The sequence below is a fragment of the Crassostrea angulata genome, chromosome 9 (assembly GCF_025612915.1).
Source record: "Crassostrea angulata isolate pt1a10 chromosome 9, ASM2561291v2, whole genome shotgun sequence".
In the NCBI taxonomy this organism is placed as follows: domain Eukaryota; kingdom Metazoa; phylum Mollusca; class Bivalvia; order Ostreida; family Ostreidae; genus Magallana; species Magallana angulata.
Genome location: NC_069119.1, coordinates 7,839,143 through 7,983,321, shown reverse-complemented (window position 1 = coordinate 7,983,321; position 144,179 = coordinate 7,839,143). Strand labels below are relative to the sequence as shown.

General features: G+C 33.2%; 8 protein-coding genes across 15 annotated transcripts; 4 read left to right on the top strand and 4 right to left on the bottom strand.

Moving 5' to 3' along the window:
* The first annotated feature begins 17,412 nt into the window (after positions 1–17,412).
* On the top strand, positions 17,413–27,235 carry LOC128163962 (myosin-10-like). Of its 3 annotated transcripts, none has more exons than XM_052827659.1 (2): positions 17,413–17,976; positions 25,302–27,235. In XM_052827659.1, exons 1-2 carry the CDS (start codon positions 17,932–17,934, stop codon positions 27,138–27,140), a joined length of 1,884 nt encoding a protein of 627 aa, XP_052683619.1. In that variant the 5' UTR covers positions 17,413–17,931; the 3' UTR covers positions 27,141–27,235. The 3 variants fall into 3 exon arrangements, with proteins under 3 accessions (XP_052683619.1, XP_052683622.1, XP_052683620.1); XM_052827662.1 differs by lacking the exon at positions 17,413–17,976 and adding an exon at positions 20,590–20,739; XM_052827660.1 differs by lacking the exon at positions 17,413–17,976 and adding an exon at positions 22,614–22,766.
* Positions 27,236–39,795: 12,560 nt separating this feature from the next.
* LOC128162110 (uncharacterized) lies at positions 39,796–46,914 on the top strand. Its single transcript, XM_052825308.1, has 2 exons — positions 39,796–42,134; positions 44,286–46,914. Exons 1-2 carry the CDS (start codon positions 39,837–39,839, stop codon positions 45,888–45,890), a joined length of 3,903 nt encoding a protein of 1,300 aa, XP_052681268.1. The 5' UTR covers positions 39,796–39,836; the 3' UTR covers positions 45,891–46,914.
* Positions 46,915–49,587: 2,673 nt separating this feature from the next.
* Positions 49,588–52,666, bottom strand: LOC128162074 (uncharacterized). Its single transcript, XM_052825264.1, has 6 exons — positions 52,367–52,666; positions 52,081–52,192; positions 51,675–51,796; positions 51,308–51,389; positions 50,781–51,001; positions 49,588–50,366 (listed from the first exon to the last, which is right to left on the bottom strand). Exons 1-6 carry the CDS (start codon positions 52,591–52,593, stop codon positions 50,234–50,236), a joined length of 897 nt encoding a protein of 298 aa, XP_052681224.1. The 5' UTR covers positions 52,594–52,666; the 3' UTR covers positions 49,588–50,233.
* Positions 52,667–56,976: 4,310 nt separating this feature from the next.
* LOC128162362 (60S ribosomal protein L37a) lies at positions 56,977–60,756 on the bottom strand. The gene is made up of 4 exons (XM_052825522.1): positions 60,718–60,756; positions 59,384–59,512; positions 58,932–59,014; positions 56,977–57,060 (listed from the first exon to the last, which is right to left on the bottom strand). The coding sequence occupies exons 1-4, from the start codon at positions 60,718–60,720 to the stop codon at positions 56,997–56,999; spliced, it is 279 nt and encodes a 92-aa protein (XP_052681482.1). The 5' UTR covers positions 60,721–60,756; the 3' UTR covers positions 56,977–56,996.
* A 216-nt stretch (positions 60,757–60,972) lies between these two features.
* LOC128163122 (cytoplasmic 60S subunit biogenesis factor ZNF622-like) lies at positions 60,973–67,708 on the top strand. The gene is made up of 10 exons (XM_052826630.1): positions 60,973–61,045; positions 61,458–61,557; positions 61,655–61,739; positions 62,158–62,289; positions 63,082–63,220; positions 63,614–63,796; positions 64,158–64,320; positions 65,143–65,261; positions 66,672–66,806; positions 67,334–67,708. Exons 2-10 carry the CDS (start codon positions 61,466–61,468, stop codon positions 67,459–67,461), a joined length of 1,176 nt encoding a protein of 391 aa, XP_052682590.1. The 5' UTR covers positions 60,973–61,045; positions 61,458–61,465; the 3' UTR covers positions 67,462–67,708.
* Positions 67,709–73,803: 6,095 nt separating this feature from the next.
* LOC128163104 (uncharacterized) lies at positions 73,804–76,536 on the top strand. The gene is made up of 2 exons (XM_052826606.1): positions 73,804–73,939; positions 74,201–76,536. The coding sequence occupies exons 1-2, from the start codon at positions 73,937–73,939 to the stop codon at positions 75,182–75,184; spliced, it is 987 nt and encodes a 328-aa protein (XP_052682566.1). The 5' UTR covers positions 73,804–73,936; the 3' UTR covers positions 75,185–76,536.
* LOC128163103 (calcitonin gene-related peptide type 1 receptor-like) lies at positions 76,120–117,719 on the bottom strand. Of its 6 annotated transcripts, none has more exons than XM_052826601.1 (12): positions 117,528–117,719; positions 94,623–94,761; positions 86,384–86,852; positions 85,156–85,232; positions 84,628–84,719; positions 83,394–83,547; positions 81,068–81,279; positions 80,834–80,900; positions 80,337–80,419; positions 79,218–79,353; positions 77,736–77,777; positions 76,120–77,152 (listed from the first exon to the last, which is right to left on the bottom strand). In XM_052826601.1, exons 2-12 carry the CDS (start codon positions 94,656–94,658, stop codon positions 76,910–76,912), a joined length of 1,611 nt encoding a protein of 536 aa, XP_052682561.1. In that variant the 5' UTR covers positions 94,659–94,761; positions 117,528–117,719; the 3' UTR covers positions 76,120–76,909. The 6 variants fall into 6 exon arrangements, with proteins under 6 accessions (XP_052682561.1, XP_052682559.1, XP_052682563.1 ...); XM_052826599.1 differs by lacking the exon at positions 117,528–117,719 and adding an exon at positions 115,104–115,861; XM_052826603.1 differs by lacking the exon at positions 117,528–117,719 and adding an exon at positions 114,620–114,641.
* Positions 117,720–130,433: 12,714 nt separating this feature from the next.
* LOC128163813 (proteasome activator complex subunit 3-like) lies at positions 130,434–142,191 on the bottom strand. Its single transcript, XM_052827482.1, has 10 exons — positions 142,032–142,191; positions 139,283–139,315; positions 138,714–138,776; positions 137,846–137,941; positions 137,314–137,365; positions 136,820–136,932; positions 136,241–136,309; positions 135,199–135,321; positions 133,095–133,181; positions 130,434–131,950 (listed from the first exon to the last, which is right to left on the bottom strand). The coding sequence occupies exons 1-10, from the start codon at positions 142,080–142,082 to the stop codon at positions 131,867–131,869; spliced, it is 771 nt and encodes a 256-aa protein (XP_052683442.1). The 5' UTR covers positions 142,083–142,191; the 3' UTR covers positions 130,434–131,866.
* Positions 142,192–144,179: the final 1,988 nt, after the last annotated feature.

Sequence of the window (144,179 nt, the reverse complement as noted above, 5' to 3'; positions counted from 1 at the left end):
CCGTGCTCCGTGGTGACAAATCATGTTGTTTTGAAAATCAGGGAACAAAAATACATTTACATTAAATGGAATGAAACTTCACACATCAATGAAATAAATGTTGTTGTATTAATTAATCTGTTTGTTATGACTTTTAAGAAAAATATTGTATGATAGGCAGCCACATTGTAAAAAAGTAGTAATTGCGGAAGAAATCAATCTGCAAATTCTATGATCGTATTTACAGTCCCCGTGAGCAAAACATTTTCATAATCCTGTTTATGGATTGCCGATTGCACGTGTTTTTAAGATCCAATTCTGCGAATACAATGTGATATTTCCTTTGTCAACACGTTAAATTATCTCTTATATTTGTTCAAATCTATCCAAACACACATCAAAAAAGCATTCACTGAGTGGAAATTAATAATTATTGGCAAAATGTGAAATTTTACGGCTAGGTGACTTCTTCATAATAAATTATGGATGAATATAGTTATTGAATAAAGAGTTTATTTTTTGTATTTGTGGGTGACCAAAACAACAGTCTCAATTATCACAAATACAGAGATTTTGAATAATCTACGTGTCGAATAAAAGAAGATGATTCAGGAATGAGTTTGGAAAATTAATGCTATTGTCCAAAAAGCAACTTTAAAAAGGCGATGTTCTAAAATATTACCATTATGCGTTTTTATTTCTTTTATAGAATTTCAGAAATACTCTAATATTTTAAGATAATAAAAAAGAAAGAGATTTTAACGGACATTACTCTGGTGATTTTTTTAAACTGTTAAAACTGGTAGATTGATATACATACCTGAATTTTATTGCATCGGGATTTTAAAACAATACAGGTACAGAGATCTGAAATAGTATTCTTAGAGTTCCACGTAAAGAATACAAATGCATATATTCTAGATTGCAAGATGCAGCTAAAGATCACATTTCCTTTAATCAACATATTGTGTACACAAGTAATTTCTAGATATGACGACACAATGACGTAATGTCCGTCAAGAAGAACACAGATAATAAAGAAGTCTCGACATTTCGGTACGACATATTCCCCCATGAGAAAGTCTTAAAGCCCTTAACAATGTTAATTGATTTATATAATTGGTTTTTTCAAATTAAATTTTCGCCATTCTTAGACGCTTTATTTCCCTAAAGAAATAGAAGTCGAGTGTAAACTCGTCAACACAGATGAATTACCTATCTATCTGGTATCTATATCCAATAGAATACATTAAGCTGACCAGTAATTATTTGCCCGGGTCTCCAACAATTGATCCTTTGTTTAGAGGCTAACTAAGGTTACAACAAACACAATGAAATATGACTCCTTGACTCGTATGTTAATGTTCTGAGTTACTCTAATTTCACAAAACATGTACATTATGTGTAGAAGAAACAAACTGATAATGTATAATGATGGATTTAAGAAAGGTGTAGCTTAAGGTCAGACGACACGTTCCTCAATTTTAAATAAATTTTTCCAGGAATTTGTTAATGGTTTACTACTACTTTGACAAGCTTTCTAGCAAAAAATTAGAGTACCTTACCAAGCATTTCTGCAAAATACTAGAGTATGTAATTTCCTATATAATCTTCTTGAAAATACACTTGAATTGCTGATATAAAAATAAATCAATATATATGAACTATATGTCCGCCGGGGCGGGGCTTTGAACTCACGACCTCTAAAACCTATACGCTTATGGCAGTGAGCGGCCACGGTTCTAACCACTCGACCATCTAGACATATAACCAAATACAAGTAAATTTTGATCATTTTTAAAGTAATTATAGAATTAATATTTTTTATTGGAACTCTTTATTACGAGGAGATACAAAAAGATTCTCGAGGAACGTGTCGTCTGACCTTAAGTAATCACAAAGATAAATACTCGTATACAAAGCGATGGTAGGTTCTGAGTTTGGGTAACATAAAATCTTGGGGGGAAACACCCTAACAAACTGTACGTAAAAGGCAAATCATCATCTGACTCTTAAGAATTAAATAAGGAATTAAGGATACATAAAAAATGTAAACCGACATTCTTATAATACCAGTAAAAACCGAAATGGTTATCATTATTTTCATTTTAACGAGTATTATTTACTAGTATGTAGCTATTATATGAAATCATATGCATAGCTTTTGCGATTACAAAAGGTAAGGTATTTCTTTATAAATAAAAAACAAACTCTCTCTCTCTCTCTCTCTCTCTCTCTCGATCGATCGATCGATCGATCGATGCATTTTACTCAAAGCTAAAGGTATTTCTTTATTAATAAAAAACCAACTCTCTCTCTCTCTCTCTCTCTCTCTCTCTCTCTCTCTCTCTCTCTCTCTCTCTCTCTCTCTCTCTCTCTCTCTCTCTCTCTCTCAAAGCATTTTACTCAAAGCTTTTTATTTTTTGTTTGAACTGATATCAAATAACAATTAAAACCTCTTACGCCATGCTTTCGTAATGTTAATTATATCAGATCTCACAGTGTTAGTCGTGAAATATTAATATGATCGACCAGGAAACACAATCTAAAGGTTGTCATTACATTTGTTTGCAAATTAAAATAACAACTACAACCGCGTATTTCTGTAATCAGCTTTTATGGCAGTATCATATTTCATTTGATTTTTCCCACAATGACGAGAGTTAAAGTGTCATTAAAAGGCTCGGCTCACACCTAACACAAAGTGCCATTGCTACAGGAATCTGTAAAACTGAACAACCGTAAAAGTAATTAAATTTCATTCCAGTAACTGGTTTCTGTATTTACACGTTCCTGAATTATTAAGGGGAAAACGACTAACAGGACTGCAAAATAATGAACAGTGCACTGTCTGCTGTAAAGAAATTAGTTTATAGCATGAGATTAAAGAACCGTTCCATTATACCATAATGATAAATGATTTAAATCTGGTTTAGAACCACGGAATGCTGGGAGAGCATAAGTGCATCTAAATAAATTCAGTTTTTCAATAAACAAAAAAGTGAGCGACCGGGGGGGGGGGGGGGGTATAACTTGAACAGGACATGACTATTTATTTCATGATAGTGATTTCATCATATGAATGAAACATGTCTTGACTTGGCAGAAGAAGAGGTTCTATATTTAATAAAATTCTTTCCTTTCACCACCTTACTATCTTGAGCATGCGTACTTAAAATGTTTCGCACAGATAAGGAAAAACAAATACAAAACAAAGGCAGAAAAATTGCTGTATAATATATATATATATATAAATAAGTTAGTTATTGCCAAACAACTAGCCAATATAAAAATACATTACACCGTATACAATTCAGTCATTTACATCACATTTCTCATCAATTAGGATAACAGATTATTATTCCGTTTGTTGTTGTTTTTTTTGCAGACTTTGTGATGGCCACAGTAGCCTACGACAGTGACTCGGGAGACATTGACATCGATGAATACATGGACGAGCTGCTCCGAGCACGAACTCCGGAAAAACGAGGCTGGTGCAGGCCAGGTTTTACAATGAACCCTGTCTTAAACCGATGTGTGCCAACAATGAGATCGGTACATGATTATTTATACACAAGGTCAAAAAAAAAAACCTACGGTTTAAACTGCTGATGGTATATCCTATTTGACATATCTATATGGATAAAATATCCATCGGAGTCAAAGTTATAATTACTGTTTCAAAAAATTCTGAATGCACAGTATTATTACACTAAATACGTATAATGAGAAAAATGTGTATAGATTAATACATTTAACAGATAAAAAAAGACAAATAACAAACATCAAAGTTCCAAACCCATGGTAAAAAATACACTCTGTAGTTTATGCAGTAAAGAATCATTATTGAGCTATCGTGTTAAAATGCCTGAAGATTAAAAAGGTAGTTTCAGTCAATTTCATGGTTTTCTTAAAGAGAGCACACATTTTAATTACATTATCAGAAGCTAAAAACTAAAAGCTTAGCTTATTTTAAATTTCAACAGAATATTCCCTTAGTCTATATATGCAAATACAAATACGAAGAAACCAATGAAAGGATCAAAATCCTTTGTCAAGATTAGTCTTTTATGCTGATTTCTTTTGCTCTGTAAAGAATATACGACATCATAGATCTAGTGACATTTGGACCATTCTTCTTAAGAATCATCATTAGCGCACAATCTGGCCATCTAACCGCCATTTATCATGCATCAAAAGCCGGCAAATTCTTTAATCTTATTCAATTTTTGCGTGTCACGATCCCGATGTAAATTCTCATTGCAGTCATTCACGACACAGGGTAATTAAGTAAATACTCTCATATTCAGAGCCATGCATATTTAAGGAGGCTTCATTTACGTGATAAGTAGTTGATTGGTAATGAATTCTATTTGCAAACAATTGTAAACATGATTGGGTGTTATTAAGTACAGCGTTTATTACTATATATTCATATATTCATGCACGTACAGTTTTAAATGTACCCGTTAGGTTGATTTCAATATTGTAATTGCTCCAGTCTTTGTCTACGACAAATCGAATTTTAAAAACAATGCTGTAACGTCTTTTGTTTGATGCAAACCTCGTGTTAACTCAAAATTACATCGATAAAGAGAGATTAATCGTAAAGATAACATATTGCTTCTAGTTTTAACGGTCTAAGTCCTTCCTTATTTTTATTATACGTTCTACAGTGTAAATCAAGACCTTTAACATTCTTTATGATGTTAAAATCTACTTCTGGCAGATAGTTGAAAATGAAAATGAAATTACCCAAGCATAGTTTTACAAATTAGAGTCAAACAAATATGATATACTGGCTTTATCCTTCTACGTATGATTTTCCCGGTTTCAGTTTTAGTTTGCTTCCAACAAAAGATAACTTTCATTTGCTGATATTAAGCTAAACTTAATTTCTCCATTTGAAATCGCATAATTCAGTTGTCTTTAAATTTCACTCGTATACGATAGTTAATTCATGTATACCCATGAGAGTAAAAAGGGGGGCAGAAAATGATTCTTGCATTGGCATGAATAAGACTGCGTAATTTCTTGCACGTTCACATTGCAATGTTTTAATTTGTTTTTTATCCCCGCTTGCTTTAGCAACTATTAAAAAACTGGAAGTAATTATAACTTAGATAGTACACTCAACGGAGCTCAACGAAGAACGAAATATTTCTGGGTATTCATGGAGAACAGGCAATATTTATTCATCGTGTCGCTGAGTGTTGTGGTATGCCATTATTGTGCGAAAGTAAATACTAAATAAGTCATAATTCAGTCAGACGACATACTTAGAAGTGTTTATGTCTGCTTGTAAATTGCAATTTGTTTGCAATGTTTAAATATGCGCAATTTCGTCTCAATATTTGCTCTTAGAAAATAACTTTCCAATTTGAGACAAAAATAAAAGGTGAACATCAAAGGACAGAAAAAAAATCCAGGAAAAAACTACCCAGTAAACGTTTTTAAGGTTAAGACAAAGCTGATAAATGGTATTCTGATACACAAAAAAAATCAGTCATTAAAAGTAAGGGTTCAGATGTGAAAGATGCTGAACAAAAGTTCATATTACTTGCAGTTTGTGTCTATAAGGATGACAACTATTAGAATTTTAAAGGGAACTCCTAGTACAACTCATTTTAATTTCCTACAATGAAAAATTGACCATACTTTATTTTTATTTTCAGTTGATTAAAGGGAGAAACTACAACAGATTCAGGCGGTTTGGAAAATAAGCAATGAAGCACATTACATTTGCTGATGCACATTTCATCATTAATAATATATTGTCTATTTTGTGAATAAAAAAGATGTGAATTTGTGACAATAAATGTTAAATTTAGTGGGGTTTGTTTTCAGTATTAAAATAAGCATGTTACACGGGAGTGAAGGAAATTAATTTATAATATCCGACTTATTTAAAGTGTTAGATACAATTATTCATTTTCTGATATCCTTGTTCTTTACGTATAACATTTGTTCAAGCGTTATAAAAACAAAGACGTATTTGGAGTGAAAAAAAGAAAGAGAAACCACCATGCATCTCTTTTTAAAAGTACTTCTATCTTGTCAAGAAATACATTTTGCTGCATTGTTGTCAAAATTGACGACAAAATTTTTTTTTAAAAAAAACCGCACATATTATAGACACTCGCATGCCGAGCAGAAAGAAAGTAGGTGTACCAGAGACTGGTCAAATTATGTAAAGCCATATATTTTCATTGACAATTTACAAAAAAATCAATCATATGGGTTGTTCGTATGTTTCCTTTCTGTGACTATTTCAGATAAATCAGAAATATGAATTAATTTGTCTTTTATCTCTTTAATAAAATGGAGAAGCTGGATGATACCAAAATCCAAAGATTTTGTATTTTTGCGAAGTTAAATCTTGACATCTTACTCCAGACAAGTATTTTCCCTGAGATTTAAATTATTGGTTGATTTTTTTCTTTTTTTAAATTGATAAAAAAAATACCTTTTTTTATTTTACAGCTACATAAATTGACAATCAATATATATTAATAAGTCTCGGTGGTACATGTACATATGTTAAAAAGTGTGGGTCACTGATTAAAAATTGGTGTGTCTTATTAATCAGCTTTTAAGGAATCCGTCGACTTGTAAGTCTTGTGTGATAATTAATGTTCTTGAAGTCTAAAAAGTGAAGTAAACTTCTAAAAAAAGTCGCAAATGGTGGGTTTTTCTCATATTTTAATAAAAACAAGTAAACAGTGATGTAATTTATTGTTTGTTTAATTGGGATACGTTTCTGTAAAAACATGAAAATAGCAAATATAATCTTTTTCGTGCGGCATGTTTAACACATTAGCTGGTTCCTGAGTTTGAATACATTTTAATCACTTGCTAATGCTTTTATCAATTAAGGATAGTAAAATTCTCTTTTTATGTTTTTCAGAGAATGACATTGTTCCATGTGAGACTAAAGCAAGCTTAATTTAAAAGTCATTAGACGTTCATAAATATTTGACTTTTAAAATTACGTATCGATATTTTAAATGTAATGAATTTGCCTATCAATTGAAAGAAGAGTATACGTTTCAGAAAAGGACCTAATTCACAGAGCCAGTGATTTGCTTAATAATTTGAGACTCATTTCGTAAACAGAAAACGGCTAACTTATGCCAATAAACTTTTTTTGCATTAACAATTAGTAAAAACATTCGTAGACAAATTGAAATATCAAACAGAATAAATTAAAGATTATAGTTTTATTAGTAAAAAAAAACCCCATAGAAATCATTCATTATTGCAGATTTGAATCACTTTTACGTGTATTCAGGGTTGAACAGACAATATATATTCACTTAGAAAGCAGACATTTAACAATGAATAATTTAAACAAAAATGTTCTATGATCTACTTGCAAATTCCTATTGTCATGGATCGTTTATTTTTGTGCAATTTAGGTTGTTTTTTTTACGGTATAAGAATATATTATCAAATAGCAATTATCAAATTATGAGATTCAGATAGAAGATTAAAAAAAGAAAATGAATATTAAAAGATTAAACAACAAATCACGGCTCCTAAATTCAAAGCAAAGGAGATAGATGTATTCTTTCCTTAAGACAGAAACTCACTTAATCAATTTAAGAATGCAGACGATGGTTTTGAAAATTGTTCAGTGTGGAGATATTAAAGATGGTTTCTTTCAAGAGGAAAGGACTTACACAGTATCAATTCAGTTTGTGGATCGATTTAATAAATATCACATATTAGGATCAAGGTTTTGCAAACAAAACATGCATTTTCAATTTTGAGTATGCCAAATTTGTTATTGCTTTGACCATTCTGAAATGAAAGAGAAAGACAGTCAGACAGATAGACAAACTGACAAAATTACAGAGAGAGAGAGAGGCAAATTACAGCATTCGTTAAAGAAAAATGTATTTACAGTATGTATTTCTGGGACCATTTTATAAAAGAAAAATTCTTCATACACCAGTCATTTTTCAGCTCAAGGCACTGATAGTGTCCATTTTATGACGTCGCTGTTGTCGTTGCTGTCGTTGCCATTGTTGTTGCCGTCAACTTTTCACATTACCATCTTTTCCAAAGCCACTTAGCTAGTTAATATAAAACTTTGCGCAAAGCATTCTTGGGGAAAAGGTTTTTAAGTTTGTTCAAAAGAAGGGCAAGATTTCCTTAAAAGGGGAGATTGTGTAGTAGTATTTTTAAAAATAATATTTTTATAAAAATAAATCCTCTTCTAAATAAAACATAAAAACAGAAAAGTTGAAACCTAAGTGGAAACATCCTGAGGTAGTGTAGATTTAAGATTGAATGTTCAATTCATGATCCCTGGGGAAAGGGTGGGGCCACAATTGTTGGTCTATATTTTAATTCAAAATAAACATAGAAAATGTTCTCCCCACCAACCAATTAGCAAAAAAAAACCCGGCAATTTGTTTGGAACATTATCACAAATATTCCATCATTGTCCAAGGGTGTAGGATGGGGCAAATTGAGGGGGGGGGGGGTGTCAAGTTCCAGAGTTTGAATACATTTTCATCACTTGCTAATGCTTTTATCAATTAAGGATCGTAAAATTCTCTTTTTATGTTTTTTAGAGAATAAAACTGTTTCATGTTAGACTAAAGCAAGCTTAATTTAAAAGTCATTAGACGTTCATAAATAATTTGACTTTTAAAATTACGTATTAATTAATATTCTAAATGTAATGAATTTGCCTGCCAATTGAAAGAAGAGTATGCGTTTTAGAAAAGGACGTAATTCACAGAGCCAGTGATTTGCATAATAATTTGAGACTCATTTCATAAACAGAAAACGGCTAACTTATGCCAATATTTTTTTTTTGCATTAACAATTAGTCAAAACATTAGTAGACAAATTGAAATATCAAACAGAATATAAAATATAGTTTTATTTGGTAAAAACAAACCCATAGAAATCATTCATTATTGCAGATTTGAATCACTGATACATGTATTCAGGGTTGAACAGACAATATATATTCACGTAGGAAGCAGACTTTTAACAATAAATAATTTAAACAAAAATGTTGTATGGTCTACCTGCGAATTTCTATTGTCACGGATCGTTTATTTTTGTGCAATTTAGGATTTTTAACGGTATAAAAATATATTATCAAATTGCAATTATCAAACTATGAGATTCAGATAGAAGATTAAAAGAAGAAAATGAATATTAAAAGATTCAACAACAAATCACGGGTCTTTAATTCCGAGCAAAGGAGACAGATGTATTCTTTCCTTAACACAGAAACTCACTAAATGAATGTAAGAATGCATATGATGGTTTTGAAAATTGTTCAGTGTGGAGACATTAAAGACGGTTTCTTTCAATGGTAAGGACATACAGAGTATCAATTCAGTTTGTGGATCGATTTAACAAAAATCACATATTAGGATCAAGGTTTTGCACAACAATAGATGCATTTTTAATTTATTTTGAGTATGCCAAATTTGTTATTGGTTTGATCATTCTGAAATGAAAGAGAAAGACAGTCAGACAGATAGACAAACTGACAAAATGACAGAGAGAGAGAGGCAAATTACAGCATTCGTTAAAGAAAAATGTATTTACGGTATGTATTTATGGGACCATTTTATTAAAGAAAAATTCTTCATACACCAGTCATTTTTCATCTCAAGGCACTGATAGTGTCCATTTTCTGACGTCGCTGTTGTCGTTCTTGTCGTCGCAGTTGTTGTTGTCGTCAACTTTTCACATTACCATCTTTTCCAGAGCCACTTAGCTAGTTAATATAAAACTTTGCGCAAAGCATTCTTGGAGAAAAGACTTTTAAGTTTGTTCAAAAGAAGGGCAAGATTTCCTTTAAAGGGGAGATTGTGTATTTTTTTTTTTTTAAATATTTTTATGAAAATTAATCCTCTTCTAAATAAAAGTTAAAACAGAAAAACTGAGACCTAAGTGGAAACATGCTGAGGTAGTGTAGATTTAAGATTGTTCATATCATGATCCCTGGGGAAAAGGTGGGACCACAATTGTTGGTTTATTTTTTAATTAAGAATACACATAGAAAATGTTCTTCTCAAAAACCATTTAGCAAAAAAAAAAAACCCTGCAATTTGTTTGGAAAATGATCACATATCGTAGATTTACATCATTATCCAAGAGTGTAGGATGGGGCAAATTGAGGGGGGTCAAGTTTTTACAAGGAATACATAGGAAGACATAAAAAAACATATAAAAGCAAATAATATGAAGTCCTAAATGTCATTTTGTTTGCATAAAAGTATGCATACAAGAACAGGAAAATGCTTTTTGAATCACTTAAATCAACTGTCGAACTGCGCAGCTACAGACCTAATTTGAAGATTTAAAAGTTAGAAAAAAAAATCTGAAAAAAATTTGAAGCGGGTTCATTGGTGTTCTCTGGTATCCCCGTTATATCATTATTCTGGGGGGTAGGGTATGTCTACATCGAGAATGGATTTTACATTGAAATAAACTGAGAAAAACCTTCAGGATCTTATTCTAAAAAACTGAAACATCAAAAGAGAATCAATGTTTAACTGACGATAATGTGGATAAGATTTGAAAATCTTTATATAGAGGATATTCTTTACAGATCATTTTATTTTTGTATTTGATACTCTAAAGACAATCTGAAGCTTTTCTGGGCAGTTATGGCAACTGGATGTTATAAAGAGTGGGTTAATGATAAAAAATGTTTCTTAATACTTATCTCTTATGGAATTGCATCATATTCCGTTGGATTGTGAGACCTTTGTTACAAGTTATGTGTTTTAGAAGTATGAAAAGTGTAGCGTCTCTAAGAAGTTCCTATTTATGTCTCTTTTTAACATTTTCACATTAAAAGTATAAAAAAAAAAATACCAATGCATGTAAACTCATTTTCAAATAATATTCTTTGAACGGTATGTTTCGGAAAACACATCATTATTTCAAATAGCATCTTATTAGTGCGACACGTTAACGAAAGTTGAAATACATTTTTAATTACTTGTTTAAGTTTCAAAGAGAATTCTCTTTTTATTTCTTTCCAGAGAATTGCATTGCTTCATGGTTAAGAAAGAATCCAGCTTAAACTCAATTGACGTGCATATAAAATAAGCCAGACGTTATGAATTAGGTATGAATAGTTTAAATGTAGTGCATTTACTTATAAATTGAAAAGAGTTTAGTTTAAAGAAGGATATTGTGCAGTAAGTGAATTGTGTAATATTTTGAGATTATTTACGAACAGAGCAGAATATAAATATCATCAACATAGCTTTCGGTTTGTAGCTCCCGGTCTGAAAAAATTAGGTGGTCCATCCGATTTTTTTTATCATAAACGTATCTTTTCTCTTATATTAAGGTGAAATAACACATCATCACAAAATGGTTGACCGCTGATCGAAACGACATTTCGTTTTATTAAAAGGATTTTATGGACTGAGACATGTACTTCACTCCAAAGCCGAGTGGATAAAGTATTGGAGAGTTCGAATTCCGCAGGGGCTTTTGTTGTTACTTACTGGAATAATTATTTTATCCCCAAACTGCAGATTTTTCGCTTATTTGACATTTGTACAGATTATTTATCATTATAACTTTCATTATCAAAAAAAAATCCTGTTAATTTGAGGGACTTTTTCCAGGTCTGTTATTCCACCTTAAGGGGATAATTATAGTGCAAAATTGAAATATCAGAGTAGAGATGAGTTTTTGTGTAAAAGGCTTGCAGGCTTTACATTATTTCCATTCAAGAAGAGCAGGCAATATTTTTTTCATCTTATTTATGAATCATTTAAATGTGCCCTGTCGTCTGCGTGCAATCTGCAACAGTCATGCACTGTTTACATTTTGTGCAATTAAGATGTGGGGTTTTTTTCGTATTGAGTTTAAGAATAAAATATCTATTTTAAATTGTCAATTTATGAGACTTGGACTTGGATTAAAGATAAAAAGAATAATGAATAAAGGTTGAAATTAAAAATCGTACGTTAGTCTTTAATTGTAAGACAAAGCATATTAATGTAATCCTATAACACAGAAACACACTAAATCACTTTAGGAATGCATATGGTGGTTTCCAAAAGTTGTTCAGAGCTAGAGAGCATTACAGGTGATTCCTTTCAAGGACATGTGCATTATGTATTAATTCTGTCGCTTGATTTGAATAAAATTCACATATTAAGTTTAAGGTTTCAATAATGAAAATTTGATAAATCTGCAAGTTAAAAGCATTCCGTGCATTTCAATGCAGAGATAACGAGGAAGAAAATACAGAGAGGTGTAACGTGTAAAATTAATTTGTTCTTTAATTTTTCTTTTAAATTTCTTTAATCTTTATCCAAGATTGTTTGCTCATATCTACTTGTATAAAGAGTAAAAACTAAAACTAGTTGAAGACTGCTAAATAGATCGCTGGTTTTCCAGTTTTATTATACATGAACAAAACTATCTCAAGTTAAATGCTGGCATACTCATTACCATCTTCATAATCATTGAGAACAAACAATTCTCGACAATGTTCTTAGAGACGGTACACCATATCTATCACTGTGTAGAAGTCATCTTACTGTCGACTTATTAAATATTGAATCCCAGAATTTGGAATTATTTCATTTTTTTTAAAGTGCGTTAATTGTCTAATTTATATTATTTACAAAATCTTGATGCACCTTCATAATGCATGTTGAAAAATTGTTTTAAGTAGGTTGATTTGGTTTTAAATTTCACGCACTTTGAAATTTTTTTTTCAAAATACTATTATTATTTTTTCAAAGTGCGCTGGAACAGTGTCCTGAGTGATCATTTTGTCAATACTTCTTTGTGACAGGAAACAAAAAAAACCTTAATGGAATTAATAAATTAAGATGCTGTTGAGTGCTGAAAACGGATTACCAGGTATATAGACACTGATTGAAGTTAAAGAATTATGTTTCAAAAGGATATGCATTTCATGAATAAATTAAAACCATCAATCGAAATTTTTTCTTTTATATCTTAAAGTGACGAACTTTTACGTTGTTATCTGTATTGTGAAATTTGAGTGACTATGAAATATTTATTGTCGAATGTCTTCTTCAAACATTTCTGCTTTGTCAAAGATAATAATAAATCTCACAATGGCAAAGCATTTAGGTTTTTCAAGCTGATCAATCGAGTGACGTCACAGATTATTTTGTTTACTTGTTTTGGAACATTCGCAAATTCTTGAATTTCTTGAAAAAAAATTGCAAGGTTGGGTTAATAATACTTGCCACACTAGCATTCCAAAGGGTTAGAACTATATTTAAATGTCATTGTTTAAAAGTCAGAAAAATATGCAATTCACTTAATCGCAATTCAACATAGTTAATTTTTCTGGGTTTTTTTCTGTTTTTTTTCTTTGCTGTTCTTTTTTTGCTTAATATATTTCTCTGTGTAACACAATGCGGTGACAGTTTAACGATTCGCGCTTGCATTACATTTTTGCTTTTCATTATACATGAAATTTTTTTACCAATTCAATATCATTTTAAAGCAAGGTTAAGTATTATTCTAAAATATAAACAAAAACCCTCCATCTGTATTTGAAAATTAACTGAATAAAGTATTAATTTGTTACTAGTACTACATGCTTCTTACAAAGATAGCGGTTCTTAAAAGAATTACATTTGCTGCGTATAATATTTGTATATAAGGGGGGGGGGGGGAAATTAAATCATGATGCCAACAGCTATTTTACCAATATGGTTATCCCGTACTCACTAGACGTTAGATAACACAAATTATACTGTAGATTCCTAATGAAACGCGAGGAATTACATATGATATCCGCGTAAAATGGTGAGACGCATATCTTGCGATTTTAGAATCTTGCTTTTATTTTTATTTTGCTGTGAAATCATGTTTTTAAATACATTAAAAAACGCCTGTAACATATACATGTATCATACCTAATGTATGCAGTATTTTAATGATGGCGTACACTGTAGATGATATTTTACATTACACAACGGATTAGTTTAACTACGGTTCGCCAATGTACAACTATACTCTGTCCCAAGATATCCTTGATTCATATTTAGCTTAATTACTTGTATTTAGAAAACCCTCAGGGTTGAAATGATGTTCATTCAAAATATGAAAAATGTACAAGATTTCTTCTTTGCAACGCCCCCTCTATCTGAGCATGTTTTACACGGCGGTAACGTTAAAAAATTTAGCAAGGTATTCCGAGTGACTTCCGAATGGAGAAAAGATGTAAACATTCCCCGTTTTAAAATCTCCATAAGAAACCTATTGTTGTTCCTGTAAACTTTTATGAGAGAAAAATGATAATGTGTCAATGAAGATATCTTGGAAATTTTCCCTGTCATCAATTTCAATTTCGCTTCTTTTACAGGTATGTGAATTTGTATTCAAAATCGGCTTAGGACAGTTATAAATCAATTTTTGGTGTTGTACAGACTGGAGGGTCTATTTCACACCTTTGTAAAACCTAACAGATTTAACATGGTATTTTATGTATTGGAGAAGTACATTAGAGATGGCTAAGGCTAGTATGCTCTTTAGGTAATGTTCATAAATGAGCGATACAGAATTTCATAACGAACATTTTAATGGCTTCATAATTTTTATCTTAACAGTATTTGTATAATTAGTATACGATAAATCGATTGATTAAACTTCGTTAAAAAACATAATTTATGTTTAAAGGGACTTGGACACGATTTGAGATCAAACATTTTATTTTTGTTTTTTATGTAAAAAATGGTTTACTGGTGCATTTTAAATGATTGACCAAAATATTTAATGTCAAAGTCAAGTTACAAGCGAGATACAGAGGTAAGAATTGGTTGTTATGTAAACAAAGCTCGAGTCTTATAGTTGTTTACAAAAAATGTAATGTAGAGAATTACCATTTCTTAGACAATATGACTTGTAAATTTTTTTAAACTAATTCAGTATCTTCATAAATACTATTTTCAACAAAAGAAAGATACATTTGATTGAAACTTACACCAATACAACACATATGTAAAAAATGACAATATTCGAGCTTTGTTTACAAAACAAAAAATTATTAACTCTGTATCTTGCTTATAACTTGATATTTGACTTTCAAATTTTGACATAACATTATAAACTTCTATATTTATCAGTATAAATATTGAAAATGGAAAAATAAAATTTGAACATTTTAAGTCAAATCGTGTCCAAGTCCCTTTAAGTGGAAATTGATTTTCTTTGCTTTTTCTTCATCGAATATGCAACGTTACAAGAAAGATAACTTATAGTGAAAAAAATACAATAACATTTAAAAGCAAGCTTGATCAAATGCAATATGGAAAACATTGCTTGAATATCTTATTTACATTAACTCATGTAATTTATGTATGTCATGACTATGTAATGCTTTGTAAGGATTTTAAAATAAATTCTAGAAATCGAATTATATTCATTTTGGTGAGAATTTGGTAATTTGACATTATTTATAGAAATCAGAAAAGGTTGTTCTTTTAAAATCTAATATTAGGCACCAATTTGATATCATAATTGCTTCGACAATCCTAGAAACATTTTTCCCGGAGAACACAACTAAGTTACAAAAGTTCTTTTAATTTTTAGCAAACTTTTTTTTTAAGTACATTTTTTACTTAAGAGTTATTCCCCTTTTTCTGTTGTATGTTGTATTCATCGACCAAATTCATTTAATACAATAGCCACTAAACCTTTGATGTATTTCCCTATGGGGATAACTTTGTTGATTCTGTCCATCCTCAGTTCTCTGTCTTTTTGTTTGTCTGCACCTACCAGCAATGGAAAAACAAATTCGGCATTGTTAAAATGCGTTTATAGTTAGGAAAATGTACATTTATTGAGGAAAATAGTGACCAAGAAAGTAATCTTTCGTTCTTCAGCTCACCTGAGCTGAAAGCTCAAGTGAGCTTTTCTGATCACCTTTTTGTCGGGCGTCCGTCTGTCCGCCCGTCTGTAACTTTTCACATTTTTTACTTCTTCCCCCGAACCACTGGGCCAATTTTAATCTAACTTGGCACAAAGCATCCCTAAATAAAGAGTATTCAAATAAATCTTTAAAAATCATCTTCTCAAAAAATATTTAACCAAAAAAGCTGAAACTTGTGTAGAAGCATCTTTGATCAGATAGCATGGACTTATGTTTGTTAAAATCATGATCCCAAGGGGTAGGGTTGGGCTACAATGGGGGTTGATTTTTTTTCAATCTTCTTCTCAAAAACAATTTGGTAAAAAAAAATTAACTTGTGTCGATTGGTTCTGATGAGGTATGTAGACTCAAGTTAGTCAAAATCATGATCCCCGGAGGTAGCGTAGGCCACAAAATTATATAAAAATAAATATTTTTTTCACTTTTCTTCTTAAAAATCATTTAGCCAGAAAACTGAAAGTTGTGTGGAAGCACCCTCTGTTTCCGGGGGGGAGGGGGGGGGGCAGGGTGTCGGCACAGTGGGGGTTCATTTGTTACATATTAAGAATCAATGGAGATGTTTTTCTCTTACATTTCTTCTTAGACAAAGTTTTTTGCTAGACAAGCTGAAACTTGTGTGGGAGCATTCTCAGATAGTGTAGACTGAAGTTTGATATGAATCATGATCCCCGGGGGTAGGGTGGTGCCACAATTTGGAAGTGGCGGTAATTTTTACATAATTAGGACTATAAGATAAAAATGAAGATCTTCCTTTCCAAAACTGAAATGAGAATTTTTTGTTATTTAATATAAGAATATGTGCAAACTATATTAGGTCTTTTTAAACAAGATATGGTCTACTTGATTCTCAATACAAGATATTTTGTTCTGATTCCATGAAGTTGATTTAATCAATGTTATGTCAGGTGAACGATGTGGCCTGTGGGCCTCTTGTTATACCCGTAAGCTTAAAGGGCTACTGTGAAAGATGGATATACATGTATTTGTTTTTCTCAAGATATTACAATGTTCAATATTTTATGACCTTAAATATCTCTATTCTTTGTGTATTTGCTCTATGTATTTACATAGTGCAATACAAACAGACACAGGGAGTTTAAATATTAATATTTAGAAAATGGACTTATTGATGCAGTTTATTCATACCATTTACTTACACCTACCAACATGCATTCAAAATACTAACAATAATTAGAAAAGAACGAAAGAAAGTTGGAGAGAGAGAAACTTAGAGAGAGAGAGAAAGAAAGAAAGAAAGACGAACACCGTTGCTCAGCTGTTAACACTGCATCTGAGGACATTTAAACGTTCGGGTATTTAAAAGATTAAACGGAATTACACTTTTTATGCTTAACATGATAAATATACACTTTAAGTAAAGCCAGTCTATACACAAGGGAGTAATTAAATAAACACGATAGGATAATAACAGGGCCTTGACAAACGGAATATTTCACAGAAGTTACAATTACATGTAAGGGTAAACTAGTACAGTACACATGGTAGTTCACCATCACAGGGAAAACTTCAAACACACGAACCCGGAGAGCAATATTACCAACTGGATTTGTGGAAACAATCTTATATTTTGTAACACAGTTAGATTCTTTAGACGGGTCCTGGAAAAAAAAAATTAATCACAACGTGTCTGGAAAAGGATTTGAATTATTGACATGGATTTCTGGAGAATGAATGTAATAATTCACTATTGAGTATTTGGAAATTTCGAACTCTGCATGTGTCCGATCAATTGAGGCTTATTGTTTGGAATTTCGATTTCATCGAATTGAAAAAAGAGAGTATATGCAAGGTTAGCGTGGTTCCCGTAGAACGTTCTTAACCGAGATTAGGGAACATGAAGTAAACATTGCCCACGACTCGATGAATTGATTGTACTGTTAAGAAACTTCAGATATCGTGTTGAAGATTAGATAAGAACGCTCTGAAGGACAAAAAAAAAAGAAAAAGTGGGAGAAAAAAAGAACTGAGTTCGTGTCGTGTTTTATACAAAAAGCTGTGGACACATAATGTTCACCAACGATGTATCTTCGGATGTGGAGAAAATCCTGCAGGTAAAAGTCGATACTCTCTCTCTCTCTCTCTCTCTCTCTCTCTCTCTCTCTCTCTCTCTCTCTCTCTCTCTTCTCTCTCTCTCTCTCTCTCTCTCTCTCTCTCTCTCTCTCTCAGACACGAAATATTAAATAAAACTACAACAAAAGTGATCAACATTTTAAATTTTCAACAGTCCTTTAAAAATATGTCATCATGATATACCCCATACGCACATTTAATCCCATCAATTATCTGTTCAAAACATATTCGTTGAACTGTGACTTTAAAAAATCAAAAGAATATGCAGTCAAGAGTAACATTGTATATGTTTCTCTTTTATAAATTGGTAAAGACTTTTATAACGGTGCCTTATTTTCTACTGAAATGTTTAAATTGACTCGGCAAGTCAGGTCCCGCAATCATTATTAAAGCTCTTTCACGAATCGATTGCTTCTCTATACCTTCGTTTGCCATTCTTTACAAAATTGATTTTACTATTGTATTCTATCGATCCCGCTGAATGACTTTTGTAGATTTTTCACCATGTGAGAGAACAATGAAAAAATCATTTGTTCTCGTTATTCTGCAGTATTTGTATGTGTTTGTGTTTTGAACTCCCAAAGCATACCAAAATGGAACTATACCTTCATGATATTATGTTATAGATACAGTTACAATGTACAATGTACATATGTAACTACTCTAAATCGAACGATTCCATGTTAATCTATAATGAACTATTCCTGTATCAATCCTTTTCATTAACAATTATTACACGTACCATTAATTTTCCCGCCATAAAATCACTTCAAATAATGCAGACAAGGAATGTGAGTATATTCTTTGAAAATTTTGCACATCATACACGCAAAATCAATAACGCGACCTCTTGATTCCAATTCAATTCAATTCACTTTATTGCGTAAGACATAAATCTTATTGCATTATTTAAATGTTTTTAATAGAATATTTACAGCGTAGCGCAAGGACTTTGGTACTTGTAACAATCGGCATACTGGCAATAATACATGGAACAATAGATATGAAGTACAAATGTATAATATCAATATTTATGGAGAATGTACAACACATTAATTTAAAACAGCGGTTGTTTGAATAGAATATCAATCATTACGTAATATGAGGGCATGTTGGCAAAAAAATTTTCCTAAGTTTCAGAATATTTTTACATTGTTTTACACATAAAAAAGCTGTATAAGTTTAGACATAGACGGTTTTTCCCAATAGTATTTTTTTAATTTCTTAACTGCTAACAACGTAGTACTACATACATATTAAGACAAAGTGATACTCATCCTCAAATTCGGATCTGCAAAACACACATATTCTGTTATTACGCAAACTATTTCTAGGGCGTCCACTTTCTATGGCTAAATTATTTTATTATACATTCTAAGTTCACTAAGTTTTTGTTGTTGTTTTTTTTTTATTTTGTAAATACAAGGAATGGATTTCACCAGATAATATTGTAGTGAAAAATGGCCAATATTCTTTGAACATGTTCATATGATAAACTATTAATATCTGCGATAATCATAGATGTTGAAAAAATTTCAATAATTCTTGCTTTTTAAGTAAAAAACTGGCTTTTGTATAACTAGGTTGTCTTAATACCAGATGAAGCCTAATCCAATTTTAAAATTCAAAAACATACATTTGATTAATATAGCAAATGAATCTATTTTATAGCGTACATGTATATCGATATTAAGCATGCGGGGTATTTAAGGTCTTGAAAAGTTACAGATTCCTGCTAAATCGAACTATGATTTATCTTTTTTTCTTAAATAGGAAATTCGTGCGTAAAAATATCTTTTCAATTCCAATTTGTTGCGTTCCAACACAACGGATATTGCAAAAAAACTAATCTACACCGCATCTTTGTTGAATAATATTTCGTACCTAAAAACATATTTAATTTCACTTTAATAGTTTCTAATCATTTCCTTTTTCCGATATTTTCTTGTTTTCTTTCTTTTGTAACTTATAGCACTGTTAATACCAGAATTAATAACATTACGTCTGAGCTTTTCCTTTCATGCATTTCTCAAAATAAAACCATTTGAGTGTGATTTATAGCTTACCAATGAAACATTCGCATTTTAGATCGATTTATAGGTATCAAACGACACACATATAAAGATATAAATTTTGATTCGAGAAATGGGCTTTGGCATAAGACAGAACTTGAAAAGAACTGCTTAAGATTGAGAAGCATTGTAGGCAACCGTTATAATGCTAGACGCAATGTAATTAAATAGGTCTATTAATGTCTACGAAATTCGAAGGGGTCCCCTTTTCCTTATAGACCCAAAGAATCTTAATAGCAGCGATTAAACATTATTCATCTTCATAAAATGAAAACTGATATCAATCTCTGTATATTACGATTATTGGTCGAATATTTAAATAAGACATCACACCATTGCAGGTATTTAACTCATTATCACTTATTTGTCATCACGTGCGGGTTTTTTTTTTTAATTTAAATGAGGTTGCCCTTGGGAAATGACCCAAAGAGATATTAATATATATAAAGGATATCTCGTTTAGTCAGTATATATATAGGTTGACCCGCGTACTTTAGAGTATCATGATCCACAATTTAATTGTTGATCATCTCATAATGAAGAAGTGTTAATTCTCCTCGAGTCAATCAAACCTTTGTTCTTTTCATGGAACTATAACACTAATAAGCGTATGGACAACGACATTTTAATCCGTTTTTAATCCGTTTTTTTAAGATTAAGGAAAGTCATCAGGTAAGAGGATCTCCATTTTGAAATTAATTTAAACATTACCAAAATTTGAATATACCTAATTCTTTTTTATCAAAATTACGTTCGTATGATCACATTTTTTAATACACTTAATCGTAGAGGGTTTTTTTAAATATTGTAGATTATCTGTATATATTTTCATGATTTGACTCTATTTCGTGTATAGGTGTAATGACGTTGACTGCCACAAAGCAACCCCCCCCCCCCCCCTCTTTTTTTCATTCAGAATTTTTTTCATCTATATTTCTACAAAAATAATTCCTTTAAATTCTAAAGTGTGCGATGAAGTTTTTCAAGTCCGTTGTGATTTTACAGCACCACAAAAAAAAAATTAAATCGGTTTGTTTTATTTTTCCTACTTTTTTATCGTCAGGGAAATACATGTATAAATAAACTGGTCCTCTACGCTTGATTCAAAGGGTTATTTGGATATCTATATTTAATTTAATATTTTTAAAAAGGTTAAAAACGTATCAGTTACTGTTTTTATGAGACAATCCAATCGTGATAAATTCTTACCTTAAAATCAACCCCGATAGTTTTATGACACCAAGCTATAAGTTATATGTATATAAGGTATCATCAAAAAACTCTCAAACCTTCAAGCATGTTTTCAAAATTTCCAGCTTTGAAAAAGAGCAGAATTTCAGCTTGCCCACAATGTTTTGTCAATTCTTATGCACTTCTGCAAGAAATGATGTATTGGCTTTTGGGTAGGATATTCATGTAGATTTTCTAAAATTAAGAATAAAATTAATATGGAGATGTGTAATGTGTTCTAGACCTAGAAAAACGAGGAGGTGGGGCAAAATAAATCATTAAGCCATTTTATGCAAACCTTTTAAATTCGTAAACAACTCTATCCACCCATTTCGGTTGTATATGTGAATTTGATTTTTAAATGCCTATGGGGGTATCAATTACACCTTTAAATACGTCATTATCGTTTAATTCATTGACTTATATAATACGTTCTAATACCCATATCATCTTTTTATATTCTACTTTGACTCCCCTTTAAAATATATTTTTATTCTACGATCGAGGCTATAAAAATGTATCTAACCTTTGCATACTCTTGCAAAGGACGTCGCTTTCACATAAAATTTAATAGGTTGATCTATATATTTAAATGTAAAATGGGGGGAGGGGGGGGGGGGCATAAAATCGGGCCCAAAGTTTGTACCTATCAGTACATAAAAATATGTTGAAATGTTTTCAATCCACGAACATTTTCACACACTGCAGTCACGTATAACTTAATCAGATGACACTTGGACGATAAAACGGTGTCCTTTGTTCAAAGATCAACTGTCGAGTAAATCATTATTTCTCTGCAACAATACGCATTCTTTCAAACGCTTTGAAAACCGCTGATCGGGACAAAACGCATAGAAGACGTTTGGTCGCGGGCCTTTGATATCTGAACATTTTAAATACCGTATGCAGGCAATAGGTGGGCGCATGAGTTTGCACAAAAAACAAAACCCGCTAAAGTCATCTAGAACGTTTGTTATCTGCGGGAAGTGATCGTAAGATTTCCACAAAAAATTATTAAATATTTTTCTCGTAGTACATATAAGTCAGGACGTTTTGATTTACCCGGCCCTGAAAAGACAGTTGATTCATGTTAATTAATTATTACAGAAGTACTTCGAGTGCCAATTTGCTGTTGACAATTTAGGAACCTTAGATTTGTAAACAAGCTATCCGAGCAATGCTTTGTTCATTTTTAAAGGAATATCCTGTGTTTTCAAATTTCGGATTAATGTGATGACACTAACGGGGATCTTGTCATAAACAAATAAGGGCTCTAGACCCTAACTGGAGATTTTCAGTACTTGTGTATTAAGTCTAGTACAATGCTGAAAATTGTACTATTATTGATGTACTATACATAACGGAGAAGAGAAACTCGACCATTTTTGAGACATGTGAATGAAGACAAATTGAATGATTTGATACACAAATCTAAAACAATGGGTGAATATCTTGATCCAGAAGATGAGGTAATCAGATTGATTTTTGTCGATTGTATTTTACCGATTTGTGATAAAAAAAGATGTTATTTGTTTGTTGCCATTATTTCCTCCAAAGAATTTTTTATAATGCACGGTGTAATGAATTTAAATTCTACGTGAATTTTTATAGCGGTTGTATGTAGTCAGATATTCTTGACTAGTTCTTAGGGTATGTATGCAGAGACATGAATATAAAGGATTAAGAATACACGTGGACGATAATAAGGTTATTTGAAAGATTTCTGTTCAACTACTGGCTCTTTTAGGTTCGGTATTGCGTGTACATGTATGTGTGGTTTCCGGTTTACTAAGAGTTTTTATTTTGAGAAGGCTGGGAGCTTACATGCGCGGATCCAGAATTTTTTTTCCAGGGGGCGGGGTTGAGGGATAACTGTATTTTTCGAGGGAGGGGAGTCCGAGTGTGGACTCGGGACTCGGACTCCCCTCTCAAACCCAAACTAGATCCACGCATGGGCTTGGTTACTGCATGGTCTTTATCTTTTTTCAGTATCCAATCCTTATATGAAAAGAATTGAGATCAATGGTTTTAATGTTTGTGCATTATTGCATACTATTTAATTATTTGCAATTCGTGACTTTTGGAAATGTACTGATTTTGGAGGTAGAGTTTTGAGCAAGGAAAACATAATCTGCGATATGCAGAAATTTTAATACTTTAAGCGTTACACACGCATAATTTACAATGAGAATTAGAAATATATGCTGGTTTCTGTGTCGCATTATTCTTTGTTTTGAAACAGTACAATATTTAATTTCAATGTTATCAGCGTAAGTAGCTTACAATTTGCTTTAAGAGCGTTAACAGATATTTGATAAGGTTTTATTTCAAGAAATATGACAAGCTCTCATGTCTCTGATTTTTTTTTTACAAATCCCACACAAATTAAATTTACTTCGTTACAAAACAAAATAAATCTCATATAGAAAACGTGATCATATAAAAGTTATGGGCCTGAGTGTAATCTTCAGACATTGTTAATATCCTAGATTATAGACTCGAGCGTGCGACGTCAGCTTCTTGTCTAATTTTGGTGTAAAGATGTTGGAACACCATGAATTTTAATTTGAAGTACCCATCGTTGGTCATTTATCATGTAAATTCTTTTATCCTTTATGTTTTAGAATCATAGTATTATTGTCCAAAGATTCGCGATTTTCTTATTTTTGCTTTTTTCGCGAGCAAATTTACACCGCAAAATATTCAAATTAGAAGAAAGTATAACGGAATTCTTCGTTATTAGAAACTTTTTAAATCGGAAAAATGACGTAAATGTCAAAAAGTGATACAGTTTTTCCAAATTTCTCAAATTTTGTGACACGCAATAAAAAAGGATATAAAAGCAGCTAGAGGTCTCACAATGTTTAATCGCCATATCCAATGACCTTTTTGCACTGATCATAATTAGATTCAAGAACTGAAGCCTAATACTGTCTGACACTTGTGACGTCACATAATAAAACAAATAACATCATTGTAAAAACAAGAACGTTATCTACAAATCAACAAAATATACTTATCTATACTTATACAGAAAGAACTTAAAGGCTTCAAAATTGAATTATTCAAAGAACAAAACCCATAATTGTGTATTTAGTATTACAGAGCGTGAATTGCAAGAAACAATTTAATTAAATTATTAAACTATGTCATTGCAAAATATTAGTTGATAAAGAGAACATAAATTCAGATCATATGCATAGCATTTGTAGTTTGAAATACTTTTTTGGATAAAAATAATGAGAGAATATGAAATGAGTTTGAGCATTATTACGGGCGCTTCTACCAATGGTACACCTTATGATCATGAGATTCAGTTTGAACACAAAGAAATTAACGTCAACAATAGGACTGTGTTTGATTAGTTAGTGGGGATTTCTCTATTGCTGTCAAAGAGTTTTAAAAGTGTATGTAAACATCTTAAACGTCACAAGACTTCATCTTGAAGACAAACTTGACGCTTTATACATGTAAAAACAATTTATTGACTGTTGAAACGTGCAAATATTTGAGTTAAATCAGAGAGAGAGAGAGAGAGAGAGAGAGAGAGAGAGAGAGAGAGAGAGAGAGAGAGAGAGAGAGGAGTTGTGTCAGTGGTTTGAAAACAATATTCGATTATGTATAGATATAGAGACAAAAAATTGAATGCTTGTTACCGCGGTATCATGATTTTATCTTGTCTACTGCCCTGGCTGAACGATTTATCCAATTTCCTCTGAAAAATGAAATAAAATCAGAAAAGTGTAGTTCATATATTATTATTAACAATTTTTTTGTAAAAAAGAAAGTCATAATTTTCGGGCGTTGTCACAGTTCAGCTTTAAATACTGCAAATAAGCATTGGAAAATAAATTCATTGCAATATTAATTGCAAAGTAAGAATTAATCACCAGTTACTATTAATAATCACTGTTCTTTCATACACATGACTTGTACTTATATATTTCCTTAAGGCTCGTTGAGTAAGAACTGTATACTTACTGAACATTCTCTCTCGTTTTCAGACCCACATTCTTGGAATGGAGGGTGCAGGGACCAATTCTCCGGAGTCCGTTCTCGGCCAAATTACAGCTTTTGAGAAACTCCTACGCCATGCGATCTCCCGCTTTTCAAAGGAACGCTTATATAGTATGTTACAAGTAGCAGCTGAAGAACAGAGGGCTGCCAACCCAAGCCTGCCTCGAGGCGCCAAGACGGCAGCGGAGGCAAAGAAGCCATCGACAGCGCCGACACTGAAACTCAAGTCAATGGATCAGCTTCGCCAGTCTTTAAAACCGTTGATGAAAAGAGAGGAAAAGAACGTTAAACTAAGCGACAAAGAAAGGCAGGCGTTAAAACACCTGGATACTTTTGAGAATGACTACAAATATCTTGGCAACTTGAAACGCCACTTCGACGATAACATTCACTCCGTGCTGCTCAAGGATTACTTTGATCCTGCCGACCGACCTAGACGTTCAGCCTTAAAGGACCGCGCAACAGACAGCAATGATAAAAAAGTAACCCCGCCATCCAAAAATATCAAAGGAAAAAATTCAAAACGAGGTTCTCAGCCAACCGAAGAGGAGACCAAAACAGCCGAGATGCAGAAATTGTTTGCAATTGTTACGCAGTTGGAAGAACTTGAAAGAAAGTGGGCCGGGTTGCTGAAAGATCGTGAGTTAAACCCAGACGATTTTGATCCAGATAGCAGTCATGAACTTATGACCTTCAGTAATTATTCAGCGTTTGAACCTTTGTTGCGACTGGTTCCAGATGCATTTGTTAAGTGTTACAATGCCATAGATATGGCAAAAGAGTGGCTAAATTTAGCTAAATCAATATACGGGGATAGACTTCCACTGAAAAGCAGAGTCAAAGAACAATTGCCAAAATCTCGCGAAAATACATTATCGAAATCTCGTGAGCCCAGCATAGTCTCCCAATCTCGCGAGAGCACCGTTTCTCCAAAAGAACAACCACCTAAAACCCCAGAAGCGCCCAAAAAGCAACCATCTCCTGATCCTGAAGAAAGGATGAAGGTAGCAAACGAGTACGCACAGCAAGCGAAGGAAATCAAACAAAATATACGAGATATAGGTGAAGTCATTCATGAAAACGAAATCAAGTTGGAGACTTTGAATGAAGAAATGCAGTCTTTAGAATCACGGGAAGGTCGTATCGACGAACTCACCAACAATTTCGAGCAAGTAGATTCAAAACTTCTTCACGCTCAAAAAGAATACAACACGTTTCTCTACGAACGTCAACGAACGATGGAGAACTTGAACAATGTCAGAAGAGGGTCCGAGGAACATGGCGAATTGGTGCATAAAGCGAATGAGTTCAACGCCGAGTTAACAAAACGCCAGTCCGCCTTGAAAATTCTTGAATACAAGAAGAACGTTGTCCAGGAAGACTATCTGCTTGAGTTGGAGCTACGGCCAAATTTCATTCACTTTCTTGGAGATATGAAGCAACAGATAGACGATATCAAAACAGTAATTAAAGGTAAACAGACAGAAAAACAGGAACTCGAGAAGCAACTGGCCTTACTGAAAACAAACACTGAAAAAATCAAACAACAAATGCAAAGGTATATCGAAAGTTCAGAAGATTCGGAAAACCTCACTCGGCAACTCTCAAGACTTACCAAAGAGATAGAAGACGACTTGAATAGTATCGAAGGAATGGAATCGGAGAGGAGTTTTGTGTCCGAATCCGACGATGTGGATTTGTCTGAGTACATCACGGGTTTCAAGCCAAACACACCATCAGTGAAGGGAAACAACTCCTCCAACACAAAACGTGATCAAGTGACATATCATATACAATCCAGAACGAAGCAGTCAGTAAAAACATAACAAGTCTCAAATTAGAGATGCTCACCATCAAAGTTGGTCAAAGATTTAATGACTAATTTAAAAAAGAAAATTTAATTATATACCGGTAGTAATTGCATGAACAAATGTAGTGCAGTAAAATGGGTGAGATGAAAATAAAATACCATTTAGCTACATGATTTTCTTTTCCATCCCATTTACGTGTTTTACTTATTTTTAATAAAATAAATTAGAAACTTACATGTTTGAAACATATTCCATCAATATTTCCAATTTCCTCCTTTAGTAAGGGAGAATTATCCGTATTACCCTTAATTTTATGCATTAATGTAATTAAAAGGTTTCTCGATGCAGATGTTTTATATGTTTTTGAGAAAATATTGTGTCTGTCGAACGTCATAGATCGTTACTTTTAAATACCGTTGCAGGTCTAACGTTTTCCCCTGTTTTACCTATTTAAGGAGGTTTGATACATGTAGTCAACAAAGTATGAATAAGATGTACTCAATGTTTATACATTAAATATTATTTTAGGCAATTTGCCATAGAGAGTAGAGAAGAATTCCAAATATTTAATCTTTAAAATTTGAATATTTTCCTATATTTTTTATAAAGTACTCTTCTTCTCAAAGAGAAGGAGATTATTATAGTTTAAATTGCTTACAACCCTCCAGGCCTCCTTAATATTACCAAAGCCTGAACGAAGAACGGTAATAAAATCGGATACATGTACCATAAAATTCTGTATTCAGTTTAATGGTAGACGATATTCAGACAAAAATAACACTCTAGCGACAGAGATGGAAGTAGATCATGGCCATATATGCGTTTATCTTTGAGCATCCTAATCCAAACAGAACCTTTTTAACAAGTCTTAGAGCTTGGACTTTGGGTAGTTGTGTCAAACAGCAATGTATGTAGGCCTGTCTATTTCATCGCTGGTCATTCAGCCATGGATCTTAAAATCAACAAAATTTGTCTGGCTTTTTAGTTAAGACTACGCAATCAGTGTATATTTCGCTTGAAATCAGCGTCATTTTAACTTGTTTTGACGTAAGAAACAAATAGCTACATCCTACGGAAAGTCCAAGGCCTTGATAAAATGGTTCCTAGTAAGATTATATCCTTAAGTTACATTAAGAAACTTGTACCAAAGAGGTTGTTATTAAGTCAAACTATGAAATGGCAACCATTTATGATTTTATTATATAAGGTTAGGCATTAAGATTTATCCACCAAGCAGGGATATTAGCCGCTGAAAACAGTCTTGGACTCAGTATTACATGATCTTTTTTTTTTTTATTTTCGACAGATTTATAGAAAGTGGGATTCGAACAATATTGTGTGATTTTATTTTCTTAATGTCTCTTTCGAATCGATTAGATATAATAAGACGGTCGATGAAGTCAAAGTGGTGAGAAAACTACCCTAATTTAGTGATTCGTAAACAAGAGTTGAAGGCAAACCTACACAAATTAACCAAAAGACAAATCTCTGAATAAAAAAAGAACAATTGTAATCTGAATATATATCTATGTTGATCATTAAAACTTAATTAGAAAATGCATTCATACAAATAGGTCTCAAATGATCTCATCTGCCATTTTAAGTATCTAGCAACTTTTCATATTTATTAAAAGATAAATATATATAATATATACCTGATTGTCATGTATACCCGACCGTCATATATACCCGACTGTCAGTTATATACATGTAATAACAATAACAACATTTCGTTGTTCAAATCCTATTTTTCAGTATAGCTGTCAAAAAAATTAGGGCACGTATTTTTAATGATATCCAAGGTTGTTTTTAGGTAGGATATAAGCTTTTTCATAGATGTAAATATAATAGATAGGTAAGAAACAAGCGGATGATTCAATATGTCTGATATGTACGTACCCTGGTATACTAATTTATCATCAAAAATATTTTTATTCTTATCGTTTGATCAAAGATTCAAGACTGAACATAGTTAGAATTGTCCTTATGTAAATATGTATTATAACATAACCAAATATATTTAGTAAACAAAAAATTAAAAATGTATTTTACGACTAATCAAATGGGCATCTGCTTATTCCGCCATCTTCTTTTAAGTTCAACCTTACGTTAATCTTTAAAGGAGCATTGGTCAAATTCTATTTTTCTGGGTGTTTTTATTATTTACAATGCTTAAGGAATGGATTTTTTGTAATCAAATGAGATTTGAGAGTTAGTCGTAGAGTTATAAGCAAGATACAGGGCTTGCTTTTCTTTGTCATGTAAACAAGGCTCGTGCCCTGGTTTTGTTTACAAAGGTTCAATACATGTTTACCAGTAAAAAATGTTTTTCAAGCTGATTTGTCTATCTTCTGATTCATTTAAAGGATAATTAAACAGTTCTTAGCGTTTAACACATTCATTTTAGATCCAAAACTGGAATTTTTTACTTCAACATTCAGAATGTAAACAAAGGCTTTGTTTCCAGAGCAAATAATTGCAAACTCTGTAGCTCGCTTATAACTCAATAAATGACACTCAAATTTCGGTTGCCTATTAAAAGTGCCTTACTAAAGCATTGTTAACATCAAAATCGGAAAAATAATTTTTCACCAAAATCGTGACCATGCTCCTACATGTATAAAGGAATACAAGTAGTATCGTTGTTGAATCGGTAACTTATATGTATGTACTCATGGGCTAACGACACGAACAATTAAAATTGTATTTAGAAGATAAACCTATCCAATTGTAAATCTTTTTTTTTTACCGCAGTGGATGAATTGTGCATATTTGTTATTTCTTTATTCTGATTTTAGATTGGACATTAATGACTGTGTTTTCTTTTCCCTTATCTATAATTAGTTTTTGTCAAGGAATTTTCTCGTGGGTATTTTTGAACTAATCCGATGTTGTATTTTTAATGAATGAAAAAGAGGGAACATTTAGAAAAGACTGAAAACAACTGTGAAACTTCAAATTAGAAAATAAAATTGATAAAAAAAAATATGGGCAATATTATTAGCGGGTCAGACGACGTAAAATTTCATTTGTGTCTGTACTAGGGTGGGGCTGCAAAATATCACAGGAAATGAATGTATTAAATTTCACATTGTCATAATCCTTTTTTTTTCTTCAGACCAAAAACGACCTTTGTAAATATATATCGACTCAGAGATCATGTTTAACACCTAATATCCGCTATCAGCAACCTGCTATGAAGTGAGAAGATTAATTGGAAGAAAAAAAATCTTAATAATGACGCACATACTTTGTTAATATTTTTGATAGTATTCAAACTTGTTTTTGAAACTAAATTATTTTTTCTGGATCGATTGATTGTTGTTTTACATATAAATTCGAGATAATTATCTTTGTGCAATAAATATTTTAAATTACGCAATATTTACTTTAAATTACGATTGAATTCGATGCATTTTGAAATGCTATCATTAGGTAATCCCTGTTTTAAGTCAATACTAGTAAGATTAAGCTATTAATAATAAATGAAAATGGCTGCACAGTTTAAGATGGATATCAGTCTACAGTGCGAGGGCGTTAATGATTCATGTACATAGAGTTACCTCCTCGTATTGTATTCGTACATTTAGACCCATTGATCCGAATGGGTTCTATAACATACGTGTTGTCTCTAGCCTTATTGTATTTTATTAACTAAGGAATCTAGATCGTCAACAAATCAATCATAAGATTTACATAAAATTAAGATATTCGGGTAGCGACAAACTTTTTTTCTATGGTAAAGTTTCGTTTCGTTTCGTCCACACTTTCAATCTTTTAAATTTCGGTATTTTCCTGTGTTTTTTTTTTTTATATGGAGTTCTTTGAAAGGATATAAATGCAGCCAAAATTGGCCACGATCATCGAACCATCTGAGGGCCTTACAAATTAACAATTGAATACCTGAGCACTTTATGGTGTTATAAGATATATTTCACTCTGATAGTTTCTCTTTGGAAATTAGGTCAAAGCTAAATCAAACAGGTTTCCCAAATTCGGTTGAAAACAGCCAAAAAAAGAACTTTTTTGTTTTAAAGGATTTTTTTTTGATTGGCCATAAATTAAATCCAGGTGGACAAACATAATATTTAAATAAAATACACAAACAAAATGTTATCATTACTAATCATGCCATTTCTAAAGATTCAGTTAACTTTACGAATAAGAATGAGAACATGTTGAGAATCAATATATGAATTAATTATTTGTATTACTAATTGAATAAAAAAAAACTGTCCAATAAAATCTGTGAGCAAAATAAGATAAAATTTAGGGTGAGAATATTTTTCTAGGGTTGCCAATGGTAACGAAATACCATTGATGGGCAGTGTTAAAGTATTTTCCATCCGACGTATTATAATATGAATAAGAATATTAGTATATGTTGGTGTTTTTCTCTTTTAAAGCAATATGAGCTGTATTTTTTTTAAATTTTATTTTGCTGCACGAACCAGCTAGTGTGATAAGACTGCATATAACTTAAACTTTTATGATAAATAAGAATTGAAAAAAAATCATTAATTTTTGTCAAAGGAAATATTTCTCTTCTAAGGAATATATGGCAAATCAATTTTTGTACAGGACGACAATAATTCAATTTTGCTCCAAATAAGGCTTTTTAACGGCCTTTTCCACAAAAATATGGCTAACAGAAATTTAAAAACGATGATATTTTTGTCACTTTAGTAGAAAAGAACATTTAAGTACAAAAAAAAATTCAACATGAAAAATGCAGCTCATATTGCTTTAATATGGATTAGATTAATATGTTCATACATGTAGTATGTTAAGCAATTGTCTCTGCTTCGTATATGACATGTTCTTAAATCGACTTATAACATATGTGAAGTTACAAACTACATGAGCAGTGTTGTTTCTACGGTAGGTTTAATTGACAAAAAAATTGCCATAATGATTGGGCTTCTAAAAATAAAGTTGGCCTTTCTTTTCATACACTGCATCATCGGCATTTATTTCCGATTAAAAAATATATTTCTGACGAATAAGCAGATATTATTAACATTTTTAGATACATGTACCTAGTGGGATATATATACATATACCTATACATTATGGGTCATCAGCAGAACGATCGGATAAAACAAGTAATTTTATTGCTGATGCGGCGTCTATAATTAGCATGGAGTCCAAAATGACGTAAAAAAAGGTGATTAATAAGGTAAGATTTTGTATTAAAACAATGAAATTATGTTATCCGATATACATGTTATATGTTGTCGGAAACAATCTTTTCAAAGAAATGTAGAAATTGTTTTATTAACTTAATGTATATATGATATATTAAACACGTTCCATTCCATCATGTTAAAATCGGTACATGTAAAAAGATACCTTTGTACATTTGAACCTGCGAGATAATTGGGAAGAAGGTGTTTACATGCATAAGCTGTCTCTCTTGTCTTTAGATGACAATGACTTTCTCGTCAACAGCACAGAAAGGACACACCATCTAGCGGAGCGGACCCTGGCATTCGATCGATATTTGTTCCATATATATATATAGACATATAGACAAACCAAATAGCTTCCTAGGAGCTTTCTACAGGTAAGGAACGTTTGTTATACTTATATTCATTTAACAATATAATTTCAAGGATTTTATGTCTGTTTAATTGCATTTTTTCAACATTAAAAAGGGTTTGAGGAACAAAATAATAATATTCATAAATTTTAGTATCTTATTTTTGTAAATCATTCATTTGAATTTTTTTTTTTGAACTTATCAATCAGTAAACTAAATGTATTTTTCATATTGATAATCTGGATTTAATGATTATAAAGGTCTTCCGTTTCCAACGGAAGACCTTATTGTTTTCGTTCTGTTTCTTTTTCTTCGCTATTTTTCTTTTTTTTCCAACAAATTTTGTGCACGCGATTTCTCAAAAACGACTCCACCGATTTTCATGAAACTTTCAGACATGATAGATACTGATCTAAACTTTATACGTAATTTTTTATTTTGATGACGTCATTTCCGTTTTTGATATATTGACGTTTTAGCGATTTTCAGAGGGTCACCTTGTCCTGGGATCTTCTCCTTAACGATTGAAGATATTGAGTTCAAACTTTCAGGGATTGTAGTCGAAAGATTGTAGATGTGTCTTTAGGCATTCATTAGTGTCTGACTCAAAAGGCGCTGAAGCTCGCCTGGACCCGGAAATTGGGATTTTAAAAACGTCGTTATTTTTTCTGGTTTTCTTTGTTTATCTCTTTTCTAAAAAATATTTTTTATAAACATGTTATGTAAAATGTGTTACGAATTAAATGAACTTTCATTTGATATCAAGAAAAAGGGTCTGGCCCCTCAAATTAGGGAACAAAGGGACTCTTAAGTCTTTCATCTGTAGCCCTTTACTGAGGGATATTTTGTGAAAGGTTATAGAAGCAAATATGTTTATTTTACAATTATGTATCCAAGCAACGTAATGATTTTATCATGTGTTACGTAATTAGGGGTTTTTAGGGGCCAAAAGTCCAAAATTTTGATCACCCATATCTCAGAAAGGAAAAATATTTTGAAATGCAGTATAGAAGAAAAGATGCCCAAAATGATATACTAAATAATATGCAATCTTCAAAATTTCGTTAAACGGCCCCAATAAGGCGATAAGGGACCGGCCCCTAAAACATTCTTTCTCAGATATCTCAAGAATGGTAACGAATTTCTAAACACTTGTTGAACAAAATGTCTTTATAATTAAATGACTTTTCATTTGATACCAAGAAAAAGGGGCTGGTCCCTAAATGTAGGGACCTAGAGGGCTCTAAAGTCTTTTTCCTATAGCTCTTAACCTAGGGATATTTCGTAATAGATTACAGAAGCAAATATGTTTATCTAACAGTTATGTAGCTTAACAGTATAATGATTTTCTCATGTGTTACGTAATTAGGGAATTTTATGGGTCAAAAATTCAAAATTTTGATCACCTATATCTCAAAAAGGAAAATATTTTGAAATGCAGTGTAAAAGAAAAGATACTCAAAATGATGTACTTAACAACCTGCAACCATAAAAATTTGGTTCAGCGGCCCAAATAAGGAGATAAGGACCGGCCCCTAAAAGATTCTTTATCAGATATCTCAGGAATTGTAACGAATTTCTAAACAATTGTTGAACATATTGTCTATAAAATCAATTGACCTTACATCTGATACCAAGAAAAAGGGGCTGGCCCCTGAATGTAGGGACCTAGAGGGCTCTAAAGTCTTTTTCCTATAGCTCTTAACCGAGGGGTATTTTGTTATAGATTATAGAAGCAAATATGTTTATCTTACATTTATATAGCCTATCAACATAATGATTTTCTAATGTGTTACGTAATTAGGGGATTTTAGGGCTCAAAAGTCCAAAACTTTGATCAACTACATGTATATCTCAAAAAGGAAAAATATTTTGCAATGCAGTGTAAAAGAAAAGATGCTCAAAATAATGTACTTAACAACATGCAACCTTAAAAATTTGGTTCAGTGGCCCAATAAGGAGATAGGGGACCGGCCTCTTAAACGTTTTTCACAGATAACTCAAGAACGGTGACGAATTTCTAAACACTTGTTGAACAAAGCTCTGACACCTAAAACAAATTAGTATCTGGCCTTTGAATTGTAGACCCTCCTTTCCTGTTTTAAATCATTTTAAGTGTTAAAAAGGAAAATCAAGATCAAACATAAATCTCAAGTTCTAAAATCAGACGGAAGACTTCCTCGTTGCTAGCAACGAGATCGTGTCTAGTTTTCTTTACTTTTTACAACATGTTCTGCATTTTTTTAATAAGCAAATAACATTGGTAAAGGGTTTCAAATCATACACTGTTTGAGCCATCGATCATTGATGGGGTTTATCTTACATACATATTAAATAACACCTACAAAAAAAAACGTGACCTTGGTTTATTAAAAACCAGTGCCGTGAAATGTGGTGATGATGAACAGTGTTCAAAATCAAAATCCAGATGAAAATTACAAAACAGGAAAAGAGCAAACACGGACCTCTTAAAAGATTACAGGTAGGATCAGGTACCAAGGAGGTGTGAGCATCCTCTGCTGTCCGACAAACTCGCCGTGTGCTCTTGTAATCTTGTGCCGTGTGTTGTAAACGGGAAAACGGTAAAAACCGTAGACAATTCATACATGTCCAAGACCAACTTTGTTGTTGATATCGACGATATCGACACCAATATGACGATATCGACATCGATACCGAATTTTGAAAATGCTAATATAATTATAATGTCGATATCGACGATATCGTACACAACTTGACGATATCGACATCGATATCGACATACACTGATGAAGTTGCAAAATCAATTTTAATGTCGATATCGACGATATCGTACATAAAATGACGATATCGACATCGATATCGACACTAAAAAGTTAACTATTCATAGGCAATATTGTACACAGAATGACAATATCCTAATCAATAGCGATATTTATAATTGCATTCAAACAAATATAATAATATTATTTAAAATGACAATATCAACCTCAATATTGACTCAAATGAAATCTTTTAAAATCATCGGTATTAAAATCTATCAATAACAATGAGAAGAATGTCTAAATGATGGGTTTTCAAGGATTGTAAAATGATATAATTGTGATCGTCTAGATAGTCAAATCTAAAAATAAGCATGGTACAGTTTTCCAAAGTATTTGATTACATTCTGCACAAAAACAAATTAATACCGATACGGGTTTTGTTGTGTATATATGTCAATCGATATCGAATCGATATCGTTACGATTTCGTCGATATATATATATATATCGACGACATCGACGTTAAAATATGGTGAGTTGCAGTTGTGTTTATATGCAAATCGATATCGATACGATATCGTTGATATCGACGACATTGACTTAAAATATGGACAACTCAAGTTGTAAACAAAGGAAAATAGTTTTTGATACGGTGTCGTCGATATCGACGTTAAATATGGACAGATTGAGTTATGTACTTATACAAATCGATATCGATACAAAATTGTAGATATCGACGATATCAACGTTAAATATAGACAGCTGTAGTTGTGTACATATGCAACTCGATATTGGTACGATATCGTCGATATCGACGATATCGACATGAATATGGACAAACTCAGAAGAGGACAAAGAAAATCGATATCGATACGATATCGTCGATATCGACGTTGAAAATGAATGTTAAATTTGGACAGCTGTAGTTTTTTTTATACATATGCATTTAAGTTCTATTATATTGAAATCAGTGAATCGATATCGATACAATTTCGTCGATATCATCGATATCGATACTACATCGTGTCTTGGACATATAAATTAGGTGATTGATTAATTATGGTCTACCTAAAGGTATAAAAAACGTTAGTAAGCATGCAACCCAGTTGAAGCACCATATAAATGACCAAAACAAAGGTATCATCCTTGACATTATGACTCTCTAAAGGAGAAATCCCCAAAGGAAACACAACTTAACCTAAAAGAATGAATTGATGGGGGAAAAATCCGGCAGAATATGTTGTTTTGAAATATACGTACACGGAACATTTTTATTATTTCAATACCAGTATCCTTCTCCGTTAATTAATCTTGGAATGTATGCTATTTATATAAAACAATTAATAAAATAAACAGCCTTGCTAACTTTATCGAGTATGTAGATAAGTATACTATATTGTGCGCTGAATAGCAATGTCAAGTTCAACAGTTTTGTTCTTACAAATATTCCACAGGGTTTAGACTTCATTATAAAACGACATTATCGAGGGAATAAGGAATGATTATTTGAGTTGGGTGTTCAACCCAATAAAGACTGAAAATCATTGTAATAGACTTGATTACACCTTACAAACGTTTACTTGATCATTTCATATTTTTCCAGCAATTATATGATAAGATATTAATCCAGTCATTGATAAAATGTATTGGACAGTACGTTACAAAATCGAATTGTAGTGTTAGCACTGACAAAGACACTGGAAATGATGGGCAACCTAGCTATTAAATACTGTCACAGCATATACAATGCCAATCAAAGGCTCTGCAAGTCAATCAGATTTAAAATAAACAGATTTATTGACCCTGCTAGTGTATTTTTAATACTTTTATGCAACTGTTGCTCAAATTCCAAAAAGTGATAGTTTTTATACCTTACACTGGTCCCATCTTGATAATGAAGACTGCATAGAGACAAGGGATGTTACTCGCGTGAAACGACTCCATTAATGTATATTTCAAAAACAATCGACTTGTGAAGATACAATGCGTTAGTTTATGATCGGGTTAGAGATTCTCTAATTAATTATTTAAAACAAATCTTTCGTCTGAATTTGAGATAATCGCAACTTTAAACAGCCTTTAGTGTATTGTGAAGGCATCTGACACAAACTTTTGAAAGATATTATTTATTTCATGAATTTTCTATTTATTAATTCTTTTTCTCATACATTTAAAAAAAAGAACATGAACACAAAATGGAAAGTACAAAGATTGTGAAAATAATGTAAGAAACATATGACGAATCAATTTTCATTAACACTGAAATTCATGTAATTTAGGGTGGTATATCATCTTAAACATTTAAGATATTTTCAATTGACCTTCATACAGTTAATCCGACAATATAACAAATGAAATACATTAGAAAACACACTCACAAATATTTTAAACCAATGCTTTAAATTGTTGGAAATTGTCTCAATTTTGTATAACAGTTAACAACCTGAAACCTGAAAAAAGTTTAATTGATGTTGTGTTTTTTTCTGAGTTTGATTGATTCTGAAAAGAAGGACGTCTAAATTGAAAATAAGTCAAGAAAAACAAAACTTTTTCTCGTTTGAGGAACTTATAAATTAGTTTTAGTTAAACAACGCCTTCCTACGGGTCAATCTTGTTCAAATCTTCCAATAAAACACAGCATTGTTCTCAATTTTCATTTATCTCATTCTGAAGTTGTTTTTATTTAAGGTGGAATAACACACCTTGAAAGATCACTCATATTTACTGTAAATTTTTTGATTATAAAAGATATAATGATTAATAAACTATACATATGCCAAATACGCGAACAATTTGCAGTTTGGGGATGAAAGATAATTATCTAAAGAAATTAATTCAGTAAGTAACAACAAAAATCCCCTACGGGATTCGAACTCGGTATGTACGGATCACAAGACCAAGTCCTTATCCACTCGACTATGGAGTAAGTAACATATTGCCATCAAAAAAATTCTTTTCATGAAACGAAATATCGTTTCGATCAGAGATCCGCCATTTTGTGACGATGTATTATTCCACTTGAAACCTGATAAATTGGAACAAACACTTTTACCAAAATATCCCATGTCTCCTTTAACATTAATTTTGTTATTGCTTTATTATTATAGTGTTCCATGTCGTGACAAGCCAATCGTAATTTTAATGAATGTAAGCTTTGGAAAGAAGTTACAAGATTTTTTTTAATGAAATTGCAATCCGAATTTTATATAAAAATTTATTATTTTTACAGTGCAAATGAGAAAATTTCGGGATATTTTTTGTTTTTTGTTTTTTATTTTGTTTCTTTTTTTTGGGGGGGGGGGGCGGGGGGGGTGTATAAATCTGCTAATATTTAATTGTTTGCAACGATATTGGTGACCAAATTTGACTGAAAACCTAATATTTGTTAGATTGATTCTCTAAACCAAATTATGGATCTCCTCTTAAACTCGATCTATGCTTATGAAATATTGTTTACCAAACGTTTTGTGTTTTTATACATATCTTTTTGTATAGAAAAAGTCTTTTTGTATATTCCTCCCCGAAAATCGAATATATATATTATGTCTTTTTTGTTACGGTATCTATACCCTTTTTATACTATATTTTGATACTTATTGTGTCCGTTTTTTAGATAATTTTAAACAGAAATACATATTCTGTCAAAGAAGTACAAATGAAATCGTTGAAATGGAAAGTATCTATAATATCTTGAGTGATACATTCATTTGTCAATTTTCACACGGCAACAATCACAGATACGAAAACATATTTTATAAGGGTATTTATGATGGGTAATGATTACATCCTTACTCCGTTTTCTCCATTTTTAAGTCACTGGGAAAAAATTTTTATGATGGGAAATGATTACATCCTCACTCCATTTTTAAGTCACTGGGAAAACAAATTTTGTCAGCGAAAACACTACGAATCGAATTTGTGTTGTACGGTCCAAAAGGTTCGAAAAATATACAGTTGTTTGGGGGGGGGGGGGGGCAAGCGGTCTTTGCAAAATGTAAAAAAAAAAAAAAGAAAGAAAGAAAATCACATAGATATGTCAATATTCTAACAGCTAATTGTGTAATTGCTGAAAATAAGTAATAAGGAATCATTCTATTCTATAATGAGGTGATTATGTCGGAGCGCGATCGATTCTATGAAAAGGCCCTTCGTACAGTGTATATCAGATAGAGATCAGTTGGAAGAATTTCAAACACAATATTTGTAATAATTTCGTATTGTGGTAATAACTTTTAAAAAAGTAAGAGTTTTGTTGTCATTTCTCGATAAATTGGTATTTATTAAATTGAGAGTGTAAAAAATACATTAGAATTCTTTTCAAGAAAAATTAACTAGTGCATAAAAAAATAATGATTGTCTGATGTATATTTTATTTTTCAGAAAGTTTGGGAATGTCCATATTGTAGATAAAACACACTTTAGCAAAATGAGGAACCCGTTCCTCAGTCTTTTGTTAATATACGCTGTGGGTTATTATTTGGATTCGTGTGCCAGAGGCGCCCTTAACACCGATGGCCTATTCAAGAAATATGAACTTGCTTGTGGAAAATATCAGCTATGTAACAGTCCGCCATCCGATGTCTTTTACCATGCAGAGTTACACCGATGTCCACCATGCTCTTGTGACGAGACTTGCTTCGAATTGAACAACTGTTGCCCGGATGTGTTCTTTGGTGCCAAATACAAAGTGTTTACTAACTTTGTCATAGGATCCGCCTCTGATCATGGTTCGGAGCGGTACGACATGTTTGAGGTTATTGCGCACTGTCCTACGGAAGCTGATGCAAGCATCAGAGCAAAATGCGAGTCTTCGACGTCTCCCAAGACATTGATCAGGAACCCACCACTGACATCTATAGCGACAAATCTGTCATACTCAAACAGCCACTGCGCGTACTGTCATGGCGAACGAGCAACCAACCTTGTCTATTGGGATATGGGAATAGGAAAAGTAGATGTTCCAATCCAGATAAACATTATAAGCCCATTTACACAAATGTTAAAAATAGGAGAAATTATGCAGATACCATTTTTATTTACACCACCTCAAAGAGTGGGCATGTTCGTGAAGAAGATGCCCGTAAAATATCTAGTGCCTTCAACATGCCCGGATGATGCCGATCCTGACATTGCAATGGCTTGTAAGTCATCCTATTTTCTACCTTTTCGCCTCCACAAAAATGTATTCTGCTACATTTGTAACTTACCTAAACAGAATCCATCGATCAACTCGTGTAACTACACGGGTCATTGGGATGTCGATGATTCGTCGATTAAATATGCTTGCAGCGACGGCGGAACATCTCCCATGACTCATCCTTACAAAAACTTTTACTGCTTTCTTTGCAATACAGTAACAAATCCAATGTCTGATCAAAGTGCCACGTTGTTTGCAGTTAAAAAACAAAATGTCATCCATTTTTACGATGCCGTCTTTGAATATGAAGAGCGACACAGCGTTGATTGGAGACAGAAGGAGACTCTTGAATTAAAACTCAAAAACATTGAGTTCCGAAATAATAAAATGTTTCAACAAATTAGTCAAACAAGACTCGAGATTCACGAGGAAGTCTTGATAAGTGACGGGTGGTATGTTTATAAAGACATTCAGATTGATGTAAGAAGCCTCGTACAGACCAAAGTAGCCATGTATCCTGATAGAATTTGCAACAAAAACCTTCTTCCTTTTTCCGTTCGGAGCTTGGTGCCAACCAATTGTGAGTGCAACATTGATTGCGTCTTCAGAAACGTCTGCTCCTGTTGTGTTGACACTGCTTTGATAAGTGCAGCAACTTGTTTGTCTGATGCCGTCCATTACGAGTCGAGTCTACGTAACGAGGAAACGGAAATTATAGTAATCGACGGATGTTCCATTAAGGAATCCTATCTGTTCTATTTCAAGTATAAGAAACTCTGTGAAAAGGACACAGGAATGTTTTCTTCTCTTTTTGTCACAAACGGGACGTCAACCTACAAAAACGTGTTTTGTTTCTTTTGCAATTCACCTTTATACCGATTAAATACTGAGCTTCTTCACAGACCTTTTACACCGATTGATATAAACATTATATGTCCTAAGTTTCTCCATTTTGTTTATGCCGGATCAATTAAGGATGTTATCAAGTTAGCAAAGAGCGAAGGGTGTGCTGTATTTTTTGATACTGACAAGGCAACAAAATGCAGAAAAAAGGACGACGATGGTTTTGGAGTAGGATTTGGGTTTTATAGTTTCTATGAATATCCAGAGTTTGGCGAAGAAAGTAAGACGATTGATGTATGCAACAGCACAGGTAATGTTGTTCATGACATTGACTTCAATATTCGATGGGCATGCGAGAACATTAGTGATCAAGCTTTCCCGCCAATACCCGGATTCAAAAATGAGTATTGTTTACTTTGCAATTCAAATGGCACAGCACAAAAGGTTAATAGAAGCTGCGAACCATCAAGCTCAAACTATCTCAAAATTTACAAAGATGGATGTGAAAGTCTGCCAGACGTATCGGGTGTTTCTGAAATTGCGCCTTTTAAGAACGCATTCTGTTATGCTTGTAACAATCTGAATTGTCTACACGATCATTGCTTCCCAAACTCATCCTTCGATGTTGAAGCTTCGGACTGTAAAAGTTCTATGGGGAGTTACTTCCGTATTCGCGACCAATTTTTTTTGCCGAAGTACTCACCATCAGTGAATTTCTATGCTTCTCCAAAGGATGAAATAGAGGTATGCTTTTTTAAAATTCTGTTTATGCTCTTGATTCTTGTTTATGCAAAAGTAAAACTTTAAATTGCACGAAAAAAAATTCAACAGCATTTACAAACTGAAAAGTAGCAATAACACGTTATTAAACTATTTTTATTTATTAAACTTTGCTTAGAAACATTTGTTTAACTCTCTAGAAATTGCCATCCTTTTTAAACTCATAATGATATTAAATCACAGTATAAAAAAACATTTCACACTCGAAACCCTATATCTGGTATGTACCACTAGGGAAATAAGTTATTTTATTAAAACAATAATAAGTAATTCGTGGTAATTTCGGTCGATCTTAATTGGATTTGAATCAAGCCACAACCGAAATGATATCCTCAGTTAAAAGTCAATGACAAAAATTTTGAAAATGAAAACAAAGTTTGATTTATAGTTCTTACTCAGATAATTGTAGATGAATAATACTGGAAACTATGAATATTTATCAATACATCTCATCGATCAAGATTTTATCTTGCCCGGTATATATTTATACCCCCGCTCCGAAGGAGAGAGAGTATACTGTACTGCCCTTGTGTGTCTGTCTGTCTGTCCGTTCGCTTGTCCGTAACAAAAATTTTAGTCGAATTTTTTCCCAGCAACTATTCATTGCAAATGCTTTAAATTTTAGTGGCTTTTAGTTTAGGCAAGCTTTATGCCATATGGTGCAATTCATTTCTCATTCAAATTCCTGAAAGATGACGACTTTGTTTATTTTAAGCCTAAATTTTCAAACAAATTTTCGTCAATCTCAGATGCTTGTATTTTAACACACCCCTTGTTTAGGCATGCCATCTGATTTATATTTGTACTTATCAGATGTCAAACTTTCTATTAAATGTCGACTTTGTCATTTTTAATATTTGTCTAATTATTTGCAAAAAGGACAGTTGTTGAACAAATGCCGCTTCAATATTTTGCTGTATTTTCCGATTTTTGAATTGAAACTAAAGCTTAAGGATGACGTTTACTCAGAATGAAAAAAAAAATCCACTGATGATAATGAAAAACCATCTATTGTGTGTTATAGACCTTTGCTTGTATTGTTATTTTTCACTTTCAGAAAAGTAGGTCAATGACCTACTTTTTGAGTTAATGGCCATTGAATATTTATTGAAAAATCAAGAAAAATCCCATAAAATTTTACTCTACGATTGAGATTTTCTTAATTATAAAAATAATACAAATAATTAAACACTTTAAAAAATAAGATACAGTTTATGAATGGTAGTGGCACTAAATAAGTACACAGCATTAAGATTTCAGCAACAATTTTAAGAAATAATCCAGTCCGAATTTCCTCTATCAGTTGTCAAATCCCTTTCCATTTTTGATCCAATTTTACAAAAAATTGAATGATGATAATACAAAAACATTTATGGTATTAAACTACTTATATTGACCTTATTCTGTTGTCATAAAATTTATATGAGGTCAATGATCAAAATTTTGAGATATGGTGTCTTTTATCGTTTTTAAGCATTTTTCAATATTTTTATAATTCGTGCCATAAGATTATTTTAATGAATAAATGAGGTAAATCCAACGGAAAATATGCAAAATTACATAGACTTAAATATAAAATCCTAACTTTTAATAATAGACTATTGCCAATAAACTTTTAGCAGAAAACAAAATCTGCAAAATTTAGTCCGAATTTCCTCTGTTTGGCTAAAAGTCAATTTTTGTTTGAGCCTAATTCCATAATAAAGTAAAAATATTGAATGTTTTGTCAATAATAATTCATTTCATAAATACTGTTTGTGTTTAGAACAAATTTTACTCATTACATTGAACTTCATAACAATCAGAATTTGAGAACTCAAACCCTGAGTAAACAACGTCCTTAAACTTTATGGTGATGTTAGACAATCTCGCTTTCGGAATGAAGTTTCTGCGATTGAAATGATAAAGTAAAAAGAAAGCATTGATTCGCAAACGGAAAAAATAGGTTACGAGAGCTTATTTTTCTGGGATTAGACGTAAGAAACCCAGTTCGTTGAGTAACGAAATAAACGCAGAAAAAGTTTTCAACCTCTGATTTTTTCCGCAACCAATAGAACTAGTAATCCTATAAAACTGTGGAACAATAAATTGAGAAATGTTGTATTTCTATTTTAGTCTGACACTTATGGATGCTATCCGGGACGAGCACTGATTGGAAATACCTGCGAATTATTATTATCTGAAGCAAAATTCGCAATATACGGTGTTGATGTTTCTCTTGCCTTAACCGTCAATTCTACTTACACGAATGCCTCTGTTACGATGGAAAAAATTGAGCAGTCTCTTGGCACCATATTTTTACAACATTTACCTGAAAATACTCGAGAATTTTTACAATTTTTATTGCTATTGAACAAGAATTCCTCATTAAACTTGCCAGTTGAAAGCACCATGAGCAACGTTCATTTGCTTGTGGATCTGTATTTTGAAGTTCAGTTCATGGACTTTGATAGACGTTCTGTGGAGGCCAAATTGCTAAACTTTCCGAGTTTAATTGAGCAGACTTCCTCCCTAGATGAAGGATCAATAGAATTCAAAATCAAAAGCCTTGGATTTTCATACCCTGCCGATTCTATAAAAAACAGCATGCCAGATGCAATTTCGACCTTGAAATTGAAAGACATTATGAATGCCTACTTTAAATTGCCCCCCGATGTTATCCTGGTGGGTACCTTACTCTTCTGCATTCACCAAAAGTTCAACTCTAGCTTGTTTTTCTTCGATGATGAAAACCTAGAAATAATCTCAAATCAAACAATGCGTCGATTTAAGATAGGCGAATTCGTTTTGGATTTTGAAGCTTTAATTGGAGTTTGTATGTATAGTGATGGCGGTGAAAGTTCTACAGAATACCTCTTAGATGGTATTGTTGTGGAGGTCAAGTACTTGCCCACTGTATTTAACGGTATCAGTGCAGTGTGTATGACTTCAGTATTTATAAGCTACTGTTATTTCAAAATCCTAAGAACACCTACTGGTGTTAATGCAATTTTTGTTTCCCTCTTTCTGTCTTGGTTTCATATAGTGAGTTCTTTAGTGAAACTCCTTCAACATATCAAACTAGCATGCTTCGTTATTGGGCTTGCTCTTCATTACTTTTGGCTATCTATTTCTTGTTCTGTTTGTGTAACAGCCTGCCATCAGTTTTCACTTTTTCGAAACACCAAAATGGAGGACAAAGAATTGCAAGACACAACGAAGTGGATAACTCTAATCCATCTGATTTTCAGCCTCTTCACTCCAATGCTAATTGTGGGTCTCAATGCTATACTGTTGCACGTGTTTCTATCTGATCCTTTCTATTACAGCACTGACAAATGCTTCCTAAATCATAACCTGTCATACATTGTGACTTTCCTCTCTCCTTTGATACTGTCCGTCATCATGATATCATTTTTCAATGGAATGGCTTTAAAGATGGTCATCACTGTGAAGGGAAAATTAATCAAAAAGAAAAAGGCCCAGTTTTTCATACTGTTAAAATTTGCAATGTTTGTTTGCATGTTCGCCATTCTCCAGATCACCGAATGGTTTGTCGATACATCACACTATACCTTCGTGATTGAGTTGATGGTGTCGACACAGGGATGTTTTGTTTTCCTTGCCTTTTGCTGTTCCTCTCATGTCTGCGGTTGGAGAAAAAACAATGAGGATTCTTCGTCAGGAAGCGATATAAACCAAACAATGGAAAACAAAATGGAAGTTAAGGATACAGAGTAATTGCGTTGCAAACTGTGGAATCATAAGATTTCGTGGTGCCTCTATTTTCGTTGAATTCGTGGGTACCTCTCAACCACGAGTAAACATCGTCCACAAATTAATAAAATAGGGTTATAAAGCCATTTTTTCTTTTATAGGTATAAGAAATTCACGAAATTACATCCCCAAGAACCTATTAAATTTCAGCAATCCACGAAAATTGGCCCCCACGAATTTTTATGATTCCACAGTATACGCTGATTTATGCTAAAATCACCCCCCCCCCCCCCGGAAGGAATAGACAAAACAGTACTCTGTTTGACATGAATCACCTGTTTAATAATTGTGTATTGTTCTTGTTCTGTTACTTATCAGATTTAACGAATTTACGAAGGCTTGGTGACCATGACCATTTTAAGCTGTATTGGGTAAAAAGAATAGAGTGGAATCATTTTTATCTGTGGGGGTCAATGGTCGTGGGTATCCGAAAATTTTCTGGTTCGAGGGGACGTAATTTCGTTGGTATATGTAGCAAGTTCTATTTCGTAAATATCTATTAATTTCATGCTTGTATAATGTATAAACGTTCGTGGGGATGTTAATTTTAAGGCAAGGGTTACCAACGAAAGCCACGAACATTGGTCCCCCACGAAAAATGATGACTTCACAGTACCGCATGCGTTGTAAAAGTAATATTCAAAATTATTTGTTTTCATTGTGTTTTGTTGTTACGTACATTGTGAATGTTCATATTAAATTAAGTGTTTTTGAACAGATTTTTAAACCTCTGCATGCTTTCAAATGTTAGTACGTTTTATTTATAACGACTTATGGTTAAGAAGTAAAATGTTAGTGTTGTTGTAAACTTGATGTTGCATTAAATGATTTTTGTGCCTTTGACTATTCAATAATTAAAATCAAAACTTATTAAAGGAATGGGGACGAATTGTATTTGTATGGCTGTATTTGACATTTATATATAATATTTTATCAAAATTCTCCATGTAATGTTTTAAAATCAATTTGTTGTTTGCAAAAAATAAAAATTTAAAAAAAATATATTTTGTTTGAATATCTTTTTTGTCCTGGGCTTTATTTATTTATCTTTTTTGAAACACAATTACACTTAAATCTCTCCTTATTGTCCTTAATATGCAATGGTCGTTCAAAATAACACGAACTCTGTTTTGTTTTTTTTAAATCCTTTATAAGTCTGATATTTAATAAAATGTTATGTTTGATAATATGATTCAATATATTTACATCTACTAAGTATTATTCCTTCAAATTCTTACGGAAACTTATAGTTAATTCATAACCCTACAGAAACAGCCAGACTGAAATCTACATGCCCGGTTTATTGATTGGTCGAAATCTACAGCGACTGAAACCGACAGGACTAAAATTGACATGCCCTGTTTATCGATTGGACGAAACCTACAGCGACCTAAGAAAAATCACGGAATGCACGAAATATCATGATGATGTCAGACTCAAAGTCTCATAGGAGACGATTTGGCTGTTTCTTTTAGCTAACGTACTTATTTAACAGTAATTAAGTGAATTTTACTTACTTTTCACAATCAATTTAACAATTAGTTAAAAGAAAAATGTTCATATAAACAATAAAATGCTTTCTTTGAAGGTTCATGCGGGTTATAAAGGTAGCGATCATTCCAGAAAAAAATACTTTACATAACCCGCTAACGCGGGTTAAATGTATTTTGGGAGTTGACTTAAATCAACTCGTCTATGCAGCTACTCTGGCAAACCGGAACTGAAACAGGGTTTGGACCTAAGCACAAATCATCACCGCTGACAGGACTTAGTTCTTGAAAATAATCAATAAATTCTATGTAATTTATGATAAAGCATTGTTTTTCATGGAAACTTATTTATGAATACCTTGAAAATGGTCGGAATTTAATAATACGAACAATTTACATATTTTGTAGTCGTATGTATTCGTTTCAGAGTTCAATATACTAGCCTCATTCAACGATCGGCTGTCTAATATAAGTAAAGTGTATTCCTTGCTTGTCGGAGATAAGCGGAGACATCCGAGCGTCTGGTTGAACGAGACTTGAGCTCAATATAATTGCTTGGATCCAAACAGTTTTTGGAATATTTTGATAACTGATAGGAAGTTTGATGAAATAATTTTATCTTTAGATATTACACAACATGATTCATATGGTGTTTTTCTCGAAATTCTTGTCGGAAATGTCCGAGAATTCATATTCTAAAAAATGTGCATAAATACAGATTATAAACTACTTGCCAAGCCAAATAACATATCGTTGATTTTAAAATAAATGATAATCGATAAAATCAACTCCCGTCAGTACTTTTGTACTTTGATTTCTGCAATGTCGCTACCTTCAAATCCCGAATGAATCACCAAAGAAAGCGTTTTATTGTTTAAATAAACCAATATTTTTATCATGGTACGGCCAATGGGAATGTACGGACTATTAAAAACTTTGTTTTTTTCATTTGCTGTCTATGATTTAAGGTGGAATAACACACCTGGAAAAAGTCACTCAAAATAACGGTAAGGTATTTGATTATAAAAGATATAATGATAAATAAACCGTACATATGTCAAATATACGAAAGTTTTCAATTTTGGGATAAAAATGAATATGTCAAATAGTTCTATTCAATAAGCAACTACAAAATCAACGGCGGGATTCGAACTCGAGATGTAGTCGGATCACATACCAAACACTTTATCCACTCAGCTATGGAGTAAGATACCAGTTGCCGTCGACAAAATCCTTTTAATAAAACGAAATTTCGTTACGGTTTCGATCAGATGTCAGCCATTTTGTGATGTACGTGTTATTCCACCTTAAGGGTGTTGTTTACTCAGGGTTTGAGTTCTCGAATTCGGATTGTTATAAAGTTCAATGTCATGAGTAAAATTTGTTCTCAACACAAAAAGTATCTGTGAAATGAATTATTATTGACATAACATTCGATATTTCTACTAAATTATGGAATTATGCCAAAACGGAAATAGACTTTTAGCCAAACAGAGGAAATTCGGAATAAATTTTGCAGATTTTGTTTTCTGCTAAAACATTTTTGGAAGTACTCTAATATTAAAAGTTAAGATTATATATTTTAGTCTACATAATTTTGCATATTTTCTGGTAGTTTTTCCTCATTTATTCATGATAAATAATATGGCATGAATTCAAAAAATATTGAAAAATGCTTAAAAACGAGAAAAGACACCATATCTCAAAATTTTGATCATTGACCTCATATAAATTATATGCCAACAGAATAAGATCAATATAAGTAGTTTAATACTATAAATGTTTTTGTATTATCATCATTCAATTTTTTGTAAAATTGGATCAAAAATGGGCAGGAATTTGAAAAGTGATGGAGGAAATTCGGACTGGAATATTTATAAAAATTGTGAAGGAAAACTTAATGCTTTGTATGTATTTAGTGTCATTGCCATTCATAAATTGTATTTCATTTTCAAAAGTGTTGAGCAATTTGTATCATTTTCACAATTAAGAAAATCTTAATCATAGTGTAAAATTTGAAGTGATTTTCCTTTTATTAATTTTCCAAAAATATACAATGGCCATTAACTCAAAAAGTAGGTCATTGACCTACTTTTTTGAAATCGAAAAATAACACTACAATAAAAGGTCTATAACACACAATAGTTGGTTTTTCATTATTATCAGTGGAATTTCATTCTGAGTAAACGTCATCCTTAAGGCAAACTGAATCAATATTACCTTGAGTATCTTAAAGTTTTATTGTAAATTTCTCCGCGGTGTATGTAATAGCCCTACGACAAACAAAAGCATGGAACAGAGTAATTTACATATGTAAATAGGTGCTATAAACTGTTGCTTTTGATGTCCCTTTTTCGTGGTAACATAAGATGGAATCGTTTACTCACATCCACACAACAATCAAATATACATGTAACGTACATGTAGAGATATATATCGAAAGGTGAAATTTGAAACAGAAAATCATTTACAGTCGACTGTTTGTTACAAAATAATCTTGTGAGAAATATGATCGACATGGTTGTTGTGATAACTTGCTAAAGTGCGTTTACTGGATACTGGATACAAAGTTCGCAATGTTGAAGTGTTACAATGGTAGCTACACAAATATTACAATAATGCAATTTCCAATCAAAGCTTATATATACAAATGGTTTTTATAAAAAAAAAAAAAAAAAAGAAGTTAAAATATCATTATTTCAACATAGGTAGTAGACCTATTATCAAATAGTGGAAAAATATCCTCAATTTAATCTGCAGAAAAGTAGTCTATATTTTACAATTTTCTATCAGATACATCAGTTTTAGAACACCCATTTAGTACGGATATTTCTGGTTTTCCAATATGTCTTCCGTTGGAATCATAGTGTACTGTGAGTAAGGTTTTCTCCTAAGGTACTGCCAGAATAGTCCTCCTACTAGTACCAACAGAATCACAGAGCACATGATTCTACAAAAAAAGATCATCTAAGTAATAGGGTACCTTCGAACTTGATTTGGATACCACGTGATCAAATCCAATAAAGTTAGAAGGGCAGGCGTCAGTTATTGCTTTTATTGATCTATATACTGATCCTGAAAAAAATCTGTTCAGCATGATTTAAATTATTAAGAACAATTATTCTAGAAATGTCAATATCCTGATTCATGCATGTGTTACATTAAAGATTCAGTCTGTGTAAAAACAAATTAAGCTAAGCTAAAATGTTCTATTGTAAACATACATGTAATTGAAATATATAATATGTATATAATCTAAAAGCCGTTGATACATGGCACTTCCTACTGGGGTTTAGACAATTTAATTGTATATAATTATGGTTTTATTGGTTTAACTTAATTGATGCGATATACATGTACATACAAAATCCCTGTCAAGAGGAGCGTGATTTTCCGTAGATCTCTGGTGTCGGGACTGGGCCCTTGAGTGATTGTCACGACCCCTGGGGACGGCACGGTCGGTGGCTGGGGCACCACGGTAATATTTCCCGCTTTGTCTGCACCCAGCGTGAGGTCATTTCCCAGATAAGCTCGAATAGATGACTCGTTCATTGGACAGCAATGTTTACTACGCAACTGCAACCACTACAAGGGAAAAATACCACTGTGACGACGCATGCGCAATAGAATAAAAAAACAACGCTTTTTGATTATTTAAAACTGCGTTGAATTAAGGACCAAATCAACGCACTTTGAATATTTTTAAGTGCGTTTAATTTGGGACATTATTTTCATTTCAAATTGCATTGTAATGGTTCTAGAAATAATGCTATTAACATGCAGAAAAAAACAGCGGACAATTGTTTGATACCATTTTTCAACTAAATTTTACTTAGTACATCATATACACATTGCATGTTTGCAGAGGCATAAGCGACTGTGTTCTCTCACATAAAATCTGCCCATGTCCCCCACTGCTCGCAAAGTGCTCTTCTCTTGATTCAAATCGCAATAAAGAGACAGAATTGTGGTCCTGTTGTCAAAGAAACAGATAAACAAACGGAAAAAATCCATCAATTGTAAAGAAACTAATGGTAATTATTAATTTTTAACATAAGTGTGTACTACAGGTCAATTGATTAGAATCGGTATGCGTACAATACCAGTACATATTTAATCCACTGTGTAATTTCTGTTTATAATACTTTATTCCTTCCTTACTGAATAAAGTTTGTCTTTTGAAATTTTTGTGTTTAATACAATACATACGAATTAAGAATATCATTATTATAAAACCTTAATTCATTTAATTACCAACCTTTTCTTATCTTTGGAAATGTACGTTAACGAGAGGTTGCCATTGTCAAAATGGCCAAATACTGCACCTTGTTGAATTCCAATGTCGACAAACTCGGTCCTTGCTTTGTTAACACGACAGCTCTGTAATATTTAAGAATCAATTTCTGTTCATAAGTAATAATAAAAGAATTGCTTGGCAAACTATGTAATGATTTGTTAACTTTTGATTGAAAATCAGTTATAGACGTTAACTTTAATCTATAAAAAATTCAGTAACCTTCTTGAACAAATATATATATTTACGTAAGCATACATAGGATGGTAATATATATATATATATATATATATATATATATATATATATATATATATATATATATATATATATATATATATATATATATATATATATATGACGTAATTACCGCGACATTGAGGCATCCTGACGTATCATTAAGGTATTTCTCAAGGAAGCCGTAACAGGGATTAAAAGAATACACGTGACCATCGTCGTCTGCTGGTGGATGGTCCATGAATCTGTCAATAGGATCAGAATTTGGAGAGAGAGAGAGAGAGAGAGAGAGAGAGAGAGAGAGAGAGAGAGAGAGAGAGAGACAGACAGACAGACAGACAGAGAGAGACAGAGAGAGAGAGAGAGAGAGACAGACACAGACAGAGAGAGAGACTCGGCAACTTATTTCTTTCATTTACCTTGCGGTCTTATTTTTCCATGCGAGAGGCCGTAGGTCCACATAGTTACCATACTCGTCTTTACACACACACGGCGTGTTGGGGTTCACCATCTTACAGTGTTGGGGGATGTATCTCTCAGAATTTAAACCCGAAACACACCCCGCCATCAAAGACAGGAAAACAAAGCTTAGGACCTTATCCATTTTAAAAAGAAAAACCTCACAACTCGTCAAAAAACTATTCATTCAAAGTCTAAAACATTTCGTCTATATCTACTCGAGTGATAGTATATTTCATTATACATACATGTATATTCAAAATGTTTACTTAGTTTATCAGTCAAATGAAGATATCCAAGTTGCTATAAATATTTATACATTTGTTGCTGTCTGCTGATAGAATGTATTTATTATCAATATTAAGCAGACCCATATATACACTATTTATTTTTATCGCCACGCGCCACTCACATATTATACAAGGACAGTATATGTATGTAATATGCATTTCTTTGTCCTGATTGAGGTGATCTAGAGTGGCACCTGTAATATACGATCACTATTTTCGTAGTTCCACGAGTATGAATTCACCTACATCGAAATATTATGAAATCAATTTATGGTGATTGCAGAGCTGAAGGTCTATAATACACATGACAAGAAAAACAATCAAAAATGAATTTGGTATATATAATTTTTTTCTGAACTTTCAGTGACCTTGTAGATACATGCATATTAGCAAAAATAGGTTTGTTTTATTCCAGTTTGTTATAGTTAATACAGTCGATAAAAATGTTATTTCTGTCGGTACATGTATTAAAGCAACACAAAATCGCATTAAAATACATGTAATATACGTACATGTATGCATATCACCTCTGAAGAAATGTGTCATTTTTAGTTTACAGGTGTATCATCAATAGCATCCTATTTCAGTAAAAAATAGACGATTTTCCCCCTTATTCACTTATTTTCTCAGTTGGTCTCAGCAACGTGTCAACATGGTGGGAATTAAAATTTTGAAAAAAAAAACCACAAACTAGATTTACTTTTTCTCAAATGTGTCATAGTTTATAGCCGTTTTTTTGTCACTCAAAATCACGTCTTTCCACAGGAGGCTGTATGCTGATTAAAAAATCACACATCAAGAAAAAAAAAATGTGAAATCGTGTGACTTTTATAGCGGTAAACTATTATCCAGTAACTAAACATCCTAATAGTTTAGGCGCAAAAATGTGTTTGTTTTTTCTACATCTTTTCTTGAAAGTTCAAATCGTAATTTTTTTTTACCTTGGCCAACCAGTTGTTTTGATTGTCCTACTTCCATCTTCAAAATCTGGTCAATGATGAATTAACACCGGACCTTGGAAAAACCACATGTAAATACTATCAAGTTGTATATTATAAATACGTTGATTAAAAAAACACGCATTGCATGTACTAATTTTTGCTTATAATAAGCTGATAATAATATAAGAGGTCCATGTGCCAAATCACTCACCTGAACAACCGTTCTTATAATGATCTCTTTTGAAATATTTTAAAATATGGAACGAAACTCTAGTTTCTTGCAAAACCGAAAAAAAACGAAAAAAATTCTCATATATTCAATTATTTGACAATACAAAACCAAAACATAAAAGATTATTTGACTCCTAAGTTCCAAGTTACATTAACGGTGCGATCTTACATTTATTTTCCTATATGCCTCAACGTATCAAATATTACAATACCGTGTATTTGAAATTGTTAAAAGTAGATTACTGTGACCTAATGTTCGTATACTTTTAATACTTTTTATACTTTGTTATGTTATTAAATAAAGATATAAGGTTCTAAGATTAACCAACTAAAAGTTTTAACTTATAACAGTTTCCCAGTATATACTGCAATGTTTAGCTTTGGATCCCTCCTCTGTTAACCTAGGGGTCGTGGTTTTTATAAAAACAATATCAAAAACTGAAATCTGATTGGTTTAGACGCAGTTGATAATCAGTTCTGTTACCATCAGCATTAGCAACACACTTGGCAACGGGTAACAGTAAAATTTTCTCTAAAATTAATATATTCATGATAATGAAATATATAGTGCCTGTTTGGGAGGGTAACAGTTGAATTTGACACCCTTGAAGAACCATAATTGTTATACTTTCATATAAAATATGAAATCTGATTGGTTTAGAAGCAGTTGATAATCCGTTGTATAACCCTCAGCGTTAGCAACACACTTGGCAACGGGTAACACAAAGAATTGTTACATGCGCGTAAATTATGCGCGTATGGTTCGCCGTAGAATTCACGTCATTTCTACATAGAAGCAATGATGTCTTCTTTAAAATTAAGACATTCAGTATAACAAAAATTCATAGTGCCTGTTTGGGAAGTTAAAAGTTGAATTTGACTGCCCTCGAAAACCATTGTCAACCTCCGCTTCACGTCGGATGACAATTGGTTTTCTTGGGGTGTCAATTTCAACTGCTACCCTCCCAAACAGGCACTTTTTATATATTGGCATTTCTGTTGTAGTTGATTTTAAGCAGAGACATAATTAAATAACTTATGTCTCTGTTTTAAGACACTATCTATTTCCCTTGCCTGTAATTATCCCCTTTTAAAAAGGGTTTAGGTCTTTATTTTTACAAATTATCATTCAGAGTCAAAACATCTAAAGTGTACATTAGTAGGTGAACACTGTGTACATTGTAACATTGATAACATGTGACAATCATTCAGTTTCAGAGAAGTGACAATAGGGGAGATGGGGGCTGTCTTTATTGTGTCTTTAATTCAAACAAAGTTTAAATGATTCGGAATTTTTAACACCCCCCCCCCCCAATTTTTTGTAACTCTTTTAAATTTTTCCCTTAAATCTTGCAAAATTAACATATAAATCGAAGTACGACGCATATTTGTTCTACGATACATCTTCAGTCCTATTATTCATTTTGCCCTTCGTTCCCCGACTTTACGTCGGTTATAATAATTGTATAAAAACATGCATCATAAATGAATTAATTAATGTACATTAACTGTACTCGCAACCTTGGAATTTTCCCCATCAGATCTATACATGCAAGCGCTTCATCTCAAGATCAATTAATTCTTATTAGACGATATTAATTTAATACGATATTATTTTGGTGACGGACAGATAAAAACACTAATTTTCATTTTCCTGTTTTAAAAACCAAAGCATAAAGTTTCCTATAAAAAGCGTTACTGCCTCCTATACTGCTAATCATCATGAATGCAGGGCTGCGTTCAAGCCTCGCCGCTAGGTCGTAGATATCTAGGTCTATTGAACGGACCGCTATAAGTCTCAGATTTGAAGTTGGAAATATTCAACTAAAGACTGATTACATTGACAAAATTTGTTAATTTCAACCGAAAATATACATTAAAATTTAATATAATTTAAGGGATAAACAAAATATCACTAACTAAATAGATTTCATGTTTGTTATAAAGTGGTAACTAAGGTGGCCATCTTGAATTAAACGCATAGCATAAAATATTTAGGCTACGAATATCTACGTAGCGGCTAGGCTAGCTTAACGTTCAACTACGTAGCCCTACCTAGCAGCTACGATCTTGAACACAACCCTGGTCTTCGTTGATCATTTAAAATTTACTGATGTTGTTTAACATATATAATGTCTTACTATTCTCCTTGTTATATTCTAAATATACAAGTATAAAAAGGTCTGCGGCTTATATATATAAGGGTTGTAGGGATATAGCGGTGATGAAAGAGAAATTACAAGCGCCGTGTTTAGCTTCGACTCTAAATGCTATGGACCATGAACTTCCAATTTTATTTCAGTCCACACCAAGATGCTGGTTTTAATATGCATCAACTTCAACAAAAGGGACTGTGAACACCAACGCCCGTTTCCCTCCTACATTTTACATTAAAAATATTTCTGAATTTCTGTCAGATATCCAAAAAACAAAGTTATCTACTAAAAAGTATAATCAATTCCCAATTGATTTATATTAACTTAAATTTAGAGTCAATTAGTTATTTTTTAAATGAACGTTTTGCTTACGGGGGGTCTAAACATTTCTTGACTGAAATCGATCCCTATGAGTAAGGAAAATATTTTTAGCGGTAGATATGTGAATAAAATCTTAATAATCACATGCTTACGTTATATGTTAAAGTAAATTTTCATTTTAATTCATATCGTTAATTTTAAAAACGTTACAGACATACCTTACATCTACATGGATGTAGGCTATGCCTGTTCACTTCTCAAAAGAGAATAGTTATACCCCCGTGAAACAACAAATCCTTTTTTATGAATATGTTTTACATTATTTACAAAAAATAAATATTAGCCAATTATCTAAAAATGACTTTAGGTTAGGGAGTTAGACAATGCTATCATTTGCAGTTCTTTGTTTCCACGTGGTATGAACATTTCTCTACAGGCTAAAAGTTTGTTACTGAGCAAGCAAAAGAGCTCTTAAAATCACACATTTATCAAAAATCAAGAAATCTAATATGAAAGTATAACAACCTCTGTCTAAATCCTTCTAAATTACTCCAAATATGAAGTTTTTTAAATTGAATATTCCTTGATTCATTAAAACACTCCAGCAAATTGACAAGTGAACAAGTAGGCGTTGTGGGGAGATAAATTTATTTAAGATTCCTTCATTTCACGGAGACGACGAACTGCACTTCTGACGGTAGCGGCGGCAGTTGTGCTGAAATAAAAAGAGGACAAAATTATTACGATGAAAATCTAATTAAAGCATAAATAATTGTACATATGCCTTAATGATACTTTATTTTCTAATTGTAAGAAATCAATTGTTGTGTTTAAACATTTCCTATCAATAAATTTAAATTTTAAAAACCTTGCTAATGTATGTTTTAAAAAAAAATAATGCCCTGAGTTGAATTGTCATGCATGACCTGGGGGTCAAGACCCTCCCTAGAAAATTCAAACTTAATAAATTCACAAGGTAAAATTACTCAAAATACATGTAAGCCTCACACCCAAGTAAAACACCTCCTTCCTGAAATACTTAGTACATATGCTACACAGACTGGACTATGTATTTTTAGAAGCAATCTGCATCAATGTTGTCCCTTGTTTTTTAGTGACTTCAGCAGAAATAAACATGTTTGTTGAAGATGACGGTCTACTTCCTTTGGTGAAGCTCATGATGAAATGTAAATCTGTACCCGCTTATTTAATCCCATAATCATACACTTGTTACTGGTAATAAACGGACTGATCTAACTACCCTCGAAATCAATATTCACCTGTTGGGATTTGAACTTTGTGAAAATTGTATTTCGATAGCAGCTTTACCATTGTCACCCCTGCGAACGTGTTCGGAATGTTTTCTTTATCGTTGCTAAGTATGTAATATATCCAGAGGTGCTTGAATAAAAGTTCACGAGACTTCACCGAGATTTGTTCAGTTCCTGTGAAATTTTGAGCAGAAGTATAAGTGTTCGGATAATATACTCAAAATACGTAAGTACTGCTAGTTTTTCATATCATTTTCTACCGGTACTTTAATTTATTTAAAACATGAAAATATATGAGGATATGTCTTATTTCATCATCTAGCGGTTATTTAAACTAAACAATGATATTCAGAACAGAGTTATCGTTCGTGATCAACCATTCTACACGTGGTTGAAAATATAAACACTGGGTTGCTTGATAAAATCAGCCATGTTTGATGCTTTTGGTGTGCATTACCATGCTTTTAAAAAAATGAATGCATGTCTGTTTTAAATTAAAACTTAGTATATTGAGCCAATTTCAAGGAACATTCTGCATAAAATAGTATAATCTGTTTCACTATTGATGCTATTACTAGGTCAGGCGCGGATCGAAAATTAAACCTTAGGGGGGATCGCTACTAAGCATGTTATTTCTTTCAAAAGCAGAAAAAAACTATATATTCTATTGTCACATTTACATCTAGAACTCATTGTATCCACCAATTAATGGTGGTAAAGTTTAAAATGAATAAACGACTAGATTTTATATTTGACTACAAGTACCTAAATTTTGGGATATTGACTATAAACACGAGGCACGATTTTTACTGCGAAACTGAAAGGGTCAAATAAAACCATGTGGTCTAAATTTGAATGACAATAACATTCGCAGGGGGGATTGTACTGATTTCAAAACCAGCACTAATTGTAAATGATTGTCAGCAACATGTATGCATTTTGCAGCAAGTCCTACAGCAAATAGGTCAAGCTAAAAAATCACATTCAACATTATTGTGCATTAATAATTAATAGCTACCAAGAAATCTGGAGAATCACAAATATGCGTGTGTGGGGGGGGAGGGGGGGTCTGAGATCTGCAATAATTTTGAATTGAAGAGTTTAATTCCCCATTTGAAGGAGCTATTTCCCAATTATTTATAATAGTTTATTTTCCCTAATATTGATATTCTGATTGTTAAATTAAAAAGATGAAAAATATGCCTCCCTCCTACTCTTATTGAAAGCTCTGAGTGCACAATACGCAAGTGCATATATATTGCAAAATGTGTGCAAGTGTGTGTATATTACACATGTGAAACAGTGTGCAGCATACCTGTAGACCCATGCACCTCCGGCCACGGTCTTCCTGCATCGACTACAGCTCCAGATCCCCACAGCTTTCCTCTTCATGGCATCCTACAGGCAACAGATATAATCAGCAATTGTAATACCGTATAGTCAGTTTCTTACACAAAATTTGCGAAAATTGGGAAAATAAGGAACATTCTAAATTTGTGTCAGCCATTTTTAGCGATTAAAAAGTTTCATATAGAAAGTTACATGAGATATACTTTCTGCGAATTCAATAAATTTTAAAAGTGATTGCGAAAAAAGCAGAAATTATATAATCGAGAAAATTACTGGGAATACAGTACATTCAAATCAAGTTTACGATTTTCTTAGACATACAAATCAATTTTTAACATCATTCTCAGGACATACAAATAAAGTTTTTACAGCTAGTACACAAGTCTTGTAATTCAGTTTTAAATATCAACAACAAACCTTTCCACAGAATTGACATGTGTATTTAGAATGCTGAGAGACTTCCATTCTTTTGATGGTTTTACGGAGAGAGGCACCATATCGGGTTCCGTATTTCCCGCAAATTCCCACCTTCTTTGTTCTTTTTGCCTGCAATGAATAAATAAATTTTCTAAGTTATTCTTTTTACAATGGTCAATTATGGTAAATTCTGCACAAGTAATTATTTCACTCAAAAGAACAACACGCAGCACAAGTGAAGTCTGATCAATGTATCCCACCTCTCCTCTCACTCATTTTTTAAAATGTTAAAAAGATCTGTTTAACAATTTGTACTAAAACTAGCAACAGCAAGTCAATATGTAATGAATCTGTCTTCAAAATATGACTGACACCAGGCCAAACTCTCCCTGTTTGGCCATGGGTTTATGTAGAGCGATGCAGATCAGAAACCTTTGATTTGGGAATATAGAGGAGGTAGTATATTAACCAGTAGCTGCAGGTCTGTGCGTCGTAAATTGCAGTTTTTTTACAATGGGATGCACTGTAGCTCCTAATCTGATATTCCTCCACTTCTTACCCCCACTTTTATATTGTGACATGCGGGTGCGCACATCACAATATAAAAGCTGGGGTTAAAGTCAGAGGAATCTCAGATAACGTAGCTTTCTGGTCGTCCAACCAATTTTTTTCAGATAGGGAGCTAGAATGTACAGACCTGAAGTTAATTTACCAGAATCAGATGGGATATATATATAAACTTATGCATACAGTGTGTAATGCACGCTGTTATTGTTTGGAGAAGATCAGTAATAACAAAAATTGTGTTAAACGCCTCATGCTTCAAAAACTCACATAGAATGTTTTACTTTGAAGGATATGTTTGATATTTGCCAATTTCTGTGTTATAAACATTTTATCTGTCCTACTTTGTTATTGAAAAGTTTGAAAATCCAACTTAATACAAAATGAATTATTGATTCAAGCAGCTAAAAACACCTGCATCTTGTTTGTCACTCTTAACTTATTTTGACACCCAAACAGATCCAATGTAGATTTGGGTTAAACTTTGACCAAATATGCATCCTTAAGTTGTGATATTTCCAATGATACATCTGTACTATAGATGCTTTCTAGTTTTCTAATTAACACGAAGTGTTTGAATGATTTCACGAAAGCCGACATCAACCAGCTAAATAGTTTCCCCATTTCATGACTTTCTTCACGAAATTAAATAAGCGAACGATTTCAAATTGAAATTTAGGCTTTCATTTAACAAATTCATAGATTTCACAATTAGATGTCATCGACTTAGTGTGATTTTTATTGATTGAAAATTGCCTCAAAACACTAACCATGGTCTCTCGCTTATTCAGACTAAAAGGAAGAAAATACGAGAAGCTAAACCCAAAATGAACAGCATGGCCTTTTTAATTCCGGAAAAATGGAACACATGCTTAACATATATTTGTTATGAAAAGGAAAATGTGATACCAAATTTTAAAATGATCCATATTTTTAAAACATCTATTTATATCTTAATTTTCAGGTATATTAATTTTTTTAAATTATGAGATTTACGAAATTTTATTTTGTGCCTTACCTACATTGCCCTATTTCCGGTATTACAGTGTGGTGTGTGTGGTGTAATCAATTTGTCATCTGTTCGTGTTTAGAAGAAAGGTATGGCAGGACAACAAATTGTATAATGACTTTATTTAATATTGTTTTAAATGATAAGAAGTCCTACCTTTCTTTTTGTCCTTGTTCAAAGAAAATAGCTCAGTTCTTTAGTTTTATTCCGTACAAGCAGAGACATAGATAACAATTTTACATGTATTTATGTCTCTGGTACAAGATATTTCAATCTCTTACATTTTACTGCTCTTTCGAGTACCCTGAGGACAAACCTATATGATTAGTGTATACAATAAGTCTCCTGAGCTATGATTTACATGTATCTACAATACCGTATATATGCATATACAATGTACACACTATCACATTTATTAGCCAAAATAAATTTGTTGTGGCAAATTGTATGTTTATTTTAAAAAAAAACAAAACACCACTGATATATCTATGACAATTTCAGGCTGTGTAATGTCATCGGGACTTTTTACCTGCATCACCTGTCGGGTTGGGTTCCGGGATGGAGATCTACAGAGAGCCCATTACAAGACAGACTGGCACAGGTAAGGAGAGGAACTCTTACTAGTTTTAGGTGTAAAACCCCCCTTTTTAAAAAATATTTTGATTTATTCAATTAAATATGGGTTTTTTAAAACAAAGGTACAACCTGAAGCGTAAAGTGGCAGATCTGGGGCCTGTGACTGCTGAGGTGTTCCAGGACAAAGTCCTCTCCCAGAGGGCCAAGGTGAGGAAGGGCACATATTTATATAATTAAAATTAAGGTACATTGTTCCTCTGATAAAAGAGATAATTTTCACTGGGATAAATAACTCTTTTTTTATCTTTTCAATTTTGTCTCAAGTGTTGAATGCTGCCACATAGATAATTATAACTGCTTCTTTAAAATAAAAAAAAATCCTCATTTTTTCAATTTCAAGTAAATTTCAAATGAATTTGGTTTTTCTTTTCTTTTTTTAAATTAAAAAAAAGGAAATACCAGACTGCCTTATTTAAAAGTTCTTGGCCTGATAAAGTAATCTTTTTTTTGACAAAAGACCACAGAATTTGCTACAATACAATACCCATTTTTTATTACCAATCTGACAACCTTAGAAGTACATGTATAAATGTTTAATAACCAACAACTTTTATGTTTGGAACAGTTGGAGGAGGAGCAGAAAACTCAGTCTATGGTGTGTCAGCTGTGTAGTAAACACTTCAGTACAGAGAATGCCTACCAGAACCACATCCAGTCCAAGAAACACAGGGAGGTGGCAGCTAAAGCCCATCAACAGGTGACACACAGCCACACAGCACCCTCTGTCCATTGGACAGTGTCCAAAGAGTACTGTGGAATCATGAAAATTCGTGGTCACTTAATTTTCGTGGCATTCGTGGGTAGCCCTCTCCCACGAATTTACATGTACATTCTCTCTAATTTTGAAAGACTTAGTTTTCTTACTGAAACTGAAAACAATGCATCCACAAAATAACATCCCTATGAATATCAGCAAAAAACCAACAATCCACGAAAGTTGGCCCCCATGAATTTAAATGATTCCACAGTATACTTAAAATATTAAACAGAGGTCCTATACAAGCTTATTATAATCACATTTATTCATTCCCTAGAATATTAGTAGCAAACTCAGTTTTGTTTTCTAAACTTTTATTGTTGTAAATCCATACTTGATAACTACTTAAAAAGTGGTTACTGTATTTTTGCATTTTTAACTTTTCTATTGTGAAACATAACGCATGTATTGGGTATTAAATATGGGGATGTGTGACTTACCTTTCTAAACTTTATTTTTTTCACCATATGCATAGGGTATTTTACGGGGTTTTAAGCTTACTGCGTCTGTAACTAAAGTAAATTTGCCCCACATGTGAATAACCACTTTGATAGTTAGGTAAAACAATCAAGGCACATAGCTAGTCAACAACTTTTTCATGTACATTTATGTAAAAAACAGAAACATCGGTGTATTAAATGATGTTTTCATGAACAAGATTATAGATCTGAATGATGATTCTCAATTGCACTCTTCAACTGACTCTTGTATTAATGTGATGTCATAAAACAGGAAAACACATATACCAGCGGTGCCCAAGCCCCGGTAAGTTCGGTCCAGAGAAAGAAGGATGCCATTAACACACAGATACAACAGGATCTACAGAAAGCTGAGGAACTCAGTGAGGAGGCCAAGAAAGGGCTAGCTGAGGGTAAAACCTTGCAATCTTCCTTACTCCCCCCAAATTTTAACCTCCTTTAATTATCGGGTCTCATTCATTATTCCTTTCTACAACATCATTCTCTGATTTCTCTCCACAGCCAATTTTTTTTTTACCCCTTCTGTAATGTCTTGAAGTGTTGTTTGAAATATAAAAGTTTCATTTAGTACCTTTGCTTTTATATTATATAACATGTAAATCTCTCAATCTTACACATTTCTGCAGAATTTTAATATCAAAACTTCTTACTTATTTCTCCAATATTGTTTATAATTAGAATTTGGTTATAAAGATGGTTTAATAGCATATCTGCTTTTGCAGCAATGCTTTAAAACTCAATTTTTTTAATTAAGAAATAATATAATATATTTTAAATTCTTGTAGGTTCTGAGGATGAAGATGATGAGGAGTGGGAGGGTGAAGGGCTTGGCATTGAGGAGTGTCTGTTCTGTTCCTCCATCAGCTCCTCACTGGAAAACAACATCAACCACATGTCCGTCAAACATGGCTTCTTCCTCCCCGATGCCGATTATCTGGTCGATGTAGAGGGAATGGTCACCTATCTTGGTATGTTTTTCCAGAAATTCATTTTATCAGAAGTAAATGCAAACTTTGTTGTTTGGAAGACTTCATTTTTTTTCACATACATTTCATACTCTGTGTTTATCACATGCCTTTAGAATAACAGTGGAGGTAACTCCGTTTGCATTATGTTTCTTATCTCTTTGTTAATTAAGAGTTTTTCCTCTTTTGCTTAAAATAATCAGTGAAATTATACATATATCTATTTACAAGTTTGACAGTAATCAAGTAACAGGTTGATTGATATATAAAGTTTTGCGGCTTTATCTTGTAGAGCATCCATTACCTCATTAATAATTTGATAAAGATGAAATACATGTATTTATCATTTCTAATTTGCTTTTAGGTGAGAAGGTGGGCGAGGGACACATGTGCCTGTGGTGTGGGGAGAAGAGTAAGATGTTTCACTCGGTGCAGGCAGTACAGAAACACATGGTGGACAAGGGCCACTGTAAAATTCTGTTTGAGAAGGAGTCTGCACTGGAGTTTGCTGATTTCTATGATTACAGGTATACTTAAGAATAAATATAGATATAACATGATACATGCAGGTCCAGATGACGGAGTCTGTTGATTTCTATAATTGCAGGTATATTCAAAATAAATACAAATAAAGGAAAACTTTATTGTGATAGTGTGGTAAAGTCAGACACATGGCACTCCGACAAGCTGTGGTTAATCCTTTAGCTTGATTGGTAGGATGCTGGCTTTGTAAGCAATAGGACCCAGGTTCAAAACCAGGCAGATGCAATATCTGTATCTGTTACCACAACTTTTTATTCTCTATTGTCATAGATTTTTGTTCTAGGCTTTGACCACTAGTTTTATCAATTTTTGGTGAATGCCAATTTTGGTGAATTTTTTTGTTGAGTTGATCCACAAAATAAATTGTTCATTGAAATACAATATCTTATAACAATTGAATTGATAGGGTCGCTGGCAACAAAGTTACTCCTCCTTTGAACCTGAAATTTTCATAAAACCCATGAAAACTGATGCCCACCTATATGTTAATGCAGTATTGGTATTTTCAAAACATTGTTTAAATCTGATTTTTTTGTTGCTTAAAAAAATGCAAAAATACAAAGAAAAACCAACAGAAATATACAGTAAAACAGGCTTATAACGAAGTGCCAGGGACAGGCAATTTTACTTCGTTATATTCATCAAGTTTAAAATCACTTCGCTGTAGGCGTCAGTTCATAATAAGCATGTTCACTATAACCATGTTTTACTGTATATATGTATGGGGGGTCTATTGTTTGTGTAATAAATAGAAGTACTTATCAGATTAACATTAAGTATGGGTCTGTTCCTTATGTTATAAACAGGAGTAGTTATCCAGACCAGGGGGACACGCCCATGGAGACGGGGGAGGGAGGTGAGGAGGAGGTAGAGGTGACAGAGAACACGCTGGACACAGAGGGCTACGAACTGGTCCTACCCTCAGGTGAGAAAAATAGGGGGGGGGGGGGTCAGGGCATGGAGGGCTACGAACTGGTCCTACCCTCAGGTGAGGAAAATGGGGAGTCAGGGCATGGAGGGTTACGAACTGGTCCTACCCTCAGGTGAGGAAAATGAGGAGTCAGGGCATGGAGGGTTACGAACTGGTCCTACCCTCAGGTGAGAAAAATAGGGGGGTCAGGGCATGGAGGGTTACGAACTGGTCCTACCCTCAGGTGAGGAAAATTGGGGGTCAGGGAATGGAGGGCTATGAACTGGTCCTACCCTCAGGTGAGGAAAATGGGGGGTCAGGGAATGGAGGGCTACGAACTGGTCCTACCCTCAGGTGAGGAAAATGGGGGGGTCAGGGCATGGAGGGCTACGAACTGGTCCTACCCTCAGGTGAGGAAAACAGGGGGTCAGGGCTAGGGGCATCAAAAATCGTATGATTTATTTAAGGAATAAAGAATCATTCTTCGAGTATTATGAGGTGATCAAATACGGTCGGGAGTGATCAAATCTAATAATGCCCTAATGGCTCTATGATAGATTTGATCTCGCTCAACCATATTTGATCACTTCATAATATTCAAAGAATGATTTCTTATTACTTGTAACATAATTTTCAGCAATTGTTCAATTAAATATTGAAATATTTGAGACACGTGTCTCAAAAACGGGGGGTCAGGGCTAGGGGCATCAAAAATCGTATGATTTATTTAAGGAATAAAGAATCATTCTTCGAGTATTATGAGGTGATCAAATACGATCGGGAGTGATCAAATCTAATAATGCCCTAATGGCTCTGTGATAGATTTGATCTCGCTCAACCATATTTGATCACTTCATAATATTCAAAGAATGATTTCTTATTACTTGTAACATAATTTTCAGCAATTGTTCAATTAAATATTGAAATAGTCATTGATCAAATGTATTGGACCATACATTACAAAATAGATTTGTAGTTATTTCTCAGACAAAGACCTTTGAAAATGTAAATATTAAGAAATGGTGTATGTTTTCAAGAGGAATTGAAAGTTCAAGGCGAAAATAAAACTGAAAATTTTGTTCTTATGAAACTGTAACAAAAGTTAATTAGAATGAGTATTAAACCTGCATGAGTATGACTTCACAATATGGCTGCTTTTGATAGTTTGCTCCAGTGTATTTAATTATTACATCAATATATATTTATGTCAGTGTTGTCTAGCTTTGATTTCAATGCCCTTAATTGCAGCAATTTTTTCTTATGTGTAATATCACAAAATTTAACGTACATGTATACTAGTACATGCGTATGTATTACTCTGTTAATGAGCCATTGCGTGCATTTTTTTAAAGAAAATACTTTTTTGATGAAAGGATTCTGCATTTTATTGACACATCTTTTAAATTAACTTCATTTCTTACACAGGTGCCACCATTGGACACCGGTCGCTCTGGAAATACTATAAACAAAATCTGCCTCAAAGGTCATCAGAGGGGTCATCTACAGTACTGCCCAAAATGCTGGCTCAGTACAGGGCATTGGGTTGGACAGGTGTCACAGGTATGGTACTGTTATAAACTTGATATTAATTGCTGTCAACAAAATTTACATAATTATATGTACCTATTTATTGGTAGCCTAGACATCAAGCTTGACCTAATCTTTTAATCATGGTCACGTGTATTATGTACAATTTTATTAACCAGTGTTTTTGGTTTTTATAAAAGTGCATTGCTATTGGTGATGTAGCCCCATTGCTTATGATATGCAATCCTTTCTTTTATATTGCAATGGCGAAGGACTCTCAAAATTATCAAATTTATTATCAATTACTGCAAACCTGATTGTTTTGTTCTTTGACAGTCAATGATATTAAATGCCTTTGGAAATATTATTAGGATAATCATTAATGTAAATCTGGTATTTTGTTTACACACTGAAAACACTAACAACAACAATTAGCAAAAAAAAAAAAACATACCAAAAATCAAGAAATTTTAGCTTATTTTTCAATACATTAATTTCATACTAATGTGCATGTACATTGTATACATGAACACTCAATGCCACTTAAATCTGCATTCTAGGAGAAGTTGCTAAGACAAGAGTAAAGGACATGGCTTTCGTGCAGAGGATGAAAAATCGACAGCGAATGCAATTGGGATTGAAGGCCAACAAGTTTCAGCCTCACTTTAGGTGCCAGGTCATGTTCTGAAAGTCCTGTATGAAGTTCATTTGTGGAGGTCCTTTGTTAAACTATCTTCAATATTCCAGTCATTTATTACATGGAGTTATGAATCAAATCATGCATATGATGTGACAGTTATTTCTTATAACATACTAGAATTACATGTAAGAAGTAGTGATTCTTTATAGAATTAATACATAATTTTGATGTCAACATACAGTACAAATGTACTATTGCCTGTGATTTAAGAAAGAATTAAAATTATTTACAGGAAGACGTCTTTGTATTTTTTGTTTAGTACTCTGCATATACGAGGGCTGTCCAAAAAGTTCGTGGACAATCGCGTTTTTGTCATTTTAAACGGGTTTATATATGCATATTGTATACCAAAATATTTGTCGTAAAATTCCAAATCAGATTAAAGTGGTTTTGAATGTTTTCATTAAAATTAAACTTAAATTTTACTGTATTAAAGTGTCGCGAAAAGCACGAACGGTCCAGTGTCAAAATTGTCTAAACTTCGAGATTGAGTTTTTAACAGAAGTTGACAGAATCATTACTACGTACGAGACTTGGCTGCATCATTTTGATCTAGAATCAAAAACAGAATCCAGGATTTGGAAACACCGGGGTTCTCCAGCACCGAAAAAGGCCAAGGTTGCGAAATCCGTGGGTAAACAAATGTATATATTCTTTGCTGATCGGCACGGAATGATTTTGGTCCACGCTGTACCCTCCGGTCAGACGGTGAATGCTGCATACTACTCCAAGGTAGAGAACTACCCATTTCATAACATTTAAATTTTAATATCAGATTTAAAAACATCCATTTTGCTACATTTCAGGCACGTAGCATCGTTTTTGAAAGTGGGGGGGGGGGGGGCCAGACCCATCCAAAAAATCTTGACAAGCATAAAAAGGGAAATTTAAAGTTTTGCAAAAATCTTCAAAATCCTAATAAGTGGGGGGGGGGGGGGGGGGAAGGCTCAGCTCCAAAAAAAAAATCTTCCCTACCAAAATTTTTTTCCCTCCAAATCATGAAATTCCTAATCCGTGGGGGGGGGGGGGGGGGGGGGGGGGGGGCGTAACTTCAATTTGACTACTCATTTCCTAATTTTCATACCAATTTTTTACTAACTTCCAAAAAAGTGGGGGGGCCAACTCCATTATAATTTATTTTTTTATATGTAAATTTTAAAAAATTTGCTGCTGCGAGAAAAAGTGGGGGGGCCAGGCCCCCCCTGGCCCCCCCTGATGCTACGTGCCTGCATTTAGCATATCGTAATTCATAAATTTAATACCCGGACATTCTAATCTTAATTTTTATTCATTTAATTACTATATATGATTAAATTCACATATTCTAAAGCCACATACAGTGTACCAAACGAAACATTGGTTTTAAATTTATTACAGGTGTTACGCCGCGACTTAGTTAAGGCAATTTAGAAAGAACGCCCTGCCATGGCTGTGGACCTTGGAAATATCATCCTACACCAAGATAATGCACCTGCACATACGACAGCTTCCACCTGTCTGGAAATCGAACTCCTAGGATTCGATCTTCTTTAACACCCGCCATACAGTCCGGATCTTGCTCCGATGGATTTTGCAATTTTTCCTTTCATCAAATCACAGCTAAGAGGAGTAAGATTTGAGGATTCTGATGAACTTAAATATGCAACTCGAACCATTGTATCTAAAATCGACAGTAAATGGTATTCGGATGTGTTCTATTCATGGCTTAGAGAAGGTGTGAGAAGTGTTTGCAGTGCAAAGGTGACTACGTTGAAAAGTAACAGAAACCAACGTGCTATACGTACGACGTTATAAAAATGTCGTGTAACCATCAGACTGGGCCGTGCGGCCTGTACAGGCAATGTTTTTGTAGTGATAACTACATTATAAGAATGTACATTGCTCTGATTTTTATACACATGCATTATTATAGTCTATATTAAAATATTTTAATACTTTCCTAAATATAGCGTCGTTATTTAGAATGAAATTACATGTGTCCGCGAACTTTTTGGAAAACCCTCGTAATTAAGAGAATATTGGCTTTACTTTCTATGATTGGATTATTTGAAAAATGATGCAAAAAATCAATTTTGGCCATCCACTACATTGTATGAACAAAATGCCAGTATATTCAAACCTTATGATGAATTGTAAAACGACAAGAATTATTTTCAATTTCTGGGATCCCGGTGAAAACTCGCTTAGTGTTCAATGTTTAAAATCATTAACCAAAGTACCTTTTTTTTGCAGGTACATTGTAACTAGTTCTAGTTCCAAAGATACTTTTTTTTAGCTCACCTGAGTTAAAATCTCAACTGAGCTTTTCAGATGACTTTTCGTCCGATGTCCATCAGTCTGTAATCTGTGTAGATCACATGAGTTAAGAGGGCAAGAAAGCTTGTCTGGTCAATTATTGTCAGACGTCCGTCTGTCTGTCCTTCTGTTTGTAAACATTTACATTTTCAACTTCTTCTCCAGAACTACAGGGCCAATTTCAACCAAACTTCGCACAAAGAATCATTGGGTAAAGGCTATTCAATCTTGTTAAAATGAAGGACAACGCCCTCTTTCAAGGGTAGATAATTAGAAGTTATTGAAAATTTGAATTTTTCAAAAATCTTCTTAAAACCATTTGGCTACAAAAGCTGAAACTTGTATGAAAACATCTTCAGGTGGTGTAGATTTAAGTTTGTTGACACTTTGATTCCCAGGGGTAGAGTGGGCTTCAATGGTGGTGGGGATTTAAGTTTTTGCATATGAATATTTAGCGAAAAATCTTTAAATATCTTCTTCTCAAAAACCATTAGCCTAGGCCATAAAAGCTGTACCTTGTGTATAAGCATTCCTAGGTAGTGTAGATTAAATTTTGTTCAAATCATGATCCAAAGGGTAGGGTTGGGCCACAAGGGGGGAAGGGGGGGGGGGGGACTAATTTTTACATAGGCATTTATACAGAAAAAAAACTTGTATAAATCTTCTAAAAAAACAATTTGGCCAGAAAAACCTTAAACTTGTATGGAAGCCTATCATGTGGTGTATATTCAAGTTTGCTCAGATCCAGGTCCCCGGAGGTAAGTGGGGCCACAATAGGAGGTCTAATTTTTACATAGGAAAATATAGATAAAAACTTCTCAGAGATTTCTTCTCCAAAACCAATCATCCAATAAAGCTGTAGATTTAGAAAAAGCAAACTCATATAGTGTAACGTTAGTTTTAAGTTTGTCAATATCATGATCCTTGTGGGTTAGGTGAGGCCACAATGCGAGGATGGGGGGTCAAGTTTTTACACAGGTATATAAAGAGAAAAAAATTAAATCTCAGAAAAATATTTGGCAATGCGTAGAAAAGTTGTTACTTAAATGAAAACAACCTCTAATTTGGTGATATATGTCGTTACTTTTTTACAGGTATGTTGATATATCGTAGATTCTTAATTATTTAGACTGTGGACAATTCTTGGGACCCCAAGGGGGTTGATGTTTAAAGTTTGCTGAAAGTTTTATGTTTAAGATCTCTTTGGAGAACTTGAATGCTCATATGGGTGATATGATAGCATCCTGTTACAAAAGGGGCTTAATATTTAACATGAGAATATCCGGAGAAAAATTTGAAAATATTTTTATACTGGGTCTATTTTACTACATTGTCCAGTTATTTTGTATATATATAACTCCATAAAGGTGATTTTATTTTGCTTTTATTGTTGCTCAGGTGAGCGATGAGGCCCATGGGCGTCTTGTTTTGTTTGGAACCATGCAAAGAAGATCTTGTATTTGGGATCATGATAATGCATCTGTCTCCTCTGTTTAACGGGTTGGTTTGTTCAGTATTTATGTTACTTGTTTAGAAGTCAGTTTGTTCTTTTTTCGTCCGTGTTTCTGGTTTCTGGCTCTCGGTGTATCACACGTATATTGTTTGTAAACTCTGCTTCTTTCAACTGTTTATAACAAGCATTTGTTTACATTGCTGCAATATAATACAGTACACTGCTCTTTGTGTCCTGTTCTTACATTATACGCCGCATAAAAGGTTCATTTATCATTATTTTGGGATGTGGTGTCCTTTATGACCACTCCATTATAATTTTAGATAAAACCTAAGTGAAGTATAACTATCTTGGACATACATGTAATTCTTATGTAAGCCTATAATATTGAACATTTGACGATTGACATTTCATTTCAACAGTTAAACATTTTGCCAATATACATATGTAATTAGCACTCATTAACACGTTGATTTGTTTATGAAGACTTCGTCTTGAACCAGATTTATTACAATCCAGTCTTTTATTGTACTGTTCAGTGCTAGTTCCAGACTGCTGGTATACGTATATACATGTACCAATTGAAAGACTGCAAAACAATTAATTTTGCTGTATGACCGACGAAGAAGGCTACCTTTGATCGAGGGAGGGTATCTTTGAAAAATACTAGCTCTAAGATTGACCCACGTGATTTTCGGAGAGAAATCATACCTTTTCCGCTGAGATTTGCGAAATACCTTTCGTTTTGAGCAGACGTGAACAGCAAGACACTTTTGGTCAGTGAAGGACTTAAAAACTTAGTGACCTCTATTAAAGAGCAGATATACTTTGAATTTTAAGCTTCCAAGGCAGAAAACGAGCTGAAAGTCGTTCTTCATCCAGGGTTTTTACCTTTTTTTTTTTACCAGTTCAGACGCCCCTTTTTATCTCCAAAATGACCGACGAACTGAAGTATCAGTTGTTTTTGTTTACCGTTCCTGCGATCATGAGCCTGATTTTGATCGGAATCGCTGTAAAAATTTACCAGAAGTGCAAGGACTCTAAGTACACCGCATTTCCGGTTGCTGATAAGACTGATGACATCTAGTCCGGAAGTTCGAGGTAAATCTAGGTAAATGTGCCTGGCAAATTATTGCTGCCTTCTTTTGTAATACATGTCTGTCCAATAATGTAGATTATTATTAATCGCTGATGATAGATAGTACATGTATATTCATGTTTTATTAGTTACGTAATTTTTATTTTAAGCAAACTTGCATGTATGGTATCTGCGTACTATACACAGTTTGTTAATTATAGGCCAGAAATAAAAAAAAAATAGTCGTTTTTAATGGGCTTTAGGCTGATTGTAAAAAAAGCTTTTATTTTATTTTTAGGCAAGAAATGCAGCAGTACCAGCAGTCAGTGTCCATTATAACGCCGCATAAAAAAACATATCATATAAATCATATCTTTTCAGAACGTTCGCACTTAGTCAGAAATCTTTAAAATAATTGAATTTATCTACTGTAGGACTCTATATGAGTTTCATCATTTTTGACGTAATTATAACCGTGAGGTAAGCAGTCATCAAAATAATCACAACTCTCATTGTACGTTTGCCGAACGGTTGTTGCTGATACGGCGACGTCAAAATGAACATTGAAGTTTACGTCTAATTAAATAAAGGGACGTGTAAAGCGTAGCTCATGTTACAATTTGGTTTCAGTCACATTGTCATATTTTTATATGTTATTCTCTTTTGAGAAGTGGACATGCATAGTCTACATCTTTTTTCTTTTGAGAAGTGGACAGGCATAGCCTACATTCGTGAATGTAGGCATTGCCTGTCAACTTCTCAAAAAGAGAATACGCCTACATCCATAGATGTAGACTATGCCTGTCCTTTTTTCAAAAGAGTCATCATCAGTACTTGAGAATTGAAGTGATAGATGTTTCAACTGTGTGTATATCTACTGTCGTCATAGTTTATTGTTAAACTAATAAAAGTAACGTCATATAATACACCTTGTCTTTGTTTTTTGTTGTTTTTAAAATAAATAAAAAAACTCAGTTGTGCAGGCCAATATCGGCTTGGGCGTGACAATCTTTAGATTGAAAAGAATACTCTTTCCTTGTATTTGGAACATTAGCCCTCCCTCTAAAAATTAGAAGCCAGACAACTTGCAGATGTCAAAGTGAAAGTGATCAGTATGGGCTGAGGGTTAATTCTGTGTTATTTGAAGACTAAGACTCTCTCTCTCTCTCTCTCTCTCTCTCTCTCTCTCTCTCTCTCTCTCTCTCTCTGAGAGACAGAGACTCGTATGAAGTGAAGTGCACTATCACACGTTGATTGCCATTTTATGTATTTTTGAAATTACCAATAACATGTAGTTATTAGACATGGACTATAATTAACAAAATTAATGAATTTAATTTTTCGATAATAAGTTAACGACATGTCATCTAAAACACCGAGTCAGTCAGCGATGGTGAAGTACATGTTGAGTGCGTAATTCATAAACACACGAGCATTGTAACTTTGTACTTAACTGCTTAAGCCTACATGTACACAGACGTTTTAAATAGAGAAAAGCGGAAACAACCTCTTGTTCAATGAAAGGAAGGAGGCGAGGTTTATTCTAGATCTGTCGTCCATCTTGTGCTATGGAGATCAATAGTTCGACATGATTCACTTTCGGTAACATCGTTACATAATCTATATGAACATAAGAAATGGTGAGTGTTTTTATCAGTCATTTTTTCTTAATTAACGCTTCCCTCTCCAGTTTTATTACGCTTTTCAGTAACATGGATCTTTTCATGCAACGATCTATGTTAGATATTTTAAAGAGAGACTGAATGAATGAGCAAATGAATTAACGGATGGGCTTTTTCCTCCTTTTATAATTATATATTCTCAATATTTGTCAATTGAATAACGTGCATGTAGTTCCGATGCTATGAAGATTACTACGCCTTTCATTTCTTTATTTTAAGGGAAACATAACTGTTTGGATGTGTGTAGTTCTCGTTGTTTCATTTTTCCAAAAGACTGAAGGCTTTTTGCCGTCAAAATGTTCCGGAAGTGACGTAATTACGTGCGTCAACCAAACCTATATTACCCCTCGGGGTTTTCCTCCCTCGATGACTGAACTCCACATTTCTTCGTCGACGATAGACAACTTACAGAAAGATCTGCTTCGTACTCTCACTCAAAATTGCCCAAATCTTCGAGTTTTCAAAATCAAGTCGTCTGTTATCAAATACATTCACAGTTGTTCCTTCTCTTCCGTTTCAAATTTCGACCAGATAGTATTTCAGGATTCAAGAGTGCAGATGATTGTTCGGAATGCCTTTTCTGATCTCCAGTCTGTTCAGAATCTTGAGTTTATCAACGTCCAGATTGAAGAAATTTCAATGATTGCTTTCCACCAAATTAGAGATGTTGGAAGATTAACAATGGATAATATAACCGTGAATATCCTAAGGTATGCGTCTTTTGCAGAGATTGAAGATATCAAACAAATCCAGCTTACAAATTCATACATAAACGTGTTTGAACAACAACCTATAGTGAATCAACAGTCCATTTCTGCAATTGAGTTTCGTGGGAATACGATCAACTCCACGCTTTGTGGACTTGATTCTCTTTTCCAGTCGGGTTTGGTATTCGCCAATAACAATCTAACATGCAACAGCGAGATGGCTGCTGTGTTGGCAACTTCAGCAAATAACAAATGTCGTCGGAATGTTACCGAAAAATGCCCACCTCTGAAAGACACCAATGTTCTGAAGCACAGTTATGACTGTCAGGCTGTTCTTCCAGATGAAGGGATACGCCCCGTGTCTGAGGAGGAGGTTTTCGATATTGACTCGAAAGGCAATAATCATGCTATGAGCTCTTTGTATGGCGGAGGACACCTTGTGTTTACTACGCATTTGTCTTTGGCTTTTAGTATTGTATTGTGCTATTATATGTAACCTATTGAGTGGCTGCGGTTGTAGATTTTCAGTGCAATATTTCCAAGATTATTTATGTATTTCAATAATAATGTTTGATTTCTAAACAAAATAAATTATTTATTTTCAAATACATGTATGTGACAATTATATTCGCCATATGTTATGTGGGTAATTCTTCTTCACTTTCAAAGTGTTTTGCCCGACGTGAATTTGCCCAGACAATAGAATGAATGATGTATAATCTTTTTTATCAACGCAGTATTTTAAAATTGGTTTTAATTCGTTCAGTATTTATTTCTCTAGCTAACCACGTACGCGAAAAAAAACCCGAAGACTAATATTTACCTGTTATCATTTTTCAAGCAAATTTTGCTTAATAATTGCTTTGAGCCAACTTTTGGATATAAAAGTATTTTATAATTGAACATGAGTTTAATACAAAAAAATTTTGTTTAAAAAGACACACTATGTTGATGTATAAAATCTTCTATAATGTGTGTTCAGAGCAATAAAATTCCCTAAAACACAATGCAGAATGGTACAAGATATATTCAATGAACATGGCAAAAGAGATTACTTTGAACTAAACCCAGATATTAAATTCACCACTGCCTATGATATCTGATTGTTGAACTGAAACCCCAGTGTTGAACAATAAGTCCCATGCATGACCTAAAATTTTAGAGTTGAATGAAATGTTTCTTCAAGTGTTGAGTCAGAGCTCCCAATTAAACCACTTACCTTTTATGTTGAATGAAAGGTCATTGTGGCTTTAACCACATTGTTAAATTATGAGAAATCCCCTTAAAATAAACCACAGTGTTTTAAGGGAGGTTCGTATGAATCACAAACCAATGTAGGTGGTTCAGTTGACCATCATTGAAAAGGTTGCTGGCCAACTTGAACTCTGAACTTCACTGCATTATAATGGTGTAACAGATCAAAAGGAACTAAACAACAAAATGTTTTACTAAACATTTTTCTGCGATTGTTTTATAATGTTAAATTAATAATGACAAATATAAACATTTTTTGTAATGAAAATTAATTTAACGTCTTCATCATCTTATAAGCATCACTGTTGCACAAAAAATACAAAATAACAAACTTGTATTGTCTGTAATGTACAATTTGTCTTCAATCATAATTATATTAAATTGTAATGTACAATAATTCGTCTTCAATCATAATTATATCAAATTGTTAAGTAAACCATGTACTGATATCTTTCAAGCATTAGTTTTCGTTGGTGTCCACTAGGACATATAAAATAAGAAGAGCCAGCTCTAAACTTGTATTAACCAATCAAAATTCACCACTCAATAGTATCACCAAAATGAATCAAAACTCGCCACTCAACCAGTATCGCCACTCAACTTGTAACACCTACATGTAATTAAGATTTGCCATCAACAATGCTGATTTTTTACAGTACAGAAGTTCTCATAGTTGATGTCGGATACTGAATAAGGTTTTATGATATAATTCACAAAACAGAGAATTTTTATAACAAGGTTTACTTTCTGCTTGTGGTCTAAATTACAATGTAAGATCATACTAGTATATCAATCAGTTCTGTCGCAATAACCGGCTTCATGAAACATTTCTCCACCAACGAGTACAAAAAGGGGCTACGTAATTTCGATATCACCGGGTTTCTGTAAATGTACGTCACGTGACCCTGAGTCACATATCATTATATCACATGGTTTATATTGGACGAATCGCCAATGGTTTGACGTTCTACGTTTCTCCATGAGGACCGTTGTGTAGAAGGCTGCCATTGGTGGATTTCTCTTTGAGTTCCATCTCGTCCTTTCCCTCGGTAGGAACTATCAGTGATTTGTAGCACTGGTCGCCATTTTTTCCTAAGTCATATTCGGATCTGATAGAGAGCGTTTGTTGGTCGGTCTGGTTGAGCCGTTTTGACGTAGAAAGGGACCGGCTTCGTCCATGTCGTATGCTTCTCTTGATGTTCGAAATAACCTGTGTAGAAGAGTGACCAAAACAACCTTGAATAACACATAATTCTTTTAAGAAAAAGTCTGAATTTATCATGTTTAGATATTGTCTACAAAAGGAACTCCATTATAAGTAAACAGATTCATTATCACACCTTGAATATATGACGTAAGGTAAGATAATATTATAATTACTCTGTCAACTTAAAAAAATATTAAACGTTTCACATTATCACGTTTAGAGTGGCAAATGATTGTAATTTGATGTGTTAAGGAGAAAGGGAAGTCTCACATATTTGGGTAATATTATTCTGATGTATATTTAAAAAGTAAAGTATTTAATTAAAATCATGACGTTCACATTTTATAACTCGTTTGGCTTGTTTTAATTTGACCACACTTGTCAGCTTACGGAGATGGCTAGAATATTAGGAGAATGTATACTGCCCAATCCTTAGTAGATATGATGTATGATAATGACATTATAATGAAATTTTCTTCAGACAACATGCACTGTAATATGCAGGTTCCCTGATTAATGTTTCCGGTATGTTTGGCAGATTTGTATAAAGACTTACGTATGTTTTATTGACTGACCTTGAACTTACCTCTCCATTCAGGAAACAGAAGATCATGGAAACAAATAATCCCTGAAAATAAGAAAAATAAATATAGTATAAATATGATTATTTATATATTACGTCAACTACACGCTGTAAAACAATTTTTATGCGCGTGCGACATTTGTTTTGGAACAAAATATCAGAAAATCTTTTTACAGTCTGAAAATTTCAAACAATAATGAATAAATAATGGCATCTGAAGCAGCTTTGCAGTTTTTGTGATAATATCTCAAAGATGATACTTTCAGAAATTCGTTTAATGTTAAATCAATTGATTTGTTTTCAATCTTTTATAATCGTCTACGTCGTCTTATCATTGTAATTAGATAGTTCTTGTTCCATTGTTTCCCCTTAGCTTTTTGATATGCAAGATTTGAATTTATCGGGGCGTGTAATGTTTCTCCCGTGCCGGAGAGATTATTTTTTACGCGGTGCTTTGAAATCCAAGAAATTCTCTGTGATCAGTAAACATGAAATATCATCTATTTTCTGTTGATAACTTGGGTGTCAATTGATATCGTTCATAGTCATAGGGAAATTAAACATGACGTGTAAATGATAGCAAACAAGCATTTAGCCTTGAAAAGGTATAGAAAGGTTTCAATACGCCACTGCATTGACTGTTATTACTCAAATATTATTCAAATACGCTTATATAATTGGTTTAAATATCAAATTTGAAAATTTATTTTTGAATATTTGTATCATCTGCCAGTATTAAGTACCAATCCTACTGAACACTGCAATTTTTTACACAAATTATGTTGACTCCTTGATCAAATAGCTGACTACTCATCCCTATCATTATAATTGTAGTCTCTGTTTTGGCAAACAATAATTCTTCTTTTCTATTAAAAACAAATGAATATTTTATTCGTCAAAAATTTGTTATCTAGGTAATTGACAAATAAAGAATCGTTTATGAATGTTAATGGGGATATAAATACGGGATGGTGAAGTAATTAAATCCCATAAATCCATGTGCAAGTGTTAATATTCCCTTTTACAAATGCTGTTGCCCTTTATTGCATGTATTGCAAATTCAACACTATTCATTCTCATCAAATGAACAATCGCAGTACTATGTGTTACATGTATCTTTGTTACATTTTTAGATTAATATTGTGATCAAATTGAAAGTTTATCTGCTTGATTGGTGTTATCATTTTAAAAAGGGGGTGGGGTTGGTTTCCTTTTGGTCTGACGCAGTGAAGCTACAACCTATTGTAATATATATATATATATATATATATATATATATATATATATATATATATATATATATATATAATATCAACAAAAAAATAGAAAATGAACCCAAATTCTCTATTCACTAGCGCTTTCCTAAATTAGGTAGGGTCTGAATATAAAATCTATGGTAGATCTGAAGAGATATTTGTTAAACTATTGAGCCTCCTTAATCAAAATACAATGTAAAACTTCGAATGTTGAACTAAAATGTGTTACCTGAGTATGGCTTATTATCACCGAGACTTTCTCGTATTCATGGCCTCCCTCTTGACTTATCGGTATGCGGTACAGTGTAAAAAACAGATGGATTCCGAACAAGGGAATTAAGATAAATGTAGCTTTCACTGCTCGCCTGAAATATAAACAAAACGTTCAATAAATAATTATCATACTTAGTCTGATATCATGCAATTTGGCCTGCCTTTTCGTTGAAAATCATCAGCCATTTTGTTAACATCCACTTATCGACTGTCAATGTAATTGACTCAATTACACAGACAAAGTCTCAAACTTTAAAAAAAATTGTTTTTGGTTGTATGATTACAAGAATCATGTTATAAAACATCGCTTTTTTAAACACTAAAATTATTTATATTAATGTTGTTGCAGTGCAATTGTTTTGTTATTGTTATTATATGGCTGATGTGTAAGTTTTGATATTGTTATATGGTTGTTGTGTAAGTTTTGTTATTGTTATATGGCTGTTGTGTAAGTTTTGTTATTGTTATATGGCTGTTGTGTAAGTTTTGTTATTGTTATATGGCTGTTGTGTAAGTTTTGTTATTGTTATATGGCTGTTGTGTAAGTTTTGTTATTGTTATATGGCTGTTGTATAAGTTTTGTTTTGCTACAGTAACTGTTGTTACAATGCATACCGTTGTTGTTAAGTGGTTTTTTTTTGTTCTTGTGTTATTATGAAATTGTTGTGTTTCTTATTGGTGTTAGAATTGTTTTGTGGTAAAGTTTTCCTGTAATTTTTCTGTTGCTGTGAAATTGTTATGTAGTTGTATTGTATCTTTTGTTTTGTAATAACATGTATTGTGTTGTTGTTTTTTGTATTTACATTGCTGTGTAACCTGTGTAACCTTTTTGATATTTTGGTTGTGAAAAGCTAATGTTTTTGTTGTGTTCTTGTGTTGCTTTTGTCTAGTTGTTATTTTAATGTATTTGTTTCTGTTGTTTTGTTATTTTTGTTGTGAAGTTGTTGCTGTCTTCTTCTGTTGTTTTGTGTAGTTGTTATCGTGGTGTAATTGTTGTTGTGTTGTTTTAGTGCAGATGTTATTGTGATGTCATCGTTGTTGTCGTATAGTCATTGTTCATGTTGTTGTTGTTTACCTGAAGTTTCCTGGCTCGTTGGGATGAGTTTGCATCTGAGTCAGGAGGATTCGTAAAATGTTGGACAAAAATACAAGATTTAACTGCAAAATGAAAATAAAAAATTACATTTAATTTTCATCTTGTCTTACCTTTGAATATTAAAGATATAATGGCATTTAATGAATAGTGTTGCAACTAACATGATATTTATTTATTTAAATACTGTCCGTCTCACATGAACAAAAAATATTTATGGAGTTTTTTCCCCTAGGCCTTCTGAAACCCTTAATATACACACACATATATATATATATATATATATATATATATATATATATATATATATATATATATATATATATATATATATATATATATATATATATATGTGTGTGTGTGTGTGTGATATATATATAAATATATCATTGCAATTTATGATTACTTGCCACACACGAAAGTAAATTAATAAATGCATATTCACAACATAGCTATCATATTATGAGAATTATACTTACAAATAAGAAAAGAACATTTGGTGCATCGAAGATCCATTCTAAGCGTTCATAACTAAATGTCCAACAACTGAAATAAAATTTTCCTTTTGTTATCATGATATTTTTTGTCAAGATGTTTGGGTAGGTCTGCCACCCCAACCCCACACTCCTTTCTTGCTTACAAAAAACGATGCTATAAGTCCTGTTAAAAATAACGTAACAGGGTCACAAAATGTTGTACAATGAGTTGATTACCTTTCGTTGTTCAAGATTCCCCTCAGTATGCCGTACAGCGTCGATGACAGGAGGGGCGCGGCCCAGCCGAACACGTACATGACCTTGAGTGACCGGGGCGGGGAGAAGGCGTTGGACATGAGACGGTGGAGGTAGAACCCCTCACAGAACATCCAGGTGTAAGTACAGCACTTAAAGTAGATCTTCAGGAACGACAGCAGCTTACAGCCCACCTGTAATACATTGATAAGTACCTTATTAATCAATCAATTAATCAGCGGTGACATAAATACGTGCAGTCAATCTGTTAAATACTAAAAGTATAGCTCAAATGGGAAAACTGAGATTTTATTAAAAAAAAATTGTGAGAAGTATATTTAAATGACTTGTATCTTAAACACGTGTAACATTTTTCTGATTTATTTTTCTGTAAGATTTCATAAAATCGTGTCGCATATTCAAGTGGTTCTTTGCATTTCACGCGTGACTTTCAGTTGGAAGCAATTAACATGGAAATCATGCGAGAATGTTTTCCATTCGAATAAAAAAAAAATCTGAGGTTTGATAGGCTACTGTTGATTCCTTATTTTACGCGAGTACTTAATTCCGCGATCCCGGTGTTTTGTATCCAACGCGAGAATATAAAATCGCGAAAAGGGAACCTTTATACTAATCTCTTATAATGCTCAAATCTCAGAAAATTAGAGCGAGATTTTTAATTCCGTGAGGGGTGCTTCTCGCGATTTTACGTATCATGTATTAATATTTGTGGATACACGATCACTTTTCACATATTAAGGCTGTGCAAACATATTTGTCTGGACAGCAGTTTCTCATCAGGGGCTTTTAAAATATCCACATGTAATTATAATTTTCAATACCAGCCCTAAAAAAATCTGATAATTTCATAGTACATATTTATGGGTGGATCCAGAACAAATTTCCGGGAGGTGGATCCGAGGGATATTTAAAATTGCCGGGGGTGGGTCCAAGGTATTTTCCGGCGTCCCTCACCACTTCTCCGCCCCCCCCCCCACCACCCCCCACATTTTCTCCCCACTCCCTCTAGATCCGCGAATGACATTGACCTACAAACGATTGGTTTGAAACTAAAGAAAAACCAGACAAACAACGTTTGATACGCTATATTTTCACATCGTGATTGCTTCCGTCCTTATATATACGTGATTATATTGTCTGTAGCGTACTGCTTTGTCATTCTAGATTTCACATATAAATTGCTATTAACGCCTAGCAGAATGTATACTTTTCAACTCAAATCAAAATAGAATGACTCCTATTTTTGAAAATGTCGTAGCGAAATAATAGAAACATGATATTCCCGACTAAAATTTCAAAGAAATTCGCTGGAACCAAATTTTTCTAAGAATCGGATACGTTTATAAGCAAAATCAAAACATTTAACCGTGAACGTTTTTATTATACAAATAAATAATGCATTATGATGGGAAAAATAAAACACTTTTATCACTTCAATACCAATAGGGAAATATAACATTAATAACAAGATTTACCTCGAAAAAAGAGAGAAAGAAGAACATATAATTGGTAAAATAAAAATCAGTTATAATGTCAACACATAACGTTTAACACCTTTTCCGTCTATTTTTTTTACACGTTCCTAAACATCCGACCAAACGCATAACACGGTCCCTCTAGTTCTGAAACTCGTATGTACATGTAGTTATGACACAATGAAAATTGGGTATGTTTTATAAGAACTATTACATATACAGGCGTCGTAACCGGGGAGGTTTTTGTAAAGTTAGACCTAACCATTAGGAACATAGCATCAGGGATGGTTCAGGCCCCCCCCCCCGCCCCCCTTTTTCTCGCAGCACACAAAACTGTTTCTAAATTTTCTTTAAAAAATTGAAATATTTGAAAATTGGAGTCATAGGTATACTACCCCCCCCCCCCCCCCGGATTAGGATATTCATGATTTTGGGAATTAGGGTTTTTTTTCTTGCCAAGATTTCTGATGATTAGTCTAGCCCCCCCCCCCCCCTTTCAATTTGCTTCCGACGCCACTACTGTTAGGTTGCCTGTCCTTCTTTACCTGAACTATTTTCATTATCCGATTGTTATAACTGCATACATATTTGGGTACATTTGACCTAATTTATTAATTGATTGTATCATTGTCTAAGACTTGTACCTCAAAATCAGAGTAGTTTTTCATAGAACCTTCCATATAGTAGTTCGTTACTTATTGCGTTTGAATAGACTTACACGCCATTTTATAGTTTGTCGTTTGTTGCCAAAGACTTACGTTATTTTTTTTAGTTTACTTTTGTTTTTTGGGGTTTTTTTGTCCAAGACTTACGCCATTTTGCATCAGAGTGGTTTCGAACACGGTCGTACTGGTGACCTTGTCATAGGTCACTAACATGTCCCACAGTATGTCCATGGCCTCCTTCAACAAAAAGGACAAGAACAGGTTGATATGGAGTCGAATTCGATGCTGCTTACGTAGCGATCTGCAATAGATAAAACATTACTCTTAACAGTATATTAACTGGAATCTTTTTAAACACCCACATCAACATTTTCTAAGGATTAATATTTTTTCTTTTCTTTTTTTTTGGGGGGGGGGGGGGTAAAGCAGTGTACGCAAATATCTCACTGTGCACCCAGTAACTTATATCAAAAACTTTCTCTGGATTAAGACTTTTTCTTTGTATATCCTACACTGAAGATTCCTCTTTACACCCACATCAAATTTTGCAACTAAAGAATTAATATGTTTTGTTAGACGTAATATTATACACTGGTATCCTTCTGTAAATTGGTTAACCGTTACAAAATTTCAAATTGATTTAGATTTATATTTCCCAAATCGCTGTGAAATTAATTATTTTCAGCCTATTTAAACATCCGACAGGCCATTGACAGAGTTATCATACTCAAATGATAATTCTGTGAAATAATAAAAATGCTTTTAGTACGACTGTTTATCGCTCACCTGAGCAACATCAGACATAACTCTGATCAAATCAGTTAAAAGATCTGGACAATATTTTGAAAAGATCTTTAAAAAAAATAACCTCGCCCTACCCCCGGGAATCAGGTTTTGAAAAATTTTGAATCTTAACTAACTGAGGATGCCTGCACCCATGTTTCAGATTTTCTCTTGCCATATTGTTTGGAGAAAATGTTGGGTTTTTTTAAATGCCATCAATTTTTCAACAATTATTAAATATATTCTATTATAAGAGGGCTTGTCCCTCCATTTTAACAAACTTGAATCACCTTCTCCTAAGATGCTATGTGCTAAGTTTGACTAACATTGACTCAATTGATTTTTGTAAAGAAGTTGAAAATGTTGATAGTTTACAGATGGATAGATAGGCGGATAAAAGCTGACCAGAAAAGCTCACTTGAGCTTTCAGCTTAAGCAAGCTTAGGTTATTGAAAACCTTTAAAAAGAGTTTATTCTCTAAGGTTTAAATGTTCCTGTTTGATTCAGTGTCGCACAAAGGAAATATCGAGGATATCTAATATCTAACAAAATTTATTCTAAATTTCATATAGACATTCTAAGCATATCTTTCCCTCACCTGTATTTGAGAAATATAAGTAATGCTGGCACCAGGGCAACCAAACTGGCGATGCTGCAGCCCAGACCAATGAAAAGCGTCGTTTCAAGTTCCTAGCCAGATTTAAAAAGTTACAAAATTATTAATTTCATAATAGCAATTTTTTCTTTAAATTTCGATTCGTGCTTGTTTTTTCAACATTAATCACAAACTCATACTGCGTCTTACGTGTTTTCTTTCTTTCTTTTTCTTATTCTAAATTCAATTTTGTATTATTTTTTCGGCAAATAAAAGTCAAAAGGGAGAGTTTTTTTTATTCTACTATACTTTCACCCGAAATCAAAAGAAACAAGCAGAGATGAATTGTAAACCAAAAACAAAATGTACACAACAAAATAATGATTGAAAGCTATTTCAGCGGAACAGCGTTAAGTATCTTAAGTTTTTTTTTCCTTTCTCAGAGAGAAAGTCATAATTAGTTCTAACACAATTATTGTTTCGTTTATTCTCTAATTTATATCGTACCAGTATGATACAGATAAGACATACCTCTTTTTTAATACACGGGTTATAATCTGTCCGTGTAATCCACTCTCCGTTTGTTTGACATGTCCGGAAAGCCTGTCCTACAACACCAAAGGGTTAAAGTAAATAATTAATTATCCATATCTATATATCATTTCACTGGCAATATATTGTTACCTATATCACATAAACTTCTATTATTCACCTTTCCAACAAGAGCACATTGCTTTTCTTTTTTTAAAAAGAGAGAAATTGCCTAAATTGAATCAATTTTTCTTCGTCGCACTGTTTAGAAGCGCACAATTTCCCTCCATTGCACGGTTCTCCCTTTGGAATTACTTTGACGTAAAGATGAAAGAATCTTGAGTATTTCAAACAAACTATTTATTTGATAGAAGGTTCAAATTCTTTGTGTTTTGATTAATATGTTCTATTATGATTAATTAAATATCCTTCTTATTTTGTTGCTCACTTAGAGCATACGTTCAACATTGGATCATCAGCAAGAAGACCTTGAGATATATTATATTTATACATACTGGGGGTGTATTATGTTAACGTGACTCACAAAAATGTATCTATTAAAATCTATTTTATTAGATGCCACTCTACAATATAATTTTAATATCATGTTTTATTGTAAAAAGGGTATAAACGAAAGCCATTGGGGGGGGGGGGGGTGATATAAAATTTAATAACATTCATCAACTCTCTGTCTGCATTTCTATGGGCACCTGCAACCTGGCACTATTAATAATGTATTTACTTCCATACATTGTGATGTGCAATCTTAAGTTTCTGAAATATGTTACAGCATGTATTCATTGTATTTAAAATTTACGTTAAGGTACTATAACTATCAAATATGATAAATAACTCTTTCAAATTGGAAAACGCGGAGTTTACAAGACTTTGCTCGGCAAGGCATACCGAAAGTGCGTGCATGTTCGACACTTGTTTAGATCTTCTGAAAAACCAACTTTATTTCATTGATATACAGAGGATGGGTATGCATTACATAATCTTAATTCTAATTGATGAATAGAAAAATGACATTTTAGATAAATTTTTGATCAAACGGTATTTTTCTTAAATTTATTTTCATCTTTAAGAAAAGTTCGTCTTAATAATATGTGACGTCTCAAAATGTAAACAATTCCTTATTAAAATGTTTTGTTTGTTCTAATTTCGATTTTCAAGCTCTTACATAAAAAAGCTAGAGAGAGAAAAAATCATATTTTTCTAAACTTACGGGATGGTGTAAAAAAGGGCATAAACAACGGACAGGAACCATAACTCCGTGTTCCCGGCTCTGCATCGTCCCAGCACAACCATCCATCCCAGACCCTTCCGCAAGAAGAATTAGTCCCCTTCTTCTCTACAGACAGTTGTCTCTGGCAACAGCGTTCAGCGGATTCGCAACAGGAAGTCCACTGATGACATTCGTCTGACGTCAGCACATCACACACATCCGCCTTAACGCTCTGGTTCCGGAAGTCCATAGATTCAAAACGTACCCTTCCACCATTGTGAAAAATATCCACCACTGGCGTAGGACCGGTGGAGTTTACAAGTGGACGGTATTTAAGATGAAACACAAAACGGAAACACCAGGCACAGGAATATTGTCTGAAATCCTGGACATTTTCATGATATCCAAGATGAGATCTGCACAGTTTCCCTCTATAAATATCCAAATCCGCCCATGTGTATGAAACGATCTTTAAAGAATAAAGGAGTTATATCAAAATATATTAGACATGTAATATACATATTTCTACATGTATATATCAGAAAATGGCTTCAAAGAACAATCTGCAATTATTATGATGTTACCGAGTAACTGCTTTATATGCATAAATGTTTTTCTGTTCAAAATAATAATAATTAGTTCTAGAAAATAATTTAACAAGACCAGACACCTTATTTAGTGGCCTTGAAGCAATGATATTTGGTAATTATCAATCCTCTTAAAACATGCTGTGAGTATAATGTGATAATATCGGTACAAAGCAGAATTTTATTCAGTTCTTTAAAATTATTTAAGTAAAATTAGAAGTACATTTGTAAGTATTCAAACTTAATTATATGATAAGTTTGGATATTTTACAAATCTGGTATACCCAATTTAAGATATATCAAACGTACCTTGGTGTCGGTAAAAATAGCAGACTTTGTGCTTTTGACACATACTATATAAAAAGTGCCTGTTTGGGGGGGGGGGGGGGGTAATAGTTAAATTGACACCCCGAGAAAACCATTGTCAACTTCCGCTTCATATCGGTTGACAATGGTTTTCTCGGGGTGTCAATTTCAACAGTTACCCTCTCAGGCACTATTTATTTTATCATAATGAAAGTCTTAATTTTGGAGAAAGTTTTACTGCTTTTATATAGAAATCATTTGAATTCTACAGCAAATCGTACGCGCATAATTTACGCGCATGTAACAATTCGTTGTTTCCGTTGCCGAGTGTGTTGCTAACGATGAGGGTAATAGAACAGATTATCAACTGCATGCGTCTAAACCAATCAGATTTCAGAGTTTAAAATGAAAGTATATATACCCAAGATGCTATAACACCAGTAAGAGTAATTTGTCAATGATAAAAAAAACACCGTTGCCGGGTAGGTAAGGTGAATGTGATGAATTTACCCTATTGATCGACCATCTTCCCAAATCAAGGGTTTATAATCCGCTCCGAAGTGATGTGTAGAGTGGATCGGATCAGAAACCCTTGACTTTGAAAGGTGCCGCTTGATCCCGAGAAGGGTTTATTTCTGAAATCTCGTTGAACTACCTGAACTTTCATTGATGAGGTCAAATACTAAACTACCGGCGAGAACTTGTAAACAAAGCACATGTCCAATGTACACAGATAGAGTACATCTGGGTTCTCTGGCTGCATGCTTTACTTAAATTGTAGCAAAACAGGGTTCTTGATACAAATAAAAGCCAAAGCTTATTTTTCATGTCGCTGCATGAAAATAAACGAACAATTTTTCTTTTATCATTTATTCTTTGATAACGACCCTTGGTGAGTTTGAATTATGAAAATAACAAGTTTATCTAGCTGAAATTATTAAAATGGGCGGCACCCCGTAGGTTTGTAGAACTGAAATAGTTTACAATTTATGGTTAACTCAACTGAATAATAAAATGAATGAGCGCAATATGGACGCTTTGCAGTTAGTGTGGCACCAAGCGCTGTATGAAATAATGCAGCAGATAAAATATAACAACATTTTAAAATCAATCAATTTATTGAAAGATTTTTGTAGGTCAATATGAGAATTAGATTGGGAAATAGGGAAATATGTTTATGCCTTTAATCAAATTGAATATAAGATGTGTATGTACTGTAACATTTTCATTTTTGTATATTTTTCATTAAGGATATTAAGAGTGGGCCAGCTATGTCAACCTGGGGAGAGGTTAGTGTCGATTCGAAAGTTAAAATACCTATTAGAAGTATACAATGTACAAATTGGTGGAAATTCAGCAATATTTGCACACTGAAATCGGTTCAATGTTATGGGGTTTTTTTTCAATTCGGGGGTGTGGGTGGTAATTTTCATTTTTTTAAAATTTGCAATAAAAATTACTGCAATCAAAACCTGTATAATTATTTTTATTCTGCAACGTCATAATGATTCCCGTCCAAAAGATGTCAGAGACTTCCGCTGCAACCGGAAACGGAAGTAAAAGCATTTGCCTTTTCTTTAAAAAATTAATCGATTGTGTTTATTTGTACTCCTCTCAAAGACTTTTATAGACCCATGTTTACTTCGTACAGTCTACTGTGCGTCGTCAATTTGAAACAGAAAAAAATAAGTCTTCCTTCCACACAAACCGCCTACTATCATAGAGAGCAGTGCCTGTGTGAGAGACTCTAGCTGCTATCAGAATCTCCACACAAGTAAACATTGTCCGATATCATCTGCACTGCTACAGAGAGGAAACACTTTTGTGTAAGTATGAATGAAGGTTGAGGTGACATATCACCAACGTACAAGTGTATCCATAATAAAGTTACAATTGGCGAAGGGTGGAATTGGAACAACAGAGAGTGGGTGGGGGTGAAGTTTTTGGAATGCATGAAAATAGCTGTACCTCATCCCTAGCTTGTTATAGACTGATTGGTGCATAGAGAATCCATTCCACTCGGTATACCTTTAAATTTAAATGATATCAAAATCATCCAGATATACACTACTATATCGTAAAAATCTAAATATCATCTTATCATGTCTTAAAACATACCGCAAGCATATGTATTTGGAAGAATTTAAATGCAGTGTAATCTTCTCTGAAAATTTATGTTGGATATTTATATTTGTGTTGGATTTGTTTTTTAAATAAAAAAAATATTACGAAATTTCGCAGTAGTGATCCATTGACAGATGTTGAGCTATATTTTATCCTGATGGGAAAAACATGCTGTGAAGAGGGGCATATTGGTGCTATAAAAACGTCCTTTATGCTTTAAACAGCATCGGCATGTTAAAGCAAATGTCTCGCAGACTCGTTGAAAATCCAAAAATAAGAGACATTTTGAAATATTTCCCCTCATTGATATTTGATTTTTTTGTTGATTTTGAAATGTATGTAGAAGAACTTTAAAGATGTCAGGATAAATTTTCCAAGAAAAAAATTATGGAAGATTTTAAGCTGTACCTCAAAAAAGGGTTGTAAGGCACAGACATATTTTAGATTTGCTAAAAGGGAGTCAACTAGAATTTTGCATCCACAATTTTAACATAAACACTATAGAACTAAAAGCATCTATTTCCAACCAAGCGCCAGCGATGATTATACAAAATTAATTTAATTAGCTTGTTTCATGTAAACTCGTGGCCTCTGCACTAATTGTTGAAGTAATTATTTCTATGCAGATAGGAAAGCATAAAGAAATCAAACATATCAGCACTAATTGTGCAGTACTTTGATTCGTGTCTTAGATTGTTGCTGGAATTAAAAGGATGGGTGGGGTGGGGGTAAAAGCATTGTTCTACAGCCCCCTTTCAACTGAATACCATATGCTCTTTCAGAATGTACATCCTCAGATTTTATTCCATCGTTAAGACAACTTCACGATCTCTGACAAAGCCATAAAATCTTTTGATAGATTCTGATTCTGCCAATTCCCATAACATCAAGATGTGTGTCGGAGAAGTCTTTATCCGACTTGTTAGGTTCCCTCAGAATAACCGATCCAGACATCATTGACACCACTGATGTTTTATTTCTGTGGATCTGAAAGGGGTTTGTAATTTTCAAAACTTCCTTGAGATTTAGTACGTATTGGCAGAATCATTATCTCGTGGGTGTGGGGGTGGGCATTATTACTCACTATGTATAATATGCAAGTGTCCACTACAAATGTATTTTTCAAAAATTGTGCTATTATTTTTTGTGTGTGTCTTTAAATTTTCTGTTAACTCTCTCTCTCTCTCTCTCTCTCTCTCTCTCTCTCTCTCTCTCTCTCTCTCTCTCTCTCTCTTTAAATTATGCAATCATTAGTTTTAAATAGAAAAATTCCAAAAAAAATATCAATTTTGAAACATCATTTATTTGTCTAGTGCATATGTATTGTATATTATACTAACACTTTAATTGTTGTGCACTTTACAAAACCGTGAAATGTCAATGTCGAGAGATGGAGGAACGGTTTGAAACAACACGAATTTTCAATCGTTTTTAAAGAGGTTCGAAATACAATGCTCGTCTGATGGTCGATTTCTGTTTATCATGCAAAACGTGTTCAGATGACGTCACAAGATGCGAACCTCGCTCCTAATCACTTGATTCCTGGACAGTTTTATGAAAGTGCGTTTTGCGCGCGTAAGAGTATCACATACGGGCATTTAGATATCATGTAGTGTTCAACCACCTTAATTCCCAAGTTTATGCAAATAGAACATATTCACTGACAATGAAAACAAATAGCTTCGGAAAAATCATTTCATTCCATTTCACTTTCCGTTAACGAAAGAATTTTTTTCCCCTCTCTAATAGTTTCCCGTGTTGATTTTCCTCTTGAAATGCCCTTTTACATGGATTGACCTTGGGAAGAGATTTTCGGAAACTGGGGGTATATTTACGGATCAAATGATGGCTTTTTCGACAAACGGTTTCCTTATCAAAGAAGTTTTATTTGCCGTAAAAAGCCAATAAACGAGTCGTTATCGACAAGCAGAAGAGACTCTAATGATCCCAGGTAAAAAAAGAGGAAACTGAGGGAAATACACATTTATTCCACATTCCTAGCTTTCACTGACCAGTGTAGTATTATACCTTAATGTCGTAGGCATATTCATTCTTGAAGGAGATACATTACCGGAAGTTGGTCTTTTTACCGAATTATATTAATGCCACTGCTTTCAATCAAAGCAATGCTTTCATGAAATTATGTACGAAAAATTTCAATGATCAAATCTTACAAAACTACACGGTTCCAATTTTAAAGCTTTTTTCGTTAAAATTTTACTGAGATAAAGGCATTTATTTATTTCTTATGATAAAATGAGGTCACTAGTATGTCGTGTCTTTTATAAAGGAACATCTATCATGCAAATAATGTTTACGTGTATATAAATCACGGTTTTTTTTACTCATAGGAAGCAGGAGAATGGTACACCACTCACATTAACTCTGTATTAATTAAGACCTACATACTTTTAAACCACTAAAACAAATCAAAATGTCCTTGGAATGGTAAATATGTGGACTCTCTCTCTCTCTCTCTCTCTCTCTCTCTCTCTCTCTCTCTCTCTCTCTCTCTCTCTCTCTCTCTCTCTCTCTCCTCTGCGATTAACACGAAACAGTCGAAGAAAGCCGACCATTTTTTGTGTTTTGTGTTAATCTTCGGAGGTGCTCGCAAAGTATGCTTGACACGCGAGAGAACTGACGTGTATTTATCATGCTTATCTCCGACCAAAGACAAGAGGGAATGCACCTGTGTTACAATTTTGATGGCAAGAGGTCGCAATCGTACCATCTACATCACATCTCAGTAACACTCGAGGCTTCGCTGTGATCGCCATGTGCACATAATACGGAACTCCTCAGACCCCCTTATTCGTGGAAGTGATTGACAAAGGAAGGGTGGGGGGTTATTGTCTTTTTTAAGTATAAACTATTAAATTGCAATTGTGTGAGATCCCTATTTTTAATTTGCTCTCATGCTACAGCCAAATCGTTTGACGTTTGAATTAACTATTTGTGTGAGATCTGCATTTTTAATTTGCCCTCATGCTAGTCAAAATATATATCCGTCCTAGAAATTCCGAGAATAAAATGTTATCTTCTTCCGGATTTTGTCGGTTGAATAATGGTTTCAGAATTGAGTGAGAAATGCCTTTAGTGACTTAAGTGTTGTGTAACAAATGATATGCTCTGGGTGTTCTATTTTTTTTTTTTTTTTGGCTTTTGGCTTTTGTTGAACGATGCACAGACCTGTATCTTGAGACTACCGAGTAGATAGATAAATCATTGAAAAAGTGGAATAATTGAGGCCACGAAATGTCTTAGCGGTGCTCAAGGATGCTCAAAGTTCAAAGAGCAACATCTGAAGGGCTAAAAGATGTCTTGATTGGTACACACAGAATATACTTGAATTCAGGCGCTTTCAATGAATGAACTAATGTAAATGGTTTTTTGACTGAAAGATGTTTGTTTCATCAAATAACTCTCCTCTGTACACCAAAAGGGTTAAGTTTGAATGTTTGAAATATTGTTCAAATTAAGAAAATAATAGAGCTCACAAATTCTAGAAAAAAAAATATGGATTATTCAGTTCAAATTATTACTATGTTTTTCCTGTATTTACAGACACACGGACATGGTTTTGCATTCATGTTCAAACGTTAGATGCAAGCATTCAAAACGTTCGCGAGAACAAGAATGGGGGTTCATTGACAAACTTCATAAAAAAAATCCAAGTTTCTTCTTTTGAATTCCTTATCGGTTGTAGCATCACAGATACATTATATCTATGGAGACCACCCCCAGTTCGCGATGAGCTAACAAATCTTCCTGTACTTTCTTAAAAGTGTCCTTATCAATAAGTTTAAAAAGTTAAAAAAAAAAAAAACCTCATATTTTTATGCTACGAATTAAAACATTGGGTTTATAATACTAGAGGAAGTCTATTAGAGTTCGTTGGAATTAGAGACGTTCTTTACAAAAGCTTTGAGTTTGTGGTGGGTTTTTTTTCAAATCATTTATATAGGGCAAAATCAGCTGGAACATTGCGCAAAACCAGAAACCATCTAAATCTAGTTAAAGTGTGAATGTGGTGGCTTGGAGCTCTGTATCGCTTGTTATCAGTGCGAAGCTTCAGTAGTTTTTGTTAGATTTTCTTTTTTTTTTAACATTTTTGATGTAAGAACTACGGGAGGCACTTGTTTGCAGTTGTTTTTTTTTTGTATTTTTGCGTTTTGTTTCCTTATTGATTGTAGATTTTTTTTTATCAACGGACCTAGTTGCCGATTGCATTAACTATTTGATTTTAGAATATTATTTGTTTGTAAAATCATGGTGCAAAATACATATCTTATCATCGGGTTTTTACCTTGGTGTATAAAAATCATTGCTAGCTATTACTTAAAGAGTATGTATACAATATACATATACCGAGGCAACACATGTCGTAGGTTTATTCAATTCTCTTTCAAAACGTAAATTGGTGGTCAATTATAGGCAAACTAATTAACAACAGTATACATGTACCTATTGAATAACTTAATCGTTGCAGAATATTATAATGCAGGTACGGGTATATTCGAACTTAATCTGACGGCACATGACTGTGTATTCGGACTCATTCTAACTGTGCATATTAAAGTGAGCCATAATTGGGGAGTAATATAAACAACTTGAAAAGGAAAAGCATCTCTGTATTTTACTTCAACCTAATACAGATTCAAAGTAAAGATTTTAAAACTTTTATGACTTCATGGGTTAAAAAACACATTTTCCCCCATATAATATGAAACACTAAAGTTCAGCTTCCTTGTTAGAAAACACGATAAAAACTCTCGTGAACAGGTTATATCAGTTGTTGCAATGATAAAATCTTAAAAAGATGCCTTTAATTTGTTGAAAAAACAATTCACTAATTTTTTTTTATTTTAAAATGGCCGTTTTGAATCCATCGAAAGATATTTACACGCAAGCTAGTTCTTATATGTTTTCCCTAAAATATTTAATATAACTTTAATATGACTTTCATTCAACAAACCAATTAAACTATGTACTTAAAAAGTACACGTTCCTGATGTTTACTTATTACATTTGGTTTCTAAAAAGAATTAAATAAATATTAATTTTGTCTTCGGATATTCCACCCTTATTGATATCTAAGATACCAAACACTTTGATTCCAAACTCTCCATCGAACAAGACAATTTCAAGCTGAAAGCCCTAACTACAGTAATTAACCATACTCGATATGCTAATTAAGATAATTAATTAAGCACTTTACCTACCATTGGTGTTAAAGTCAGAACGGCTATCCAATACATGGTCTTGGGTTAATGCATGGAGTCGTCTGCTGAACTATGATCAGTGTGCGCGCTTGGATATCACAGTCTCTCTCTCTCTCAATTCCACAATCGATGTATACGCCTTGAAGGAAAAACAGAGACATATATAAACAAACCTTAGATATGAGCTCGACCTGGTGATGAAAACAGCAAAATATGGCTTAACTAAACAATTTTTTTTCCCGCGTACAGTTTGTCATCGCAGGTTCGCAAGGAATGATGGGTAAAAAATGGTTTGTGACGACTGCAGTGGCGACACGAATATAAATGCGCCGCCTTATCAACTGAGTTATGGCAGTGATGATGAATTTATCCGGCATCGAAAATTGAAAAATTTCATTCAGAGAAAGTGCATGAAAAGTCCTGGGAATTCACGCTGGTTTGAAAACTAGATTTGCCAGATTGAGAGATTAAGTAATGCTGGTATGACCTATAAATTTTTAGAGCAAATTGCAGGGAGAATTAATGGCCTAGGGCTCATTTTGAAAAAGAAGTCGCATTCCAATCTGTAAATTTAATACCTACTACTTTATTTTACTTTTCATTTAGTTATTAATTAGGATACTTAATTCATAATTAATAAATACGAGAGAGAGAGAGAGAGAGAGAGAGAGAGAGAGAGAGAGAGAGAGACTATTAATACATTTATATATATAAGAGTGAGATTTTGGTGTAAAATAAGAGAAGTCTCATTTTCATTCTGCAGTAAAACATGATAACCGTGTACACATATCACATCATTAATTATCGAGTATCAACATGATTGTATTTTGTTTAGCATGAAATAATTATAATTCTTAAACCTGCATTTAATGACAATTTTTTCATCATTACGTTTGTCTATACTTGTAGTTTTAAAGAGATGAGTGAATTAATTGAGAAAAGTTTCTTTTTTAAATCACAACTGAATTAACATGTTGATATAGAATCACGTTTTTAATCTTTTCAAATAAATCAAGAAAAGCTAAAAAGCCTGCATACATCGAAATCTTGTTAATCCGGATGCCACTTACCCCGACGCTTTGCTTTTTGGATGGACTTTTAATGAAACCAAATCTTAAAAATGCTGTAAAGCACTCTTAAAGTGAAAACTCTTTTTTATCTAGATTCTTCATTTATCCGGATTATTTAGCTGTCCGGATTAATGAAGTTCCACTGTTGTTCTGTCAGTCTAGACGCTAGAGTAAGGTTAATATGATAAAGCCGTGAAAAATATCTAGAGTTTACAAAATATTTTCCACTACAATATGCCCGCAATCGGTAATTGGGTGAAAATGAAAGTATTGAAAGACCTCGGGCTCTCTGGTGATACTTAATAACCCCCCCCCCCCCCCGCCAAAAAAAAAGACAACACTAACAACAACAGCCTATCCTAGTTACATGTCATTGTGCATGTGGTTGTCGTTATATATTGATATCAGCTCTCTTGACACAAAATGAGGCAATAGTGAATTTTGCCCTTAAACCATATACGTTACACTTTATTTTGAAGTATTTGCTTTTAAGGAGGCGGTATTTTTTTATTCAAACAAATATTTTATTATGCATAGAGGCTGGATGGTCAGAATATTTTCCATCAGATCTACCTTAAAGTCTTTGTACTTTTAGCCGTGATAAACCGTCACTCAGTGAAGAAAATCTCGAAATGTTATAGCCTTAATTCTTGAATGTTTTTCTGTATCCTTAACTCTTCTTCTCAAGGAGATAAATATAGTCTAAAAAATGGCCACGACCATCCATCCCTACAAGATTAAACGTCGAAAGGGAAAATGCCATGAAACACCGGAAGCGTTTGATGGCTAAATTACATCCAATTACTGAAATATTCAGTATTTTCACTAATCTGTATTGTAAATGTTGGCGTTATTTTACTGAACATGATCGGAATTGAACATAGCAAAACAGTTGTTCGTCGGAAAACGACCTATCCGGATTGTAAAAACACGCATATTCACTTTATCTCCGATAATTCTGATTGGATAACGTCGGTCACATGAGAATATTTCCTGTAAACTCCACATCATTATCTGCTTATAGATGGTTTTTAAAAAAGGGTATTGTCGTTTATCTGTCTATTAACATAGTACTCAGTTAGATATTTTCCGAACATAGTAGCGTATAGCGATCGGGTATGGGCCGAAATTTTGTTTGGTATCCTCGGGCTCGGAATGATGCAACAAAGTTTTGGTTTGCCGTTATTTATGACGGTAAACAGCTTACAGATGGCAACATGGCGGACGTAACGTCGTTTTTAACCGGGTTTTCCAACAGAAAAATCCGGTAATTAAAATGGTGAAAATGGCGGGCGGGCGGCTGCCAAAAGGGTACCCTCATTGTACGGTTAACTTCTTTACAGTTTTCAAGTTAGGAAGTTGTTCTTTTGCAGATAAATTGTACATTTAACAGAGATGTGCATATTGCTAGTATTTTGATTTCCGATAATTTATGAAAAATATACCAGCTTTTGAACTTAGTCATTTTTTAGAAAAATATTGCATATTGGGTACCCTCATTGTACGGAAAACTCCTCCTACAGTTTTCAAGATAGGAACTTGTTCTTGTGCAGATCAATTGTACATATATCAGATGTGTGCATATTGCTAGGATTTTGATTTCTGATTATTTATGAAAAAATACCAGCTTTTGAACTTAGTCTTTTTTGGCAAAATATTGTATATAGGGTTCTCCATTTCACTGGATACGGGTTGACATGGATTATGGATACAGTTCACATAAAAGAAAACCCGGTTTGCTGTCACATTGACAGCTTTTCTCTTGTTATTGTATTTCTTGCGTTAAATAATTATAAAGAATAGTTTGGTACTGAAACTACAAAACAAAAGCTGTATTAATTTTTGTATCTCTTTGTCTTCTATGGATTTAAATTTAAAACCCAACTTATTTCTGTAGTCAACGTAATTTCATTCTAGCAATTAACGTTTGAACACAGAATACTGCTAAGTCGCTCGTAGAATGCTTGTAAGGAAACATTTAAACTTTTTTATATCATTGCTCTAAAAAGAACACCAAAGATGACGTCACAATATAAGTGAAGAATTAAATTAAATTAATAACAAGTTGTTTTATTTTTGAACGATTTCAGAATTAATATGAACTAAATTTAAAAAAAAAAATCACGACATCACTTTAAACGGCAACCATATACCGTCCACCATGGTAATTGGTAAATACGAGATAAGCTGACGATTTGTATATTTCGTGTTTTTCTACGATTAGAATGCTGTCGACAAGACGTTTTAATGGCAGGCCGCGTACACATGTCCGATATTTCATTGTCAAGCTTGTTCTCGCGTGCTCATTAGTATGTTTCGGAAGAACATTTCCTCCCTGTCGAGATAAGATGGGCAAACATAGAGTTGGATCCAGCAGGAAAGATAGCAATAAGATTCTATACATCAAAGACGAATATTATTGATACTTTCTTCATCATCAAACCTTCATTTCCAATGATACCTTTCACTATTTTCAAGATTTTTGCAACGTTGAAAAGATAAATGAAAATTTTCACATCGCGTGCATTAATTTCTTTCTGGCTTTTTTCTCTCTCGATGGAAAGCCTTCTTGCAATTTCTAATATGCTCTTTGGGATATAGAATTCATTTTAATATGCTGAGCATGATTACAAAACAGGTTTAGAAGTGCAGGTTTTATGCCTCATTAATCTGAAATCTTACAACAAATAGAACCATTAATGTTTGTAATTTTATTGCTTAGATTCAGTTGCAGAGAAACGCAACATATTACGTGCGTAATACCCGCGGAGTAAAGCCGGCACCAATACTTTCAGCCGGTGGTACCCATCAAAAGTTTGCCATCATGTGCTCGAATTTTATTTTTATCACGCCACTAGTAAAGATGAATATCTATAAATCAAATGCATTCCAAAATACTGTCACGAATGAATGAAATTAGTGAGTCTTCTAAAAATATATCTTATTTTGTTTAAAACTTCAATCAACGGTCAGACGCTGAACAAGAGTTTTTATCTTATATATCTATATATTTTTAGAGAGAGAGAGAGAGAGAGAGAGAGAGAGAGAGTTTGCATCTGGGCTTTCCTCGTCGAAGTGTTTTGCACTTCCCAAAAACTCGGTGTACCGTTTCTTAACAATGAATTACGCATATTTGAGCAGCAAAACATACAAACATTGATCAAAAATATGTCAAAACAAATTAATTTATTTGATAAGCTCTTTTTGTAGCATCTAAGTGATGTTCTATCCTTTGGTGCTTTGCGGGTCTTACTCATACAGAAATATAACCTTAATTATTTGTTTATCTATTAAAAACCGTAATAAAATGTATTATTCCTAAGAACTAATGTTAGCGGACGACTTTGAACTTAATGAAAACTGTACATAGAGTCAAAAGCTCCCATTCCGATGTCCATATTTCTAATGTCAGTAGAAGATGAAATGGAGTAAAAATAGTTTTCGAATCGTTCCCGCTCCCATTTCCGGTGCGTCCTCGTTATAGGTTGCACAACACTATTAATTTTTACTATATATTCTTACCAAAATTACGCAACTTTAGATACAGGTAGCAAGTTTAAAACAAACTTCTGGGTAAATTCCTCTTTACAACTTTTAAAACAATTGTTCCTTACCAATTTAGTAGCAAAAAACACACAGCCATCCACAAAGGCACGAGAGTTTGTTTACATCAAAGTTACACATGTGCTTGAAAATCATGTCCGAGCCCTTTCACACCCCTGCCTAAACAACTGGCATCAAAAATTCAAGTGACCTCGTATTTTTACAAAGGTGGGAAAATCAGGCATTTTACATGTTGTTTTTTATCTCAAAAAAAAGTACAGTCCCTGTCGCTGGCGGAAAACTCCTAAAAACGAAGGGGAACTCGGGAATTATTTTCACTCAGCCATGTTTTGACGTGAACCTTCGAAAAAATAGTGTTGTGATACCTGCAAGTAATCTATTATTTTACACTCGCAAAAATAAAATCTGAAAACACAAAAACATTTATTGTGGAACACATGTGGAAAGTTTTACTGAATTCTGTAGCTATATCAAAAAGTTATGAGCGATTATTAAAACCATGGTGCTCGCGGTGGCCTCTGATTTATGAAAATATGTTAAAAGTTATACTGTATGTAATTTCACGGCGTGTTAATTTTGAATGATTTTCTTGGTTCTAATTTGTGCAAATATGCATGTCTATTCACAAGACAATGCAAATTTGTTGATATCATGACGACCCGAGAATATATACATGTACAAGTTTAGCGAACCCTGCCTTTGGGGGGAGGGGTTGAAAAACTGCCGTTATATTATTCAATTTTAAAGAATTGGCGTGCATTTTCATATAAATTAGCATTGTCAGGTTCTAATAAAACTAATGCGGGAGTTGAATCATAGCTATATTCATTTTTTACTTTAATATTGGCGTTTTATGGGCATAATTTTATAGATTCTGTATACCATACAAGCGTCTAAATAACTCATTTTACACAAAATTCGTATTACATAAAAGCTTTTTTGGTTTACGACGATAAAACCAACTTTCTGGATAAGCTGCTGTATAGTTTTGGGGCAGTTTGGACGGTCCGATACACTATAATCGGGTCGCTGTTTGATGTTCTACGAAATTTCAGAGGAAATCTGGGCTAATTTTGTATGCGCCATTGACAGCAAAATAAGAGAGGTGCCGGCCACAAAGGCTCATTGTTGGTGATTTCTAATCTACACACATCGATAGAACGCCAAAAAACTCCACTTTATGACTTAAAACACATCATAACAATTTTCCTTCAAGTAATCTATTATTTTACACTCGCAAAAATAAAATCTGAAAACACAAAAACATTTATTGTGGAACACATGTGGAAAGTTTTACTGAATTCTGTAGCTATATCAAAAAGTTATGAGCGATTATTAAAACCATGGTGCTCGCGGTGGCCTCTGATTTATGAAAATATGTTAAAAGTTATACTGTATGTAATTTCACGGCGTGTTAATTTTGAATGATTTTCTTGGTTCTAATTTGTGCAAATATGCATGTCTATTCACAAGACAATGCAAACTTGTTGATATCATGACGACCCGAGAATATATACATGTACAAGTTTAGCGAACCCTGCCTTTGGGGGGAGGGGTTGAAAAACTGCCGTTATATTATTCAATTTTAAAGAATTGGCGTGCATTTTCATATAAATTAGCATTGTCAGGTTCTAATAAAACTAATGCGGGAGTTGAATCATAGCTATATTCATTTTTTACTTTAATATTGGCGTTTTATGGGCATAATTTTATAGATTCTGTATACCATACAAGCGTCTAAATAACTCATTTTACACAAAATTCGTATTACATAAAAGCTTTTTTGGTTTACGACGATAAAACCAACTTTCTGGATAAGCTGCTGTATAGTTTTGGGGCAGTTTGGACGGTCCGATACACTATAATCGGGTCGCTGTTTGATGTTCTACGAAATTTCAGAGGAAATCTGGGCTAATTTTGTATGCGCCATTGACAGCAAAATAAGAGAGGTGCCGGCCACAAAGGCTCATTGTTGGTGATTTCTAATCTACACACATCGATAGAACGCCAAAAAACTCCACTTTATGACTTAAAACACATCATAACAATTTTCCTTCAGGTTGCACAACACTATTAATTTTTACTATATATTCTTACCAAAATTACGCAATTTTAGATACAGGTAGCAAGTTTAAAACAAACTTCTGGGTAAATTCCTCTTTACAACTTTTAAAACAATTGTTCCTTACCAATTTAGTAGCAAAAAACACACAGCCATCCACAAAGGCACGAGAGTTTGTTTACATCAAAGTTACACATGTGCTTGAAAATCATGTCCGAGCCCTTTCACACCCCTGCCTAAACAACTGGCATCAAAAATTCAAGTGACCTCGTATTTTTACAAAGGTGGGAAAATCAGGCATTTTACATGTTGTTTTTTATCTCAAAAAAAAAGTACAGTCCCTGTCGCTGGCGGAAAACTCCTAAAAACGAAGGGGAACTCGGGAATTATTTTCACTCAGCCATGTTTTGACGTGAACCTTCGAAAAAATAGTGTTGTGATACCTGCAAGTAATCTATTATTTTACACTCGCAAAAATAAAATCTGAAAACACAAAAACATTTATTGTGGAACACATGTGGAAAGTTTTACTGAATTCTGTAGCTATATCAAAAAGTTATGAGCGATTATTAAAACCATGGTGCTCGCGGTGGCCTCTGATTTATGAAAATATGTTAAAAGTTATACTGTATGTAATTTCACGGCGTGTTAATTTTGACTGATTTTCTTGGTTCTAATTTGTGCAAATATGCATGTCTATTCACAAGACAATGCAAACTTGTTGATATCATGACGACCCGAGAATATATACATGTACAAGTTTAGCGAACCCTGCCTTTGGGGGGAGGGGTTGAAAAACTGCCGTTATATTATTCAATTTTAAAGAATTGGCGTGCATTTTCATATAAATTAGCATTGTCAGGTTCTAATAAAACTAATGCGGGAGTTGAATCATAGCTATATTCATTTTTTACTTTAATATTGGCGTTTTATGGGCATAATTTTATAGATTCTGTATACCATACAAGCGTCTAAATAACTCATTTTACACAAAATTCGTATTACATAAAAGCTTTTTTGGTTTACGACGATAAAACCAACTTTCTGGATAAGCTGCTGTATAGTTTTGGGGCAGTTTGGACGGTCCGATACACTATAATCGGGTCGCTGTTTGATGTTCTACGAAATTTCAGAGGAAATCTGGGCTAATTTTGTATGCGCCATTGACAGCAAAATAAGAGAGGTGCCGGCCACAAAGGCTCATTGTTGGTGATTTCTAATCTACACACATCGATAGAACGCCAAAAAACTCCACTTTATGACTTAAAACACATCATAACAATTTTCCTTCAAGTAATCTATTATTTTACACTCGCAAAAATAAAATCTGAAAACACAAAAACATTTATTGTGGAACACATGTGGAAAGTTTTACTGAATTCTGTAGCTATATCAAAAAGTTATGAGCGATTATTAAAACCATGGTGCTCGCGGTGGCCTCTGATTTATGAAAATATGTTAAAAGTTATACTGTATGTAATTTCACGGCGTGTTAATTTTGAATGATTTTCTTGGTTCTAATTTGTGCAAATATGCATGTCTATTCACAAGACAATGCAAACTTGTTGATATCATGACGACCCGAGAATATATACATGTACAAGTTTAGCGAACCCTGCCTTTGGGGGGAGGGGTTGAAAAACTGCCGTTATATTATTCAATTTTAAAGAATTGGCGTGCATTTTCATATAAATTAGCATTGTCAGGTTCTAATAAAACTAATGCGGGAGTTGAATCATAGCTATATTCATTTTTTACTTTAATATTGGCGTTTTATGGGCATAATTTTATAGATTCTGTATACCATACAAGCGTCTAAATAACTCATTTTACACAAAATTCGTATTACATAAAAGCTTTTTTGGTTTACGACGATAAAACCAACTTTCTGGATAAGCTGCTGTATAGTTTTGGGGCAGTTTGGACGGTCCGATACACTATAATCGGGTCGCTGTTTGATGTTCTACGAAATTTCAGAGGAAATCTGGGCTAATTTTGTATGCGCCATTGACAGCAAAATAAGAGAGGTGCCGGCCACAAAGGCTCATTGTTGGTGATTTCTAATCTACACACATCGATAGAACGCCAAAAAACTCCACTTTATGACTTAAAACACATCATAACAATTTTCCTTCAGGTTGCACAACACTATTAATTTTTACTATATATTCTTACCAAAATTACGCAATTTTAGATACAGGTAGCAAGTTTAAAACAAACTTCTGGGTAAATTCCTCTTTACAACTTTTAAAACAATTGTTCCTTACCAATTTAGTAGCAAAAAACACACAGCCATCCACAAAGGCACGAGAGTTTGTTTACATCAAAGTTACACATGTGCTTGAAAATCATGTCCGAGCCCTTTCACACCCCTGCCTAAACAACTGGCATCAAAAATTCAAGTGACCTCGTATTTTTACAAAGGTGGGAAAATCAGGCATTTTACATGTTGTTTTTTATCTCAAAAAAAAGTACAGTCCCTGTCGCTGGCGGAAAACTCCTAAAAACGAAGGGGAACTCGGGAATTATTTTCACTCAGCCATGTTTTGACGTGAACCTTCGAAAAAATAGTGTTGTGATACCTGCAAGTAATCTATTATTTTACACTCGCAAAAATAAAATCTGAAAACACAAAAACATTTATTGTGGAACACATGTGGAAAGTTTTACTGAATTCTGTAGCTATATCAAAAAGTTATGAGCGATTATTAAAACCATGGTGCTCGCGGTGGCCTCTGATTTATGAAAATATGTTAAAAGTTATACTGTATGTAATTTCACGGCGTGTTAATTTTGACTGATTTTCTTGGTTCTAATTTGTGCAAATATGCATGTCTATTCACAAGACAATGCAAACTTGTTGATATCATGACGACCCGAGAATATATACATGTACAAGTTTAGCGAACCCTGCCTTTGGGGGGAGGGGTTGAAAAACTGCCGTTATATTATTCAATTTTAAAGAATTGGCGTGCATTTTCATATAAATTAGCATTGTCAGGTTCTAATAAAACTAATGCGGGAGTTGAATCATAGCTATATTCATTTTTTACTTTAATATTGGCGTTTTATGGGCATAATTTTATAGATTCTGTATACCATACAAGCGTCTAAATAACTCATTTTACACAAAATTCGTATTACATAAAAGCTTTTTTGGTTTACGACGATAAAACCAACTTTCTGGATAAGCTGCTGTATAGTTTTGGGGCAGTTTGGACGGTCCGATACACTATAATCGGGTCGCTGTTTGATGTTCTACGAAATTTCAGAGGAAATCTGGGCTAATTTTGTATGCGCCATTGACAGCAAAATAAGAGAGGTGCCGGCCACAAAGGCTCATTGTTGGTGATTTCTAATCTACACACATCGATAGAACGCCAAAAAACTCCACTTTATGACTTAAAACACATCATAACAATTTTCCTTCAAGTAATCTATTATTTTACACTCGCAAAAATAAAATCTGAAAACACAAAAACATTTATTGTGGAACACATGTGGAAAGTTTTACTGAATTCTGTAGCTATATCAAAAAGTTATGAGCGATTATTAAAACCATGGTGCTCGCGGTGGCCTCTGATTTATGAAAATATGTTAAAAGTTATACTGTATGTAATTTCACGGCGTGTTAATTTTGAATGATTTTCTTGGTTCTAATTTGTGCAAATATGCATGTCTATTCACAAGACAATGCAAACTTGTTGATATCATGACGACCCGAGAATATATACATGTACAAGTTTAGCGAACCCTGCCTTTGGGGGGAGGGGTTGAAAAACTGCCGTTATATTATTCAATTTTAAAGAATTGGCGTGCATTTTCATATAAATTAGCATTGTCAGGTTCTAATAAAACTAATGCGGGAGTTGAATCATAGCTATATTCATTTTTTACTTTAATATTGGCGTTTTATGGGCATAATTTTATAGATTCTGTATACCATACAAGCGTCTAAATAACTCATTTTACACAAAATTCGTATTACATAAAAGCTTTTTTGGTTTACGACGATAAAACCAACTTTCTGGATAAGCTGCTGTATAGTTTTGGGGCAGTTTGGACGGTCCGATACACTATAATCGGGTCGCTGTTTGATGTTCTACGAAATTTCAGAGGAAATCTGGGCTAATTTTGTATGCGCCATTGACAGCAAAATAAGAGAGGTGCCGGCCACAAAGGCTCATTGTTGGTGATTTCTAATCTACACACATCGATAGAACGCCAAAAAACTCCACTTTATGACTTAAAACACATCATAACAATTTTCCTTCAGGTTGCACAACACTATTAATTTTTACTATATATTCTTACCAAAATTACGCAATTTTAGATACAGGTAGCAAGTTTAAAACAAACTTCTGGGTAAATTCCTCTTTACAACTTTTAAAACAATTGTTCCTTACCAATTTAGTAGCAAAAAACACACAGCCATCCACAAAGGCACGAGAGTTTGTTTACATCAAAGTTACACATGTGCTTGAAAATCATGTCCGAGCCCTTTCACACCCCTGCCTAAACAACTGGCATCAAAAATTCAAGTGACCTCGTATTTTTACAAAGGTGGGAAAATCAGGCATTTTACATGTTGTTTTTTATCTCAAAAAAAAAGTACAGTCCCTGTCGCTGGCGGAAAACTCCTAAAAACGAAGGGGAACTCGGGAATTATTTTCACTCAGCCATGTTTTGACGTGAACCTTCGAAAAAATAGTGTTGTGATACCTGCAAGTAATCTATTATTTTACACTCGCAAAAATAAAATCTGAAAACACAAAAACATTTATTGTGGAACACATGTGGAAAGTTTTACTGAATTCTGTAGCTATATCAAAAAGTTATGAGCGATTATTAAAACCATGGTGCTCGCGGTGGCCTCTGATTTATGAAAATATGTTAAAAGTTATACTGTATGTAATTTCACGGCGTGTTAATTTTGAATGATTTTCTTGGTTCTAATTTGTGCAAATATGCATGTCTATTCACAAGACAATGCAAACTTGTTGATATCATGACGACCCGAGAATATATACATGTACAAGTTTAGCGAACCCTGCCTTTGGGGGGAGGGGTTGAAAAACTGCCGTTATATTATTCAATTTTAAAGAATTGGCGTGCATTTTCATATAAATTAGCATTGTCAGGTTCTAATAAAACTAATGCGGGAGTTGAATCATAGCTATATTCATTTTTTACTTTAATATTGGCGTTTTATGGGCATAATTTTATAGATTCTGTATACCATACAAGCGTCTAAATAACTCATTTTACACAAAATTCGTATTACATAAAAGCTTTTTTGGTTTACGACGATAAAACCAACTTTCTGGATAAGCTGCTGTATAGTTTTGGGGCAGTTTGGACGGTCCGATACACTATAATCGGGTCGCTGTTTGATGTTCTACGAAATTTCAGAGGAAATCTGGGCTAATTTTGTATGCGCCATTGACAGCAAAATAAGAGAGGTGCCGGCCACAAAGGCTCATTGTTGGTGATTTCTAATCTACACACATCGATAGAACGCCAAAAAACTCCACTTTATGACTTAAAACACATCATAACAATTTTCCTTCAAGTAATCTATTATTTTACACTCGCAAAAATAAAATCTGAAAACACAAAAACATTTATTGTGGAACACATGTGGAAAGTTTTACTGAATTCTGTAGCTATATCAAAAAGTTATGAGCGATTATTAAAACCATGGTGCTCGCGGTGGCCTCTGATTTATGAAAATATGTTAAAAGTTATACTGTATGTAATTTCACGGCGTGTTAATTTTGAATGATTTTCTTGGTTCTAATTTGTGCAAATATGCATGTCTATTCACAAGACAATGCAAACTTGTTGATATCATGACGACCCGAGAATATATACATGTACAAGTTTAGCGAACCCTGCCTTTGGGGGGAGGGGTTGAAAAACTGCCGTTATATTATTCAATTTTAAAGAATTGGCGTGCATTTTCATATAAATTAGCATTGTCAGGTTCTAATAAAACTAATGCGGGAGTTGAATCATAGCTATATTCATTTTTTACTTTAATATTGGCGTTTTATGGGCATAATTTTATAGATTCTGTATACCATACAAGCGTCTAAATAACTCATTTTACACAAAATTCGTATTACATAAAAGCTTTTTTGGTTTACGACGATAAAACCAACTTTCTGGATAAGCTGCTGTATAGTTTTGGGGCAGTTTGGACGGTCCGATACACTATAATCGGGTCGCTGTTTGATGTTCTACGAAATTTCAGAGGAAATCTGGGCTAATTTTGTATGCGCCATTGACAGCAAAATAAGAGAGGTGCCGGCCACAAAGGCTCATTGTTGGTGATTTCTAATCTACACACATCGATAGAACGCCAAAAAACTCCACTTTATGACTTAAAACACATCATAACAATTTTCCTTCAAGTAATCTATTATTTTACACTCGCAAAAATAAAATCTGAAAACACAAAAACATTTATTGTGGAACACATGTGGAAAGTTTTACTGAATTCTGTAGCTATATCAAAAAGTTATGAGCGATTATTAAAACCATGGTGCTCGCGGTGGCCTCTGATTTATGAAAATATGTTAAAAGTTATACTGTATGTAATTTCACGGCGTGTTAATTTTGAATGATTTTCTTGGTTCTAATTTGTGCAAATATGCATGTCTATTCACAAGACAATGCAAACTTGTTGATATCATGACGACCCGAGAATATATACATGTACAAGTTTAGCGAACCCTGCCTTTGGGGGGAGGGGTTGAAAAACTGCCGTTATATTATTCAATTTTAAAGAATTGGCGTGCATTTTCATATAAATTAGCATTGTCAGGTTCTAATAAAACTAATGCGGGAGTTGAATCATAGCTATATTCATTTTTTACTTTAATATTGGCGTTTTATGGGCATAATTTTATAGATTCTGTATACCATACAAGCGTCTAAATAACTCATTTTACACAAAATTCGTATTACATAAAAGCTTTTTTGGTTTACGACGATAAAACCAACTTTCTGGATAAGCTGCTGTATAGTTTTGGGGCAGTTTGGACGGTCCGATACACTATAATCGGGTCGCTGTTTGATGTTCTACGAAATTTCAGAGGAAATCTGGGCTAATTTTGTATGCGCCATTGACAGCAAAATAAGAGAGGTGCCGGCCACAAAGGCTCATTGTTGGTGATTTCTAATCTACACACATCGATAGAACGCCAAAAAACTCCACTTTATGACTTAAAACACATCATAACAATTTTCCTTCAGGTTGCACAACACTATTAATTTTTACTATATATTCTTACCAAAATTACGCAACTTTAGATACAGGTAGCAAGTTTAAAACAAACTTCTGGGTAAATTCCTCTTTACAACTTTTAAAACAATTGTTCCTTACCAATTTAGTAGCAAAAAACACACAGCCATCCACAAAGGCACGAGAGTTTGTTTACATCAAAGTTACACATGTGCTTGAAAATCATGTCGTTTTGACGTGAACCTTCGAAAAAATAGTGTTGTGATACCTGCAAGGTGATTGCGAGAAATCATTTGATTAAGACATATGCTTGCAATGGCGACAGAGGAGTTATAACGAGAACGCCAATTGCAGGAGCAATTAAAGAAAATGTACGCTTAGAAAATTATCATGGAACTGGCACGGAAAGAGAAATCATCGCTGAATTTAATTTGACCAAACGCACATTAAAAGGAAGAAACATGTCAGTTTTGAACTCGGCCAAATATCAACTGATCGAGATATAAGGTCATAATAATAAATATATATAAAGCCTACCAGATACGCTTTTATAACCATTAGTTATCATATTCTTTTAGGTCCGCTATGTCGCTTGAAGCTGGTGTTAATGTTATATATGAATTTTATTTTTAGATAACATCACACTATATACTGATTATTTTCTGGCAACGAAAAAAGAGATATCCGTTGAATCATGATAACATAAGTAGAAAGTCTAAGGAAAATAATTTTAGTTTAATGGGAATTAGTTTTTTAACCTACTTTAAAACCACCTAACGCCTCAATTTCTTAAAGAGGTCGCCACTTACATGTAAGTCATGGCAAATTGCGATGTTCATCTTTCACCATCCAACCCCACTTTTTCCCTTTATCCGGCGCCACTAAATATCTTATTATTCAAATCAATCATCTTCAGGTCTACTTTAAAACTGTACAGAATAAACGAAAACCACACTAATTCAAAGCAAAGATCTTTTGGGTTTTTTTCCTTTTCTATTATTTTGTTTCGGGAGGGGTGATAGTTATCTAGCGGTAATTAGATATTTTTATTTCCTCTTGAAGATCTTTTATGAGTCTTTAAAGAGGTTCGCTCCTTCGGTTTTGGGTAGCCATTTTGGGTCACCTCTAGTCTGAAAACTCTGCATCACATATTATTTCTAGTATGATATTTATATTGTACAGTGCCAAATAAACTTTATTGAAAAAAATTGTTTTTAAAAAATTACGTTTTTACAGAGTTTAGTGAGGAACTATATTTTGTGGCGGAAGGTTTTCAAGAGGGAAATGAACAATTTTCATAACTCAATAATTTTATAGTACTGTTACTTTAGCTTCCTAATTTTCAGCGCAGACCAAACTTCTAGATAGTTTGTGTATTACGATATATTCATGGTGTTCTAGAAAACATATTCAGACAATATATTTTGATATTTCTTTCGATATATTTTGGCATATTTAGCTTATATTTCATAGAAGTTAAAAAAAAATTAACTCGAATTTTGGCCTAAAATTAGCTTATTTCATGCTATATCACAATTTTTTTTAGATGTGACCCCTACTTGTTTCACTTTTAAATGAGACATTAAATGTATGTCTATTTGTATGCAAAGTTTTGGAAAGATTTCATTGCTATCTTTTTTTTATTTATTTGCGTTATAATTTGATTACATGTACTCCAGAATTTTGTAACATCTGTTGTTGTGTTCATTATATACTGGCTTTGAAGCCACCAGTAAAGCAAGAATTTTTTAACTTTGAGTTAGATTTTACTTTTATAGTCACTACATGTGTTCAACTTCGTACTGTATTAAAATCATACTTGAATAATACGGTAATTCAAACTATAAATATTTTGTTTGATTTCTTCAAATTATCAATTTCCATGTCAAATTTTAGCAAAAATTTCAAGAAATTATCATTTCTGTTTGGGGCCCTATATTTCCAAAAAATGGCATGTGACATGGGTCACAAATAAAATAAATGAACATTTTAGGTCCCCATCTTTATATCCAAGTGGTTTTCGGATGATTGACATTACTATAATTTCAGATGCCAACTTCCTTAATAAGTTTTCTGTGAATTTCAATTTGACGTAAATACATGTACAAGGTTCTCTGCCTGAACATTGACCTCTAAATGGATGTGGATGGTCGTAGTCATTTTTAGACTGTATTAATAATCTTGAAAAATTAATAATAGAAATATATTGGGAAAAATGTTAATTTTCTAAGCTAAAATATATATGAATTTCTTTTAATATATAATAGTTTATGGCTACAAAAATCATATGCATACTGTGGAATCTTTAAAATTCGTGGTGGCTCAATTTTCGTGCTATTCGTGGGTAGCCCTCACCCACGAATTTACTTCCTCGACGGAAAAATTGAAAGATTTAGTTATCTTACTGAAACTGAAAACCGACGCATCCACGAAATTACATCGCCACGAATTCAAATGATTCCACAGTACTTTACACAAAGCCTACACCCATTACTTAATAGATATACTACGATGACATTAGATTTTTAACCAACACAAATTGACAATAAACTTCCAAATATGACAAGTTAATTATGCTTCGTCTTTCGTCATCTGTCTAATTCATTTGTTAGGTCATGATCTACATGACGCCATAGTTAAAGGGGCGGCTAAAAGCCGCAAACCGCAAACCATTCAAAACACGATAGCTTAATATTGTTTTTCATGTTTTTGTTGTCATGTTCTTCCAATAGTTCTAAATGTCAACTTAGTCTTGTTCTATTTTGTTTACTATACCTTTTTATAATTATGAGCATTGAAATCGTGTGGAGGTTATTTTCATATTAGAAGCAATTTTCCAAGAGCTTGGACTTTGGGTAGTTGTGTCAAACAGCAATGTGACGTAGACCTGTCTATTTCATTGCTAGCCACTCAGCCATGGCTCTTTGAAATCAACAAGATTTGTTTGACTTTTGAGCTAAGACTACGCACTTGATGCATATTTCGGTTGAAACCGCGTCATTTTAATTTTTTTGACGCAAGGAATAGATAGCTACGCCTTACTGAAAGTCCAAAGTCTTGTTAAAATAGTTCTAAGTGAAAATAACATTTTGAGCTTTTATGCCGAAATAGGACTAGTCTTGTCTTGGATTATTTTTGTCATTCTAATCTAGTCTTTAGCCAAATCATTTAATTAGTCCTCATTGTATATTCCTCCATTTATAATTAGCACGTTTCCAGTCTTCAAACATTCTATCTGGTCCTAACGATTAGAACAAAGAGGATATAAAAAATATTGTCTAAAAGATCGCAAGGTTCCTCGAACTTTTGAAGTAATGTTTTCTGCCATTCCTACTGATCTTTACTTAATAACCTTTTTAATATCTATATCTATTTTCACTTAGAATTGTATTGCACTCCAGGGAACCCTTGTTTCTATGAAACGTTAACGTACGAAATTTGCAATTGCTTACAAAAAATAACAGGAAAATTTCATTTTCGGTAAAAACTCAATTTGGATTTTGTACGTTTTAAAGTATTGTGTTTGATATCATACAATTTAAGCACCATTTCGAATGCAACATGGCTTTTATTTTTCTTGTCTGCAATAATTGTACGCGCGTGCATCGGATTTTATTATTGTCTGAATCTGGGAATCTGGGAATTATTTTTAGAATAAAATCTCTCTATTGTACTTCGTATGCAGTCAGATGAACCCATTTTCCTGAGCTTAAAACATCTGTTTGTTATTCATTCTGTTTCTATTACAATATTCCGTAACCAAATCTCCGACGTAAAATCCCCCCGAGAAGGGATTAATATTGCGGAATGAATAATGCATTAATTTTTTTAAGGAACGCAAATCAAAAAAAAAAAATCCTGATTGTATAAGAGTGCAGAGAGATAGATTCATCTTTAAGTTATCAAAATTGTACATATCTAAAATAGATATTTGGCATACTCTTTTGTAATAAAATATTAAAATACATGTATGGCAACCAGAAATCAAATGATGAATTACAAAAAAAAATATTTATCAAGTAAAGAACAAAAATGGCATACCTTGTACGAAATAAGAAATGCTGCTGACAAAATACAAAATGTATACTTTTTACACAATGAATTATGATATTAGCTTTGGTGTTTAGTAGGGAATGCAAGTTTTAACCCAATTTACAGAAGCGACAATGTATAATCATATTTCTATTTTTGCCATTGACCCTGACATTATGACCTTGACCTATACTCTAACGACAATAAAACTCGTGTAAGACCCATAAGAAAGAGAACATCAGATCAAAAGAAAACATTTCCCGGAAATGATGGTTTAAAGGTAGGAGACTAGACCCCCCTGTTAATGAGGAGTGTTAATTAATTCTACGTGATTACCTGACAGAGTTAAATAAAGAAACAAAGGCAAAGAAACAAATGAACCACGCAAATATTCGATTCGGTGTGGAATTCACAACTTTGTACGCAAATACTGTTTACGTTTGCAGTTTTAAGTGGTTCAAACTTTTACAAAAATAAAGAAAAGAAATTTTAAAACAAAGCCTTCAAATATAATCAACATCATGGGATCATTTTTGTAAAGTTATGCACAGCATGAACTTTTTTTTAACAAATCACTTTTAAAATTCTAATTCCTATTGATTATTATTGCTTTCTGTTCATTATTGTATTACTATGGAGTGGTCTGACAGAGTGATAATTAAGGTTGTCATGGCTACCGTTACCAAGGTTACTATTGGCCAATACATAGTTCTATATCTGTTAAAAGTCGTTCAAATTGGTCAAGGAAAATTAATTGTAGCAAAAACACAACGACATGCTCTCCTCAATTCAAGTGCCCATCAGATTTTGTAAAGCGCTTGCTATTTCGCGAGACTTTTACATGTGTGCTTCCTTTAACAGTATGATAACACTTACAAATTCTTTTTTTATCAGCAACATACAAAAACTTGTCATTTAAATGAATGAGACAACTGCAAGAGAACTGCTTCACTTAGATACACCCTATCTTGCCATTGTCTCGTGTATAATACAAAATGAAAAAAAAATTCACTGTCGTTTATTATGTATATATGATATTAACAATTACATGACATACATTATAATACCTGTTTGCTTTGTTTGCAACGAAAATTAATCTCGTTGTGTTTTTGCATCATTTGTCGTGGCTTTCTTAAAAAAAAAATAATATATGATAACTCGGACACGATAAGATCCATCATCACTATAAATGTAATTACCTTAAAAGGGTTTGCATCTTTTTTTTCAAAAACTTAGAAAATCTTGCATAAGACATCAATTATACAAATCATATAATAGTTATTACATAATAGTGTTTGTTTGTTTCTACACGTGTATGATACTTGTTTGTGTATGCATAGAATACCTGTATAGAATACCTGTAACACAGGACCTCAATTTCATCTATATGCAAACGTCTCGCCTCCTGTTTTAAATTTTCTTTTGTTACAAAAGCATAACATAGTAAAGTATTACTGTTTGTTCCAATTGTATGCGTATTAAATCATATATGATATGACAACTATTTTGTGACTCTGCAGTTTTCATGGCATCAGATCCGGATGTATTACTTTGATGACATAACGAGAAATCTGAACAATTCAAAAGTATTTTTTAAATGACTGTCTGGATATAATGATATACACTTACGTATAATTACAGAGTCAAATTCATGGATTCTGAGGAGCTAAGATTTCTGGAAAGGGTGTGATCTCTCTCTCTCTCTCTCTCTCTCTCTCTCTCTCTCTCTCTCTCTCTCTCTCTCTCTCTCTCTCTCTCTCTCTCGTGTGGTCAAGTACATCAAACACTACATCAGTACAAAATAAACAACTGTACTATATAAACAAGTTTGAACAGAACAGATAACAACTGTATATATAGAAAGGATACGTACATATGTATGTGTATAAATACATGTATATCATCCAACTCCCAACCCCATTCACCCCCCCCCCCCCCCCCACGTTTTGTATATTAATTACCTTATTTGTTCAATCTCATTATATTGTGTATCCGTTGTCAATGAATTAATTTGTATCACCTGTAAAGTTAATCACAGACGGGAGGGAAATTAATCCATCACAGACTGAAAGCTGTCACTCAAAAACTTATTTTTCAAAAGGAGATAAACATACAGGTAGTTAACGCAGTTATATTCATGCCCACCCAAAAATATTAAAATTCCTCAAATAATTTAACTTCTTCCAAAAGATTTGCATGCGTTTAAGTCAAATTTCAAAACTTATGAACTTCTTTTCGTCAAGTATGTTTGAATTTAATTTTTTAATTTCACAATTTGAAAAACCGCGGTTGGTTCTCGAAATGCATCACTGAGAAGAATTGTGTGGAAACTCTTTCTAATTTTTCGCCAATGTTACACTTGACCCCTCTCAAGTAAACGACAGTCGTAAAGTTTTAAAAGTCTTATTTACCCGACACCAACAAGAAATTTGCCCCAGCTATAGCTGTTCCCCATAATCCTGCTTCAAAATCCCCTCTCAAAATCTATAACACTGTTTACTTACTTGAATCCTGGTGAATTAAAATCCAATTAGTTTCCTTACGTTAGAAATCACACACACATTGTCATACCTTTGTGCACTGTTTACGATGTACGTCTTTAAAGCATGTCATTAGAAATTTAAAAAAAAAAATTCTATCCGTGTCCACAAAAACACTACATGTTAGATAGAATAGGAAGTTGATGCTCGTCCATTGTTAATTAGATTCTTTTCTTCTGTTACTATCAACAGCGTGGTAAAATCCACAGCTTGTATTAATTGACCGTCTAACCCCTCTCACTTTCTCGCGCGGTTTTTATCTAATCAAACGAAAGCGTTTTTAATTTTTCAGCCGGTGTAGCTAAAGGGTCATCTAGAAGTCAGTAACTGTATGTAAACATAGGACACCGATACTTATGTGTACTTGTAATTATATATACATACATACATTGCACGGCGTGTTTAATCCAGATATACAACAAAACTACTCGACGCGAATTCTAAAAAAAAGTTACAATGGAGTGTCATTTTTCTTTTTTTACTTCTTTCGTCAGTTGTCAAGTGCATCGGAATTTTTTTTCATATCATATACGTAAGCGGTACTACCGCTTGTCTCCCAAATTAAATCCCGCTGCATATTTCACACAATTCGTCCAATATACTGAGTGTCTGTCTCCTGGGACAATGAAAGTGGTTTCGTCTCATATGACAAGCAAACAGGAAAACAAGGAAACGTTTTCTATTCGTAAACGTACCTTAATTCCTACAACTAAACTACTACTTTGATGATTAATGAGATGTTTTTATTTAACGGCTCTTCCCAATCGAAATATGCATAATTTTAATTCTAGTTTTTTTTTTATTAATGGGCTTTTGTGACGTCATTGCTCTATTTTTAGATTTTAACCAAACACAACTTTTATTGCTTATTAAGTTTTTTTTGCAAAGGATAATGTTGACTTTAATAACGTAACTCGATCTGTGGTTTGTGGATTCGTTTTGTCATTGTGTAAACGATACATAGAACATGTTTGCTATTAATACTGATCTACATTTCTGATATTTCAGCGCCGACGGCATGGATACTTTACCGTGGTGAAAATAATAGTTCTTGAATTTCTAAAACGTGACTTTATGACATTATGAAAACTGAAATGTACACAAATGTAAACTTTGAATTGTATTTTTCTCTAGAGCCAATTGTTAGTATCTCTCTCTCTCTCTCTCTCTCTCTCTCTCTCTCTCTCTCTCATCAGTCCAACGGCCTCTCGCTCGCTCCATATTGCAAAGGAGGGGGCAGGGGGTGTTACCCGCATTTTTCACTCGGAAAGAATTTTCTCTAAGATATACCATTGCATGTAATTTTAATAAATGGTGCATCTGTCATTTTTAATGATAAATTTGTATCATCTTTCGACAGTTTGTCCCTGAGCTATTTTTTCTAAAACGTACAATTTTGCTTAAATTCTCCGGAAAATTAGAGGCTAGCTGTTTCTGAGGTGTATCTAGGGAATTGGGATCCTTTTGAAAGAATTCATTGGAAATGCTGAAACATGAACAACCTTGTCTGATTATACACTTGACGTGGGTTGAGATTTGCTTACTTTTCTCTTCGGTAAAGACAGAAAATAATAAAATGATAATATGAGCCAAATGATAAAACAATAAATATTCAGCAAACAAAACCATACACTGTTTTCATTCCGATACAAGCGTTGTGTGTTATGAGATCCTTCAATTGAGATGGCATACAGTAGTTATACTTTTCGTATTGTTATTGGCTTTGCAAACCCGAAGATCTCTTGGAAACGGAAACTGGTCTCTTTTATTGTAAGGAGGAAGTTATTCTATTCAAAGTCGTTATTAACGAATGTAGCTTATAGTCTATAGATGGAAAGATGAGGCCGTCACTCTAGCCACTGTGCTTTTATATTGAAACATAGTATAATTAAAACCCAGAACAAATTAAAAGGGAAACAGAATTAATAGAAATGTACGTTGAATGTAGATATAAGAAATGTATAAGAAATGCAGTGTTTTTTATATTATCTTTTTATCTGTTGAAGAAAGAGAGAAAGACGGATGACAAACAAAAAATGATAGACGGGCACAGACAAATCCATATGCGGATATAGAGGGGGTCACGGGGGGGGGGGTTCTGACCCCCCCCCCCTTGGAAAATAAAAATTCAATATCTGAGGTTTTTTCACAATAGAAAGCTATCTAAAATCTAATAGAGAATGTTAGAAGGCTGGCAGACAGACAGACAGACAGATAGAAGGACGAGAGAGAGAGAGAGAGAGAGAGAGAGAATAAATTAAAGAGAGGGGACATAAGCATGAGGAAGAGGGGGACAGGCGGACGGACAGACAGATGGGCGGATAGAGTGAGAAAGAGTGAGAGATGGTGAAGAGACCCTAATAATTAAATGAACATCTTAGACCTTACCTTGTCTGAGCGTATTGCTTGGATCGATGTTAAGATGTTGTAAATTAATTCTGAATGTTTCCTAACTGATAACCCTTCAGCATTGATCGGAACTCGGGGACCATATATCAGCTGTTTGTCGAGCCTCTAATGTTAACGTTTACGAGACCTTCCCAATAGGTGGCACGACATTGTTATATACCTTAATCCATTGGGGTAAAGAGATCACCCAATCGTATATGTATATTGCTGTCACTCACACTGTTCTTTTTTAAAGCTGTTTCATTTTACGTCGGGCTATACAGGAGGATATTTTCATATTTATAAGAAAGATTTATCATTTATTGGATTAGGGATTTTGGTTTTTTAAGACCTTTTTTAATTTAGATTCAGCTATGTTTCTTTTATAATCTACATTTATTGTATATATATCAATAAAGCTGTGAGTCTGAGGAAATTAACACCACGCATTATTGTTGTATTCATGAAATCCAGTATGCCGGTGTCTGATGGTGCCGCCAATAAATAAACTGAAATTGACACAAAGATGAAAAGATAAATTGTAACTTAACTTACAATTTTCTGATTTGAGACATAATCAAGCCTTGGGAATTTAGTTTCCTATTTTGAACAAAGATAACTGACAGCTTTCCGGTAGGAGATATTCCCAATAATTTATCTCCCATGTACATATACCTAGTATACTGATCCCTGTCTAACGCTCACTGGCTGTGTGGATATCAGAAAATGGTCAAGGAGATCCAGCCATTTAGAAATTTGTGTCAAACCAACCCTTTTTTATCTCAACAGTTAAAACAACTTAAATACTTACTTAAAAGGCGAAAATATTTGCACGTTGGTTTTCCAACAGTGAGCTTCAGCTCACATGGTCCAAAAATTCAACAGCCGAATTTTATCACAATCGAGTATGTACAGTCTCATGTGGATAACTTATTGAATTATACACCAAAATACATTATATACGTTTGGTTATGGTTTAAGAATATCTAATGTAATTCATTAAATAAAGAGGGTCTTTTTGATTTTCTACAGAAAATTAAAAAAAATATCACATTTATTCTTATGCAATTGCTGTGAAGTGACCAGATACAACGCTGGAATGTGCATGTATGATTTATATTTCTCATGTAAAATCTATAAGATTATACACAAACGAGTTGTATACGGGCCTTTTTCTTTCTGTCTCATCCTCTTTTTATGTAGATATACTGGAGGCGCAAGATCAAATGTACCAGTAGTTGGACAGCTACAGTTTTGGGTGTGGTAGAGGAGGGGGGGGGGGGTATAGAATGATGGTGAGGATATTGTTGTGGATGGGGGCATTACGTGTACATTTACCGGTACCAGGTGTACATAAATTGAAACGTTGTCAACATGCAATGCTCATCCGACATATGCGCGGATCCAGAAATATTTTTCCTGGGGAGGTAGGGGTCTGATGGTTATTTAAGTTTGCCGGGGGGGGGGGGGGGGGGGTCCGAGGAATATTTTTTGGTAATTTTAAAGAATTTTAAAGAAATATGAATTCCACAAAGGGGGGGGGGGGGGTCCGGACCCCCTAACCCATTTATAGTGGAACAAACAAACAAAATTTCAAACAAACAACGTACACTTGAATACAACACTAAGTTAGGCAATCGACAAAATGGTTCTACATTTGTGTGTTGACAAAACGCTATCAGATTGAACAAAGAAGCCTAGTAATTAGTTTTTCTTCTTCAACAATCTAGTCTTATCTTAGTGTCATTTGATATCAAATTTGTCTTATTTGAGAGTTAATTCCAATCGATTCCATTGATTCTGTGTCAAAGTCTCGACTTGTGGAGTTGTAAGATCATGGATCTCATTTCAAACCACCAAAATGAATATTGCTCGGATAAAGGTATTACTGAAAATCGTGTTTCACACGCAAAAACGAACCACTGGGCTTAGTGTTTTAGAAATCCCACGCATTTAGAAATGCAAATGTGGTTTAATTGTTTTGTATTTTTTAGGCGATATGGTTTAATCGTAATATCTATTCATTTATGATATTAATGAGAGAAGGCATTGATAGTATGATATTATACTTGTATGCTTATATTTGCATCATGATACATGTATACATGTGAATCCCCTCTGGCACTTTTTACTCTCCGTTTACAATTTACAAAGTGTATTTTTTCAGGAGAGCTGGACGGTTGTGGCCATCTTAAGGCTCCATTTATCTCCTTTGGACAAAATGCTTGAATGATAGAAATGTTCAAATTCCAAATCTAAAATATTTTGATTTTGTCTGTACTAAATAATCGTTTATGAACCAAAATATCATATTTTTTAAAAGATTAAGGCAGATCTGTTGACAACACATGCATCCTCCTTAATTTTGTAAGTGTCTTTTACTAATTAACAATTTTTAATTGTCAATGACTCCTTGACTTATTATAATTAGTTATGGACTCATTGATGATTAAAAATTATATACATGTAATAATTGGTAAACGACACATTTTTTTAATTTACATACAGAACAATAATTTTTAACAGACTGTCCTACCCTCCCCGCTAATCCGGCCCCGCCCCCATCCCAAGATGAAAGGAAAGGTAAAGCCCACCCACCCCCTTTCACAAAAGATGCTACGTGCCCAGTTAGGTAGCCAAGAAAAAACCTTCTTTAAATTAAAAAATTCTTGATATAATAACCATTTTATAATTACTCGGACATAGGTCCTGTATTCTTTTTCTGTCACGTACATTTAAAACGATGCCCACTGTCTCTGGTAGCGACGTAAAGTATTGATCGGCTACAGCACGTGGATTCCCGCGCCCTCTCTCAGCATGTTAAATCGTTGACTGACCATGTTGTTTTCGAAGTCATTGCAGACGTGCGTGAGGAAATTGAAATGACACGCCGCTTAGTTTGCTTTCATTATCAGTGTGGATCTTTGGGTAGCTTTTCTGCAAGATTTGATTTGAGTCTTGAATCTTTGTCTTTGAAATTTGCATTTTGATAGATAAACGAAAAAAAAACCCGTTATTATATAATATGATATGGTTTTGTAGCCTTTATATCTTGAAGCGTCATAAACATGTCCATATATGGCAACCCGTTTTACAATTTATGCAGAAAATAGGACTATCTACATTCTTAAGATTAACTTCTAAAGTTAAACGTTACATCTTCGTTTTCAATTCGGCAGTTCAGTTTATATTTTCTTCTTCAGACAAATATCATTACAAGAGATTCTATAGTATAATTATGCGAATCCTACATCAGTAAAGATAAATACCTTCTTTTTTGGAAGAAATCTCTCTTTGAAAAAAAAAAGAAACAAGATGCCCAGAGGCCACATCGCTTGCCTTTGCAAAAATAGCAAACAATTTTTTGAGACCGTCTTCAGAGTATGTAATACAAAATATCTAAACAATTTAGTGTATACCTCTTGATTTTTCAAAAATTATCAAATTTTTTTCAACTAGCTACATTTAGCCCCTTTGTTGCTTCAGTTTTTGAAGAAAAAAATGAGAAAAATTACTTGTTATATAGTGATACATGTATCTCTTGCATTTACATGTAGCAAACATGTAGCTTTCAACATCATCAGCTTTTTTACTATGTAAACGCGTCAATGAAGTACACAATTTATTCAAATCAAGATCTATTTCAAATCAAACTGTAAATTGGAGGCGCTGGCGTGAATCTGTGTGAAATGAATTCATACAATGACTTTAGAGCACTAAGAAGAATATCGAACCCGACACAATTTTACATAAATTTTACATAAAATCGGTTTCAATCTATGACAATCAAGGCATAGGCGTCGGAACCGGGGGGGGGGGGGGGGGGGTGGCAAAGTTATACCTAACCATTAGAAATATAGGATGATAGAGGGTTCAGCCCCCCCACTTTTTCTCGCAGGAAAGATTATTGTTTCCAAATTAACCTTGAAAGATTGAGAAGTTGGATTCTGAAGCATACTAGCCCCCCCCCCCCCACCCCACGGATTAGGATTTTAATGAAATTACTTTTTTCTTAATATTTCTGAGGATTAGTCTAGCCCCCCCCCCCCCCCCCCCCCACTTTCAATTTGCTTCCGACGCCAGTGCAAGGAGATATACTCGTGTATATATAATTATTTGTATCTGTATTGTAATGTTAATTTATATATGAGATGATTTATAATTATATATATTTATAATTAGTTCTGCCGTTACCGGAATCTGTTTTGATATTGGGAGGGGGGGGGGGGTCATTACCCAGTGTTGTAAGTGAAAAGGGAAGGAAAAAAACCCACTTCCTGCATTTTATGATGTTAAGATATAAGAGCAAATCCTCCAAAAGACATTAAATGACACCCAATAACACTTAAAATAAAACCACTTTTAATTTTGTTGACAAATACATCCGATTGACATTAATTGTTCTTGTGTGCGGTGATTTTTCCCCTTAAGATGCGCTCCCCCCCCCCCCCACCTAAAAGTCTTTGTTTGCGTTCCAAGCGTTAAAGATCAGTGCATGGTTTTTTGTCCTATTTTTTTCACACGTTTAATCAATTGTTGTTCAAGAATTCCTGCCTTAAGGCATCTAACCTAGCACTATTGTGAAAAAAGAATTCTGTCCTCCTCCCCATCATATTCCCCATAGACTTGGAATCGCACTTTAATTTGATCAGTATACATTTACCCCGAGGAGGCCGTCGTCAAATTTATTTCAAAATTACAGACCCAAAATAAAAGAAGACAAGAAAACTGCCAGCAGTGTTTTTTCTTCTTTCATATTTTTCAAGGATAAAAACGTTATTGTAATTGCAATTTTCGGAAGACTATCTCATGACCATTTGTTAAATGGTGTGTTGCAATGCTGCAGGGATAAGATCATGCAAGCTCCATTGAACAAAAAGTTTGCGGATGATGATGTTAGCATATTTTTGTACAGAGTTCTTTAGGGGTGCCGGTGTTTCATCTTTTAAGTGACTAAATATACATGTACAATCCTGAAAAGGGACGTTTAATTGTTAATGTTTACATTTTTTTTACATTGCTTTTTTTGGTCAAATTTGATACTTTTATAAATTTATGTGTTTTCATGTATCTACAATAATCGAAATAATTCGATTATTTACACAATTATGATAATATAATATATAAAATCGTCATCCATTAGTTTTTGTGAACGTTGCTATTTTTGATGGCTTGTTTTTGTTTTGTTTTTTGTTTTTTTTTTGGAGAGGGGTGTCTTTCTTGATTTTTAAAATTCTGTTCTTTTCATACATATTTCCTCCTCGAAAATTTCAGTAATAAAAATGAATCATCAAAAGCTATTTTTAACTTAAAGCAGCACTTTCGTCCTTTATACGATCTTAAACGCCAAAAATATCCCCTGCCCTAAAGATTAACCTTTCCCAATTTTTTTTTATACATTCTTTGTAGTGCAGCCATTAAACCCTTTTATTCTTCATTTCAGGATCCAGGATCAAACGGACAGACAAACGCAACATCAGATCACACAGATAAACAGCTCTCTGTATGTCTTCATATCTCCCCTCTATCGTTTTCATTGCAGAGTCCCCCCCCCCCCCTTCCTTTTGTTTACTTTTTCTGATATGGGTAACATAAACGATACGTAGATAGTGGCAGTTAACCTAGGCAAGGTATAAACATCTAGAATATACATGGTACTCAAAGATATATAATTTGCTATCATTGTAAACATCATAAAGAGACACCCCCCCTCCATGAATATTTTAAAAGATCTGTGGGTCGGTATTATTCATTGAGGGGTTGAATATTCTCATAAAAAATATCAAGGGGGAATTCTAGTCCAGACGCCGGTATTAAACGTTATTTTATAACATTTGTTCTGCAAGTCTAGCAGCATATACTTCTCTCTCTCTCTCTCTCTCTCTCTCTCTCTCTCTCTCTCTCTCTCTGCTTCCTCGATATAAATGTATATTTTTGTGAATTATTGAAAGTTATTTAAAATTTAGGTAAATCAATAAACGTGAATGATAAGTAAAATAAATATCTACATGTATAATTTCACATTTTATCATGCACAGCTGGGATGGGGTCCATATTGCAGAAATCTTGGTTTGTTTTCCATTATACTCTTGTTTTATTAAAAACATTTGATGCCCTTGGCCATCATCCGACAGTGTACTACTGAGTATTTCCTCCAAGGAGCATGCCACAGAATCGAATGTCTAATTTTGTTATCGGTATGCACGTTCATATAAGATAAAGGATTTTTTTACCCAATCCAATCTTTCTTAAAATTAAACAAAACAGATATAAAAACTCCTCGTGAAAAAAAAAAAACCCGGACTGAATTAATTCAATTTGTTCAGGTTTCATTATAATAGCTGAACACAAATATTTATCAAGAAATTTCCATTCAAAATCATCTTTATTTTATCTTTTTCATTCTTTCCAAAATCTATACTTTAGAAACTTTATACCGGTATTTGAAATTCAATGTACAAGGATGGAAAAGGGGTACTAGTATTCACAAAATAAAGGATAATCACAATATATATCTCTAATTGAAGAATATATATGCCACATATCAATATCAATAAGATTTGCTTATTATACAGACATTCGCGTATTTGACCTTATCAATGAAAAAAAAAATGTAAATGAAATAACAGACAAGCGATTTCAATTCAGCTTAAAGAGGGATGACGGCGATTACAGAAATGAGATATCTCGTACCTTGGGATGAATCTAGTTTATGGCTAGAGAGAGTTGGTTTTAAATAATTGATCGATATAAGGAGAAAGATCGAGTTTTGGTGCAGTCCGAAACTTTACACGTAATGTACCGTACTAGTGGGGCTCATACAGGGTCCAAGCGGGGGTCAGTGTGTGTTTTGTGTATGTAGATGTTGATATAATATGTACACTTCTGCCACATTCTCCTGTTTACCTACCTGTACGTGTATATTGTTTATATATTTATTGTACTGATAAGCTGTATAGCTTAAAGTTAATAAAGAATTGAACTGTGTAGGACTCAGTGGGAGCAACCTCAGCTGTCGCCAATTATATACTCTTAATTAGACAGAGAGACAACTTGGGGAGGATGTTGTTTAAATACAAGAAATTGATTCTTGATCTAAAATATATGCGACAATGCTGTTAACACATAAAGATGTTGTTGGTATATTTGATTATTCGATCTGGTTTGGGGTACTTTTTTGATAAATCGTGTAATTTATTGGTTAGATCGATTAGTTTAGATTTTTTTACTTCAAGATAAAATAAACCCCTAAATTATTTGAATACTCACATGATGCACCAAAGAAAGCATTTTATTGTTTATAATTGTTATGCTAGTAAGTATGTCAATTCTGTAAAATGAGTACAACTGTATGCATTAATTAAGTTACAATTATTTGTGTCACTGCATCTAATAGTTACAATAATTACTTGTACCACTGGGTACCATCGGTGTACTAGTTATACACTTAGTTATATACATGTACCACTATATGTTTTAGTAACAAATATTTCTCCTTTATGTATTAGTTACTTTTAATTACAATTTGTTTGCATTATGACCATTGATATATGAGGAGATGAATCTCTGTCAATCAAACCAACGTATTTTATTTATCTGTTCAAAGATTTATAAGAGATTGTGGCAGATTCTCGTAATTTCAGTCGTACTGCCTAGACCAAATTCAAACAGAACTGTTTATAAATACATGTACGTTTGTTCAATAATTTAACCATTTTAGTAATATCCATTTCTATGTACTTTCCATTCTAAACTACTATACAGTTGTAAATTGTTATACTTGGTAAGAACCTCGTAAGTTGTTAGAACTTGTGTTCGAACCAATTGTTATGTTTATGCAATAAAATATGTTCAAACTAAACTAAAATGAGGAGGGGAACTTGTAAGTTTAAAGGACTTTTTTTCCAACACTTTTGGTTATTATCAATATGTTCAAACCAAACAATTGGAGAATATTTCTAACGGATAGCATGTGCATATTCCGTGTTATTGGGTCATCGACTAGGGATTAAGCTTATCTATAAATGGTTTGAAATCCAAATCCTGATCTTTTTGGTCCGTGATTGAGAACAATAGCCATAAAAACGGGTTTCTCTTTCAAGTTTTAATCAACAAGCAGCCATAATTTTGCACAAGAAAAAAGAAATGTGCGCTAAGATTAAACATTGAATTACGACCAAGTTGTGACGAGGGAGAGTTATAGAAGGTGCACTATTGCAGCCATCAGAAATTAGCCGCGTACAGTTTCCATTTAATCTATTTGAGCAGATTAGTCAATCCTTGTGTATATTATATCAATTTTTATCAAGTTTCTCTTGAGAATCGAGAACGCCAAACGTGCGCCATTTTGTGTATTTTTATCACGCAAATCACGATTAGGGCTTTGAAGGAATGGATTCTAATTCAATACGCTAAATGACCAGAATTTCCTTTGATTTAGGAAAATGAACTCGCAAGAGAAAAGGGAAAATCAACATTTCCTCGAGTGCTGACACAATCAAGACAAACAATCCTTGCGCAATTACAAGAGAGAGAGAGAGAGAGAGAGAGAGAGAGAGAGAGAGAGAGAGAGAGAGAGAGAGAACTCTATCAAATTATTACTATGTTTGGGGAGGGGGTGTTAAAGAAATTCCTGTTTTAACTGGAGGCCGGGTTTAAACATGCTTTGCCCACACGCCCAAGCTTCCGTACAAAAGGATGATTGCTATTCCATTGTGATGTGCTCAGTTGTACATGTAATTTTGCATCGAAGAAAATAACAACTTAATTATACATGTAGATCTAAATGGTGTGATTTACATGTAATATGGAGTTTCTACCCCCCCCCCCCCCCCCAAAAAAAAAAAAATAAAATAAAAAAAACACCAAAAAAAATCAAAACACCAAACAAATACCCATAAATGAAAAAGATAACGATGTAACGTAAAAATGTTTCAAAATGTCTTCATTTAACAAAAAGATTAAAGGGACTTGAACACGATTTGAGCTCAATTTTTTCCAAATTTATAATTTCATTTTTGGTGTTAATATGGATGTTTTTAAGTCAGATATAGAGTTACAAGCAAGTTACAGAGGTTGAAATTCTTTTGTTTTGTAAACAAAGCTCAAGTCTTGTTATTGTTTACATATGCATTATATTGGTACAAGTTTCACTCTAATGTTGCTTTTTGTTCTTAAAGGGACTTGGACACGATTTGACTTAAAATTTTCAAATTTTATTTTTCCACTTTCAATGTTTATACTGATAGGTATAGAGGTTTATAATGCTACGTCAAAATTTAAAACTCAAATATCAAGTTATATTTGCATTTCCATTGTTCTTTCCCACTGTAAGCCCATACGGAGGAGCTGCAATTATTTCTCTATAATCGCAATTGCTCTGTCAGTATACTATGACGTCATAAAGGTGTAACATTATATATACTTTTCCATGACGTTATAGATTTAAACCACTATACGATACATCATGTGTTTTTATCCAACTCCGTTAAAATTGACGTATTTACATGTAATATTAAAACATGTTTTTGATAACATTTTAAAGAAATTACTGTAATAACATATCATTGATTCTGTTAACAAATCTATGTGAATTAAAAAGATACATTACAGTCTGAATGTTTACTTTTGATGTAATAGCTAAATGTCAAGGTCTAGGCTTATACAGGGTATTTGCGAGTGGTAAAATGCAAATATAAGTAATAAACAACGATTATTTAGTGAACATGGCGTTATGAATAGCAACTGCTCTGTTGGCATATTTTCCATGAGGCCAGCATTTTTTTATTTTTAGATTTACGAAATATTTTTCAAATTATTTGGTGAGGAGGAGGGAATAAAAATAAAAATAAAACAATTTTTCAACAATATTTTTTTTATTTTCATAATAAGAACATGTGTCCAGGAGCTGCCATTTTTTAAAAAAATATATAAGTAATTTTGGTTGTTGGTGATGTTCTTATCCTAACATATTTTATCCATGGGCACTGAAAATTTGTGTTGATATATTGTACATGCATGTATAAAAACAAAGTTTTTTTTATATATAGAAGTACATACTGTACATATACATTTCATAAGACCAAAAAAATTAAGGGAGTTTTCACATCTTCCTTGCAGAAAAATAGGAAGAAGTTTGAGAAATCATTTATTTGATTAAATTAACAATGCTATTCACAAATTCAAAATTTAAAATATTGTTACTGAAAATAAATTGGATTAGAAGCATGTCCATAAATGTCAGTGAAAAATCAAACAAGTTTTTTTATTTAAAAAAGACTAACTAACTTTTTAAATTTTATTTATTTATGTAATTATACCTTTAATAAAGGAAATGTTTCGTTATTTTGTTAGCTTTAATGACAAATAAAATCATTCTCTTTCCTTCAGTCATAAGACTCCTGTGTTCAGTGTGTTTATAGGGTTATTAGTCCAACCCTATGACCCACTTACAGCCGTTATGTAGAGGATCTATTTCCAAACGGTTAAATTATGATTATTTTAGAATTTATTTTGCAAAAATGTTTTTTAAAAAAGTAACTTATCATTTTCTTGCCAATGAGATTTTTTTTTTTAATTTACGGAATTGTGATAGAAAAAGACTTCAACTTCTCTTTCTTGAGGAAATTCTGGCTAAGTTGCCGATCACAAAACTTAATAGGGTCGTAAATTGTAGGGTTGGACGAAAGCAAACAGGAGTAGGCTCTATGGTGGTTTTTTGTGACTTCTAGTGCATGTGACTTGATCGGAAAGAACTTGGTCTTTTTAATCAATGCATGAACAACAATAATTCAGACTACACATACGTGATTGCATCAACATTTATTTTTATTTTTACCAGAAAGAAAATTTCGGGTCGGAGGAAAAAATAAAATTAATAGCTAGTTCAGGTCCTTTTATTTTTTTTTTAATTTTTAAAAAATAGGGTCGGCGGGTTTGTAAATCGAAATTTCAAAAAATGCTGGCCTGATGCGCTAGCGCGCATCATGGAATATGCCAACAGAGCAATTGCTATTCATAACGCCATGTTCACTGAATAACGTTGTTTATTTCTTAAATAAGCAAGATACAGAGTTCATAATTCTTTTATTTGTAAACAAAGCTCGAATATTGTCATTTTTTACATATTCGTTGTATTTGTGTAAATTTCAATCAAATGTAACTTTCTTTTGTTGATAATAGTATTTAATAAGATATTGAATTAGTTTAAATTGTTTTTTACATGTCATTTTGTCTAAGAAATGGAAATTTTCTACATGACATTTTTGTAAACAACTATAAGACTCGAGCTTTGTTTACATAACTATCAATTTTTACCTCTGTATCTCGCTTGTAACTTGACTTGAACATTTAATATTTTGGTCAATCATTTAAAATGCTCCAATAAACCATTTTATACATAGAAAATAAAAATAAAATTTTCGATTTTAAATCGTGTCCAAGTCCCTTTAATAAAAGTGTTTAAGAACAAATTAAATCAGTTTATTTTGATGCCACAAGTCTTTTTGTCAATTTGTTTACTTTACATTATTTGTAAACAAATATAAGACTCGAGCTTTGTTTACATAACACTGACTTCCTTCCTCAGTATCTCGCTTGTAACTTGATTTCTAGCATTGAAATTTTGGTGAATCATTCATAATACAGAAATAAATCATTTGATACAGAAAAATCTAATATAAAATTTTTAGTCTAGGTCCCCTTTAAACACATTATAGCATTGAATGATTTATTTTTGACGTCGTTGTGTCAATAACTGCCGTCAGGTGAGCAGACAAATTGAATAAAGCGCGTTAGCGCGTTATGATAATTTGTCTGCTCACCTCACGGCAGTTATTGACACAACGACGTCAAAAATAAATCATTCAATGCTTATATTTACATTCCCTTACTGAAGAAATCAATTGTTTACTTAAATAAATCGATATAATTGCAGATCACGGAGGGGGTGAATAAGTAACAGCAAGAACAGCTGTTTTGTAAAACCAGTTTAAACTGGTTTTCACCATAGACTGTTTAAATGAGATCGACGAGCATGAAAACATAATCCATGATAAATAACTCTTGAAATGTTGCTTTTAACAATAAAGTCAACTTTTTTGTTGAATAATTATAAAACATGGTGTTTTGACAACATTCATGAAATGCATATTTTAACCGATCACTGTCTGAGAACTACTTATGTAAATTACTCGTAAATTCATACGCAGTGAATAGGTGTTGCATTTAGAGGCATTTAAACATCACGGAATTTAATGGAAAAACACAGTAGAATGTAAATATTTGACAAAACAAAAAATAAAAAAATAAAATGCATAATTATGTGTTACGTAACCTTAAAAGCCACAATCGAATGACGTCACAATGACATTCTCTTTTCATTGCAAGAGACTCGTTAGAAAAAGAAAAATTTACAATCCAACATGGGCGATTTAATTTAAAAAGAACATTCTGACGATCAATTTCTGCCTATAGTTCTGACCTTACTACACAACATGCGACTTTTTTTTATTTAGAACAAGTTCATATGGTGGCATATTTCTGCCATCACTTCTCAGATAATTATATCGACTTGTCAGATAATTATGTCAACTTATCAGATCTTTGTGACGACTTGTCATATAATTACGTCAAGTTCTCTGAACTTTTTGTCGACTTATTCAGGCGTTTAAAAAGTTAACATGAAACATATTAACGCCCAATTTGTGCCATCTGACAAATTGACATAAAGATCTGACACGTTGACAAAATTATCTGACTTCACACCGCGGATTCAACTAAACGTGAGCAGATGTAAATGTTCTGATTTTTTCTTCAATCAATTTCAATCCTTGCGCAATTACATGAGAGAGAGAGAGAGAGAGAGAGAGAGACTGTGTGTGTGTTTAACAACAACCAACAAATGAGTTAATTTATGTTTAATTTATTGTAATTCAATGGTAAAACAACAGTCTCTTTCAAAGAGACAGGACTGACACCATGATATAATCAAAGTTGTTTTTAATCCAGAGAAAAAAATTAAAACAAAACCAATTTAATAACTGAAATAACTATATATGAATTCCTTGTTTTAGGAAACTTTTAGGGCAGTTGCATTGGTTGTACTTGCTTATCCTAAATCTTAAAACATTGTAAGGATTTTAAACAACATTAGTATTTGAAAAAAAAAATCTGGTGGAAGATTTTTCAATCAAGTTGAAAAAAACACGATATTCAACCATTTACATGCCTCAACAGGTTGCACCACTAAAAATAAAATCATCACAAAAAAATGCCTGTGTAAAATCATTGGAAATGTATGCCATTACACCAGTTACATACCATGTAACATTTATATTTTTTATTTCACATGTTTCAAATGACATAAAAACAGAACTTGCGATAAGGCTTCCACCATATCTAGGAAATTCCTTGCTCTAAGGGTTAGAGTTGTATGGAGAATTCCATTAGCAAGTATTTCCAGAGGATATAAATGAATTGCAAGACCCATCCCATTATTCAACAGTCCAAATTATAAAAGGTTTTTCTACAGACTTCTCATTCAACATCAATATTCTGAAATGTTGTATAAGGATTCAGCATTTTGAGGAATAAAAATGACCATCATTAATTACATACATCATGAGGCACATTTACTGGTATACATTTTTTGAAACTGTACAAGCCATTTTGAATAAAAAATTTAATAATTAAAAAAAAAAAATAATGATAGTTTACATTTACGTTATATTCTCATATTTAAGTACACATACATTTATGAGTTAATAGTGGAGTTCAATGCAAGTCAAAAATACCAAGAAAAAAGAAACTGACTCCCAGTAAAACCAATGATTACATTGGCATTAAAAACAAAGAGGTATGTAACTTAAAACCTTAACTCCAGTGTCAGTCAGCCACATTCAAACTTGTATACAGTGTGTGCCGCCACAAATGATTAAATACCTGATGAACAAAAGTCACAAACTCTGGTGAAAAAAATACTTATGAAAAATGAAATGAGCCCTGTAACATCCATACAATAATGAACACTTTGCTGAGTAACATAAAACTTTATATATAATATCTTGTTTTGGTTACCTTTTTATGCAGCTGTCAAATAATTATTATCTTATTAAAATGTAGCACCAAATTCACCACAACATTACCATGCATACAGACAAATGCAAGCAGACATGTGACTTTTCATTTGGCTGCACCTGTATGACTTTTTCTTTTACAGCATTTATAACCAAAGGCTCTATTTTTTCTCCCCTCATAACTTTGAGAGAATACAACAGACATATCAAGAAATTTAGAAAATAGTCAAGAAAAAGGTTGACGTGTCTTTATTATTGGCAGACTCAGTAAAGTAGATTCTCTGCATTCATTGATCGTGGTTTCTTGATCTTGTCAATGTTTTTCAATACTAGGTCATGAAGGCTTGCCTGGAATAAAAAAAAATTGCAAAGACAATTTTTAATTTAAAAAGACATTCGAGCCAGGATTGGACAGAGGTATTCAACGTTTGGACTCATAGTGACTTTAACACATATTGTGAAATAAAAAAATGTGGCGATATATTAAACTGATTCAAAGAAATAAGCCAGTTCAATGATTTTAAATAACACTGGGTTATTTTTACCAAATCACAACGGTAAAAGATTTCATCCTGATTTAAATCTATGAATAAATCAAAGAAATCCTAAAGTTTTCAGTTTAGCCCAATTTTGAAATTAGCGCCCAAAATATTATCTAATGGGAAATAACTTTTGCCTTAACCTGCCTATTGATAATTTTTTTAATATATACCCAACAATTTTTCCTTTCTTGATACTGTTAATTTTACAGAGTGTGATTTATTTGGATCACCACACTGTGGGTTTCCAAATTCACATTACCATTCAAACTCGATGCTTCAAGTCTCGTTTGATCTGATGATCCGCATCTTGAAACTTAAAGTGATTTGACCCTTTGTATCAAGTTACTGTTATAATAATATATATATAACCCTAGTACTTATTGACTATAGTGTCAGTACTTACTGACTATAGTGTCAGTACTTATTGACTATAGTGTCAGTACTTATTGACTATAGTGTCTACTTATTGACTATAGTGTCAGTACTTATTGACTATAGTGTCAGTACTTATTGACTATAGTGTCAGTACTTGTTGACTATAGTGTCAGCACTTTATTGACTATAGTGTCAGTACTTATTGATTATAGTGTCAGTACTTATTGACTATAGTGTAAGAACTTAATGACTATAGTGTCAGTACTTATTGACTATAGTGTCTACTTATTGACTATAGTGTCAGTACTTATTGACTATAGTGTCAGTACTCATTGACTATAGTGCCGGTACTTATTGACTATAATGCAAGTACTTACTGACTATAGTGTCGGTACTTATTGACTATAGTGTCGGTACTTACTGACTATAGTGTCTGTACTTAATGGCTATAGTGTCAGTACTTACTGACTATAGTGTAAGTACTTATTGACTATAGTGTCAGTTCTTATTGACTTTAGTGTCAGTACTTATTGACTATAGTGTCAGTACTTATTGACTATAGTGTCAGTACTTACGTAGTGGTTCCTGACCTCACAGCAGATTAATCGCAGACTCACAAACTCTTTCTCGTCCAACTCTCGCACTGCTTGTCGGTAGTCTTCCTAAAAATAAAACACATTCTATATTACTATTTATATACAGTATAAATGCAATGCAAAAGAATATAAGACACTTTTGTTTCAAACTTGTATTAAGGTATACATGTACTTACATCTAAAAAATATAATAACATCAGTATGTCAAAAATTAATGGCTTCTTTCTTGACATATGAGTAACATTTTTGTGTAGGGAAACTTGATAAATCATAAGACGTACGCAATATTCTGTGGGTTTTAATCTGAACTAAAATACTGCATCAATTTTAAGACCATTTTAACAAAAAAATGTCTACTCTATTTTAAATCATCAATATTTTAATTATTTTCTTTCTAGGAAGCTTATTTTTAACAAATATTACTTATCTCAACAGTTAAAATAATGACAATATGGTATGATCATTGCAGTACAGACGAAACAATTAATGACTGCATGAATTTACATTTGAACACTGAGCAAATAGTATATGAATATAAGTAACATTTTAAAAAAAGCTGCAAATCTTTGAAATTTTGAAAACTTTGAAATTCCAAAAGCCAGAACAGCCTTATAAGTAGCTTAATATGTACCCATTAAGCTAATTCTAAAATTAATTTGTGCAATCACCAAAAACGTAAGTTGGGTAAAGGTATTGACTAATTGATGGATAAAGATTGGAAAGAAGGGTAAGAGCTTAACTTTAAAGTACAAGGACCATAACTCTGGCTGCAAACACAAATCTTAGACTATCTAATAAATGAAACTCAATCTGAAAGTCATCAATGTTTAACAAAACACTTCATATCAACTAAACGTCTGCAGTCTGCAATACCATACTACTGGATTGACAAAATGACTGATAACGAAATAAATGATGAACTAAAGGGAAGATATGAGATTGACACTGTGAATACTATTTAGACATTCCATGGCAGGACAAATTAATGAAGAAAAAAACACAACTATGACTTCAGTATAAAATACCCCAGTGGTTTTGTTATTTAAGAAATGAACTCAATATCTACCCAAGTTTTACAAGTATACCCTGGGTTGGGGCAATTTACGCTTTGTAATCCGCGAAGCGGATTATAAAAAAGCGTAAATTGCTCCAACCCAAGTTATACTCGTATAACTTGGGTAGATATTGAGTTCATTCCTTATAATTTAATTTTCTGTAATTTGCTGTAAAAATTGAGTCCGTTTTACTTTTAAAAATGATAATAATCTGTTCAAAATTCAAACGTAACGTCAAGCGGATTAGTACGTTTTTGACGTTGGTGCATTGTGACTTGTCTTGTGACGTGCAAACCAGGTTAAACAAATTTATATGGACTATATATGAGTACTTGACAATTGTACATGGCCATGTTGGAGATGAGCTTTACTTAGGAGATTTTAGACAACTAACTGCATGCGAGTACTTAACCATTTACATTGTACTATATGTGGATATCTGACAACTATGTGCAGGTACGTGTACTTAAAGGGACAATCACATGGTCATGATTTTGGTAAAATTCTATTTTTTATGTTTTTGTTATTTACAATACTTTAGGAATGCATTTCTAATATTACTGATGAAGTGAAATTTAAGAATCAGTCGTAGAGTTATAAGCAAGATGCAGGGCTCGCAGTTCTTTGTCATGTAAACAAGGCTCGTACCCTGTTTTTGTTTACATAGGTTCAATAAACCAGTAAAACATGTTTGTCAAGCTGATATGTCTATCTTCTGTTTCATTTTATGGATATTTTAACAGTTTCTAGCATTTAACACATTCATTTTAGATCTAAACCAAAACTGGGATTTGAACTTCAGCATTCAGAATGTAAACAATAGCTTTATTTACAGAGCAAAGAAGCTTGCTTATAACTCAACGAATGACACTCAAATTTTGGTTGTCTATTAAAATGCCTTACTAATGCATTGAAAACATTAAAATCAGAAAAATAATTTTTGGCCAAAATCGTGACCATGCCCCTTTAACCACTTACTATATGTGGATACTTTACCACTTACTGTATGATGGTACTTGACAACTTACTATATGCGGGTACTTGGCCACTTTGGAGATGAGTTTTGCACGGGAGATGAAGTAGCGAGACACCTGGTCCAGGTAAGTGGCTGCCTCAGTCTCAACCTGCCTGGCTTCACCCATCGTCTCCTCCTGAAACAGAAAGGGGGTAGGGGTGTTAATGCACTAAAGGTTTGAATAAAATAACAGTCATTGTCTCTTATCACTACAATGCAATCCTCTGATTCACTGGTACTAAAAATACGATGTTTTGAATCTAATAAATGTATTTTAACATAAAAGTATTTCTAAGAGGGCTCACTGGTTGTCGCTAATTTTAGATTACTGTGGAATCATTAGAATTTGTGGTGGCTTTAATTTTTATGGCATTCGTGGATAATCCTCTCCCACGAATTTACATTCTCGACAAAAACAAATTTTGAAAAAGTGTTTTTTTTTTCTTACTGAAACTGAAAACCAAATCATCCAAAAAAATTACATCAGTACAAATAAGCAAAAATCCCACAATCCACAAAAATTGACCCCCACGATTTCAAAATGATTCCACAGTGCTTTAATTTCCCTAAGAGGAAGAGCTCTATGTAAGGATATAGAAAAATAATAAAATTTCAAAGCTAAAATATTTGTGTTTTCTTCACTAAAAGTTAGTTTGCCGCCATTGTTATCATTTGTCGAAGTTTACGGCAGACCTGATACTGTGATTTCATCAATATTCGTTGAATACCAATTTTCGTGGATTTCGTTGTTTATTTGATCCATGAAATTAAATGTTCATTGAAATGTAATTTTGTATTGATAGGGTCATTGGCCACGAATTTACGTATCCTTGAAACTGTGATTTTCACTTTAACCACGAAAATTGATACCCTTGAATATTAATGAAACCACAGTAGTTTAATTAATTTGCTGACCCCTCCCCCCCCCCACCCCGCCTTCTCACAAGAAGCCATAATTTTACTGTTATCCCATTCTATCTAAACATGGACAAAGCATATATAGCCATATTACTGTCTTATCCAACACCCCACATTTTTTTTTCTGTACACTTTACCTGAACTGACACACCAAAATTATTCCCATCTTCTATTTTTGGAATAAGAAAGGCTATCCACATCTTCATCTGCAACACATCAAGATATTATATGTCATATGTTGTCGTCAGAATTATAGATCTTAACGTCACATATATACTATACACATAACACAAACACAGTGAGAAGAAATTTTCAAAGTTTAAACTAGATACATGTACCATCATGTTCTTAAAATAAATTATTCCCAACTTGGAACAAGTAACATAGTTACAACAGGTAATGTTTATTTAATTGATATATTTCTGAATAAGTTAAAGAGTAGATACAAAAAAACCTTCGTTAAAAATTGCATTGACTCATATACACTTTCTGACTGTTGACCAACTTGTCAAACTTTTTCACTTTCATATTATTACACATGAAAAAGTTGATTGAGTTCCTTAGTTTTTGGAGGCATGTAAAAGGTTCTTTTTCACAAAATTGTTAAGGCTATTTACAAAAGAAAGGAATATTCAGTCAGGTTCCTCAGTGGGTTAGCATAGGTCACAGGTCATAGGGTTATAATACTGTAAAAAAGACTAACTGCGAAAATTTACCATATTTGCGTGGTCAATGAGGTCTCGTATTAATGGTTTTAACTTTTCTGCTAGAACCACTAGTTTCTTATTTGAGGGAGCAGGTCCATTTGGTAATATCATGACTGGTGTTCCTACAAAACGATAACACAAGCTATAATATCATTGTAAATATCATCACATTCAAATATAGCATTTAGATTTCTTTACACAAATTACATGTACATTATTTGTGTAAGTTAAAGGTTGTTCAATATTTCTTGGAATGTGGAAGAATTATTTATCAAAATGAACATCCTTAAAATTAGACAGTATCTACATGAATTCTGACACACTGTTCAAACTTGAAAAGCAGTTTATAAAACATGTGAAACAAAATCATGTTTCCACAAAACTTAATTCTTTTGTCGAATTGAATAGCCTTTATTTGTTAATTAATCATGTTAATAATTCCAAACAGCTGAAGTTTCCACTTTCACAGTGCCAAGAATCGCACACTGTACCAATGCACATACCTGATACATTGTTATGGTTATCATTTTCTATTTTCCTTTTCTTGCCACTAGGCTGCAATAGAGAATATTGTAATTTTATCAAAATATGCTCAAGTCAGTAAATCCTATCTAATTGAAAACTTAAATCACCAACAAATACAGTGAAACAATCATCATATTAATAGTTTCTTTACTATTTTTTTCTCAATTTCAGGATAAAATATAAGAAAGCATTTATTCACCGTTTCAGGAAATTTCATAAGATTTAATATTTGGTTCAAATTAATAAAGATATGTTCCCTCTAGACTACACCTTTTTTCTCATAAAAACATTTTTATCTTTTAAAAAACATGTCAGAAATATTTTGCATGAAAGAGTTGTGCAAGTGTAAACATGAACTGTCTGTCAAATTAGCAGATATAAATGTTCGGACTCAAAATGCTATAAAAATACTCCAGAGTAGTCTGAAGTAACTACCGATATAGACAGGATTCCCTTTTTCTATATTTACCAGACGAGTATACAAAGTAATTCTCACTTGAGGAGACTTACCTCATCTCCAGATGCATTGTTGGAAAACAAAATGGGGTCAGGCACAGGAATGTTCAGGTCAACATGGATATCTGCTAGACACGACATCGTCATACTCTGAAACATCAATCAATATAGTCCAATAAAGTTTTTCTCTATATATTCCTGAATAAAATTTATCTCCCAATTGTGGCCCCACCCTACCCCCAGGGACCATGATTTTAACTGTGGCAAAGGCCTGTCCCGAGACACATTAGATGATTCTAACTAAGCAGAGTGTAGTGAAATTAATAGCTTTATTGAAGGCTTAAAGCTTGGTTATGTAATGTCAACAATACGGTGTGTAGATGTATCTATTTCGTAAATGTCCGATATCATATGCATTGTCAACCCGTGCATGCACGGGTCAAAGTCTAGTATAATAATATGATTTTGAATTCAGACACGGTCAATTACGAAATAAATTATTAAATTGTATTAGCAGTGTTTGTTTTCAATATAAACTAATGAAAATACATGTAGTTGGTGTTATTTTTGCGAAAATGTCAGAGACAAGGCAGAGTTAAACCCTAAATGACTTTCAAAAAATAAATAAATAAACAATTGCATGCAAAATTCACTGTTATTTGTAAATATGATGAATTCTTTTAAAACCCAAATCAATAAATTTATTTATTATCTTGATACATTATGCTAAATTTCAAGTATCTAATAACTCCAGTAAGATATTTGATGATGGCAAATTCCTAGGTCTCTATTCAAAAGTCACCTCTCTAAAGAGGTCACTTTAGGTACCTCCCAGATGTGACTGCTAAATACAAGTTTGACTGTAATTACCTTTGTGGTTTAAAACTATAGAAATGGTCAATACTGCTGTATTATGCTTTACCTGATATAACTCTTCTAACTCCAAGATTTTTGCTGGAAAGACATCTTGAACTAAATGATCACCCTAAAACAGAACATGAAAAAAACCACTTTATCTAATGACAGATTATTGACCAAGAACACCCAACAACCAAAAATGTTGATCATATTGTAAAATGAATTACATAATATGTACATTGAAAAGCTATTTTCAAACTAATAAAGTGAATCTGAGATAGTAAACTCAATCGTCAATATTGTGACATATGTTACATGATAAAGTTCCGGTAATCAGAATGAACACGATGAACTATCATTCAACAATCACTGTAGATTCCTAATTAAACGTGAGGAACTAATATCCGCATAATATCGTGAGAAGCACATCTCCCGGAATTTATAATCTCGCTTTTATCTTTCTGATGGATGTATATAAACTAAATAAAACTATGACAAAATTAATTTTTCGGGCTGATGTAAACTACCGGGTAAAAAAAACTATGACAAAAATTCAGCGTAAAATAAGGAATCTACATTATACTTTAATCAGACTTAAACATGATCAGATGAAATAATCATAAATACACGTACCTCTTCTTTGAAGTTGTCCTTGAACTCTTTGACCTGGAATTTAAATAAAGAAAATCTATAATATTAACTAATATATTAATATGTATACATTAGAGTAATCATATGTAACATATTTTTCTCATTTAACTTTATTTTCACTGATGATAATGAAGTCCAAAACACAACATACATTGCTAGTTGCCATTGTCTACACAATTTTTTTTGTAAAATCATGAAAATGCAAATACAAACCAGTCAACCAACCTTTAATAGCATATTAATTACTGTACAATACATTAAATGCAATTATACCTACTCAGGGTTGTCTCTAAGACTCGGGAGGTGGGGGATTCCCCCACCTATATTGTCTTAATTACCTAGCTATTTTACTATAAACACGACCCTCAGACCCCCTTCTACTTTTTCATTTCCTCCTTCTACTTCAATTTTCAGATACAATTAACCCTGCCTACTGCTGATACTTGTGTATTGTTAACACAAGCCAGACATATACGACGGTAGCCTGATATGGGTATATAAATTTCAAACCTTACTCTGCATCAATGTAAACTTTTGAGTTCATACCTCTTCATTAATTATATGGAGAGCCAATCTTATTAAAACAAGGGCACTGCTAAGTGGGGCATCCCCTCACACCATTCTGGGGAAAATGCATTATTTATGACTTAATTATTAATTGAGGAGACTAAATAGTTCTATGGAAATTCAGGTCATATATTATGCATATGTACATTTTAACTTTGGTCAAAGTAGATGTAACATATTAGGTATTACATTTGTATAACATTTCTTTTCTTTACACAAGAAATTCCACACATATTCCTAACAGAAACCCAACACATATGCTTTAAAGTTTAGTAATGTAGCTTCATTAAATGCATTAAGCATTACTCATTTGACAATTCAATTAAGCAAGCAAATTTATGTTTCATAATGAAACAAAGCTGAAGATCTAGCGATCTAGATCTGTAGTCTGCTCTGATGGAAAATTTAAGTATGTATGTTGTACATGTCAACCCAAAGTTAAAGTTCTGCAGCTATTCATATGAAACAAGTTTCCTGTGAAAAAGTCTCTTCTGATCTCGGACTAGTTGTACAATTTTACCTCTTAGTAATTCTGGAAATTTGGCCTGAAAATTCAACTGCTTTTTACGATGAAAATGGAAAGACTATGAACTTAAATACCCTGCTCACTCCACTTTTTAACTACCGGTATTACAATATATTTTTCTAACTCTCCGATCCTTAAAAACAATTGTTTTTTACCTTCACAATGTCTAAAAAAAAATAAAAGTCAAACTGTTAATTTTAGATGTTTACTTTCACTTTAGAACCATTTTAACAAGACCTTGGACTTTCGGTTGGACGTAGCTATCAATTTCTTGCGTCAAAACAAGTTTAAAATGACGCGTTTTCAAGCTAAATATGAACCGATTGCTTAGTCTTAGCTCAAAAGCCAGACAAATCTGGTTGATTTCAAAAAGCCATGGCTGAGTGGCTAGCAATGAAATAGACAGGCATACGTCACATTGCTTTTCGACACAACTAAACAAAGTCCAAGCTCTTGTTTAAATAGTTCTAGTTTCATCTCAGTGTGAAAAAAAGCAATTCTATATCCAGTTAGGTAAGAGGATATCTAGACCTTTCATCTTTCTCTTTGCTATCTGGATGTAGCTCACATGTCATATAACAATGATAACAATTAAGTTAAGTTTCCAAAATTTATACCTAAAAATTCCCAACATAAAAATAGTAAATTATTAAAAAAAAATTAAAGCTTCAGAAATGACAAAAAGGTGGGCTTTTTTGGTCAAAAAGTCAGAACACTGTAGCTAGCATAAGCCAGCTTCATTCTATAAGAAATAAAAATTGATCAAATATTTGTCTTTTTACTGTTTGTTTTTTCTATTTATTTGTATGAAGATTTTAACCCCAATATCAACCAAATACCGCTATAAAGAGTAAACAAATCCCTTTTTTTTCTTTCTATGGCAGAGATCTTTGGGTAATAAGGTCCTTCTCTGATGGTTTTTTAATGTATATGTTGATGAATACAGTAACAGAACATCATTTATAAACCCACCATACACAAAACCCTGAAAACATCATTTTTATAGAAAGCATTTTTTTTTTGGCATCAATTGATTATTACTATCTCTTTGTTATTCAAAATATTGCAAATTGTTGTTTTAGAAATTGATAAAAAGTGGTGTCTTAAGTTGGGTATTTTTCAAATCTCAATTTTCATAAAAAATAGGCTCAACATATTTAGATGTGTTAAATTACCTATATACAGGATATCAAATTGAACAAAAATTTCAACATTTCTCTCACTGATCAGCTGATCAGATCTGCTGCCAATCCAAAGTTTAGAACATTTGTCTTCAAACTATTAAACATCAAGACCAAAGCTCATTATCAATCAACGAATGCCCTGTCATTGTGAATTGGTTTAATTTGTATCCAACAAGTTGACAAGTCAGATAATGTAAGATAGAGTAAATTCGGTAAAACTTAAAATAGCTCGACAACCTACATGTAATTAGAGTTTATACAGAAGTTAATGCCAGTCATTCATGAAATTACATTGTGTGCAATGAATAACATCGTTAGCTTTTGATTATATTTCTATCGTTTCCCCCACCTCGGTATATAAAATATTTTCCTTTTTAGTGCATGTTGTTCACTGTTAACATTTAATAATTATCCATATTTTTTAATTAAAAAAACATCATAGGATTGAACAAACCTTTTGTAATGTTGCGGATCTTTTGGAATCTTTCGCTGCTTTCTTCGACATCTTTGTAAAGATATAAACAATAGTACTGTGTATAGCGCCAAATTTCAATGTGCTTTACAACTTCTCGGCCTTCACCTTGCTTTGTTCGGGCTTTTTGAAACTTTCATTAAAAGGAGAGTTCATTGATGGGCGGATAACTCTGGCAGTGAGTTGACAAAAGGTGGCGCGATATAAAGAGCTTCCGCTGTCAAGATAAACTCAGATTCCGTGACAACGAAGTAGCGATTGGCGCCATTCTTCGAATGTCAGTTTTGTGTTTGCAGTTTTTCGCGGATTTATAAGCGGAAAGCAGCCGAAAGCACGTGAGTATAGTTTTAATATTAGAATTTGATGATATAGTTTCAATGTTTCACATTTATTCTGCAATATCCAGCGAAAAATTATGTTATTTAGATTTCATTCATCACATGCACCACAGGACCCATTTTCACAACGTCAAGTCTTTATGATTACGGAACTCCACACAAACATATGTGCCACAGTGGGTTCCGTAGTCACAAGGCCTTGAAGTTGTGAAGATGCACAGGGGCTTGTGTAGAAAATAAAATCGTTAAAAAAGGGGTACTCGTTATTTTCCTTCCGAGGTACCCACATTTTTAACGATGTTTTTCTTTCTATGCAAGCCCCTGTAATTTGCACGTTGGTATATCAGAAAAAGGGTTCGTTAAAGATATTATCTAAAATAGGCCTAGTGATTGAACTTTTACATATATTTATGTGCTAATGTAATCAATGTGAACTGTTGCAGTGCAACAGCATTTTTTCTACACAACAGAGGCGCGGGTCCACAGCGATTTGGAATGTGTGGGACGGGTGGCGGGGGGGGGGGGGGAATCATTGAAAATCGTGACGAATTCGGAAGACGTGTAAAATTTAGTGCTAGTTACCATTTTATTCACAAAAAACAAAGTCTTTCTGAAGATTTTCTGTGGGTAAAATTTAGGTGTTTGGTTTTGGTAGGATGATTTGCATATTATCGATAGCCCAACTTTACTTTAGCCAAGGGTTTTCGGTCCAATCCGCTCCCAAACATTGATTGTGAATGTCAAAATTAACGCCATATTTCTGAAGACCAACACATTTTTTCCAGACTTGGCACAACTTAATCATTATTATAACAAATTGCTAGCAATATGAGAAGGCGCGTCTGTGCCTAAAAGAAAAGGTCACATAAAATATTCAGACTAATTACAATAAGTTTTTATAATAAATTTAATGGAATTATTTTTACATTTTTTTTTATATCTTTGATGTTTTGATTCTGAAACTCTTTTTGCAAATTGATGTTTTAGCGATTGTCCTGTTACACAATGGTCTAAATGATCGGATAAGACAAAAAGTGGGGATAATTGATTTGCTTAAATAAATGGTACATGTACATATACATGTACACATGTAATACAATTCTACAAGTTATTGACGACAGTCTCCTTAAAATCAAGCTTGGTGTGACCTTTTAAATGGGTACGCTACATCACCCGGCACTATTGGAGATGCAAGATCAGATTCAGGAAGGTTTTTGAAAAGTTACACATTTTTATGATTTACGTGCATGTAAGCTCTTTCCATGAAATTCGTGTACCGGAATTTCTGATTGATATTCTTGGAAACTATGATGATTTAAACAATTGTTTTGGTGTTTCATGGGGTTTCATTGCATTGCAGATACATGTGCCTAACCTGCAGAAGCGGGTTATGTACATGTAAAGTTTTTTTTCCATCGATATGATTTTTTTTATAAGAAACGAATTAAAAATCGCCATTAGATAAGAATCGCGAAATTTGATTTTGTTTCAAGTAAATAAAAGTTGGATTAAGGAAGGAGTCTTTTCTGGTTTTCGACTTGTCAAACGTAAATTTGATTAATTGTTCATTAAATCAAGATGAAAGGAAATTAAAATAGTATATTTTTCTTTCTTTTTTACTATCATACAACTTGGCATAGAAAAATGTAATCAATGTTTAAAATGGAACAAGGACTATATTTTTGGCGTAATATTGGCGTAGGAAAATATCACATGTTGCGCAATTCAGAATGGCTGCAGATTATATATATATAATGAGTCTGATTTAGCATTTTAAAAACAATAACAATAA

What these genes read in the sequence shown, in the direction of transcription:
- LOC128163962 (XM_052827659.1), top strand. Translation starts at nt 17,932, where the DNA reads ATGTTCACCAACGATGTATCTTCGGATGTGGAGAAAATCCTGCAG. An exon ending in ATGTGGAGAAAATCCTGCAG is followed by an intron (nt 17,977 to 25,301) that starts GTAAAAGTCGAT and finishes TCTCGTTTTCAG; the next exon opens with ACCCACATTCTTGGAATGGA.
- LOC128162110 (XM_052825308.1), top strand. Translation starts at nt 39,837, where the DNA reads ATGAGGAACCCGTTCCTCAGTCTTTTGTTAATATACGCTGTGGGTTAT. An exon ending in CTCCAAAGGATGAAATAGAG is followed by an intron (nt 42,135 to 44,285) that starts GTATGCTTTTTT and finishes TTTCTATTTTAG; the next exon opens with TCTGACACTTATGGATGCTA.
- LOC128162074 (XM_052825264.1), bottom strand. Translation starts at nt 52,593, where the DNA reads ATGAATAGTTTTTTGACGAGTTGTGAGGTTTTTCTTTTTAAAATGGAT. An exon ending in TGGAAAAATAAGACCGCAAG is followed by an intron (nt 52,193 to 52,366) that starts GTAAATGAAAGA and finishes TCCTATTGACAG; the next exon opens with ATTCATGGACCATCCACCAG. An exon ending in GGGACATGGGCAGATTTTAT is followed by an intron (nt 51,002 to 51,307) that starts GTGAGAGAACAC and finishes TTTCCCTTGTAG; the next exon opens with TGGTTGCAGTTGCGTAGTAA.
- LOC128162362 (XM_052825522.1), bottom strand. An exon ending in CATGTCAATTCTGTGGAAAG is followed by an intron (nt 59,015 to 59,383) that starts GTTTGTTGTTGA and finishes TGTTGCCTGTAG; the next exon opens with GATGCCATGAAGAGGAAAGC. An exon ending in GGAGGTGCATGGGTCTACAG is followed by an intron (nt 57,061 to 58,931) that starts GTATGCTGCACA and finishes TTTTTATTTCAG; the next exon opens with CACAACTGCCGCCGCTACCG.
- LOC128163122 (XM_052826630.1), top strand. Translation starts at nt 61,466, where the DNA reads ATGTCATCGGGACTTTTTACCTGCATCACCTGTCGGGTTGGGTTCCGG. An exon ending in CAAGAAAGGGCTAGCTGAGG is followed by an intron (nt 63,221 to 63,613) that starts GTAAAACCTTGC and finishes AAATTCTTGTAG; the next exon opens with GTTCTGAGGATGAAGATGAT. An exon ending in GGGAATGGTCACCTATCTTG is followed by an intron (nt 63,797 to 64,157) that starts GTATGTTTTTCC and finishes ATTTGCTTTTAG; the next exon opens with GTGAGAAGGTGGGCGAGGGA.
- LOC128163103 (XM_052826601.1), bottom strand. Translation starts at nt 94,658, where the DNA reads ATGTATTGGATAGCCGTTCTGACTTTAACACCAATG. An exon ending in GCCCTTTTTTACACCATCCC is followed by an intron (nt 85,233 to 86,383) that starts GTAAGTTTAGAA and finishes TTGGTGTTGTAG; the next exon opens with GACAGGCTTTCCGGACATGT. An exon ending in AACGAGCCAGGAAACTTCAG is followed by an intron (nt 79,354 to 80,336) that starts GTAAACAACAAC and finishes TTTATATTTCAG; the next exon opens with GCGAGCAGTGAAAGCTACAT.
- LOC128163813 (XM_052827482.1), bottom strand. Translation starts at nt 142,082, where the DNA reads ATGTCGAAGAAAGCAGCGAAAGATTCCAAAAGATCCGCAACATTACAA. An exon ending in AGGACAACTTCAAAGAAGAG is followed by an intron (nt 138,777 to 139,282) that starts GTACGTGTATTT and finishes GTTCTGTTTTAG; the next exon opens with GGTGATCATTTAGTTCAAGA. An exon ending in TAACCATAACAATGTATCAG is followed by an intron (nt 136,933 to 137,313) that starts GTATGTGCATTG and finishes ATCGTTTTGTAG; the next exon opens with GAACACCAGTCATGATATTA.